Source organism: Stegostoma tigrinum, chromosome 28, assembly GCF_030684315.1.
Source record: "Stegostoma tigrinum isolate sSteTig4 chromosome 28, sSteTig4.hap1, whole genome shotgun sequence".
In the NCBI taxonomy this organism is placed as follows: domain Eukaryota; kingdom Metazoa; phylum Chordata; class Chondrichthyes; order Orectolobiformes; family Stegostomatidae; genus Stegostoma; species Stegostoma tigrinum.
The window spans coordinates 19,536,057-19,640,497 of record NC_081381.1 but is presented as its reverse complement, the minus strand read 5'-3'; the positions used below and the strand labels follow the sequence as shown (position 1 = coordinate 19,640,497).

The window sequence follows — 104,441 nt, the reverse complement described above, 5'->3', positions numbered from 1 at the left end:
TTGTCATGGGTGGTTTCACCAAATCAAATGCCATGCACAACTGACAATTTACCATGGACAATGCAGGAGAACGTTTGAATTGTCAAGTGCCTCGCATTCTGGTACGCTAACAAAAATTAACTCCTACTTTTCTGATTTGATTTGATTCTGATTTGATTCATTGTAGTAACATGCACTTAAGTACAGTGAAAAGTTTTGTTTTGCAAGTAGTGTGGGCAGGTCATAGCAAACAAGGAAGTACAGATCACAGTGTGCTAAGACGGGCCAAGGCATACAATGTTACGGTTGCACAGGAGGTGCACGAAGCAAGATCAACATTTGCAAGAGTAACATCATTGAAGTTAGAGAGGTCCATTCAACAGTCTAATAACAGTAGAGAAGAAGCTGTTTTTGAACCTGTTGGTGCATGTGGATAGTGCAGAGGTTACAAAGGGACATTGGTAGGTTGTAGAGCTGGGCTGAAAAGTGGCAGATGGAGTTTAACCCTGAAAAATATGAGGTGATCCATTTTGGAATTTGAAAGCAGTATACACAGGGTTAACAGCAAGATTACTGGCAGTATGGAGGAGCAGAGGGATCTCAGGGTTCATGTCCACAGTTCCCTGAAAGCTGTCACCCAGGTGGATAAAATTGTTAAGAAGGTGTATGGTATGTTAGCTTTCATTAATAGAGGGATGAGTTCTAGAGCCGTGAAGTTATGCTCCAGCTATACAAAACCCTGGTTAGGCCACATCTGACCTGTCCATCCTCCCTGGACTGACCAATCTCCTCTCTACCTCCCCACCTACACTCACCTTTACTGGCTCCACCCCCGCCTCTTTGACCTGTCTGTCTCCTGTCCACCTATCTTCTCCTTTATCCATCTTCTATCCTCCTCCCCCTCTTTCCCTATTTATTTCAGAAACCCCTTCCTCTCCCCCATTTCTGAAGAAGGGTCTCGGCCCGAAACGTCAGCCTTCCTGCTCCTCTGATGCCTGGCCTGCTGTGTTCATCCAGCTCTAGACCTTGTTATCTCAGCCTTCATTTTGAATGGTTTGCCATTCGTTAAGGGAGTGACTCAGTTTTGGTTAGTATCACCAGCAGTAGCTACTATGTTAATAACAGCTCCTCTATGGACTGTGAATCTTGGCTTTTCTATTGCCCTTTCAGTACCATGTAGATTTTCTTCCTACTCTTTCATGTCTGTACATTTACAATTTGTTTTTCATGTTTCTTCCTCAAGCATTGTTTATTCTACCCTGTTTTACTGCATTTTCTGCATATAACATCTCTACATATCAGAAGTTAACTGCTGCCTGATCTGTTTTTCTGTACTGATGATGATTTTGAGGCTGTGTTGGAGCTCATCTCTCAGCCACCAATTTACGAACTCTCATCTTGGAGCTCCGCAGTTGATCTTCCTTGTCTATAAGATCCATCAAGGCTGCTATTTCCAGTGCTATCTTTAGAACTAAGCTCCTTCTCATAGGTAGTGTCTTCTGCAATTTTTCATGTCTTAAACCACACACTGGTACATCTGTGATAGCATCAGTTGAATTTATTCCAAATTCACGGAATTCTACCAACTTCTGTAAAATTGCTACAGACTAGGAGATAGATTCATCATCAAGTCAGTTATTTCTTGGAATCCCTACTGTGTGGAGGCAGACCATTTGGCCCTTCAAGTCCACACTGACCCTTTGAAAAGCATCCCACTCAGACGCACCCCCTACCAATCCCTGTAACCTTGCATTTCCCAAGGCTACCCCACCTAGCCTGCAAATCCCTGGACACAATGAGACAATTTAGCTTAGCCAATCCACCTAACCTAAACATCTTTGGAATGTTGGGGGCAATTGGTACACCCAGAGGAGACAGACGCAGACACGGGGAGAATGTGCAAACTCCACACTGACAGTCACCCGAGGGTGGAATCGACCCTGGGTCCCTGGTGCAGTGAGGTAGCAGTGTTAGCCACTGTGTTTATGGAATCTAAAGCTTTTAGCAATCACCAATGGTTTTGGTGAAAAATGGTTCTGTAGAATTCCTACTACTTCTTCATAAGCCTTGGAAAGCTGGTTTCTCTAGCTGTACAAGACTCCTCAGAACATTAAAAGACCTGAGCACCCACCGTCACCATAATACTCAGGGAAGCCAGGTGACTGAACCTGCTTCAGTGTTGTCAGCTTGAACAAAATAATGGAATCTCACTGCGTAGAAGTTCCATCTCCCTGTATTTTCATCAAACGGTGCCTATAGTGCAAAGCTTCCCACTTTGTTTTATTAAACAGGAAGGGCCCTGTCAGAATGAGCAAAAATCCCTCTCATTTAGAATATTAGACCAAAACCTTGGATTTTTAATAGAAAATTTAAAGCAAAAATAAGCAGCTGGCCTATGCTCTGGAATACGCAGTCATGATTCAGTTAGAAATCCTATGCAAGCCTTAGCCCTAAACGAACAATGAAGCTAGACCTAAGACAACAACTTCAAACATCTTGGACTCCTCAGAGATACCAAGGCATTCAACTTCAATTAATATTAATTTGCAGAAATATTGGACATTGAACTTATTTAAAAGAGACAGTAAGGGTTACCGATGTTGGAGTCAGAGATAACACAGAGTGGAGCTGGAGGAACACAGCAGGCCAGGCAGCATCAGAGGAGCAGGAAAGCTGACCTTTTGGGTCAGGACCGTTCTTCAGAAATGGGGAGGGGGAAGGGAGCTCTGGAATAAATAGAGAGAGGAGAGGTAGAGTTGGGGAAGGTAGGTGGGATGGTGATAGGAGAGTGCAGGTAGGCAGTGGTGGGGATTGGTCAGAGAGGTAGAAGAGGGAAAGAGGGAGAGAGAAGACGGTGTCAGGCCAAAGAGGCGGGTTGGGAGGGAGGGTTGGTCATGGGATGTGGCTGGGGATGGGGAGATTTTGAAACTGGTAAAGTCCACTTTGACACCACTGGATTGAAGGCTCCCAAGGTGGAATATGTGGTTTTGCTCCTCCAGTTTGCAGGTGGTATTGTTGTGACACTGGAGGAGGCTCAGGGTGGACGTGTCACCCAGGGAGTGGGAGGAGGAGTTGAAATGGTTTGCAACTGGAAGGTGTTGTTGCTTGTTGTGAACAGAGTGCAGGTGCTTTACAAAGCAGTCTCCAAGCTTCTGCTTGGCCTCAACGATGTCGAGGAGGCCACATTGGGAGCAGCAGATGCGGTAGACCACATCGACAGATGTGCAGGTGAGCTCCTGTGCAATGTGGAACGTGTGTTTGGCGCCTTGAATGGAGGTGAGGGGAGAGGTGAAGGGGCAGGTGTAGCACTTCCTGCGGCTCGAGGGAAAGTGCTGGGGGTAGTGTGGCTAATGGGGAGTGTGGAGTGCACGAGGGAGTCACGGACAGACCGGTCCCTACAGAAGCAAATGGGGTGGGAGGGAAATACCTGTTTGGTTGTGGGGTTGGACTGCAGGTGGCAGAGATGGCGGAGAATGATACGTTGAATCTCGAGGTTCGTGGGTGATATGTGAGGACGAGGGATTCTGTCTTTGTTTTCATAACGGGTAGTGGACATGAGGGCAGAGGTGTGGGAAATGCACAAGATGTGGTGGAGAGTATTTTTGACTCACTCCCACAGCTACCTGGACTATACCTCCTCTCACCCACCTTCCTGCAAGAATGCAATCCCCTACTCCCAATTTCTCCATTTCTGCTGCATCTGCTCCCAAGATGGGGCATTCCACTCTCGAACATTCCAGACCACAACTTCCCCACTTCGGTGGTCAAAAATGCTCTCTAGGTAGCAGGGAAGAGAAGGTGGGCTGGTGACAGTGCAGGGCACCCCAAGGTCAGGAAGTCTGATTAAAATATCTGTGTTTGAAACTTCTGTTTAGTTTCTAATAATAATGTTTCAAGCAGTAATTTTTCTTTGTTAAGTTAATAACTGCTAGTGTAAGGTTCATTGGTGTGAATTTGCCATTTTACCACATGTATTTTGCTCATCTTTGTGTTACTTCCCTGTGTATTACGTTTGCCTTTATATTTCTTGTGATATACTCACCTTGTTGCATTTGAAAAACACAGAGATTCTTTGCCCTGAAACACTTGTCTTCTGCCTTCTTCGCTTCACTTTCCTAAATCAACTCCAGTGTCAGAACCAACGATCTGGAGGTGATTCGAACCACCTAAAAACCAACAGAATACTGATCGCAAATCAGAATCCCCCAGCCTGCAAAGCACAATGTTCCACAAAGGTGATAGTACTACCTCTCCTTGCTGTTTAAAACAAGGTATTCCTGAGGCTGCCTGTTTCTTTTTAAGGTCAACAGCCCAAACTCAAATCATTTCCCTCCATGTAGGGTACTCGTTACTCACTGCTTTCCTTCGGGGTGCAGCATGTGGTGAGCTTGCTCTGCACAGATCACCTTTCCTTGGGATAAATTATTTGTGTTCTTTCCTCACTGGTTGTACCTGCTTCAGTGCACTGATGCTGTCTTTTGATTTCTCTTCCGCTTTCTATTGGAGCACCTGTGAGATCAGCAGTGAGGACAACATTCTGTTTTCTTTTGAGGAATTATTCATTTGGCCCAGTAGATCTTGAGCCAGTTTATCCTCACTGACATTTTCTTCCTATGTTAAGTTCTAATAAGGACCAAGAGGCTAATTAAGGAATGTTCACTCTGTAGACAGTAAGGTTTGACAAAACCCTTCAAAACAGCCAATAATGTTAGCAACAAAAACAAAGCTTCTGGAAAAGCTCAGCAGATCTGGCAGCATCTGTGGAGGGGAAAACAGAGTTAACATTTCAGGTCTGGTGACCCTTCCTCAGAACTGATGGTGGCTGGGAAAACGTCAATAATTATGCACCACATAGCTTGTCATTACACAGTCACTAAGTCCCCATTAACAACTATTCACCTTCCCAACCTGGTAGTTAGCAACTCCCTTTTCTGTCCAACGGTCTTTCTCTCTCTTTGGGCTCTATTCTATCGATTATTGCCTAGCTCACCCACTCCCTACTTTCTGCATATAAACTGATGTTTTCCCAGCCACTATCAGTTCTGAGGAAGGGTCTCCAGACCCGAAACGTTAACTCTGTTTTCTCCTTCACAGATGCTGCCAGACCTGCTGAGCTTTTCTAACAACTTTCTTCTTGTTCCTGATTTGCAGCATCCGCAGTTCTTTTGGTTTTTTATTTGGTTGATACTTGCACAAAGTGTTTGGATTTTTCTTGGAAAAGACTAGCATGGGCTGAATGGGATAAATGGCCTTTATCAGCACTGTATGACTCTATTCCGAAAGAGCACAATGTGCATCACAAAGTCATTCGTCAGAAGCAGTAGAGGATTAAAAGATTTTGGGAGGGCGATTGAATATGGGAATTGGAAACAGAGATGCACAGTGGCCACACTTTCTCTTCCTGGGGCAGCACAGTGGTTCCTGGACTGCAGTTTTGAGGAAGGATCACTGGATCTGAAACATTTACTCTGTTTTCTCCTCCTCAGGTGCTGCCAGATCAGTTGAGCTTTTCCAGCAACTTTGTTTTTGTTGCTTTGTGTAAGTATGGTGGATTGTCATTTTAAAAGTCTGATTTTCTCTTCACAGATGCTGCCAGAGCTGCTTTTCCAGCTTCTGTTTATGTAATTCTTTTAGTTTTTGTTAGACTGCATGCCTGACTAACCTCTGGCTGGGAGAAAGGACGTCCTGGGTTAACCCAGTGTGTGGGGAAGTGAGACTGATATGAAGCAGCTAGAATGTGCATGGATGTTCCTGACCACCCAGAAATAGGAAGGGATGGTCCCTTAGGCCTGTTTTGGCTAAGTTGTATTTAAAATAATTTTCCCTTTCTGCTTTTTCCTTCCTATCAATTCACAGGGCCAGCTGCCAACTTGGTTGTGCTGCTCTGCTGACCTTTTCAACTGAATATCTTAAATAACTAATATTCACATCTTTACTGGTTATTTCCCCCTTTTGCTTTGAGCAGCCTCACCATCTGTTCCATTCAGTCTTTGTTCCCTTCTGTCAACCACTTAAAATACACAATTTTCCAGAACTCTTGTTCCTTTCTTCACAGACGCTGCAAGGCATATTAAATTTCCCCAACACTTTTTGTTATTTCAAGTTTCCAGCATTTGCAGTATTTTGCTTTTAGTTGACAGGATGAGTTTGTCTTTTCCTAACACAATGAACTTCAGCCTTCTGAACTATTGTAAATAAATGATCGTTCTCTGGAAATAATTGCTTCTGATGCTATAATACTCCCACATTAGTCTCAATTTTCAGAAAGCTTTTGGAAAAGTCCCACAAAGGAGGTTAGTAAACAGAATGAAAGCACAAGAGATTGCAACAAGGTCAGCCAGGTGGACCTCATAGAATATGAGTTCTATGATTGGAGCTGTTAATCTGGACTAATCAGGGAGCCCTGGCTGACAGATACAAACAGTAGTGTCAGAGGAACTGTTCACTCTGAGCGAGCTGGATCACTGTCAAGGACTCTCCATGTGTCCCTTGGTGATGGGACATCAGCTTCTGTGGTGTTATTTCAGGCATGGCATTGACAGTTCAAGCACCTGCCTTAGTTTTGAAGACAGGCCCAGCCCAAAATGGGCTTCTGTCTCTATAATTACTGATGACCTGTAGTGTACATACAGCATTTTCTGTTTTAGTTTCGCATTTCCCACATAAACAACATTTTGCTCTTTGAGATTCATTCTCAAGCTGTACATTGCATTGAGGATTGCTCCTCATTATCAGTTTATTAATTTCCACCTCTCTTGCTGCATTCGTGATTGCTAAACTATCTGTCTGTTGATCTGATACCTGGTGTTAGGTGAACAGAAATTTCCTCCAATTAGATATTGTGAAGGCTGAAACCATTGATGTTGGTGTCTGTAGAAAATCTCCTCCCTTCCCCTCATTCCATTTCCATTCCTATCTCTGGCATCAGTCTGAGGCTGATCAGACCATTCACAGCCTTGGTGTCAGAGTTGACCCTGAGATGAAATTCAGATCACATGAAGACAACCTGTTTCCATTTCTGTAACATTGCCTGATTTTGTCTCTCTCTCTCTCAGCCCCTCTGTAAACTCATTTATGTTAGCGAGTTTTGAGAAGATTTGTAGCTCAGGACGAGGTTCTGGATGTGAGTTTGCTCGAAGGTTAGCTGGAAGGTTAGTTTTCAGACGTTTCATCACCATTCTAGGTAACATCATCAGTGAGCCTCCGATGAAGTGCTGGTGTTATGTCCCGCTTTCTGTTTATCTGGTTAGGTTTTCTTGGGTTGGTGATGTCATTTCCTGCATTGGTGATGTCATTTCCTGTTCTTTTTCTCAGAAGATGGTAGATTGGCTCCAAATCAATGTGTTTGTTGATGGAGTTCTGGTTAGAATGCCATGTTTGTAGGAATTCTTGTGCGTGTCTCTGTTTGGCTTGTCCTAGGATGGATGTGTTGTCCCAATCAAAGTGGGTGTCCTTCCTCATCTGTGTGTAAGGATACGAGTGATAGTGGGTCATGTCGTTTTGTGGCTAGTTGATGTTCATGTATCCTGGTGGCTAGCTTTCTGCCAGTTTGACCAATGTAGTGTTTGTCACAGTTCTTGCAAGGTATTTTGTAGATGACGTTCGTTTTGCTTGTTGTCTGTATAGGGTCTTTTAAGTTCATTAGCTGCTGTTTTAGTGTGTTGGTGGGTTTGTGGGCTACCCTGATGCCAAGAGGTCTGAGTAGTCTGGCAGTCATTTTGGAAATGTCTTTGATGTAGGGGAGAGTGGTTATGGTTTCGGAGCCCGTTTTGTCTGTTTGTTTGTGTTGTCCCAATCAAAGTGGTGTTCTTCCTCATCTGTATGTAAGGATACGAGTGATAGTGGGTCATGTCGTTTTGTGGCTAGTTGATGTTCATGTATCCTGGTGGATAGCTTTCTGCCAGTTTGACCAATGTAGTGTTTGTCACAGTTCTTGCAAGGTATTTTGTAGATGATGTTTGTTTTGTTTGTGGTCTGTATAGGGTCTTTTAAGTTCATTAGCTGCTGTTTTAGTGTGTTGGTGGGTTTGTGGGCTACCCTGATGCCAAGAGGTCCGAGTAGTCTGGCAGTCATTTCGGAAATGTCTTTGATGTAGGGGAGAGTGGTTATGGTTTCTGAGCCCGTTTTGTCTGTTTGTTTGGGTTTATTGCTGAGGAGTCGGCGGACTGTGTTCAACAAACACGTTGATTTGGAGCCAATCTACCATCCCCTGAGAAAAAGAACAGGAAATGACATCACCAATGCAGGAAATGACATCACCAACCCAAGAAAACCTAACCAGATAAACAGAAAGCGGGGCATAACACCAGCGCTTCGTCGGAGGCTCACTGATGATGTTATCTAGAATGGTGACGAAACGTCTGAAAATGAACCTTCCAGCTCAGCGAGCAATCTCACATCCAGAACTCATTTATGTCTTTGTTACCTCTGGACCTGACCCTCCCAATTTACTCCTGATTGGTCTGCTATTTTATCCCCTCCATAAATATGAGGTCTTCCAAGACTCTGCAGCCCAAATGCTAACTCACAGCAATTTGCAATCCCCTATCCTCCCTGTGTAACTGACCAACACTGGCTCCCAGTGGAATTAATCAGAGATAATGGGAACTGCAGATGCTGGAGAATCCAAGATAACAAAGTGTGTAGCTGGATGAACACAGCAGGCCAAGCAGCATCTCTGATGAAGGGTCTAGGCCCGAAACATCAGCTTTTGTGCTCCTGAGATGCTGCTTGGCCTGCTGTGTTCATCCAGCTGCACACTTCGTTATCCCAGTGGAACAATATCTGGCTTTAAAATCTTCGTCCTAGTTTTCAAAACTCTCTACAAACACTGTTCTCCCTATCTCTGAAATCTCCTCTAGCTCTACAACCCTCTGAGATATCAATGCTCTTCTAATTCAGGCCTCTTCAACATCCTGGGTTTTAATCATTTCAGTGTTGGTGGCCGTATTCTCAGCTCCCTACCCCCCAGGCTCTGCCTCCTTCCTCTGAGGCTTTCCTTAAAATCTATTTCTCTGACTTTTTAAAGTTTGTACATGGGATGAGGCATTTATTGCCTATCCCTAATTGCCCAGAGGGCAGTTAACAGTCAACCACATTGCTGTGGGCCTGGAGTCATACATATGTCAGACTAGGGAAAGATGGCAGTTTCCTTCCCTAAAGAACATTAATGAACCAGATGGGTTTATTGCGAGACAATCGATTCATGGTCATCAATTTCGAAAATCCTGATAGTTATTTAATTCAAGTTCCACCATCTGCCATGGTGGGAGTCTAACCCAGATCCCCAGAATGTTGTGTGGGTCTCTGGATTAACAGTCCAGTGATAGTACCACTAGACCATCGCCTCCCCATTTACAGTTACTTCCTAAAAAATAATTTAACACATTTGGAAATGTTATAACACACATCTGGGCAAGATGGGACTGTGTACCTAAGTCTTCCAGCCCTGTTGTAGGAACACTACCACCAGACCAGAAGACATTGTTTGTTAATTCTAAGTATTTTTGATCAATCATTTTGGGCCAGTTATGTCACACTCTTTGGCAGTGTTGAGGTAAGAAGAAAATGCCAGAACAGGATGACACCAATTAATTAGTTATAAAAAACCTGATTAAAAACAGATTACTTTCTTTCCTATTCTCTCCAGGGAGATGAGCCTTGCTGGCTGAACCAGCATTTATTGCCTCTCCCTAATTGCCCCTAAGAAGGGGGTGTTGAGCTGCCTTCTTGAATCGCTGCAGTCCATATGCTGTAGGGAGACATATAGTGCCTTTAGGGAGAGAATTCCAGGATTTTGACCCAGTGACAGTGGCGGAATGGAAATATATTTCCAAGTTGTTCCAAATTGTTCCAAGGAGCATTTTATCTGGAAACATTATGTGGTAGTCAATAATTGATAATGATCTAGACAACATATCCAATGTATAGGATATGCAGCTGTGGAATTATTGAGAATATTGTGATCAAGACTTCAGTGATAACAAAATGGCAGCAGAGTTGGATGCTCCGCTTGGAGCTCCTCTGCTCACCATTCCCTTTATCCAATTCCCCCTTTTTGTTGTCTCCTATTTGTGGTTTTCTATTTCTCCACCATCAACACCCACACCTCCCAAAAAAAAACACCCTGGAGATTGGAATTGTGAAGTGAGCGGGTGAGTCCTGCAGTGGACCGGAGCGGGCATGAGAACCAGCACAGGCAGTGGGGCCTAGTGCTCTGGGGCCTGTGAGCATTGAGGCCTGGAGCAGCTCGTGGGCTGCGAGACTGGAGCAGTGTGGAGAACAAGCTCCACAGCAGCAAATGGGAAGGAGCTGTTTGAGCAACACGCAGGCAGCAAATTGTGGACAGAGACTGGTGTGAGGGGACAATCCTTACCTTAGAATTTACCTTCAAACATTGTAATGTTAACTCCTTATTACTTTCCTATTTTGAACATATTTTCAACTCTGTAATTAAGTGTATACTTTTATGCCTCCGCAGTATCCAAGAATTGTACCTATGCACTTGTACTTTAGATGTCACATCAGAAGGTAGACATTGTAAAAGATTTTCAATGTACTCCTACAATAGAGTACATGTGACAACAGAACAATATTGTACAAAAGGATATTGTATAAGCAAAACTGAGATCTAGAGGAATGACCTGAAGTCTTGAATAAGCAAGGGGAAGAGTTAGCTGACTCTGACAATTTTGTTGGCAGATACTAAAAGCCAAACAGATCATCTTTAAAGACATAGTTCTTGAAGCCTATGCTATGTAGGCTATTTTGAGAGGCATAAGTCATCAAGAAGATCATTAGAAACTTAGGAATTGGAATAGATCACTTAGCCACTAAAGCTTGTTTGACTACTCAATGTGATCATGGCTTATTTTGACCTACTCCATACACAATAAATATAAAACCAAATGAACCATTTGGCATAGACCTTGATATCTTAAGGCACAGCCAGCCATGTCACCCCTGCAGTCACCCTTACTAACGTCTAGGGATGTCAAATTTGGGATAACAAAGTGTGGAGCCGGATGAACACAGCAGGCCACACAGCATCTCAGGAACACAAAAGCTGACATTTCGGGCCTAGACCCTTCATCAGAGTCTCTGATGAAGGGTCTAGGCCCAAAAAGTCAGCTTTTGCACTCCTGAGATGCTGCTTGGCCTGCTGTGTTCATCCAACTCCACACTTTATTATCTTGGATTCTCCAGCATCTGCAGTTCCCATTATCATTGATCAAATTTGGGATAGCGATTCCATAGGCACGATAAATAACAACTTGATATAATCATACTGCTTCATACATTTTCAAACAATGTCCCAAGAATATCCTTTCTCCCCAGTAGATCAGACCCAACAGAGCTGGCTGCACAATGATACACAGTCAGATCTGGGTGACATTGTCATTCCTCACATTCACTCAGACCCCACCAAAGGCAAGGCATCTTCCCACTATTTGCCATCTGTCATCTCTATGCCCCTGCATTAAACACTACTTGAAAGAAGCACTGATGGGTAACAAGGGCACAGAATGTACCTGGGTAGGGCACTTAGTACCAGTCATGAAGTGTGACTAGATAGCAGCAATAATGACAGAGCTGGCTGAGTCATTGATGTAAACACCTGATACGTGGCAGGGAGTGTGAGAGAATCATTATGAAGGCTATTTGACATCCTTACTTCAGTGATTGTAATGAGGTCAGCCTGGTGGACCACATGGAATATGACTTCCCTGACTGGGGCTGTTAATCTGGTCAAATCACAGATTCTTGGCCAACAGAGTGTCGGGCATCCTATTCACTCTGAGAGCTGGCCGTGAGGGAGATAGATCAGTGCGAAGGACTTACCATATGTAAATAAACGGTGACTTGATGTTGCGATACCAGTCTCTGTGGAGTTATTTTGCTTACTAATCCACCTGTTGCAGATGTATCCATCAGAGTTGGTAGGAGTGGTCATTACACCATCCTTATGGAAACAAAATGTTGCATTTAAACTGAAAATACTCTTTTGTCACAGTCCAACCATTAACTCCGTGCTAAATGGGACAGATTTGGATCAGATTCAATAGAGTAAATCTGGGCATCCATGAGGTGTTGTGGGTCATTAGTAGCAGCAGAGGTCCTTTCTAACACAATTTCTAACCTTATGGCCAGGCATGTTCGTCAATTCACCCTGACCACTGTGCTCTAATCTTGGTACATTGAGGAGTGTTGGAAAGAATGTCTCCTCCAGCACCAGTCATACTTAAAAAATAGGTGTCAAACTAGGAAAGCTAGTTTGATTGGAGAAATGCTAAGCTGTGGAAGCACATGCTTCAGTTGTGAATTGCGATGGACAATTAAACAACTTAACTAGAGGAGGAGGCTGCATGAACATGATTATTCTCAACAGTGGCCAAACCCAGGATGAAATATAGCTGTATAACTGCTGTATAACTCTACAACCCAATGACACAATGAAAGAAAAGGCTGAAACATTTGCAACTGTAACAAATCAGAAATGTTGAGTAAATGTTTGAATTGGGCCTCCTCCTTAGTTTCCCAACATCATCGATGCCAGCCTTCAGTCAACTTGATTCACTTCACATGGTATCAAGAAATGGCTGCGTGCCAGGCACCAGAAAAGTGCCTGACAATTTGGTACAGTGGAACAGTGGTTTGTGCCTCACAGCACCAGAGACCTGGGTTTGATTTTTTAAAAAATTAAAGAACTGAGGACGCTGTAAATCAGAGGACAAAAACGGAAGTTGTTGGAAAACCTCAGCAGGTCTGGCAACATTTGTTAAGAAAAAATCAGAATTAACCTTCCTCAGAACTGATGGTGGCTGGGAAAACGTCAGTTTACATGTAGAAAACACGGAGGGGGTTGAGGTAGGGAATAAGCGAAGCTTTGGGTGATTGTCTGCGCCCATCAGGTGCCCCAGGTGCAATCCAAATGTGCAGATTAGCATGGATTGGCCATGCTGAATTGCCCACTGTGTCCAGGATTGTGCAGGCTAGATGGATTGGTCATGGGAAACACAGGGTTACAGAAAAAGGGTTGAGGAGTGGGTTCTAGGTGGATTGCTCTTTTGAGGGATTGTTCAGACTCAGTGGGCTGAATGGCTTCTACCTGCCAGGTAGTGTTTCTATGCACGTACCTGCTGTATTGCTGAAGACATGTGCCCATCCAGTTAAGCAGTTCCAAAACAGTTATAACCTTGACATATTCCTGACCAAATGGGAAGCTTTCTAAATTGTGTGCCCAGAAATAACAGGACAATTCAGTTCAGCCACTTACCAGCCTGTTGGTCTACATTCAATCATTAGGAGTAATGAATAGGGTTGATGGCGATGCTGTCAAACAACACTTACTCATAAATAACCTGTGAGCAAATGCTCAATTTGGGTTCCTCCAGGACTATGTGACTCCTCTCCTGAGATGATGAGGTCTGTGCTTCCACTGAAGTCCAATTACTACACCAACCTTCCATTGTGAAGAGTTTAATTCTAACCAGGAAAGCTTTCTTTCTGATTTCTGTTGACTTTGAATTTTACTGGGACCCATTGACCCCACATTCAATCAAATGCTAGTAAGGTATCATAAGCAGTCATTCTGTTCTTACTTGTGTGGAATCCAGCTCCTTCAGAAATATTTGGATAAAGGTTCTGATGAGGTCTGGAGCTGGCTGCTTCTTGTGTACTCCAAACTGAGGATCAATGAGCAGGTAATCAATAACTACATTCTCTTATAGTTACTAGGTCAAAATCTTGAAACTCTCAACATTCTGAATAGTAAAAGCGTTAGCAAATGGACTACAGTGGTTCAAAGAGAACAATTGGGACAAAGTTAATAAATGTTGGCTTTGCCAGTGATACCTGTTTTCCATGCTTGAGTAGACAAAAACAAAAACAAAAGCACTTTTCTACAAATATGGGCAAATGCTGGAGCAGACGTACTGATACAAATCTGGTGCATCCCAGCATGTAGAATTTTCTGGCTGAAAAATCTTGAGAATACGTCCCTACTTGCAAATCAAGATAGCAGGAGGTAGAAAGGTATACAGAAACAGGATGCCATTCAATGCTTTTCAGCCTCTTGAGTTCAATGATTAATCCATCCTTGAAAGTATTGAGGAAGCTGTGAAGCCAGTTTACTTGAATCCTAGTATTATCATCTCTTGTCTCACTCTCAACTGCAAACAAACCTTCAATAAATCACTTATCTTGCATCTAACAACATAGTTAAGAGATGTAGTCATTTCTTTAATGCAGGGAAAGATGAATTGCACATACAAGAAAGTGTTGTGATTCAAGTTTTCAACTGGATAGTTGAAGCTCTAACAATCAAAAGGTTAGTTTGAAAATCCATCAAAGATAAAGTTACAATGAAGTACTAACCAGGAAACCCTTGAACATACCATCACATTGATCAAATATTGCACTCCTTCTGATAAAACCGAACAGATCGCACCTGATAATGATCTGTGTGCCTTTTTGACTTAACATCTATGGGAAGTATAGCAGTAACATTTCAGTAAGAGATTCTTGAATATTAACTATTTCTCAGAAGCAACTTTATCACATCAGCACTTCTCAGTTGCTTTACAGGTGGAATTTAGAATCATGTTTTCATTATTTTTCCATGTACAGACATTGTTTGGTCTGGGAAAATGTGTCATAGGACATAAAACAAAAGATACTATTTGCCCTCTACCCAAATTGTGAATTGATAAAATAGTTGTCATTTCTCACATGCCTTTTGGCTCTCGGGGGAAGTTGATGGAGACACGTGAAATCTGGAAGTGGGGGAATGTTACATCAAAATACAACTTGTTGAAAAATATCTTTTATTTCTGTTTCCCTTGTTTGGGGAATGATGTTAAAACTAGCGCATTAACACTGATGTTCATGAATCGTAGAATCTTATAGCACAGAAGGAAGCCAGTTACCATTACCTCTCTCATTATGCCTCTGGTGGTTCTCTGAAAGCACTTTTCCTTTTAGTTCCACTTGTCTGTTTTACCCCACCCACAGTCTAAGTCTTGCAAATTCTTCCTCTTCAAATGTTTATCTGATCTCATTTTGAAAGTTGAATCTGCAACTATTGCTCTTGCAAGCAGTAAATCTCCACTCAAAAAACTTGATACAATCTAGAACAAAGAAACTTGCTTGACTGGAACCTGTCCAACACTTTAACCGTTCACCATTGCACATAATGCTGTGAACTATCTTCAACATGCACCGAAAGAACGGACCGAGACTCCTTTGATAGCACCTTCCAGATCTATCCTCTCTGCCACCCAGAAGGGCAGCAGATGCATACAGCCCCTGTAAGTTACCCTTCAAGTCATGTACTGCCCTGACTTGGAAATACATCACTTTTCCCTCATTGTGGCTGGCATCATAAACCTGGAACTCCCTCCCTAACCACACTGTGGATGTTCCTACACTATATGAATGAACTTCAAGAATATAGTGTACCACCGCCATCTCATGGGAAAATGGAAGTAAATGAATGTAAAATAAAACTGCCTGGTTATGCTGCGTCATTGTGTAAAATAATTGTTAATCCACCAATAGTTATTCAACTACTAATCTAGTTTGCTTGAATACATTATTGTTGTATGAAGTTTGTGTTAAACAACAGATAAAACGACACATTGAAATTTACAAAAAATGATTGAAATTTGTAAGTCTTCTGTATGTTGAAAATATTCCTGTTTGGGATGAAATATTTATGAATGTTGTTATTAGAGGAGGAAGAGCAAATTTGAGGCAGAAACTGATTTATTAATCTATTCTTTGTTGTCTACATACATTCAAATAATTTTACCCACAGGTTTATTTAATAAGCCATTTTCTTGTGGTGGATATTCTCAAAATTGGAGTAGGCAGGAGTATAAATTTAAGGTTGCCATGTAATGTGGGTGGCTGAGGATAGAGACAACAGAATGGAGTGGGTGGGAGAACTAAAATTATAAAAATGATAACATTCTCCAGGCTTAATATCAAGAAGAGCCATTACAAATTATAATCTCTGTCCCCATTCTGTGTTGTGTTTGTTTGGATTTGGGTGACAGCTCTTGATGATAATTCTGTTTTCCTGGCCATCCATTGCTAGGCTGCACATTTTGTTAACTTGTCCCATTCCCACCAGCTTCAGACATCTGCAAGCTCCTGATACCGTGGAGTTCCTGAAGACTCACTTCTAATCTTTGGCCTTAACAAGACTTTAAACTATCCAAGCAAGGTATCAGTGACTAGTGAGTAGACAGCTGGTCACCTCTTGAATTGACCTCTCAGAAATGGCTCAGCAAAGGAATGGTATCATCGAGCTGACAGGCCAGCTTTCAGCACCCATCTGCTTCGATTCTTAACAGTGAAAATGGCTGTGGAAGGCTTTCAGGACCCTGAAGCAACCTTGCAATGATGTCACAAAGCTGCACATCACTAATTACAATTACCACCGTGTGGGCAGAGTTAGAACACACTGGAGAAAATGATACTTAGTTGAAACTCTGGAGGTCTCGAGAATGAGAGAGAGTCAAGAGAACACATCAACATGATTACACAAATAAGGTTGTTTAATCCTCCCCTAACAGGACTATAAAGTCAGAGCCTGGTATAGATCCTGCTATGACTGCCATGTAAAGCAGTTATTAGTATTAATATATAATAAATGGTGTTACTTTGAAGTCCTGGACTTCCCCTTGTCCTCAATCAATCTGTAGCATGGCATCAAACTGCACATTAAAGGAAGAGTCCTGCCGATGAACTTTGTTTTGATGTGCACATACACTACCAGGCCTGCTGAGCATTTCCATGCATATTCAGTATCTTTTGCTTATCCATCACTTAGCCATGCCTATTTCATGCTGCTTGGCATGAAAGTAGTCTTTTTTTTCCTTTATTCATTCGTGGGATAAGGGCATCGCTGGCTAGGCAGCATTTATTGCCAAGCCCTAATTGACCAGAGGACAGTTAAGAGTCAGCCACATTGCTATAGGCCTGGAGACCAGGTAAGGATTTCCCTCCCCACCCTTATCTGCTTTCCAGAGAGACCACTCTCTTTGTGGCTCCCTTGTCTGCCCCACACTCCCTCCAGCCCCCACCACACCCAGCACTTTCCCCTGCAACCACAGGAAGTGCTACACCTGCCCCTACACCTCCTCCCTCACCCCCATCCCAGGCCCCAAGAAGGCTTTCCATATCAAGTAGATATTCACCTGCACATCTGCCAATGTGGTATACTGTATCCACTGTACCTGTTGTGGCCTCCTCTACATTGGGGAAACCAAGCGGAGGCTTGAAGACCGCTTTGCAGAACACCTATGCTTGATTCACACGAATCAACTGCACCTCCCAGTCGCGAACCATTTCAACTCCCCCTTCCATTCCTCAGACAACATGTCCATCCTGGGCCTCCTGCAGTGCCACAACGATGCCACCCGAAGGTTCCAGGAGTAGCAACTCATATTCTGCTTGGGAACCCTGCAATGGTATCAATGTGGATTTCACAAGTTTCAAAATCTTCCCTCCCCGACTCTATCCCAAAACCAGACCAGCTCGTCTCGCTACACTAACCTGTCCTTCGTCCCACGTAACCCTTCCTCCCACCTTGAGCCCCACCCTCATCTCCTACCTACTAACCTCATCCTGCCTCCTTGACCTGTCCGTCTTCCCTGGACTGACCTATCCCCTCCCTACCTCCCCATCTACACTCACCTTTACTGGCTCCATACCCACCTCTTTGACCTGTCTGTCTCCTCTCCACCTACCTTCTCCTCTATTCATCTTCTATCCGTCTCCCCCTCTCCACCTATTTATTTCAGAACGCCCTTTCCCTCCCCCATTTCTGAAGAAGGGCCGAGGTCCGAAACGTCAGCTTTCCTGCTCCTCTGATGCTTGGCCTGCTGTGTTCATCCAACTCTACACCTTGTTATCAAGGATGGTAGTTTCCTTCCCTAAGGGACATTAGCGAACCAGATGGGCTATTCTAACAATCGACAATGAATTCATGGTCATCATTGAATCCTTTTTCGGGATTCTGGTCCCCTGGTCCCCAGAACGTTATCTGGGTCTCTGGATTAACAATTCAGCAATAATACCACTAGGCCATTGCCTCTCCATTGTCTGTGTTGTAGCTTCATCAAGGAGAGAGAACTCTTTTGACAACTCAGCAATCTCCTTTATTAATGATAATGGGAACTGCAGATGCTGGAGAATCCAAGATAACAAAGTGTGGAGCTGGATGAACACAGCAGGCCAAGCAACATCTCAGGAGCACAAAAGATGATGTTTCGGGCCTAGACCCTTCATCAGAGAGGGGGATGGGGAGAGGGTTCTGGAATAAATAGGGAGAGAGGGGGAGGTGGACCGAAGATGGAGAGAAAAGAAGAATGGTGGAGAGGATAGTATAGGTGAGGAGGTAGGGAGGGGATAGGTCAGTCCAGGGAAGACGGACAGGTCAAGGAGGCGGGATGAGGTGGTAGGTAGGAAATGGAGGTGCAGCTTGAGGTGGGAGGAAGGGATGGGTGAGAGGAAGAACAGGTTAGGGAATCGGAGACAGGCTGGGCTGGTTTTGGGATGCAGTGGGGGAAAGGGACAAGCTGGGCTGGTTTTGTGATGCAGTGGAGGGAGGGGAAGAACTGGGCTGGTTTTGAGATGCATTGGGGGTTAGGGGAGATTTTGAAGCTTGTGAAGTCCACATTGATACCATTGGGCTGCAGGGTTCCCATGACCTTCCATGTCATGCAGATGTTCACCTGCACATCTGCCAATGTGGTATATTGTATCCATTCTACCCGGTGTGGCTTCCTCTACATTGGGGAAACCAAGCAGAGGCTTGGGGACCGCTTTGCAGAACACCTCCGCTCGGTTCACAATGAACAACTGCACCTCCCAGTCGCGAACCATTTTAACTCCCCCTCCCATTCCTCAGACGACATGTCCATCATGGGCCTCCTGCAGTGCCACAATGATGCCACCCGAAGGTTGCAGGAACAGCAACTCATATTCCACTTGGGAACCCTGCAGCCCAATGGTATCAAAGTGGACTTCTCCAGCTTCAAAATCTCCCCTTCCCCCACCGCATCACAAAACCAGTCCAGCTCGTCCCATCCCCCCACTGCATCATACAACCAGCCTAGCCTGTCTCTGCCTCCCTAACTTGTTCTTCCCCTCACCCATCCCTTCCTCCCACCTCAAGCCACACCTCCATTTCCTACCCACCACCTCATCCCACCTCCTTGCCCTGTCCGTCTTCCCTGGACTGACCTATCCCCTCCCTACCTCCTCACCTATATTCTCCTCTCCACCTATCTTCCTTTTTCTCCATCTTTGGTCCGCCTCCCCCTCTCTCCCTATTTATTCCAGTTCCCTCTCCCCATCCCCCTCTCTGATGAAGGGTCTAGGCCCGAAACGTCAGCTTTTGTGCTCCTAAGATGCTGCTTGGCCTGCTGTGTTCGTTCAGCCCCACACTTTGTTATCTTGGAATCTCCTCTATTAATGCTGTTTTCCCTTTACGTTGGCACTTGTTGCAAATTTTCCTGATGAATCCAAGATGAAGAGCATCAATAAAATATGTTAGTTTAAAACAATAATCAAATAGACATGTCCTGAGAAATGCTCAAGCACTCTGGTCCACCCCATGTAACAACATGCTACTGATTAATGGTCTACTGGACAGAGGACACAATTTGAAGTTTGACATGCAGAGCTTAAGCATCATTTCACAGAAGATTTCACAGGAAGATTATATATTTAATGAACTGATACTTAAGTTGTGTACTTCATGCTGCTGGTGGTTTGATGGACATATGGAATAGGTACTGATGGCAGAGTAATTTAAACCAGGAACAGAATTCATGGAACGCATAGATATAAGACCATAAGAGAAAGGAACAGGATTAGTTCATTCAGCCCTTTGGCTCAGCTTTGCCATTCAATAGGATTGTGGCTCACAACCACTTTCCTGTCCTTTCTCCATCGTCCTGATTCCCCTAATAATAATTTGGAGAGTTGTTGGGCTGGAGGAAGTCACAGAGATGAGAGTGGCAAGATCCATAGAAGGAATTTGAAAACTAGTTGCAAATTTTAGAATCCCAAGTAGTGAGCACAAAGGCTAGCCTCCCCCTCTAGGGTAACCTTAAGGGAGTTATTATTTTTCAGCTGAGATTGTGATATGGGGTGTTGCCTAAAATTTCAGATGGATGTAAAAGATCTCTGCATGCTAGTCAGAAGAAGAACAAGGTAGGTTTATTCAATATTTATCCCACAAGCAGCATCACATTATCTGTTGGCAAATATCCTACATTATAACAATGACCACACTTAGGTAAAACAAAAAACATCAAATGCTAGAGATCTGAAACAACCATAAACAGAAATTTGTGGAGAAACTCAGCACATCTGGAAGCATGTATGGAGAGAAAAAAATCATGAAAAAACATGAATGGAATTTGGATTGAATGATAACTGTGAAACCATTGCTGATTACCAGGAAGAACCCATCTGGTACATTAATATCGTTTAGGGTAGGAAACTGCCATTCTTACCGAGCTTGGCCTGCATGTGACTTCAGACCCACAGCAATATTGTTGACTCTTATCTGCCTCTGGGCAATTAGGCATGAAAAACCCTTGTGCTGGCCCAACCAGTGATGTCCACATCTGTGAGTGAATAAAACCAAAATGTCTCATTTGTAAGTTTTACTGGTTTCAACTTCTGGTAAAGATATGAACGAAAAGGAATTGAAAAACAGCTGCACCAAAATGGATTTTAGAGTGAACAGCTGGTTCTCAATGCAGATCAACACCAAAAGAGTTGTTAAATTCTCACACTGTCTCACGTTACCATCAATGTTCCATCTTCTCAATCTCTTACCTCGCCTGAGGCACAGTGACCCTTGGGTTAAAATCACCATCAGCCATCTCTCTCCCTAACCGTCAGCCATCTCTCTCCCTAACCATCAGCCATCTCTCTCCCTAACCATCAGCCATGTCTCTCTGTAATGAGACAGCAGCCATAGGATGAATTTGGCCTGATAGGACGATGGCAACTTTACCTATTTAACACTATAAACATGTGTTTTTGTGATAAGACTACCACACATGAATTTTCACCACAACTTCCAATTCATTTATATTTATGACCCTTGGTTTTAGTTTTCCCATACCAGTGGAAACATCTTCTCTGAGCTGCATCTGACTTTTTTTGCCTAAGCGGAAGGCTCAAGTTGAGAATTTTCAGTATCCAGTTTGTTCAGCAAGTTTAGTGAGATGTACAGTTGATAAGGCATTTAACAAGCAATTATCTCTCTGGTTGAGTAACTCACCAGCTGAGAAGGACACCGGCCAATCTATTGAGCCTATGCTAGTTCTTTGCAGAACAAGTCTTACAGAGCTTTATCAGGGTACACCCACGCCTGGCCTTCTCTACAAATAAAAAAATCAGTCAGTTAAAGATTCATTCTTACATACAAATTCAACAGCAAACGTAAACAAAAACTGCAAGTGTTAAAACGTCCTTCTGGTCTATTAGCATCTGGGAAGTGAGTGACGGGTATTGATGTCAAGTTTCCAGTATTTGTATTTTTTAAAAATACAACTAGAAAATTGCGGTTATTGAAAAAACATGATCTAGCACCATCACTGGTGTTTATGCTAAATAAGCACACATGCTTCCTTACATTACAGTTTCAGAGTTCATAGAACATCTCGGAACAGGTATTTTCCACAAGCGTTTGGCAGTAAATGTTGCTTTCATCTTCTTGTCAAGAATGCCCATTCAGTGCTTCATGGAGACTGCTTACCTTCAGCAATTTCCATAGACTCTGGCTGAATCTTACTGCAAGCTTTCATTTCCTATAGGTAATCACAGCCGTTCAATCAGATTTTAAGAAGCCTGAAAGCCACCTATTTTCCAGCCTCACCACCTCCATGATCTTGAAAGCAAATCAATGTGAATTTCCCTCTTTGCACCAATAATTATCAAATCTTTCCAAAGGGAGGTTGAAATACCTCAGTGAGGAGAGACTAAGTAGGATTTTTTCATTTGCAGGCATACAGAGTGACAGAAGTAAGCACATCTTATCTTAATCAAACCCAACTGCACCACACTCTCATTTCATTGAGAACAAAGGAAAATCAGCCACACTATGCCTTTTGAAAGGGTTTGTTTGACACATGCCAGTTCAGCCGTTGGTTTTGGGCCATGAGATGAGCGAATCTTTCTAGTTTGAGGCAAGCAAAGTGGTTAAGAAAATGCTGCGGGCTTAAAAACAAATGATGGGTGTTCAAAATAAGCAACACAACAGGTCAGGCAGCATCAGAGGAACAGGATGTTGTGATGAAGGGTGTAAATCCAAAAAGTCAACATTCCTGCTCCTCTGATGCTGCCTGATCTGGTGTGTTCCTCCAGCCCCACACTGTATTGACTCTGAATCCAGTGTCTGCAGTTCGTGCTTTCTCCAAATAAGCAGGGGGTTTGGACAGTAGTATTATTGTTGGAATACAGAGCCTATTGATGATCACAAAACTGTTGTCAATTATCTGGGAAATCTCATCTCATTCAGTAATGCCCTTTAGGAAAGGAATCTGCTGCGCTACATGAGACTCCAGACCCACAGCAACATGCTTGAGTCCGAGCTCCAATTAGAATTGGCAATAAATGCTGGCGTGACCAGTGATGCCCACATTACATGACCGAATAATTAAAAAGTGAATATTTGAATGTAATGTTTAATTGTGATTCTGCTTCAATCTGAAGTGCCTTCATCAGATCCAGCCCAGACACACAGTGTCGAATATTGGTCACCTTTGTCCTAGATGACACTGACCAACTAAAAAAACTGGCAACAATCATAAAATTCCCAGTGCATAACCACTACACATTGTGCAAGAGGGATTCCACTTCATTTGAAGCTGCACCAAACATATTGCAAGGTAGGAATATTTAGAGAAATAACAAACAGAACTAAAATTACTGTTAGAGGTAATAGGAACTGCAGGTGCTGGAGAATCCGAGATCACCAGGTCAAGAACATCAAGAACAAGAAATGAAACAAGAAATTTCCGATGAAGGTTCTAAGCCCGAAACGTCAGCTTTCCTGCTCTTTGATTCTGCTTGGCCTGCTGTGTTCATCCAGCTCCACACCGTGTTATCATTAAAATTACTATCACTGGAAATACTCAGGAACATTGCAACCACGTTCAAAATGGCATCTACCTCAGAATGGAATTACATGACTACGAAGAGCTTTCCATGCTCTGACTCATCACCTTGTAAATCTAGCAATGTTGAATCACACTGTAGCATCAACAATCACTAGAAGCAGAATCAGATCGTAAAAGTTTGCCAGGAATATCAGACGAAGATTGGAATTTTGCAATCACCTGCCCAAACAATACAGAAGAAGTGATGTAATGAATTATTTCATATTGGCTTGAATATAAATTATTCATTCCATCTGCTGTATGCCAGAGGCAGGGGACTCCAAGTTTATCTCCTAATCAAATTCTAGGGCATTTCCTAAAATCACCAAATGAAATTACAACATGTTATTGGGTTGAAGAGCATGGCCTTTGCACATGGGGAAGTTTCATGAGTCACTGTGTCCATCTGTAAACTTTCTGTGGTTAACTGTTCCCTATACTGTACTGTTGACTGTTTTGAGAACAAATGCCACAAAGGAATAAAAAATAGCCACAAAGAGTATACTTTGCCAAGTTGAAAGAGTAATCAACTTCTAGAAATAACTGAAGCAGTACACATTGATCCTCAACAGTGGAACAATTGGCTACATTATCACATTATGGACTCTGTAAAGTGAAACAGTTGGCAAGGTGAGAGCCAATTTTCCCTCTTACACTATTCACTATTTCACTGCAGATAACACACAGAGAAAAATAGCCTTCTTTCAACTGTGCACTGTGTGTGTGTGTGTGTGTGTGTGTGTGTGTGAAGATAGTATTGATAGCTAAAGTCACTGCAGCTATGTGGGCAGCAATCTGCTTTGAAGGTTTATTGCTCCCTGGCGAAATGTTCTGTCTACAATTTTCGCAGGGTGCTAAGAAATAAATGCTAACGTGATCTCCATTCTGCAAGGGCACATGACTCAGTTTCACAGCATTCAACATGAATTAGCTAACAAACCAATTTCGCTGTACAGCCACTTTCATTATGACAGGTAGCAAAATATGGTTGAATCCATTATTTGTGCAGCACTACTTCAGAAACATCCTAAACCCACCAACAATGTTTTACATTTTAAACCCACAGAAAAAATGCCTTTGTGTTTGCAACTGCAGAGAATATCTAAGATATGTCAACATTTCAATTCTTTCTTTTCTCTCTGCAAAAACTGTATCGAACTGTTTTAGTGCCTTTGTGTGTGCTAATAGGTGATTTTTTTTGTGAAAGTACTATATGGTTAAATTTTTTAAAATCTGGAACACATAGAAGGTCGTAGAGCCCAAAAGATTAAAGATTTTAGATTATTTGTCTGCAGTGACTGATTGTCTTTGGAGACTTCTACAAAACAACAATTTGCTTTTGTCGAGCATGTTTAGCTGTATATGTGCAGACAAAGACACTTCAAACAGAATCTGTTGTTAAGTAACGCATTAGGACAGACAACCAAAATCTATGTCTCAGAGATAAGGGACCATTTGAAAGTATGAGAAAGTGCTAAAGAGGTTTGGTAATAAATTTCACAGCATAGGGTGAGTAGGCAGCCAGACACGACCATCAATGGAGAGCAGCAAAAGAGACTGGAGAAGTTGATGAGTAGCTCAAAACTCATGGAAGGATGTTGGTTTGGAGGAGGCTACAAAGATAGGGAGGGACAAGGCAAATGATTCATTTGAAATGAAGTGCTCAGCTAGTGAGGCAGCATCAGTGCGGACAGAAATGGAGTCTTCTGGAATCTTCCTAGCCAGTGCATGACAAGAAAGTTGGGAAAACAGCATGAGAATGGCAGGAGGGAGATTGCCGATGTCAAGAGCAAGAAGTCACATTTTTCAATAAAGTGTTGAAAAGCAAGGCTGAATTCTCATTAGAGCGAGGCCTATGTGTATGGTTAGCATGTGCTAATGTCCTCAGTATCATGACATCTCAGTCGATGACGTGCACTTTCCCATTATCCCATTCATTGGATATTTCCTGAAAGGAAAGGCAGAGTGGGTACTGGGTGACTGCAGATCCTTGCCAGGTTCCCCTCATCTTGGACACCAGTCAGCAACAACTCAAGGCACACTCCATGGATGGCAGTCACATGCACTCCCACATCACAAGAGTTCCAGGTCCTCACTAACAAAGCACAGTGCCAAAATTTCCTCTTCCCAATATGCCTGGGACAATGGACAGGAACCTTGCAGGGCAGCTGTGGACTGTCAGTGCTTGATTGGGTGCATGGCTGGCTCTGTAATGATGAAGCTGGCACCAGGAATCCCAGGATGTCCCAGCAGTAGTGAATAGCACTGCCTGCGATGTGAGCACATTGCTATAGGGGCAATGTGCGTAGCTAATGAGAGGTGACTTTGGGAAGATAACAAAAGAAGAATATAGAACCCATGGAGAGAAACCCTCCAAAATTGACACTTAGCCATTATTCAGTAAAATTCAACCATCTACCTGTTTTCATTCATTTATGGAATGAATGAAACCATCATTCATGGCATTCTGGCTGGGCCGGTAATTATTGCCCGTCCTACAGGGAAGTTAAGAATCAACCGCATTGCTGTGGGTCGCATGTAGGCCAGATCAGGTAAGGATGGTCGCTTCCTTGCCCAAGACACATTAATGGCCCAGATGGGTCTTCCCCCCCTGACAATTGCTTCATTGTCATCATGAGACTCTTAATGCCAGATTTTTATTGAATTGAAATTCCACCAGCTGCCATGGTGAGAATTGAACTCTCTTCTCAGGGTATTCCCTGGAACAACAGCCCAGTGATAATAACACCAGGCCATCCCCACCCTACATGGTCAGTGACCTTTTGCCAGAGCTCAAGATTTGAAACAAAAATTAAGAATTTTGAGGCCAACATGTTGGCAGACAGGGAGCTAGTTTACTTCGTGAGCATAGGCATGATGGATCAATGGGACTTAGTGGAAGTCAGGACATAGGAAGTAGAATTTTTGATGAACTCAGTTTTGTAGTGAGTATAATGTGAGAGACTGGCCAGGAGTGCACTGAAATTGCCAAGTCTCCAATTAAGAAAGACCTTGAGCAGCAGCAGAGAAAGACAAAGGGTGATATTGTAGGAGTGGAGGCTGCAGACTGCTGCTGTGATAATATCTTTTGAATTGTTTAGAACAATATCAATTATTCAACAAACAACCTTCCACTGGCAGAATGGTGGCTCAATGGTTAGCACTGCTGGTTCACAGCACCTGGGCTCAATTCCACCCTCGGGCAACTGTCTGTGTGGAGTTTGCACATTCTCCCGTGTCTGTGCGGGTTTGCTCCGCTTTCCTCCCACAGTCCAAAGTTGTGCAGGCTAGAAGGATTGGCCATGCTAAATTGCCTGTAGGGTTCAGGGATGTGTCGATTAGGTGGGTTATAGGGGGATGAGTCTAAGGGTCAGTGTGGACTTGTTAGGCCAAAGGGTAGACAGTGAGGGATTCTATAAAACTTTGAGGCATGGCGAATAAAGTGGCTTACAAGAAAGCTTCTTGCTTTACCACAACTGAATTTATTTCCTCTGTAGGCAATAGCTTGTCACTGCCATTACTTTAACACCCCCAATCCAGTTTTTGTTGATGCTGAGAAGATAAAGTTACAATCCAGACTCATTTACTCAATTTTTAAAAAGTCACTCTTGGGACGTGTTCTTTGCTGGGTCACCAGCATTTTATTGCCCCATCCTCAGGTGCTCTTTAAAAGGCAATGATGAGCTTCCTTTTTGGGCCACTGCAATCCACATGCTGTAGGTTGATTCACAATGACTTTCTCAAGTGAATTTCAGTTACACTGAAGGAAAGGCAAAATATTTCCAAGTCAGGAAGGTGAGTGGCTTGGAGGGGAACTTGCAGGGTTGGTCTTCCCATGTTACTGCTGCCCTTGTCCTTCTCCATGGAAGTGGTCATGGGTTTGGAAGGATATTTGGTGAATTTCTGCAGTGCATCTTGTGGATAGTACACACTGTTGCTCCTGAGCACCAGTCGTGGAGGGAGCGGATGCTGCTGGATGTGGTCCTGGTTTGTCCTGGATGGTATCAAGCCTCTTGAATGTTTTTGGAGTAGTATCCATTCAGGCAAACAGGAGAATTCCATCACAATCCGAACCTAGGCCTTGTGTATGGTGAACAGACCCTGGAGAATCAGGAAGTGAGCTATTTGTCACAATAGTCCTCGCCTTCGACCTGCTCTTGCAGCCACTATATTTTTATGGTGAATGCAATTGAGTTTCTGATTAATGGTAAACCTCAGAATACCCATTGATTCTTACAGTCCTTGGTGTCATACTTGGTCCAATGTGGCCTTGATCTGAAGCGTTGTCACTCTCACCTCACCTCTAAAATTCAGCTCTTTTGTTCATGTTTGAACCAAGGCTGTATTGAGGTCAGGAACTGATTGGTTCTGACAAAACCCAAAACGGGTGTCAGTGGGATAGTAGGAACTGCAGATGCTGGAGAATCTGACATAACAAGGTGAAGAGCTGGATGGACACAGCAGGCCAAGCAGCATTGGAGGAGCAGGAAAGCTGACGTTTCGGGCCTAGACCCTTCTTCAGAAATTCATTTCTCATGGGTAGTACTGATCAAGTTATTGCTGACCAGGTGCCGTTTGTTAGCACTGTTGATGACACCTTCCATCAGTTTACTGATGATCAAGAAGAGTAGACTGATGGGGCAGTAATTGGCCGGGTTAGATTTGTCCTGTGTTTTGTGTACAGGACATTCCTGGGCAATTTTCCACATTGTCAGGCAGATGCTCGTATTGTAATTGTACTGGGATAGCTTGGCTAAGTGAATGGCAAGTTTTGGAACTCAAATCTTCAGTACTATTGCTGAAGTGTTATCAGGGCCCATGGATTTTACAGTAATCAGTGCCCCCAGCCATTCTTCGATATCATGTAGAGTGAATTGAATTGACTGAAGACTGGTATCTGTGATGCTACGTACTCCTGGAGAAGGTCAAGATGAATTATCCCCTCAGCACTTCTGTTGAAGTTTGTTGATTATCTTTTGCATTAATGTGCGAGGCACTTCCATCATTCAGCTTGGGGATATTTATGGACCCTCTTCCTTCAGTGAGTCCTTTACTTGTCCACAATTCATGACTGAATGTGACAGGACTGCAGAGCTTAGATCTGATCTGTTATTTGTGGGAATGCTTAGCTCTGTGTATCAATTGCAGCTAATGATGCTGGTGCGCAGGTAGTCCTGATTGGTAGCTTCACCAGGTCGACACCTCATCTCCAGGTATGCCTGGTGCTGCTCCTGGCATGCCCTTCCGCACTCTCCATTGAACCAGGGTTGATCCCCTGGCTTGATGGTAATGGTTGAGTGGAGGATATGTTGGACCATAAGGTTACAGATTGTGTTGGAGTACAATTCTGCTACTGCTGTTGATGGCCCACAGCACCTCATGGGTGCCCTGTCTTGAGTTACTATTGCCACAAAACGATGGAGGGTGCTGTCAATTTAAAGGTGGGACTTCATCTCTACAAGGACTGGGCAGTGGTCACTATTACTGATACTTTCACAGATGGAAGTATCTGCGGCTGGCAGATTTGTAGGTATTAAGTAAGGTATGATTATCCCTCTTGTCGGTTCCATCACCACCTACCACAGACCCAGTCTGGCAATTATATCCTTTAGGATCTAACCAACTCGATCAGTAGTACTGCAACTGAATCACTGGGTGATAAAAATTAAAATCTCCCAGTCAGAGTACATTTTACGGCCTTGCCACACCTCAGTGCTTCCTCCAAGTGATGTTCAACGTGGAGGAGTACTGATTCATCAGCTAAGGGAGGATTGTATGGGTTAATCCGCAAGAGGTTTCCATGCCCATGTATCACCTGAAGCCATAAGACTTCATGGAGTCTGGAATCAAAGTTGAGCAGTCCTAGGGAAATTTCCTCCTGACTGTATTCAACTTTGCTGCTATCTCTGCTGTTTCTGTCCTCCCAGTGGGACAGGATATATCCAGGGATGGCGATTTGTTTTGAAACCCACAGCAGATCCTCAATCACTCTGATAAAATGGCTAGACCATTGCCTCCTGCCAAATCTCGTGGAAAGTACAATGAGTTTACCTCTTCCCACCCTGTGGGAAAGAGTCTGTCATATGTTATGAAATGGTCTAGCAGCGGGGGAAAAAAAATTGATAATAATATGTCCAACATAAAGTTAGTGCAAATCTTGATCAGAGATAATGGCAACTGCAGATGCTGGAGAATCCAAGATAACAAAGTGTGGAGCTGGATGAACACAGCAGGCCAAGCAGCATCTCAGGAGCACAAAAGCTGACATTTCAGGTTTCTGATGAAGGGTCTAGGCCCGAAACGTCAGCTTTTGTGCTCCTGAGATGCTGCTTGGTCTGCTGTGTTCATCCAGCTCTACACTTTGTTATCATTAACTACCTGTCCTGCCCTCGTGGTGTCCCTCGTGGCTGATTCCAGGTCTGTCAGCCATCTCAGGCACAACAGTCCACTGCTGGGATATACAGGAATTTGTCAGCGTGATGTCAACTACTGCCATCTTTAAAAGCATGTTGTGTCATGTGAAAATCACTGCCAGTCTGGACCTGCCCTGCCTGGTTCCTAACAATTATCTAGATAAGGTACCAAAGGGTAAATCCTGTTTTGTGGGCTAGGACCCAGAGGGTCCTGCGAGAATGGCTGGTGAAAAAGGCTTGGTTTCCTCTTCCCCCAGCGCCAGCAATGGAGACCTCAACATTGGACCATGCCACCCTGGGGCCCTGTGAGTTAGTCTGGAGGGATGCCCTGAATTGTAGGAAAAAAGTCAAAATCATTTCCCGTTTCACTGGCGTAAGTGCTATCATCTTCTCTCTAAAACTTCACACTGACTCCATCATTGTTACTGGGTCCAGTTCATAATCTACCATTCTCACTATTTGCCTACAGCTTCTTCCCTGACTCACAGTTACCCACTCCAACTCCAATATCACACACCCTGCATGCTCCCTGCGCTGCCTGCTCACTCATTCAGAATATTGCCCTTCCCCCAACATCACTAATCCTACGTGCTCCCTGCGCTGCCTGCTCACTCATTCAGAATATTGCCCTTCGCCCAACATCACTAATCCTACATGCTCCCTGCGCTGCCTGCTCACTCATTCAGAATATTGCCCTTCTCCCAACATCACTAATCCTACATGCTCCCTGCGCTGCCTGCTCACTCATTCAGAACATTGCCCTTCCCCCAACATCACTAGTCCTGCATGCTCCTTGCACTGCCTGCTTGCTCATTCAGAACATCCCCCTTCCCCGAACATCACTAATCCTACATGCTCCTTGTGCTGCCTGCTCACTCATTCGGAACATTCCCCTTCCCCCAACATCACGAACCCTGCATGCTCCTTGTGCTGCCTGCTCGCTCATTCAGAACATCCCCTTCCCCCCACCACAACACCTGCACCAACAGTAATAATAGTGCCATCCACTTTAATTAGATTAGATTAGATTCCCTACAGTGTGGAAACAGGCCGTTCGGCCCAACAAGTCCACACCGCCCCTTGAAGCATCCCACCCAGACCCATCCCCCTATAACCCACACACCCCCGAACACTACAGGCAATTTTTACTGCCAATCCACCTAGCCTGCACATCTTTAGACTGTGGGAGGAAACCGGAGCACCCGGAGGAAACCCATGCAGACACGGGGAGAATGTGCAAACTCCACACAGACAGTTGCCTGAGGCGGGAATCAAACCCAGGTCCCTGGTGCTGTGAGGCTGCAGTGCTAACCACTGAGCCACCATGCCGCCCCAATCTCCCACAATACCTGTCTCTCTCTCCCTCTCTCATTACAGGAGTTCAAAAGGCCCTGATTAGGGTGAAGGAGTCAGGATGGATGGTGGACTGCACTCTTGCTGAGAGGATCTTGCCTCTGATTGCCCCGGCCAAGCTCCTGCACTGGTTTCAGAAGCTGTCCTTAGCTTAGAGGGCTCACACCCCCGATCAAGAGCTAGCTCAAATAGAATTGACTGTGGCCTGTTGACAACTATGACCAGCTTCCTGTGTTGTCTCTGAGCCACACAGCAATGTGACGGAAGGTATTATGACCCAGGTATCTCCGGCTAAGGGAGCAAAGCACTCAAAGGCATTGCATGGCAATGTCAGAGATGTTGTGAGCATCCAGGTGGACTCAGAGTGATTGAGTTCTATGACAATGGGTGAAGAGCCTGGAGGTGCAACCTGGTCTTGTCCATAAGTTAGGAGTGTGCCCCTGAGTGCAGAGAGTCCTTACTGCAGTGTTACAATGATTGTTACCAGTGCAGCATTGAAGAGTGGAGGCATCCTGTAAGTGCCATAAGGCTGGCATGTGTCAGATGCCAATGTCTGTGATCATTGGGTGGGTGTAGCCAGTGTCCATAGTGTGTGCTCTGAGATGTTGATGCTCAATGCCCAACACGGAGGTCCTTCAGAGCTAACCAGGTACCTGCTCTGATTGGTGATAATGGGAATTGCAGATGCTGGAGAATCCAAGATAATAAAGTGTGAAGCTGGATGAACACAGCAGGCCAAGCAGCATCTCAGGAGCACAAAAGCTGACATTTCAGGTTTCTGATGAAGGGTCTAGGCCCGAAACGTCAGCTTTTGTGCTCCTGAGATGCTGCTTGGCCTGCTGTGTTCATCCAGTTTCACACTTTATTAACTTGCTCTGATTTCCTGGTCAGGAATTCTCAATGTCAACTTTGCTTGTTGCGTTTGGGATGATTGGAAACTGACTATTAATGATGCGAGTTGGGCCATTAACAAATTGATTAGCAATCAATAATCCCCCACATTGGCCACGCACCACTGCCTGGTGAGAACTGACAATGCTGCTTGGCAAAACCCTAAAGATGGTGTGCAATTTTCACAGAGATAGGCTGGCCTCTTGTGCATTTATGCCACATATATCAGCATAGCCCAGGTTGCACAGACTCCTTTAAGATTCCTCACATTGTTTTGAACTCTTGCTTTGTCAGTTAAGGGTAAAATAAAGAATTTGCAACAAACATATGAAAACAAAACAAAAGTGAAGTCCTTTGTTTCCAACTTAATAATGGAGGAGAAAGCAGATAAAGTGCTCCCTCTACAGCTTTCACAGCTCACAACACATTTATGCCACGGCCTTTGAAATTGGCAACATTCAAGCTGGGGTCTGAAGGACCACATGTGGATTTCAATCTTCACCCAAAACCCAGTGATCTGAGGTTTAAAGAGCTGAAGTAAAACCATTGCATCGTCGGTGAATGAATCCCATATGTGAACATCCAAAACATTTTGTATTCGCAATTTTAGATTTTTCTTTTCTCTACTCATTTGTGGGATGTGAGTGTTGCTGGCTGGCTAGCATTCCTTGCCCATCCCTAGTTGCTTTTGAGAAGATGGTGGTGAGCTGCCTTCTTGAACTGCTGCAGTCCACCTGCTGTGGGTTGATCCACAATTGCATTAGGGAGGGAATTCAGGATTTTGACCCAGCAACAGTGAAGGAACGGCATATATTTCCAAGTTAGGATGGTGAGTGGCCTGAAGGGGAACTTGAAGGTGGTGGTGTTCCCATATATCTGTTGTCCTTGTCCATCTAGATGGAAGTTACTGTGTGTTTGGAATGTGCTGTTGAGGATCTTCAGTGAATTTCTGCCATGAATCTTGTAGATAGTACACACTTATGCCACTGAGCATCAGTGGTAGATGGAGTGGATGCTTGTGGATGTAATACCAATCAAGCGTGTTGCTTTGTCCTTGATGATGTCAAGTTTCTTGAGTGTTGTTGGGGCTGCACTCATCCAGGCAAGTGGGGAGTATTCTATCACACTCCTGACTTGTGCTTCATAGATGGCAGACAGGCTTTAAGGAGTCAGGAGGTGAATTACTCGCCACAGTATTCCCAGCTTCTGGTCTGCTCTTATAGCCACTCTGTTAATGTAATGAGTCCAGTTGAGTTTCTGGTCAATGATAACCTCCAGAATGTTGATAGTAGAGGTTCAGTGATGGTAACACCATTGAATGTCAAGGGACGGTGGTTAGGTTGTCTCTTATTGGTGATGTTCATAGCCTGGCATTTGTGTGGCACGAATATTATTTGCCACTTGTCAGCCTAAGCTTGGATATTGTTCAGATCTTTTTGCATTTGAACACAGACTTCTTCAGTATCTGACAAGTCACAATTGATACCGAACGTTGTGCAATCATCGGTGAACATCCCCATTTCCGACCTTATGATGGTGGGAAGGTCATTGATGAAGCAGCTGAAGATGGTTGGACCAAGGACACTACCCTGAGGAACTCCTGCAGAGATGTCCTGGAGCTGAGATGATTGATCTCCAACAATCACGACCATCTTCCTATTTGTCAGGTAAGAGTCTAATCACTGCAGTATTTGCCCCCTGATACCCATTGATTCTAGTTTTGCTAGGGCTTCTTGATGCCACGCTCAAATGCAGCCTTGATATCAAGGGCTGTCACTCTCACCTCACCTCTGGAATTCATCTCTTTTGTCTGTAATGAGGTCAGGAGCCGAGTGGCCCTAGCAGAACCTAAACTGGGTGTCAGTGAGCAGGTTATTTCTGAGCAGATGTTTCTTGATAGCACTGTTGATGACATCTTCCATCACTTTACAGATGGTTGAGAGTAGACTAATGGTGCAGTAATTGGCAATTGGCCACATTGGATTTGTCTTGCTTTTTGAGTACAGGACATACTTGGGAAACTTGCCACATTGTCGGGTAGATACCTGTGTTATAATTGTACTAGAACAGCCTGGCCATGGAAGCGACAAGTTCTGGAACACAAGTCTTCAGTACTATTGCTGGAATGTTGCCGGGGCCAGTAGCCTTTGCAGTATCCAGTGTCTCCAACCATTTCTTGATATCACATGGAGTGAGTTGAATTGGTTGTCAACTTGTATCTGTAATTCTGGGGACCACTGGAGGATGCCGAGATGGATCATCCACTTGGTACTTCCAGGTGATGATTGCTGCCAATGCTTCAGCCTTCTCTTTTGCACTGATGTGCTGGGCTCGTCCATCACTGAGCGTGGGATATTTGTGGAACCTCCTCCTCCAGTGAGTTGTTTAATTGTCCACCACCATTCACAACTGGATGTGGCAGGACTGCAGAGCTTAGATCTGATCCGTTGGTTGTGGGATCACTTAGTTCTGTCTATCACTTGCTGCTTTCCCTGTTTGGTGTGCAAGTAATCCTGTTTGGTGGCTTCACGAGGTTGACACCTCATCTTCAGGTATGCCTGGTGCTGCTCCTGGCATGCCCTCCTGCACTCTCCATTGAACCAGGGTTGATCCCCTGGCTTGATGGTAATGGTTGAGTGGGGGATATGCTGGGCTATGAGGTTACAGATTGTGCAGGAGTACAATTCTGCTGCTGTTGATGGTCCACAGCACCTCATGGACACCCAGTCTTGAGTTGCTAGACCTGTGCAAAGTCTGTCCCATTTGGCACAGTAATAGTGCCACACAACTCAACGGAGGTTGTTCTCAATGTGAAGGTGGGACTTTGACTCCACAAGGACTGTGCGATAGTCACTCTTACCAATACTGTCAAGGACAGATGCAACTGCAGCTGGCAGGTTGGTAAGGATTAGGTCAAGTATGTTTTTCCCTCTTGCTGTCTCCCTCACCACCTGCTACAGACCCAGTCTATCAGCTATGTCTTTTAGGAGCTGACCAGCTTGATCAGTAGCACTGCTACCGAGCAGCTCTTGGTGACGGACATTGAGAGCCCCCACACAGAGTACATTTTGTGCCCTTGCTATCCTCAGTGTTTTCTTCAAGTGTTGCTCAATTTGGAGGAGTACCAGTTCATCAGCTGAGGGAGAACAGTATGTGGTAATCAGCAGAAGGTTTCCTTGCCCATGTTTAACCTCAAGCCATGAGATTCCATAGGCTCCATAGGTCAATGTTGAGGACTCCTAGAGCAGCAACCTCCTGACGGTATACCACTGTGCTGTTCCCTCCGCTGGGTCTGTCCTGCCAATGGGACAGGACATATCCATGGATGGTGATGGTGTTATCAGGGCATTGTCTGGAAGGTTTGATTCTGAAAGTATGACTATGTCAGGCAATTTTAGTATTGGGAGAGCTGTCTCACACACCAGTTAAGCAACTGCAGATATGGAATAAAATAAAACAGGATGGGAACAAAAAAGAATTTGCACTTATGTAACACCTCTCATGAACTTAGCACTTCCCAAAGTGCCTTATAACCAAGAATTTAATGTTAAAGTGCAGCCATTTTTCTAATGCGTCAGTTTGTGGGATCTTGCTATGTGCAAACTGGCTTGTTGTATGAGCAGTTCACCAGCATCTTCTCACTGACAGTCAGGGATGGGCAATGAATAATGGGCCACCAGCAAAGTCAATATCAGGGTAACATGTTCCAGATTCAACAAACAAAATAAAGACCAGACGATGTGTTTTTTGACGGACTGGGATACAAATTATATAAATATATAGACACTAATGGGGACAATTTAATCTTTAAAACCAATGTTTCCCCCTCAGCCCTCCCATAGTGGGGAAATGCACACCCAACGTGATGATTTGTTGTTCTACATTGGTTTCATAAGTACATGTGAGCAAAGATTGAGATAATTTTGAGCAACGTGGAAGGAGATGCAAGGAATATGGTGTCAACAATATAGAGAGAAAAAAGACAAGTGTAACCACAAACAGACATTAAACATTTAGATCTGGATCACCTGTTGGACAACAAACTTTTTATAGACCATATTAAGGAGTACAAACGACTTAAGAGAACTACGCACGCAGATTAACTGATGTTATTTCAAACCAGTTTCAAATTCATAAATTTACACTAATAATTGCGATCGTCTCAGTTTCTAAGAATGACTTGAGGTCTATAATATATATTTTAAAATTATATATTTATATGTTAGTTTCACACTAACAAAAAATGATGGATTTTAACTTTACCAAGTACTGTTTGTTTTTTTAAGATTTTGAATGCTCATAGAATGCCTAACATGTGGAAAGAGGCCATTCAGTCTATCAAGTCTGCACTGGCCCTCCAGAAAGTATCCCACCCACATCCAACCCTCACCCCCTTAACCCCATATTTACCATGGTTAATCTACCTAGCCTGCACATCTCTCAGTTCCATGAGGAAATTTACCATGGCCAATCCACTTTACCAGCACATCTTCAGGCTGTGGAAGGAAGCTGGAATACCCAGCTGAAATCCACACAAACACAGGGAGAGGGTGCAAACTCCATTTAAATAAATTACCCAAGGCCGGAATCAAACCCAGGTCCCTGGTGCTGTGAGGCAGCAGTACTAACCACCAAGCCACCGTGCCACCCCGTGTTTTAAATTCTATCTCAATATCATTAAATTCCATCATTTCAGAAGTGTTACCTGTTTCCTCTTGTGAAATTTCTGAAGTTCAGATCAAAAATCAATTTGGCTAAGAATTCAATTGCTATGCTACCTGTAATAAGGAAAGATGAAAATAATAAAATAATTTAGATATCAAAAGGAAAAAAAAGGTAAAAATGTATATTTATTTAGCAATTTTCTTACCATCAGAATACTCTAGAGAGCCCTATCATCAATGAAGGGGATTTATGAGTTGTGATGATACAGAGTGAGGACTCAGTATTGCCAGGATATTGGAAAGAACCCCATGGTCCTTCTTTAAAATTTGCTTGTTATATTCCAGATGGTCAGTTGGCAAAGGAGACAATTTTTAGTCAGTTTTACGTTTATTTACATAGTTAAACATTACAAGCGTACATCTCCTAATTAAAATAGAGCAGTTTTAATCAGTCCCATTATAAGTACCCAAGTGAAACTCTAATTGTTATTCATCATCTACATGTAATTGAACACAAATAATGTACACATAATACACCTGAGATTAAGCAGGACTTTGACTTAATGTCTCACTCCCACAGATTCTCCTCAGACTGTACACTACTCCCTTAATACTGCACAGAAGTGACAGCCAAAGTCATGACTGAGCATTTGGACTCAAACACACAACCTTCCGACTCGGAAGTAAGTGTACGATCACTCAACCAAGATTGAGAGCAGAAAAAAAATCTTTAAATCAGAAATCAAAAGGAAGGCACCTGCTAAAAAAGGAAAGATATTTTCCAGAATTCAGTTATTGTATAAATTTAGCAAGTGCCATCACAAAGGTACTCCAGAATTTTATCAATACAGATCTGGGTTGTCTCTATAACAGAAAATACTATTCAACATAGAGAAACCATAAAAAATAGTTTACATGAGAAATCGGGGTGGAAAATTCAAAGTGCCAAGTGTGAAAACGTAACTGAGCTTAGAAATAGAGCAAGTTGCCAGTTTGAGCTCACGATCTATATTTCTATATGTCTTCTTTTCTCAACTTCTCGTGCTGTTGAAAGCATGTATCCGTTTCTGGCATACGTTTTCCCAGGTATGATTGGCATACTCAGCCAACTATCCATTTCCCTGGTGTCAGCAAAGGACAGTATATTGAATGCTCAACCCTCACAAAGCATGAGATTGAAATTCCACCCACTGGCGTTCAACGCAAAGGAGCTTGAAGTAATATCTTGGCTGGCCTTTTCTCACCACAATCCTAGCAGCACAGGCTTTAAGACTGGACTCAAAGGTAAGTAACTTGACCAAGAGATCTTAAAGCACAGAAATTGGCCATTCATCTCGTCATGCTTGTGCTGTTTCTCTTTCAGAGCAAACTAATTGGTCCCACTCACCCATTCTTTGCTCACAAATTTTCTTGTTCAATTGCGTTTTGAAAGTTATCATTGAATCTGCTGTCAAACAGTGCATTCCAAAGTGCAACTTAAAATAGCAAATCTCTTCATTCCACAGCTCCCCAACCCCCGAACCCATCCTGACCCAACACCACCCATCTCCCACCCCCCGCCATTTCTTTGCAAATTTTCTTAAAATCTGTGTCCTTTGGTAATGAGTCCTTTTGCCAGAGGAAACAGCTTCTTCCCATAACGTTTATCAGATTCTTTCCTGAAAATGAAAGCTTTAAAATTATTTCCAATTCTAAATCATATCTATAAATGATAATACATAAATAATTCTGTTTTAAGATAAAAATGATTTCATGGTTGTTACTAAGGAAGGCTTGTAACATGGATTTTCTTGTGGAGTATGGACATTTCAGCAATATTTCACTCTACAGAGAGTGAGCACATTCTCTTCGAGTGCATTTGTTTCTATTGAAACCAAAGCAACACCCACAAGGCAGTGAGCTCCACAGATGAAAGCTCCTATTGATATGGAACAGCATTCGTCTTAAACCTGACAAAAGGTAAAGTTTCTTGTTTTGAAAGTTGCAATGAAACACTAAAGCTCTCTATCACACATATCCCCTTAAGAAATAGAAGGCACATTGAATCGCCATCAAGAAATAGGTTATTACGATGACATTTTGAAAGTTATTTTAAAAGATGTAATCTGTAACTGCTGATGAGATGGGGAGTCATGTACTCAAACTGGTGAATGGATATCACATCATTGATTTGACAGATCTTCACCACACTGCTGACATTAGTATCTCTTCCAAATGTAAAAATACAATGCCAATATAAAAGAAAACTTGCAAAGGACATTAACGGGACCTGTAGAACTGTGCTTTATGGTTGTCAGAACAAGATGCTGGAACACACTATCTAAGTTCAGCCCGAGACTTCCTTTACCATGTGGACTGCAATTGTTCAAGAAGAAGCCTCACCTATGTTTTCTGAACAATTATGAGGAATGGATAATAAACATTAGCCATATTCCAGAACTGATTTAATCAAAACAGTTTTCCACTCCTTTCTCGCCTGATAGCAGCACCTCATCCTGGGCCATAACTCCTTGAGTGACAGTAGCCACAATGCATCTCAGTGGAAGTGATAGCTCTGTTTGTGAGGCTGGAATACAACTTTAGACACATGACCTCCGAGCTTGGCTTCTTCATCCAATATCTGCATGCTCCCAAATGCCAGTAGCAGTGTAATGGACAAAGCTCACTGCTTCTGAGAATATGTGAAGGCCCCCTATCTCAGTCTCAGGTGAGATCAACTAACACAGTCAAAGTAAGGAGTGCACCTTAAGCTGTGCTGGTCTCACTGGGAGGAACTCTGTTTTCCAGACTTGAGTTTCTGGTGCCCATTGTGGTCAAACCCATTGTAGTTATATCATGCCATTGAAAAAGAGCAGCAAGAAATTATTTCTGGGTATGATTTTCCCACATTGCACTTAAGAATTTCTATTGCAATGTTGTCAAGTGTAACACAGAGGGAAGGAACATGGGTTGAAGATGACGCAAGCTGCTCCATCTTGCAGTCAGTTTCAGAGAGATATCAGCAGAAATCCACAAACAGGCTGCCTGTCTATCTTCATTTGGCTAGTGCAGAGTCATGGGGCAAGGAGGCCAATAATGAATATTTTAGAGAAACATGATTCTGCCACTCACTAACTCGGGCAGTTTCAAAGATATTGGAAGTAGTCAAACAGTGTGTCAGTACCGTCTTCAGGATCACTGTTCCAAAGCTTTCACATCTTTCAAGTGTAAACTGGGGGTGGCCATGTTGATTCACGAGACTGTGCAAGAGCAACCTCAGTAACGACAGCTGCTTCTCTTCTTGGGTAGTCTAGGTGGGAGCTGCCCATTCGAAGGCAGAGTGTTGGTGCTATAGTCCGGCTAACAATGAAACACAAAAGCATGTTAACTTATTATTGCAATGTCTTGGCTCATACCACCTAAACAAAGACTGTGAAACCTCTATAGGTTCACAAAGATTTATCGTTAAAGGATATTTGATAGGACAAATCAACAAAGTTTAACAATATTGATAAACGAAAGTCAGTGGTTTATTTCCAGCAGGAATGTTTGATCATTGAAAAGAAAAGTCAGGCCGGATTGAATTTTTCCTCTGCTACGTACTACACCCAGGTAATTCAATAGGCATGATGCCAATAAATGCACTTCTCATTATTTTAGCCTGGAAATTAACCTGTGCAACAAGCATTGGAGTGAGTGTTTGTATCAAGTCAATTTAACCTCTGAATCAAATGGTTTTGATTAAACAACATTAGCACAGACTGGTTAAAACCCTGAATGATATCCCACACAGTTAAAAATTTCAGAGGTAATGGGAACTGCAGATGCTGGAGAATCCAAGATAACAAAGTGTGAAGCTGGATGAACACAGCAGGCCAAGCAGCATCTTAGGAGCACAAAAGATGACGTTTCGGGCCTAGACACTTCATCAGAGAGGGGGATGGGGAGAGGGTTCTGGAATAAATAGGGACAGAGGGGGAGGTGGACCGAAGATGGAGAGAAAAGAAGATAGGTGGAGAGGAGAGTATAGGTGAGGAGGTAGGGAGGGGATAGGTCAGTCCAGGGAAGACGGACAGGTTAAGGAGGTGGGATGAGGTGGTGGGTAGGAAATGGAGGTGCGGCTTGAGGTGGGAGGAAGGGATGGGTGAGGGGAAGAACAAGCTAGGGAGGCAGAGACAGGCTGGGCTGGTTTGGGGATGCAGTGGGGGGAAGGGATGAGCTGGGCTGGTTGTGTGATGCAGTGGGGGGAGGGGACAAACTGGGCTGGTTGTGGGATGCGGTGGGGGAAGGAGAGATTTTGAAGCTGGTGAAGTCCACATTGATACCATTGGGCTGCAGGGTTCCCAAGCGGAATATGAGTTGCTGTTCCTGCAACCTTCGGGTGGCATCATTGTGGCACTGCAGGAGGCCCATGATAGAAATGTCATCTAAAGAATGGGAGGGGGAGTTAAAATGGTTCGCGACTGGGAGGTGCAGTTGTTTGTTGCGAACCGAGCGGAGGTGTTCTGTAAAGCGGTCCCCAAGCCTCCGCTTGGTTTCCCCAATGTAGAGGAAGCCACACCGGGTACAATGGATACAGTATACCACATTGGCAGATGTGCAGGTGAACCTCTGCTTAATATGGAAAGTCATCTTGGGGCCTGGGATGGGAGTGAGGGAGGAGGTGTGGGAGCAAGTGTAGCACTTCTTGCGGTTGCAGGGGAAGGTGCCGGGTGTGGTGGGGTTGGAGGGCAGTGTGGAGCGAACAAGGGAGTCACAGAGAGAGTGGTCTGTCCGGAAAGCAGACAAGGGTGGGGATGGAAAAATGTCTTGGGTGGTGGGGTCGGATTGTAGATGGCAGAAGTGTCGGTGGATGATGCGTTGTATCCGGATGTTAGTGGGGTGGTGTGTGAGAACGAGGGGGATCCTCTTTGGGCGGTTGTGGCGGGGGCGGGGTGTGAGGGATGTGTTGCGGGAAATGCAATCAAGGGCATTCTCGACCACTGTGGGGGGAAAGTTGCGGTCCTTGAAGAACTTGCACATCTGGGATGTGCGGGAGTGGAATGCCTCATTGTGGGAGCAGATGCGGTGGAGGCAGAGGAATTGGGAATAGGGGATGGAATTTTTGCAGGAGGGTGGGTAGGAGGAGATGTATTCTAGGTAGCTGTGGGAGTCGGTGGGCTTGAAATGGACAACAGTTACAAGCTGGTTGCCTGAGATGGAGACTGAGAGGTCCAGGAAGGTGAGGGATGTGCTGGAGATGGCCCAGGTGAACTTGAGGTTGGGGTGGAAGGTGTTGGTGAAGAGGATGAACTGTTCGAGCTCCTTTGGGGAGCAAGAGGCGGCTCCAATACAGTCATCAATGTAATGGAGGAAGAGGTGGGGTTTAGGGCCTGTGTAGGTGCGGAAGAGGGACTGTTCCACATAACCTACAAAGAGGCAGGCATAGCTTGGGCCCATGGCCACCCCCTTTGTCTGTAGGAAGTGGGAGGAATCGAAAGAGAAGTTGTTGAGGGTGAGGACGAGTTCAGCTAGGTGGATCAGGGTGTCGGTGGAGGGGGACTGGTCGGGCCTGCGGGACAGGAAGAAGCAGAGGGCCCTGAGGCCATCTGCATACGGAACACAGGTGTATAGGGACTGGACGTCCATGGTGAAAATGAGGTGTTGGGGGCCAGGGAATTGGAAGTTCTGGAGGAGGTGGAGGGCGTGGGTGGTGTCACAGACGTTAAAATTTTCAGTTTCCTTTGAAGCTGATCTTCTTGACAATACCTTCTGGAGGTGGAAAAACCACTTTTTGTATTCAGCTGGCTTTGCACAAGAGACTTTCACAGGCTCCATCATGTTACCTGCAGATAAAAAATTGTATTTGTGGTGAAACAACAAGTATTTCAAAAAGTATAACATTCCAAGAGGCTTCATATGAATATATTTTATTTAACATCATTTTTGTGCAAAGCCACACAAAGGGAAAGCAGGATAAGAGGTAAAAAAGCTTGGCTAAAGAGTTTAGAGAAGCATTTAAAACAAAATCACATAAAGCAGATGGCCATCCCAGATTGGACCAACATTTATTGAACATCTCTAATTGCCCAGAAGGCTTTTAAGAGTCAACCATATTGCTGTGGATCCAGGGCCATATGTTGGTCAAACCTGTTAAGGATGGCAGATTTTCTTCCCATAAGAACATAAATGAACCTGGTGGGCTTTTACAATCAAAAGTGGCGATGTGGTACCATTAAACTGGTTTTATTTTATAAAATCAAATTCAAGCATCATCATTGTGGGTTTTGAACTCATGTTCCCCAGAACATTATCATAGGATCCCTATAGAGTGGAAACAGACTAATTGCCCCTCCGAAGAGCATCCAACCCAGACCCATTCCCCTACTTCCGCTTCATGTCTAACCCACCTAACCTAAACATCCCTAGGGCACTACAGTACGGCCAAACCACCTACCCTGCACGTCTTTGGACTATGGGAGGAAAACGGAGCACCCGGAGGAAACCCACGCAGACTCAGGGAGAATGCGCAAACTCCACACAGACAGTCGCCCAAGGCTGGAATGGAACTCGGATCCCTAGCACTTTGAGGCAGCACCACTGAACCAACGTACCACCCATGATTATGATTATGCTGGGGGTTTCGGATTTCTAGCCCACTGACACGACCACTATGGTACCATTACTTCATTATAAAGGAGAACACGAGAGAAGTTAAGTAGGGAAGGAATTGAAGACCTTACCAAGGCTAAACTGTCAATAATGCAGTGATAAAAACAAGGGAACAAAAACAAGAGGCTAGAATTGAAGGAAAGCAGAGTCGGATACTGGAGAAAATATCTTTGAATTTCTTTATAAAGCTGTGTTCTACTTTAGCTTTTAATTAAAAATAAGTTCCAGTCCAAATGTAACCTAACAACCTGCCCAGCCTTGCTATTCTTATCGAGGAGAACAAGTCGAATGAGCTCCAGAATGCTGAGAGTATCATTCAGCTGACCTGCCTGGAAGTGAGCTCAGATCTTTCCAGGAGATAGTTCTGAAAAACTACTGGTTTATCTGGTGGTTTACTCAAGGATAGAGTTCAAGTGGGTAAGTAAGCTAAGAATTATTGTGCAAGTATGCAAAATATACAAAACAAGGTCAAACAGAGTGTAACTTGGTCTACGATAATGTGGACTTTGAAACAGCATGTTTGGATGAGGTTCGCTACATCACTCCTGAAAGACACTTAATCTATAGAGAGAAGGCTCTATTTAGAACATAGAAAAGTACAGCACAGTACAGGCCCTTCGGCCCACGATGTTGTGCCGTGATCATTTCAGTTGATCTATTTCAATAGATTTCTCTACAATCTCAAGGTGAGAAATTTCCATGAGACACAATCACATCAGGAAGTAATAATAACAATAATAGGCAGTGTATGAAAATGTAATGCATGGGAGTCAAAATTAAGGGGAATCAATGACCTTGTGGAATTATTGCTGGACTGGTAATCTAGAGGCTGAGGTAATATCCTGGGGAACTTGTTTGAATCCAACCGTGGAAGATGGTAGATTCAGCAAAAATTTGGAATTAAGAGTTTAATGATGATCATGAGTCCATTGTTGATTATTAGGAAAAACCTATCTCATTCACTCATGTCCTTTAGGGAAGGAAATCTGCTATCCATACTTGGTCTGGCATATATGTGACTCCAGACCCACAGCAATGTGGTTGACTCTTAACTGCCCTCTGGGATATTAGGGATGGGCAATGCATGCTGGCTCAGTCATTGAAGCCCTCATTCTGTGAATGAATAAAAGAAGAAACAACCTTGGTGATGACATGAATTTTGATATACAGCAAAACGTAACAGTAAACTGCAACACACCAATTACTTCCTAGATACAGTTTTTGAGGCTACTCTCAGCCATTTAACGCTGGACAAGTCCAGACAGACATCCAAAGGTACAATTTGTACGATAAAATCCAGGGGACAGAGCACTGAGTCTTCTGGAGTCAATTGTGGTGCTCTAAATGTTGCTGAAAATGAAATGATGTCATTTCAGAGAGAGATCACGCATAAGACAAACCCTGGGCTGTAAGGGTCAGAAAACCATGAGTTGGAGCACAGGTTGACTAAATTCTCAAAACAAAAGGTCATGGAGATTTATAAAGTAGATTCCATTAGAAAGAAAGGTCATCTTAGTGGGGTGAAAAATGTCCGTGAAATACAATCACATCAGCAAATAATGTAACAACAACAAATAGTGTGTGAAAATCTAATATGTGGGAACCAAATTCATGAAATGAAATGACTGACCTGTAATTTCAAACTCAAGATGCCCGACACGAGCTGATCTTTCCAAAGCTCTGATGCTTTGAGTTGCAAGTCTACCCTGTGTGGGTAAGGATTAAAGATCAGTTTTTCTTCATTCTAGCACCCAGACTTCTTTTTAATCATGGTCATCAGGTTTTAAATACACTAATTAACCTGACTTCAATGCTCTGAAACAATGGAATCTGGCCATGTCATCCTTGTGCTTGAAGGAGTGGACAACACATAGTGTTCAATAAAACAAAGATGTATTTTTTAAAAAATCCCTCCAAAATGTCTTGAATACAGTCATGACCTGGAGATGACCATTTGTCATTAATTCTATATTTTAACATGTTAATAGATTTACTATGGGCACTTGACTCTCCCTTTCACACAATTTTCTATCCTCTAAGTCACTATCTCTCCTTGAGGAGCCAACTCCTGATAGACTATCACCAATCATGCTACTGAAAAAGGACCCTCAGGATTTTGATCCGTTCAAAAACAAAGGAATGACGATATATCTGCACCAGTCATGAAAGGATAGAATGTTTCAGGTCGTGGATGTGATGCCAACTGAGTGCATTGTTTTTGTCTTGGATGGTGATGAGCTATTCGGATGTTGGTGGAAATGCACTCATCCAGGACAGGAGGAATATTGCATGACTCTCCTGATATATACCTTGATGGCTATGGACAGGCTGTGGGGCATCAGGAGGTGAGTTACTCATAATAGGATTCACAACCCATGACCTGCTCTTGTAGCCATATTATAGCCACTTCAGATAAGTGAAGATCAGTAGACTAGTTGACTGTGAAGATTCAAGCTTAGTTTTTGTCACGATAAAGAGCAGCCAATATAAATTGGGGCAAGTGCAGGTTAGATGGATTGGCTGTGCTAAATTGCCCACAGTGTCCAGAGATGTGCAGTCAGGTGGATTAGCATAGGAAATGGTTTTACAGGATTAGAGTGGGTCTGGGTGGGATGTTCTTCAGAGGGTCTGTACAGACTCAATTGGTTGAATAGTCTATTTCCACACTGGAGGCTATCTGTGGTGGTCTCCCGATTTCTAGCCACAATGTTTGGGTTCAAGTCCCATATGTCATGGAAGTGTTTCACTACATGTCCGGACAGATTGATTAGAACATTTTTTATAAGAACCACTTTTCAAATGGGGAGGGGCTAAGGAAGGGAAAGGAAGTCAGATTTACACTGTAACGGGTAATGTGAGTAAATGCATTTGGAATATAGATTGGGTGCCACTTCTTTCTTTGCCAGATGCAAAATTTCCTGATTAGCAGAGTATGGCAAATGTTTCAGGGCAGACAATTCTGGAAATGCGTCAGTATGGAAAGGTCCTTGATGTGAACTAGCTACAATACCAGACTTCACAGGATAATTGGCTTACGGGGAAATAAAGAAAGATAGAGACAAAAAAAAGCTGCAGATACTGAAATCCAAGTAGACAAACAGGAAGCTGGAAGAACACAGCAAAGCCAGGCAGCATCTGGAGGAAAGCGGCAGTCAACGTTTCAGGACTTCTTCAGGACTGGGTTTGAGGGTAGGGGGAGCTGCAGGTTAGGAGAGGGATAGCAAAATGGTGGTAATAGGTGGACACTAGTAGTAGGTGTGACCTGGTTGTACTGGTAGTAGGTATGACCTCCTCCCTTCCGTTCCACCTTCTGATCAGTGAAATCAAATGTAGACTAACTGACCATTTTGCTGAGCATCTTTGCCTGGCCCATTTCGGCCAACCTAACCTCCCAGTCACTGCCCATTTCAATTCCCCACTCCACTCCCCCTCCAAAATGTCTGCCCTTGGCATCTTCTAGTGTCACAGCGACTTGGAATGCAAATTTTGAAGAACAATAACTTATCTTAGGCCTGGGCACCCTACATCCCAGGCAGAAGGTAGGGAGGACTCAATGTTGAGTTCTTCAATTCCAAATAACCTTTCCACCCATCCCCTGGCTCCCTTTCCAGCTCCACCTCCTCCCTTCCATTCCCACCTTCTGACCCTCCCTTCCAGCCAACAACTCACGTCATCCTTCCCATTGACCAACCAGGTTGTACTTATTGCCGGTGTCAATGTATCACTGCCATTCTGGTACCACGCCTTAACCCACCTACCCTTTAATCTGCAACACCCCCTGCCCCACATCCAGTCCTCAAAAAGGGTAATACCTGAAACATTGACAGCTCATTTCCTCCAGAAGCTGCCTGGCATGTTGTGTACTTTGAGCAAAGAAAGATGTTGCAATTTAAGCAGCGCTTTTCATTTGTGTCGAAGGGAGGAAAATGTAGATAAAGTCTTTGCTGGTAGATTTGTGAGGCTAGAAAGGTTTGACCAATAGATGTAGGATTTGATGTCCAGCTCTTTGTTGAACTGGATATCAAGCTATCACATGGCCTAGTTCAGCCTGACCTGTGACCAGTGAGGGATTTTTGACATGTGCTCACCCTGTGGATTGTCTCACACTTTGATGTGAAAGCTCTTTGAAAGTGATATTGGAGTGACCACAGATGGGAACGAAGGTAGGGGATTTGAGAATGCTATCTGCATGCTGAGCAAGAGTTGAACAGAGCCACAGAATTGATTTGAAGGAGGAACCTGAACTATTTCCTCTCTGTCATGCACCTTTAACTCTGCTTGAATTTAAATTAGGAGCTGACAGAAATGAAACACTTACTTCATACTGAACAGTGGTTTTCTGTTCGTCGGTGGAGAGGATAATAAGATCGTCTGGAAATAAAACCATAATCCTTTCTTCAAATACCTGTATAATTTTAAAAACAAGAGAAGATAGAGGTTGATATTAATGAGAAATTGCGCTAAGATTTTTAGTGTGATCAGTAACATTATTGGTGTACTGCAAAGAACCTGATGCAGGGAGTTGTCAACCAAATGCCAGATTGTTGTTCACAATGTTGCATTAACATTCGCAGGGAGCTGTTTTAATGCTATTGCCTAAGCTGAAGAGCACAGGCTGACACGTCTTATTAATAATAGGCACCATCTGTCAGATCTCTGTGTCCTTCCTACCCCTGCTATAGGATAGGTAACACATTCAAATCACACAACCGATAAAGTCCCAACTAGAATGGAACAGAGCTGAAAATGGATAGGTGCAAATCAAATCAATTATAGTCTGAGTTCATCACTTCCTTTGAATGAATGCAGAATCACTAGAAGCATTGATGTTGGTCAATAAAGGTCCAAAGAGAAGGCCCACTAGAAAACTTTGAAAAAGACATTTTATATAACATTACTCACAGCTCTCTGTTGGTCAGAAAGAGTTAATGCCAAATCCATCCACCTGATTATATCACACAGTCTTTGGGCAGAAAAGAAGCAGTCTCAACCTTCTAATGGAAACAAGCATGCCATTTCTGGCTCCTGATAGCTTTTATAATTATCCCTGTCTAAGCAATTTAATTGAAGCCTTTGGCCATCATACAATAGGTTATAACTTGTTGAGAAGACAGATGCCTCATTCTTGCTCACACTCCACAGTGGTTTTTCCCTTACCACTGCTAATTAGATAGGACCTGAGCGTAGAAAGGAGAATTGAGACACCACATCTTAGAAGGCAGTGGGCCAGGTGCTGGGCATGAGATTAGAGCGGATAGGTGGTTAATGGCCAGCATAAATAGAATAGATCAAAGGGCTTCATTCCATGGTATAAAGCTTTGTGATGCTGTGGCTGAATTTATACGCAGTTAGATTTCTCAAACAGCGCTGTGATAACAACCAAATCATCTGCTAACTGAACTTGCTAAAAGAATAAAAATTGGCTAGAACACCAGTGATAACCTCCCTACTCTTTTTCGAATTGATGCTCTGGAATCTTCATTTACCTAGGAGGACAAATAAGGCTGTTTTTCATATTTCATCTGAATAATAGTACCTCTAGCAGTAATCAGTACTGCTCCTGGAGCATTAGCCTTGATTTCTGCGTTCAAGTCCCAGAGAGTGTCTTGAATCCACAACCTTCTGACAGTGACAGACGTTGAATTGTTCATCAGTGCTGATTGCATTGAATGGTGTATGTTCCTATTGAAGACTGAAGTTACTGTCATATGACTCCCAATGGGTGAGAACAGAATGAAATTGGCCAGCTTGGACCAGGTTGCCTTTACAGTTGGGTGTGATATAGAAGTCCAAAAAACAATGGGTGAGAAATATTTTAAAAAGATGAAGTAATAAACATTGCATGGAAGATAAAAGAACACAGCTTTAGAATTGTCCTGTAAAAACCTAATTCATAGGTACCTCAATCTAAACGCAGTGGAAATATTTTTATTTTGAACATTGTGAATTTACGAAGAACAAATGTAGCTACAGTTTATTTTGTGTCTGACCTTTTATGTCAGGTTCTGTGCTGTCACCAGTACTTCCCGTGTGTGGTGAGCAAAGTCATAATTTCACTTCCAGCAAATCAGAAGCAAGGTTAACACAGTATCAATATTTGGTTCAATCATACAGCTTTTACGATCTAACATTAAGACAAGGCATGGCCCCTTTTGTTTCACACCAAACCTCAAGGCTAGTAGTTATCATGGCACTTTTTAATGCCACTTTGTGTGGTTGAATCTGTACTTGAAAATACAACGAATTTTAGGATGGATGCCACTTCAAGTTCCAGCAACCAGTATCAAACACTTACAGAGTGGCTGAATACAAAGAAAAGCTATTTCCACATAATCCCAGCCTTATCTTTCAGCAATTGTCCTGGATCAGTTTTTTTTCATGTCAGTCATCTTGTGATTTTCTGATTGTTTTTGTGATGGCAGGATCTCTCTGCTCCTCCTATTCCAGTCTTTCCCACATCAAGACTGAGAAACATTCTGCCATTGGCAACTATACTTTCAATATGCTTTGGTCCTAAGATCTGGGATTCCCACCATAAACCAACCATGGCTAACCAAGGAAGTGAAGGCGAGTATACATTGCAAGGTAAGGTGTAGAGGGAAGCAAAAATCAGTACTTGAATCATAGAATCAGTGAATCCCCATAGTGTGGAAGTAGGCCATTTGGACCATCAAGTCCACACTGACCCTTGAACAGCATCCTACCCAGCCCCATAGCCCCACCTTACCCCTGTAACCCTGCACTTCCCATAATCCACGTAATCCATATATCCCTGGGCACTTTGGCCAATTTAGTACGGCCAATCCACCTAACCTGCACATCCTTGAACCAGGATAAATTTTGAATCCAGCAAAGGAAGACTAAAAATATAAGAAAAAGAGAAAATGAACTACAAGGGCAAATAAGTGAGAGATATTAAAACTGACAATAAGAACTCTAAATACATAAAGAGAAGAGACAGATAGAAATGTACATAGGATCCTTAGAAAATGAATCTGGGCAGAAAGTTACGGAGATCAAGGACTTTGATATTTTGCATCAGCCTTTATGGTAGAAGATACTTCTAAAATCTCGTTACTACTAAAGAATATGAAGGAGGAATTGAGTACCATCACCATTACCAGAGAAGCACAAGTAGTCAAACTAATCAGATTAAATACAGATACAGGTAGTTCTCCTAAAAAGCGATAGTTGTGCTCTTGTGTAACCTCACGCTATAGAAAATCGCACTAAAGAAAGTAGCATTACAGGGAAATTGCTAAACCTGTACATCAGAAAGTTTTCGTTATCCAAACAGCATCCAGTATTCATCAATAGCATTACAGCCAATTAGCGTTAATGAAACATGTGTTATAGCGGAACTACCTGCAGGTTTCCTAACCCTGATAGCTTGCATCCTAGGATCCTGAAAAAAATAGCTACAGAGGTATTGGATGCGTTAGTTGTAATTTTCCAAAAATCATAGTATTTTCGAACAGGCCTGGAAGATTGGAAAACTGCCAATGTGACAGTACTTTTCAAAGAGAAAAGGGGGGGAGCAAAAAGAGGTTCATTGTAGGCTAATTAGCCTTAAAACTATTATTGAAAAATGTTGGAATCTTTTATTACGGAAGTAATAGCAGCACATTTGGGAAATCATAATCTAATCAAGCAAAGTCAGTACAGCTTCATGAAAGGGAAATTGTGTCTGACTAATTTATTAGAGTTTTTCGAGGAAGTCTCAACTAGAGTAGTTAGGGGAGAACTAATAGATGTAGATTTGGGCTTCCAGAAGGCACCTGACAAGGGTACCTCACAAAATGTTGTCATAAGATGACTTTGGAGTATATTGGTATTGATGAAGAATTGGCTTATCGGTCGAATCAGTGAGTGGGGACAGGGGAAGTCATGCTGCCACGAGGTGCTGGTGAGACCACATCTGGAGCACTGTGAGCAGTTTACTTCCCTTATTTTGGGAAAGCTATCCTTTCATTGGAACCAGTTCGGAGAAGGTTCTCCAGGATGATCCTTGGTATGAAGGGATTATCTTAAGAATAAAGTTTAAACTGGTTCGGACTTTAATCATTGGAATTTAAAAGAATGAAAAGTTAAGATTCTTAAATGGCTTGAAAGTGTAAATGCTGAGATGTTTCCCTTCATGGGAGAGTCGAGGACCAAAGGGCATAGTCTCAGAGCAAAGTTTTAAGACTGAGATGAGGAGAAATGTCTTCAGTCAGAGTGTTGTGAGTCTTTGGAATCCCTTGCCATAGAGAGATGTCGGGGTCTTGCAGAGTCCTTGTGTATATTTAAGCTTGAGGTAAATTCTTGATCAGTAGGGAAATCAAGGATTACAGGGAAAGGGCAGGAAAGTAACATGATTCGGCAGACCAGTCATTATTCTATGGAGTAGCAGAGCGAGTTTGAGGCATTGAATGACCCACTCCTGTTCCTTTATCTTATGATCTTCCTCCAAAGGATACAGCCACTTCTTTGGAATTTTTTTAACTGAACCTAAATATTCAAAGTTTTTGATTCAAATAGAGAAGAGAAAAGAATTTGGATTTTAAAAAATGTTTTGTAATGTTTCAGACAGTCCCATGATGATTCATGGTCAAAGTTATATTCGAAGAGCATGAACTGTGATATTAACAAAAGAAACAGTCAAACACAGCAAGGTTGTATGGGCAACAAATGGGCTAAATGCAGAGATAATCCGTTTTTGGTGCTGTTCCATCAAATTCCTACAGAGAGGAATGAGGCCATTTGGCCCATTGAGCTCACTCTGGCCCTCTGGAGTATCCCACCCAGACTCACCCCTACTACCTTATCCCTGTAACCCTGCATTTCCCATGGTTAATCCACCTAACCCACACATTTTCAGACTGTGGGAGGAAACCAGCACAGCCAGAGGAAACCCATACAGACACAGGAAGAATGTGCAGACTTCACACTGACCAAGGGTGGAATTAAACCTGGTACTGTGAGGCAGCAGTGCTAACCACTGAGCCACAATTAAAGAACATACAGGTTAGAACCAGTGTCTGTGTATTATGCAGTGCAATATTTCACATCCATGTAAACTCTTCATTTTTGAGAAGAAGCCCCTCCCTCACTGAGCATTTAATGGTTGGGGTATAGGGTTTCCAAACCTACCACTTGATAAAATGGCAAAGTACTCAAACCACCTCTTCCGTACAGCAGTCAATTAATACTGTGAGGAATGGCTTGACAACCAGTCAGCGCCTAGAGTAAACTGTTGTGATCATTGAGAATTTGATGTTCTTGCATTTATCCTGATGAAGCTTCAACATATTGTCTCTCTTTACAGTAATATTCAATTTCTGTACAACCAAGAAACCATTATGAGCCACTTTACCTGGGCTGGGGGGACCTTCCATCTTCATATTGATTCTACCACTGAGGTAAGAATCATCCCAAATTGTTCAGATCCAAAGAAGAGTCATATCAAAATGTTACCTCTGTTTCTCTCTTCACAGATGCCGCCAGACTTTCTGAGTTTCCTGCAGCACTTTCTGTTTTAATCCCGTTTGTTCATTAGTTTATTTAAGTGAATCTTCTTTACATGTTGGTAGTTTTAATGAGCCTGTTTGGAGATGTTATGACACATCTCTGTAGCAGGTGGGACTTGACCCAGGGGTATATTCGAGTTCCCTGCTTTATGTGTATGATTGTCTAAGTTGATATCCTTCTTTCCTCTGTCCAAACGATGCTCGTTTTAAACCGTATGCATGAATCAAAAAACTGATATGATCCGATTGGTAGGTAATTTTACAACATCCCTGATTGTAACTCTCCATTAAAATCCACACATAATAAAGATTGGCTGCATTTAAATAAGTGGTTGTTTCACTGCCCCATGGGTGGCCTGGTAAAACTGCACCTAATGTATCGTATTGACTCTCAACATCGTTGCAAGATCTATTGTAACAGGTCAGTGCAGCACCGAAATAATGCTAAAAATGCTGCGTCATTAGACATGAAATTTAGCAAAACCCCCATCACTCTCTCTCTCTCACTCACTCACATGCACGCACTTACACACACGCGCGCGCGTGCGCGCGCACACACACACACTCCAGATTAATCTACAAATCCCTGAAATGTTCAAGTGTCCTCCTGTAACTAATACCTTCCACAACAGATGAATAATCCAGTCCACTCAGCTGCAGAATGTAAGATTCAAACATTCACAAATTCGCTGTTGTGCTTCCCTGCATAACACGCATGTAACATTTCAAAGATCATTAGTGAGAAATGAAGTTTGCAATGTCTTGAGGTCCTTTGGACTTCCTGTTTGCTGAGATCTCATTACATATAGTCAAGGTGTATTTGTCAATTTAAACAGGAGTAAGTGACTGACCTGACTCTGTGCGAAGTTTATTTTTACCATGGACAAGTAAATGATATCTCCCAGATGTTGGATAGGGGTTCCTTCCCAGCCTTTAATGGGTTGCTGTAGCAGATATTTCTCCAGCTCTGGCCGCTTCCAGCTCTCATCACAAGGGATCTTATAATCAGGACCAACAGACAGACGTGATTAAACAGAATAAAATGAAGACTTGTAAGATGCTGAAGATCTGAAACAAAAACAGAAATTGCTGGAAAAACTCAGCAAATCTGGCAGCATCTGTGGAGAGAAAGTAGAATTAAAGTTTTGAGTCCAGGAACTCTTTAAACAAGGTTCAGTCATATTTCCCTGGTTTAATAAGAATTCATCGACTTGGATAAACTTGGATAAAAAGGGAAAGCTGAGTCTTAATAGAAAATTAAGGAAATAGGTTACATTTTAAGCAGCCAGAGGATTAGAGTTCTATTGAATGCTCCTTTTTAGGTCACTATGAAGGTAATGACTGAGTGAGCATACTTTCCCCCTAGAGATACTACCATGTGATATGCACAAATCTACAACAGTCCCATTAATCTTTTCCACATCTGTATTACTTAACTCCTCAGAAAGGTTGGTGATAAATAGACGGATGCAATTCACCCTTTAGCGGTAAGAATCAGATCTGTAATGGCGGCCTCCCAAGCAGACTGACTCTGATGTCAGTGATGTATGGCCAATGGCCTGTCCGTAGCTCCTTATGTACTTGCTTTCTTATCCTTTCTCAATCCTTTCAATCGCATTCTAAACTAAAACTTTCGATTTTTGTATTAATATTTATTCTAAAGTGTAATTTCTTCCCCAACTGTTTTTACTGCAGTTTTGAATATCCGTTACATCCCTTTCAAATTTCTTCCTCAACTCAGTTCCTGAAGGTGCTAATTCTTGCTGGGGTACCTTTCAGTGATCTCTAACTGCCAATTCTACCTTGCCTGTAGGATGGATTTTATGAGTCAGTGTTGATACTGAATGCTAGTTGTCTAATCCAGCATGAGAACAGCAAAGAAGAGCTTAACCTTGAAATTACCGGACATTGAGATACATGCCAGTTTCCAGTTAAAGCCACAGGATAGTCATCCAAGAACAGGAACCGTAGTTGATTTCCAGATTATTACAATCGCTGAGGCCAATGGCAGAATCCCTAGTACTACCATGGGGGAACACAGGTTCACTTAATGCTTTCTCCATCCCTGTTCTATTTGGAAGAAGAATCATATTGGACTCAGAACATTAATCCTGTTTCTCTCTACACAGATGCTGCTAGAACTGCTGAATTTCTGCAGTTTTTTTTTTGTTCTTGACTTAATGCAGACTTGTGATTGATCCCGAATCATGCTTAAACAAACACATTCAATTTCTCATTAAGCATTAAATCTATAAGTTTGCCAACCTCCTCAACATTGACAGTTGATGCAGTGAACTTGTAAAAAATAAATGCACATTGCCTACCAGTACAGACAGCTTTTGCTGTTTGTGTGGACGATAGATGGAGGCCTTCTTCACTCTTCTTGGCAAATGGGCCATCCATATTCTAAACTCCTCTGGGTCTGAACAAGTGATTATCCTGGAATCGAACATTGATCCTAATGAGAAGGAAAAGTGAAAGATTAGGACAATTGAAAGTCATTTCATAATGGTGGTGTATATCTGCATACAAAAGAAGAGATTCACCTGCCCCTAGAGCATAAAATGTAAATGTCAATATCTCAGCCTCTATTTAGTGTCTCATACACTCAAAGTTCATTTTCTCATCATTTTAACCTACATGTGGTTAAGGCTCCAAAATTGTCGAAGGTACAAAATCATCATTGGTCTAATGAAGATCATAATTTTCACAATGTCTTTATCTATGGATTTTTTCTTTCTTGCTTTATATCATCACCCATTTCCCCGGCATAGCTTGCTAATTCCTCCCCATGTTGGCAGCTTCGTGAATTTAGATTTGTTCCAGCTTTTACTTCAAGTTGAAGAAGGTCACCTAACCTCATCAGCCTTTGGATTTGGCCTTATACTCAGTTTCCCCTCTAACATAGCAACATTGCAATGCTGTAGAAGCTTTCTCAAGGGAATTGTATTAAATGTGCCTTTGAGGAGGTTATGGCCCTGAGGAACTCAGTGCAAAGCTCAATATTGATGTTCCAGTGCAGTACGGAAGGACTGCCTCACAGTCAGAAATGCTGTCTTTTAGATGAGTTATTAGACTGAGATCCTGTCCAACCTCTCAGTTGAACATAAAGATCCAATGCAACTCCTTTGAAGATATGTGAGGAAGGCCTCACGAGTGTTCCTATGGAAATTTATCCTTCAATCCAAGATAGAGGTAACCTGGTCATCGTCAAAGGTTGTGAGAGATTGTTCAAATTTCCAATTGTGTTTTGTTCATTACAACTTTGCCTGTACTCCAAAAATATTTCATTAGTTGTAAAATGTTTTGGAATGTCCTGTTGTTATAAAAGATGCAACATGAATACAGCACTTTCACATTGATTTTGAAAGCCTTGCCCAGTGACCCAATTGGTTTGAGGATGTGAAACACCATTCAGCTTATAATATCATTGCAGTCCTACTGGACCATAGAGCTGCTCTCTCATTTGGGAAAGACAACTGGTGTTGTTTTAACCTGGCAGCCACCATGCCTCAGGTGAGGGGAGACATTGAGAAAGGAGAACCTTCAAAGTAACCGCAGCCAGTATTGTAGGAATTGAACTAATGCAGTTGGCATCACACTACATCACATAACAGCCATTTGAGCTAACTGACCTTTTACAGTTGGTCAATGATTAAATCTCGCTTGCATGCCAAGTCCAAGAGATAAATTTCACCTGTTAATGGGGATGAATACATGGTCACCGGAAGTGAATTATGAAAATGATGCCAATACTTTGTGGACCAGAGCAAACTCACAAGTGGAGACATCATATCTGTTATTGCTGTTCTCTGAAGGGAAACCACAACTAGTTTGCGGCCGTCATCTGACATGTCACAATCAAAAGGCCACCTTGGTGCCAGGTGACATTTGAAAATTCGAGTCAAAAGGTTGCGGCTTGTAGTCTCACTCCACAGACTTGAACCCACGCCTAAGTTTGGCTCTTCACTGTCAAGAAGGTGCTGCGTAGTTGGAGGTTCTGCCTTTCAAATGGGTTCAGGAGTGCAAAAGATTAACTGACACTATTTGTGGAAAAATAGGGTGCCCTGGACAACATTTATTATTCCCTCACTTTAAGTCACACAAAAAAAAGTGTTCATTTGCCCCACTGTTTTGGGGCCTTATTGTGCCACATAATAATTGTTATATTTACCCAAAATAACAGAAGTCAACATGTTTCAAAAATAACAAATTGATCTCAAAGCTCTTTGGGATAAACCGTGGGAGTGCTACAGCTATAGAGATTCATTTTCTTTCAAATATGGCCTCAAAGTGCCTGGGACAGATTCTGCAGCAATGTATAGAATAAGCTCCGGAAATGTAACAGAAATTAAGCCTTTCTGAGTGAAGTGGATTACTCATTTGCTGGGCACTGCAAACTTAAAGTTATAATTACCTGCAGTTGGCTGATTTCTCAACATGCAGTGAATATAAATGCTAGATTAATATTCTGCACATCGTTGTTGTGCTTGTTTTACATGTTTAATCGGATAAAGCATGTCTTAATAAGTTACTGGTGGCCATTAATGCCATCCAGTCCAGCAAAATCTTAGACACCTGGACAACTTTCAATGTACAAAGATCCCAATGAAATTGCAGATTAATCTTCTCTGCAAACTTCCTTGGTCGTTGCAAACCTTTGATTATCTGACCCATTTAAGTGTAGCTGTAAGAAACACAGACACACATTTACATAGCACCTTTCTCAACCTCAGAAGGCTGTTAAGCATTTTACAACTACTGAAGTGTTTTTGCAGTGTAGTTAGTTGTAATGTTGGAAATACAGCCTGTTTGCTGGCAGGAAACTCCCACAAACAGCAATGTCTAATGAGCTTTAGTTGTTTGAGGAGATAAATCTTCACCTTGGAAATCAACCATTTAATGCAGAATTCCATTCAAGAAGATCGATGTTATTTGCTCTTACCAGTAATTTCAAAAGTATTTTCCATTAGCGTTTTGACTGAAATTCCAGACAATGGTAACAATCCCTGGAAAATGAAGAGAGTTTTAATGAAATGTCAGTATTTCCTCAGTTAGATCCAAGGCTTGGTAGTGGTGTGGCTTTAAGACTCACTGGTTTTCTTCAAAGGTTTTGGATTTTTTAACCACTTTAGCCAACCACTTCACACAAAACCTTTCTCTCAGTCTAGCAAGCCATCAGATCATATCACAACAATATCAGAATCGTGTCTCTTATACATTTGTTACTCACACTTGCATTCAGTACATACAACTTCCTTACACATGCGCATCCTTTACAGAAACACAAAACAAATGTTCAGGGGTTACTTAGATCATATTCCTTTACATATGTATCCTTACACAAAAGTTCTTATTCGCAGTATTCGATTTCACTGGAGAGGTTTTTTTTCCCTTGGTTTCACTCTCAAGTCTTTTACTGTGGAGGGCTGCAGCAGCTGGGTCATTGTGTACATTCAAGGTTGAAGTAGACAAAGTTTTATCACTACGGGAATTAAGAATTATTTGGAAAAGGCAGGAAAGTGGAGTTGAGCGTTATCAGATCAGACATGGCCTCATTGAATGGCAGACCAGACTTGATGGGCTGAATGGCCTACTTATTGCTTTGTCTCATCTTTGGGGAAGCTATCTTTGAGACAATGACCTTATGGTTGCCTAGTTCAGCAAAATTTGGAGATTAGGAAATCGCCTGGATTTCACTCTCATGGGATTGGCAGGACAATGCAGATCTATCGCCTTCATCTCTGCTGTTCAAAACCCACTCCAGTACAAATTAAACCTGACACTCCAACACAATACTGAGGGCACTGTCAATGGAGCACCCTATTGGATGCAAAACTAAATCAAGGCTCTGTTTTCCCTAATAACAAAGTGTGGAGCTGGATGAACGCAGCAGGCCAAGCAGCATCTCAGGAGCACAAAAGCTGACGTTTCGGGCCTAGACCCTTCATCAGAGAGGGGGATGGGGAGAGGGTTCTGGAATAAATAGGGAGAGAGGGGGAGGCGGACCGAAGATGGAGAGAAAAGAAGATAGGTAGAGAGGAGAGTATAGGTGAGGAGGTAGGGAGGGGATAGGTCAGTCCAGGGAAGACGGACAGGTCAAGGAGGTGGGATGAGGTGGTGGGTAGGAAATGGAGGTGCGGCTTGAGGTGGGAGGAAGGGATGGGTGAGAGGAAGAACAGGTTAGGGAAACGGAGACAGGCTGGGCTGGTTTTGGGATGCAGTGGGGGAAGGGGTTGAGCTGGGCTAGTTTTGTGTTGCAGTGTGGGGAGGGGAGATTTTGAAGCTTGTGAAGTCCACATTGACACAGGGTTCAGGCTGCAGGGTTCCCAAACGGAATATGAGTTGCTGTTCCTGCAACTTTCGGGTGGCATCATTGTGGCACTGCAGGAGGCTCATGATGGACATGTCGTCTGAGGAATGGGAGGGGGAGTTAAAATGGTTCGCGACTGGGAGGTACAGTTGTTTGTTGCGAACCGAGCGGAAGTGTTCTGCAAAGCGGTCCCCAAGCCTCCGCTTGGTTTCCCCAATGTAGAGGAAGCCACACCGGGCACAATGGATACAATATACCACATTGGCAGATGTGCAGGTGTACATTTGCTTGATATGGAAAATCATCTTGGAGCCTGGGATAGGGGTGAGGGAGGAGGTGTGGGGGCAAGTGTAGCACTTCCTGCGGTAGCAGAGGAAGGAGCGGGTGTGGTGGGGTTGGAGTGGAGTGTGGAGCAGACAAGGGAGTCGCGGAGACAGTGGTCTCTTCGAAAGGCAGACAAGGGTGGGGATGGAAAAATGGCTTGGGTGGTGGGGTCGGATTGTAGATGGCGGAAGTGTTGGAGGATGATGCGTTGTATCCGGAGGTTGGTGGGGTGGTATGCGAGAACAAGGGGGATCCTCTGGGGGCGGTTGTGGCGGGGGCGGGGTGTGAGGGATGTGTTGCAGGAAATGCGGGAGACGCGATCAAGGGCATTCTCGACCACTGCGGGGGGAAAGTTGCGGTCCTTGAAGAACGTGGACATCTGGGATGTGCGGGAGTGGAATGCTTCATCCTGGGAGCAGATGCGGCGGAGGCGGAGGAATTGGGAATAGGGGATGGAATTTTTGCAGGAGGGTGGATGGGAGGTGGTGTATTCTAGGCAGCTGTGAGAGTCAGTGGGCTTGAAATGGACATCAGTTTCCAGCTGGTTACCTGAGATGGAGACTGAGGTGTCCAGGAAGGTGAGGGATGTGCTGGAGATGGCCCAGGTGAACTGAAGGTTGGGGTGGGAGGTGTTGGTAAAGTGGATGAACTGTTCGAGCTCCTCTGGGGAGCAACAGCCGGCGCCGATGCAGTCATCAATGTAACGGAGGAAGAGTTGGGGTTTGGGGCCCGTGTAGGTGCGGAGAAGGGACTGTTCCACGTAACCTACAAAGAGGCAGGCATAGCTTGGGCCCATGCGGGTACCCATGGCCACCCCCTTTGTCTGTAGGAAGTGGGAGGAATTGAAAGAGAAGTTGTTGAGGGTAAGGCGAGTTCGGCTAGGCAGATGAGTGTGTTGGTGGAGGGGGACTGGTCGGGCCTGCGGGACAGGAAGAAGCGGAGGGCCTTGAGGCCATCTGTTTGAGGAATACAGGTGTATAGGGACTGGACGTCCATGGTGAAAAACGCTGTAAGCTGGTTGTAAAAGACACAATAACTCTGTGTTGAAGGGAAGCAAACACTTATCCTTAAATCAACATCACACAAACAGGTTATCTGCATTTATCACATTGTCATTTGTGAGAACACCTTTGCATGCAAAATTGGTCTTCTAGATTTCACCAGAGATTCTGCTGCAAAAGTAATCAGCTGTAAAGTGTTTAGGGATGTCCTGTGGTTGTGAAAGACACTATGTGATTGAAAACCTTTCTTTCCATAATCTCAGGTTTGTCAGGAATTCCATCTGTGGTCTTGGAAACACTGATCTGAGCTTCAGATTGCACCTCACAAATGTAAGCAGTGAAGGAAGAGATAACAAAGTGTGGAGCTGGGTGAACACAGCAGGCCAAACAGCATCTTAGGAGCACAAAAGCTGATGTTTCGGGCCTAGACACTTCATCAGATGAAGGGTCTAGGCCCGAAACTTCAGCCTTTGTGCTCCTAAGATGCTGCTTGCCCAGCTGTATTCATCCAGCTCCACACTTTGTTATCTCAGATTCTCCAGCATCTGCAGTTCCCATTATCTCTAAGTAGTGAAGGAAGTCAATTTTCATTTATTCCCAATCCTCACACCATCCCTCCCAGCAGCACTGACTCAGCTGGCTGTTTACGTCAATGCAATGGAGAAAGACTCTGGAGGCTTTGGTCGCACAGTTGCGTTTTATTGGGTTAGTTTAAATGTCAGCAATAATAAGTAACTAATGGATCCACAGAGCAACTCTCCCATTAGAGAGGGAGACAACTGGTGCCAGTTTAGCCAGGGGACCACCACGCTTGAGGTGAGGTTGCGAAGGAGATTTTTTCATGGTAAACTTGGCTGGTGCTGGAATTGAACCCGGTGATGCTGGCAGTCCAGCATAATGAACTAATCGACCCCCAAAGTATGCACAAAACTACAATTGGGTTGCTTTCACATCATAGAGAGAGAGGAATGACCAGTGGTGAGTTTAACCCGAGGGCCAACACACTGCAGGGCAAGGCGAGATGTTGAGAAGGTGCAACATAACAAAAGCATTTTGACAGTCAATTTCTTTTTCCAACCATTGAAATCACAGGAAGGTACAAGCCTGCTCAAATGATGGAGTAGACAACACATATTCTGTAATCTGATTTAAAATGAAGACAAAACAGATATTTTCACCTGATAAATGAACTTGTTTTTCTCATCATCTACAGCCAGAAGTAACAAATGCAATGGAAACAGAACGAGGTGTCTTTTACTCTCTTCCTGTGGAAATTACCAAAAAAAAGGGTGCATAGTTAAAATATTCATTCTTAATACTTATTTGACATTGCATTAGTCATTAAAAACTTATTACCAGATATAATTTTTTGGGGCGAGACTAATAGTTGATGAACATGCCGTTGTAAATAATTAGGAGGTTCCCTTTGCGAAGTGCAGATACGGGTTTACGCCATTCACCCTTAACGATTAATGCATCCAACTAATCTCCAGGCATTGAAATTTCTACATCAAATTTTTGATACAGGGAGTGGAACTGAGAAACTGTAATTCCCAGGAAGATTTTGCCTTATTTTTGTGTGCCTGTTTCAGTGGACTCTCGATTGGAGTAACTAAAAGTTGCTGGATTAGGAATTCAGAGATCTGTTCTAATGCTGTGGAGTCAAAAGGCCAGTTTAGCAGCTGAGATTATCTCAACTCAATTGATTAATAAATCTGAAATAAATCTTGCCTGTCAGAATGGTCATAAAACCACCTGGATCATTGTAACAATGGATTTGATGCATTCATTCGCTGCAGGGAAGATATCTATCAGCCTTAACCAGTCTGAAATATATGTGACTGCAGACCAGCAACAATATGGGATGACTCCTTACTGCCCTCTGAAATGACCAAAAAAGCCACTACATTGTACCAAACCACAACATGAGAAAGCATCCTGGGAGTACTTGTGTCATATAGCTGACAGGGTTGAGGCAAACAGCCCTATACCACTTTCCCAAGAGCAGTTGTGGTTGGGCAATAACTAGGGCATTTGAAGCGACACTCACAACCAAAGAATAAAGCAACAGTCTCTTCAATCAGGCCTCTGTCAATATTCACTTCTGTTTTCTTTAAAACATTTTACTTTTAACACCTACACACACACCCTACCCCTCCAAATAATGAGGGGCATGGATAGAATTAATGGGAGATGTCTTTTCCCTAGGATGGGGGAATTCAAGGCTAGGGGGCACATTTTTGAGATGAGAGGAGAGAGATTTAAGAAAGACATGAGAGGTAAACATTTTATACAGAGGGCGGTTCTCGAGTGGCATGAATATCCTGAGAAAGTGATGGATACAATTATAATGTTTAAAAGACATTTGGATAGGTACATGAGTAGGAAAGGTTTGGAGGGATATGGGCCAGGAGCAGGCAGGTGGGACTAGCTGAGTTTGTGATTATGTTCGGCAAGGACTTGTTGGACTGAAGGTTCTGTTTCCGTGTTGTGTGATTCTATGCCTCCATGATTCCCAATCTATCCAGTCATAATCCTGAACTCCATGATTTAGGATTATCCAAATCTCATAATACTTCCTCTTACCTGAAAGATGTTACTGAGGTTGGGGGTATGTGGACTTGTAGGGTAGAGGCAAATGAGTAGGAAGGAACAAGTGAGATGGCAAGGGATGGTGGGCCAATCGACAGGCATCCAAAAAACCAATCTGTAGCATCACAACCTAATGATTCCCATAATATCACAGTCAGTAACTCAAATTTTGTTCAGCATTCACACTCAAAGCCCCATTGTCCTAAACCAACATTAACAACCCAAACTCCACCCCAATCACTCCTGCCTGCTGTTAATATTGGCATTTTCTTCGTCATCCTCCTACACCTGGCTGTTATTCAGCCATCGACTGCAGACAGGTTTCTAGTCACAGACAGCGAAGATCTTAAATGCCTTAAAGCAGCAACAGTAAACAGCTTGATAAGATTTAATACTGCAGACTGTGGGCAGTTACAAAATTACACCTCATGTGCTGGAAGATCAACTCTTTTTCATGTTTGTCAGCAATGGCTTGTGGGTAGGATACTCTGAGTCACAGCGTTAATGAGCTTGAGATCCCCTCAAAAAAACTTGAGAAAAATATCTAGGTTGCCACTTCTGTGCAGTTCTGAGGGAGTGCAATACGGTTAGAAATGCTATTGTTCAACTGATATGTCAAATTGGATTCCCGTCTGAGCTCTCACATGAATGTAAAAGACCATTGATGCTATTTCAAAGAAGAGCAAGTGTACTATCTTGCTATTTGTTGGGATTGGCAATGTGCAACTTGTTGCATTTTCTGCAAGAGAAGAGGGATTCTCATTTTTTCACATGTCGCTAAAGTCCACCTGACCATAGGGCTGCTCTCTCATATTAGACAAAGATGCTAGTTAGACGGGGTGGGGGTCAACACACCTCAGGTGAGGGGAGAGTTTGAGAAGGAGAGTTCTTCAAAGTAATCTCAGCTGGAGTAGGAATTGAAACAATGCTTTTGGCAACACTCCACATTGCAAATCAGCCATCCGGCCTCAAGCATTTAATTCCCTGCAGAGGGCTTTGGGCTAGTCTTGAGGGCATGGAAACCATGGGCCAGGAGCAGGCAGGTGGGACTAGCTGAGTTTGGGATTATGTTCGGCAAGGACTTGTTGGACCCCAACTGTGGGTCACTTCACCGCTAGGAGAGCATCGTATGCCTGTGCACAAACTTAGAGTAGGAAATCACAAGGGTTCACTTGCTTGTCAAACATTAACCATTGTCCTGGTAACTAGTGCTGCCTATCTTTTAGAGGAGGATCAATTCACACTCTTGGTAATTCTTCTTCCAGATCAAAACCGATGAACTATATTCACAAATTATCAGCTCATTTTATTAATGTATCTAATGCCATGCTTAGCTTTTTTTTATAACAGGAAGTGGCAACAATGAGAATAAACACATTTATAGACCATATGCAAGCAAATGGGACAGATTAATTTAGAATGGTCGGGGAATGGATGAGTTGGACCAAAAGGTCTCTTTCCATGCTGTACATCTCTTTGACTTTACATTTGAGTTTTTTAATGCCATTTTACTTGCAGTCACTGACCAATAAATAGCTTGCTGCATTCTATTAAAGTTCAACATATGCCCTGCATTTTGGAGTTCAATCACATTTGTTCATGGGACGTGGGTGTCACTGGCAAGACCAGTATTTATTGCTGTTTGCTGTGGGTCTGCTGTCACATGTAGACAAGACCAGGTAAGGATTATTTCTTAAGGATTATTTCTTCCTCAACTGAGGATTCCCCAGCACCATTGTTGACAGGGCCCTCAACCAGGTCTGATCCATCACCTGCACTTGCGCCCTCACCCCTTCACTTCCCTCCTGCAAAAGCGATAGGGTTCTCCTTCTCCATGTCTACCATCCCACCAACATCCACATCCAAAAGATCATCATTTCCGCCACGTCCAGCGAGATGCCACCACCAGACATATATTCTCCTCCCCTCCCTCGTCCGCCTTCTGCAGGGACTGTTCCCTCTGAGACACTCTGATCCTTCACCCCCAGCACCCCTCACAGCCCCATGGCATCTTGCTCTGCAACTGGTAAAGGTGTAACGCCTGCCCATTTACCTCCTCCCTTCCGAGTAACCAACAGCCCAAACATACCCTGCGGGTGGAGCAACATTTCACCTGCACGTTCCACGATCCAGTCTACTACATTTGCTGCTCACAGTGTGGTCTCCTCTACATTGGGGAAAAGAAGTGTAGATTGGGCGACTGCTTTGCAGAACATCTATATTCTGCTTGCAAAAAAGACCTTGAGCTTCCAGTTGCCTGCCACATTAACACACCACCCTGTTCTCTGGTCAACATCTCTGTCTCTGGCTTGTTGCAATGTTCCAGTGAAGATCAGTGCAAGCTGGAAGAACAACACTTCATTTTCTGCTTGGGGACTCTGCAGCCCTCCTTGCTCAATATCAGGTTCAATAATTTTTGGGCCTAAACCCTCCCATGTTCTAGCCCCATACACCACACACCAGACCTTGTGGCCACATTGCCTGCCATTACACGCTATCTATTGTTAGTCACTAACAGTCCGCACTAACATCTATTTATCCTCCCAGCCTGATTGTTATCAATTCCTTTGTCTATCCAACTGCTCTTCTCTCTTTTTGGCCTCTACCTCCACCTGTTGTTTACTCCGTATACCCTCCCGTCCCTATCTTCTGCATATAAACTGATGTTCTCTCAGCTACTGTCAGTTCTGAGGAAGGGTCACCAGACCCAAAATGTTAACTCTAATTTTTCCTTCACAGATGCTGCCAGCCCTGCTGAGCTTTTCCAGCAACTTCTGTTTTTGTCCCTGATTTCCAGCATCTACAGGTCTTTCAGTTGTTATTAAGGATTATATGCATCGATTATTTGTATTGAATTTAAATTTTAACCATTTGCCGTGGGGATTTCAGTCCTATTCTTTCGAGTTTATTATTCCATTAACATTACCACTAAACAACCGTCTTCCCCCATGATGGAAAAATAGAGAAAAAGTTTACTTTAAGAGAAAAGGCGCGTAGGGAAAATCATATATTCAGATTTCTCTTTCTGCTCCTGGTTATTGCAACTGCTTTGTAGCTGGATCATGGTGGCACCTAATCTCCTGCAATGGAAATACATGTTTCACTATATAAATGCAGTCCAAGCAGAGACAAGCACGGGAATTCCTAGAGGCCTCGTTCTCCACTAAGAAGGCCATCAACAAACACATAGATCTAGACCCTATGTATACACTCCAGTGGGAAGGAAAAACCGAAGTGTGGTAATACAGCTCAACAGACGCCAGATTTTAAATAATGGGCTGAAAAACACAACAGCACTTCATCGGAGGCTGCACTCATGATGTTACCCAGCAGGGTAATGAAATGTCTGCGGAACAACAAACCAGCTCAGCGAGCCAGCCAACCTCAACATCCACACCCCACAGCTACAAATCTACTCTAAATGTTGTTACATACCTCTGGGTAGGCTAGTCCATGCCTCTTGGCTTAGAGACAGGGTTACTACTAATGTACCACACCAACCCACTAAATGTCAACGGTGGTGGGATTTGAACCCATGCCATCCTCACACCTTATTATATTGCCTTATACCACTCAGTTACGCTAATCATGGTATACGCTCAGGCTGGCTGGGAAGAAGACAGGGTTCAGATTAAAGGGCATTAGACGTGGTACTTCAAATGGATTTTAATCTGATATGGCTGCAGTGAAAATGAGTTACCTTATTGTATTGTTCATGAAGGACCACAGAGGAGGACCACACGATTTCACCAAGCGAACCAATGTCTTCTCCTTCCCAGCCTATTACAGGCTCCGTGCGGATTATCTCCTCCAATTCCCTGCGTGACTTGCCCCAAAGCAATTCTGTCTGCAAACATTTAAATACATAATGTGGTCAATGTATAAATATTGCACATTCTTAATCCCTCCAATTTAGAATGATGACCGGTACATTCAAAATGGCTTCACGGCCCAGCTCCTCTGCCCCACATACAACCTTCTTGACTGCTATAATCAGAGAACCCCTACAGCACGGATGCAGGCCATTCAGTCCAACATGTTCACACTGGCCCTCTGAAGATCATTTGACCCAGACTCACCCCTATCCTATCCCTGCATTTCCCATAGCCATCCACTCAGATTATACACCGCTGGACATTATGGAGAAATTTGCATGGCCACACTATCAAACCCACATGCCTTTGAAATATGGAAGGAAACCAGAGCAAACCCACACAGACATTGGGAGAACTGGCAGACACCCCAGTGACAGTCATCCAAGGTTGGAATCGAACCCAGGTTCCTGACCCTATGAGGCAGCCATGCTAACCACTGAGTCACTGAGCCACTCTAGTTAGCCCATCCCTTTCCCCAACTCACTGTTTCTCTGGCTCTGGCCATTTTTGCGCCACCATGTCAGCTGGGACAGCCACTGGCCGCCTAGAAAGTCCTCCCTAAACCATTATACTTTCCAATTACATTACCTTCTTTATGGCCAACCCCAACATCCAGCTCATTTTAGTATTTTCATCTTTGGCTTGGGTTCCATATAAGATATTATTTTAAATTAGCCTTTGCAGAGATATTTTGTCACACTTCCAGAGCTGATGGGATTCGAACCTGGGCTTTCTGTCTCATAGCCAGGCACGCTACTACTGCACCACAAGAGCCAAACAAAATGATCACAGCAGGACTCAAGCTTGCAATTTCCTTAGAACACCACAATGCCAGTCTCCTTACCCATGCCAGTGCCGGGCTCTTTATCCATTTAACCATGCGACCACTGGTCAATGTAAATCTCACTGGCTGCCACATTACTGAGATTTGAACACATTTCCCGTCAGTCTGGGCCTCTGGATTGCTGGTCTGGTAACATACCAGTCTGCGCCACCTCTCTGAAAAGACTTGGGCTCAGTACCCAATTAATACTGAACTCAATTACTTTAAAGCACTTTGGGAAGTATTACTACATCAAAATTGCAGCAAAAATAGAAATTGCAGTTGTGCATTTACCCTGATGAAAGGTGCTTCAGAGAGTGGAATTGAACATAGCAGTAAAGATATTATGCTTCATTTATACGGGACATTGCAGAGACCACAGCATGAATACCATGTACAGTTGTAGTCTCCTGATTAAAGGACAGAGAGAGTTATAGAGTCAGAGTTTACAGCACAGAAACAGACCCTCCAATCCAACTCATCCACGCTGACCAGATATCTCAAACTGATCTAGTCCCATTTCCCAGCATTTGGCCCATATCCCTCTAAATCCTTCCTATTCATATACCCTTCCAGGTGCCTTTTAAATGGTGTAATTGTATCAGCCTCCGTCACTTCCTCTGGCAGCTCATTCCATACACGCACTGCCTTCTGTGTGAAAAAGTTGTCCCCCAGGTCATTTTAAATCTTTTCCCACTCACCTTAAACCTATGCCATCTAATTTTCTCCTCCCCGACTCTGGGAAAAAGAAACACCTTAGCTGTTAAGCCTAACCATGCCCCCCAAGCTTTTAAAAACCTCTATAAGAAAGATCTCCTCAACGTCTGTGCTCCAGGGAGTAAAGCATCAGCCTATTCAGCCTCTCCTTGCAGCTCATACAGTCCAATTCCAGTAACATCCTTGCAAATCTGTGAACACAGTATTCTAAAAGTGACCTCGCCAAGATCCTGTACAGCTGCAACATGCCATCCAAGCTCCTATACTCAATGCACTGACCAATAAAGGCAGGTATACCAAACACCTTCTTCGCCTTGACTATGCACCCACATCCCTAGGTCTCTTTGTTCAGCAACAGCCCCCAGGTTACACCACCAGTTTCGGTGTCATCTACAAACTTACTAACCGTACCTCCTATATTCACATCCTAATCATTTATATAATTGAGAAAATGCAGTGGACCTAGCACTGATCCTTGTGGTACACTGGTCATCTCAGGTTTCCATTCTGAAAAGTAACCTTCTACCACCACCACCACTCTCTGTCTCCTACCTTTTGAAGATATGTTGTTATATCCATTTGGCTAGCTCCCCTGGATTCCATGTGTTCTAAGCTTACAAATAATTCAGAACCTTTTTGAATACCTTTCTGAAGTCCGTACAGACAATATCTACCACTTTACCTTCAATTAACCAACCCTGCACAGCCTATTAATGTGTCAGAGACAATCCTCAGTTCCTTCTCCAGCTAATTGGTCAGGTCACTGAGCTTTTTGGGCAAAAACTTGTGTATTTTCATCCCTATTATCAACAAATCATTCAAAGATGCATTTAATCATGATTTATCTTGCCACATTTACAAATAAAATGAAATACTAAACACAAACTCTTCATGCCTTTATTTTGTTGTTAGTGTTCTTCGCCTTCAGGCAAGCCCTATTTAATTCAAAGATTAAATTATTTACAAGGATAATTCTGCAAAAACTAAACCGTTCACTAGACTGACATGGGAATGACTCAGTTGTTTCTGAGGAATGACTGGGATGGGCTGGGCTTGTTTGCTCTGAAGTCTGAAGAGTCTGAACTGATTTTGTTGAAATTTATAAGCTTCTGAGGAATCTTGACCAGGTGGGCATGCACAAGATGTTTATTTATGTGGGTGGATCTAGTACTAGATCACACTGCTTTAAAATTAGGTGTTGTCCTTTTAGGTCAGAAATGAGGGGAATTTTTACTATCAGACAGTTATGCAACTTTGGAATTTTGCCTCAGAAGGCGCTGGTGTGGAGATGCTGGTGTTGGACTGTGGTGGACAAAGTCAGAAGTCACATGACAGCAGGTTATAGTTCAAAAGTTTATTTGCAATTGCACAAGTTTTCAGAACGCAGAACTCTTCATTAGGTGCAGTGAGAGGGAAGAGTGCACAGACAGAGTTTATAGGCAGAGAGATCAAAAGATCATACAACTTGGTGTGGCTGGAGTGTCAGATAATAAGTCTCTGCAGGTGACTGAGAGTGTTAGTCAGCAAGTAACGTGGTTATAAAGTCAATGTCAGTGCTATGCTGTCATGACAATCAAGCAGAGCGATCTCAGGCCAGACAGTGAAATTTAGGTGTGAGGCCATGTTCCAAATCTCTCTCAGAGTTTTAACTGAGAATCAGGCTGGTTTTATTACAAAAGCAAGAATGTATAAGATGTCACACTGACTGACTGTGACTTTCCACTTTTTTGTCAAAAATAGAATGTATATGCAAATAAACTAACATCTTGGATGAAATGATTCACCTCATAAATTTATGTATGTGTGTGTGTATGTGTGTTGTGTCTGTGTGTGTCAGTGTGAGAGTTTGTGTGTGTGTGTGTGTGTGTGTGTTGTGTGTGTGAGTGTGAGAGAGTTTGTGTGAGTGCATGTGTGTGTGTGAGAGGATCTGTGTGATTGTGCTTGTGTGTGTGTGTGTTTGCATGAGGAAGTATGTGTGTACGTTTGAATGTGTGCGAAAGAGTGTGTGAGAGAGTGTGGGTATGAAAGAGTGTGTGAGCGTGTGTGTGAGAGAGTGTCTGTGAGAGAGTGTGTGTGTGAGTGTATGCGTGTGAGAGACAGTGTAATAAGTAATTCAAAATTGTACCAACTAATTAAGGTAGAGAGATCATAACAATTGATCAAGGTGATGCTGTCAAGACAGGACAGTAAGGAAGATTTTACATGTACAGAACAGTGTGGCAGGATCACCTGTAGTGCAACATGACCCTAACATCACAGTTGAGGCTGTCTTCATAGATATGGAACTTGGCTGTCAGTCTCTGCTCAGTGACTCTGCATTGTTGTGTAGCCCGAAGTCCTCCTTAGAGGACATTTACCGAAGATCTGAGGCCAAATATCCTTGATCACTGAGGTGTTCCCTTACTGGAAGGGAACATACCTGTTTGGCGATTGTTGCGCAGTGTTCATTCATCCGTTGTCTTAGCTTCTGCATGGTCTCCCCAATGTACCATGCCGAGGGGCATCCTTCCCTGCAGTGTATGAGATTGACAACGTTGGCCGAGTCACATGAGTATCTGCTGTGTACGTGGTGGGCGGTGTTCCTACGTGTGACAGTAGTATCCAAGTTGATGATCGGGTAAGCATCCTCCAAGGCGGACTCCGAGATGCACTGAGCTGAGACTGATAGCCAAGTTCCATACCCATGAAGACATGATATGTGACCTTGGGTTCATGTTGCATTACTGGTGACCCCACCACACTGTTCTGTATCTATAAAATCTTCCTTTGTGTCCTGTTTTGACAGCATCACCTTCGTAAATTATTATGATCTCTGTACCTTAATTAGATTGTGCAGTTTTGAATTACTTATTACACTCTCTCTCTCTCTCTCTCACACACACACACACACACACACGCTCACACACACACACACACACACACACACACACACACACACACACACACACACACAATCTTCACGCAAACACGCTTTCACACTCAAGCACAGATACACATTCTCTATCATACAAACACACTCATACACACACTCACATGGACCCTCTCTCACACAAGCACACTCATACACACCCTCTCTCTCACGCACACACACTCACACACAAACTCTCTTACACACATTCCCTCTCATGCATATATACTCTCTCACACCCACACACGCTCTGTCTCACACACAAAAACACAAACTCTCTCTCTCTCTTTCTCCCCCTCCCTCATGTGTGCGCGCACGCACACACACATACACACACACACACACACAGACACACACACACACACGCACACACACACACACACATACACACACACACACACACACACACACACACACACACACACACACACACAGACAAACACACACACATATAAATCTATGGGGTGAACAATATCATCCAAAATGTTTGTTTACTTGCAGATACATTCTATTTTGTTCAAAAAACACACAAATTATAGTCACAGTCAGTCAGTGTGGCATCTTTTAAATTCCTGCTTTTAGAACAAAACCAGCCTGATTCCAGGTTAAAACTCTGAGAGAGATTCTGAACAAAACCTCACACCCCACAATTCAGTGTCTGACCTGAGATATTACCTTTTGTGTATTCCTATCGCTCTGCCTGATGGTCATGGCAGCACAACACTGATATTGACTTCATAAATATTTTTAAGGCAGTGGTAGCTATATTCTTGCTTGTCAAGACAGTCAAGTTCAAAACACAAACAGATCAACCATGATCTTATTGAATGGCTGAGCAGGTTTGAGGAGCTGAATGGCTGACATATACTTCTGCTCTTACTTTTTCTGTTTGAAAACTCTGTGAGAAGTCTGATCCCTAGACCCATAAGAAACTGTTTCAGACAATGCTTTCAACAGGATTTCCAGTTGTGACCAATGTCAGACAAAAACTGTAGTGTTGCTGCAAAATGAGGATACTTCACAGCATCAAAGCTGTAGTTAGCTCAGGCTGAATCCAGCCAAGGCCCAGGATGCCATGATGTCAAACAGCCTATAGGTGGCAGTCTCATTCCATCAGGAAGCAGTGACAAGTAGGCCCGAAACGTTAGCCTTCCCGCTCCTATGATGCTGCCTGGCCTGCTGTGTTCATCCAGCTCTACACCTTGTCATCTCAGATTCTCCAACAACTACAGTTCCTACTATCTCTGAAACGTCTCATGTATACTGTGCCTTTGATGTTGTAATATGTCCCAGGGTTAATCAAAGGATACTTATCAGACAAAATATAACACTGAGCTATGTAAAGAAGTATTGGCATGGGTGACAAAAAGCTGGGTCAGAGGTAGATTTTGAGAGTGCCTCAAAGGTAGAAATAGGAATTGAGCATGTGGTAAGGAATTTTAGAACTTCGTGGTCCTGACAGATGAAGGCATGGCCACCAACAGTAGGAGTGATGAAAACTGGATCTGCTTGTATTTGGAGGAGCTCAGGCATCTTTCTATTATTCATCCAGTGGAATATGGACACTTCTAGCTGGGCCACGATTATCCATCTCTGACTGCTTTTGGGAAGGCAATGAGAGGTGCCTTCGTGAACTGCTGCAGCCCATGTGATGTGCTCCAGCGGTTAGGACGGCAGTTCCAGGAATTTGACACCCCCACCCCCACCCACTCTCCCCACCACCATTGGTAAAAGATTGGTGATAGGGTCCCAAGTCAGGATGGACGGTTTGGAGTGGGCGTTTCCCAAGTATCTGCTACCCTTGCCCTTCTGGTTGGTCAAGATTATGGATTTGTAGGGTGATGTCAAGGGAGGCTTGGTGAGTTGCTCCAGTAAACCTTGTAGATCGCATCCACTATTGCCACTATAATCGGGATGGAGGGATTGAATGTTTAACGTGGTGGTGGTGTTTTTGCATACCTTGTTAGCATTCATTGTTACTAAATTGGCCTCCACAGTTCGATAAGGGACAGGATGACGGATGTGGAAAGGGAGAAACCTGTTGCACAGATGCAGGGAAGTTAATGGTCGAGGAACAGAGATGAAGCTAAGTAGAAACAGTGTTACTCTACTGTCAATGTCTTCATTTTTTTTTTACCCTAAATCAACTGTTCAGTGATGTTAATACACACCTCTGGAACAGATGGGATTTGAATCTATGTCTCAGAGATAGGGGTTGCATTATTGTGCCACAATAGATCTTCTTCAGCAATCAACTTCGAGAACTCCTCACTAATTGAGTGCAAAATTGACAAAATAAAATTGCAATAAAAATATTGGCCCTGAAATAACTCCACGCAGCCTGGTATTCTGTCACCCTTTATTTACACATGCATAGTACATGGAATCTGACAAGCTTGTTTAGAGCCAGTTTATAGCATGAGGAGAATCCCTGAGACTCCTGTTTATATCTGCCATCCAGGACTCCCTGATTGACCCAGGGTGAAAACCCCAATCAGGGAGCTCATCTTCAATGAGATCCACCTGCCAATCTTGTTTCAATCACTACAGGCCTCATCCTCAGTGCCAGATCGAACCAATTGTCACTAATCAGTGGCAAGAACTACAGCTATAATAGGATTAGTGAGGAGTGCTCTCCCCTCTGACTTGGGAGGTTTGATGTTTCAAACTCCACTGTGAAGACACGAATACAATGCCCTGGCCAATGCTCCAATGTTGCGCTGCATGAGATGGCATATTTCAGAGGGGATATTAAATGCCTGTCTGTCTTCTCAGATGGATGCAAAATATCCCATGGCATTACTTTAAAGATTAGCAGGGGAGTCCATTCAGAGAGCCCAGTCAATCTTTATCCCGTAGCCAACATTATTGAGAAGAAGCTAGATGATTTGGGCATTATCGTTGGTGGGATTTTTCTGTTTTCAAGTTGCTTGACATGTTTTATACTATAACAGAGATTGCACTTGAAAAAGTGTACACAATTGGCTGCAGAATGCCACAGGAGGTGCTGAGATTGCAAAAAGCCTGATAAACATGTTCAATGTTAGGTGGGTCTTCTAGCTGCAGGGTTGTAGGCAGCCAATAGGATACTTGGCAGAATCCTTGAAGTCAGACTGATTTCCCCACAGCCATCTTTAGGCAATTCCCAGCTTGGGGTCATTAAAATGACTCGACTAGTTAAACATGAACTGAACTGAGCCCATGAAGCAGGTGTTTCCTTTTTATTAATTTCTGTAGAAGTAGCTTAGTGGTATCATTGGTAGACTATTAATCCGAAAAACCAAGTAATGATCTGGGGGCCTGGGTTCAAATAACACCATAGCAGAAGTTTGAATTCAATAAAAATCTGGAATTAAGAGTCTGAGATGACCACAAAACCATTGTCGATTGTTGGAAAAACCCATCTGGTTCACTAATGTCCTTTAGGGAAGGAAACTGCCATCCTTACCTGGTCTGGCCTACATGTGACTTCAGAGCCACAGCAATGTGGTTGACTCTTAATAAGCAGCACAGTGGCTCAGTGGTTAGCACTGCTGTCACATAGCAATAGGGACCTTGGCTCGATTCCACCCTTGGTTGATTGTGTGGAGTTTGCACATTCTCCCTGTGTCTGTGTGGATTTCCTCCCACATTCCAAGGATATGGAGGTTGAGTATGTTGACCATGATAAATTGCCTGTAGTATCTGGGGATGTGCAGCCTATGTGGGTCAGCCATGGGCAATGTAGAGTTACAGGGATTGGGTAAGGGGATGGATCTGGGTGGGATGCTCTTCGGAAGGGTTGATGTGGACTTACTGGCTGGTCTGGACTGCTTCCACGCAATAGGGATTTATACAGTAACCCTCTGGGCAATTAGGGATGAGCAATAAATGTTGATCTACCTTGTAACACCCGCATCTAGTGAATGAATAACAACAGGGTCACAGAAGTAGAAGCACAGCAAACATTTCATACTAATTTGCAAAGCACCTACAATTAGTCACAACATGGGTTTCCCCTTTAGGAATATTTTTGCAAGCTTCCCCTCCCCTTCATGTTAAAGAAAACAAAAACATATCTTTTGTGGGAATCACTGGCCTGATCAACATTATTGCTTCGAGAAGGCAGTGGTGAGCAATTGTCTTGTACTGTTGCAGCCTGTAGTGGGCGGGGACACATAGATTTTCCATCCATGATGGTTTCATACAACTGATTGGCATTTCAGTGCAGTTGGTACGGAATCAAGCGTCAGATTTTCCCCAATGAGGGAGCAACATGAGTGCATTCGAAAAGTTTTAATGCTAACATGGTGGCTGCATGATCAGACTATGATTTTATCCCAGATTTATTATGTAACTGCAATGTGGAGGTCAGGGCCAACGCCTTACGAGCAGCAACAATATCTAGCATACCTGGGCGAGTCTTAGCCCGTCGTGGGGAGACGTGAGCCCAGCGCTGGGGACAGTGACCCCTCTTGGGGGAGCCCAGCTTGGAGCATCTTCAGGCCCATGGCTCAAGGAAGGACTATAATGATTGACACTTTATTTCTTTATTTTTCTACTTTTATGCTAAGAAGACTGTCGTACTGAATGTTTTAACTTATTTCTTTATTTCTCTATTTCTGTAACTAAGATTTTGTACCGAGCTATCTTGTGCCAAAGATGGCATCATGTGTGGTGACGTTGTGCTTCTCAGTGTTAACTCGTCCCCCATATTTGCCTGCACATTACAAGACAAACTAAATATAAAAAATCTTACATCTAAATGTTTAAGTTAATTCAAATTCCCATAGATGCTGTAGCAAAATTTGAACTCTTGTCCACTAAGCATTAGTCCACACCTTTCAATTATTGGTCCAATAACATGATCCCATTGCTACAGTCCCTCCCTTTGTAATTGTGAGGGACTCATCGTGTTCAATTTTCCAAGAAGTGACAATCCGTTACTCCCTTTTACACAACAAAAGATTGCCGACAAAGGATTCTAATCAGGCCTCCTTCAAGAGTGTAGAGCTGTAGTTCCATTTTGACCGGTTCCTCAGAGAAAAGAACATTTGAGGAAGAGTAACTCACTCCTTTTTCGACAGCATTCAGTTGCTGTATTCTGTCATTTAAAGGCTCAGTGTTCACAGAGTGTCACAAAAACTCAAATTGCTGGAAAAACTCTGCAGATCCAGCAACTTTTGTTTCTGATTCGGATTTTGGCCGTTTTTTTGTTTTATTTCACAGACAGCCACTCGAACAACACTCTCGAAACAGGAAGTACATCAAGTAAATGTGAGGTTATGGTGTCAGGAGTGCTAAGTGGGTAGGGGTTAAGGTATAATGTAGGTAAAGTGCCAAGTGGTTGGGCGTAGTGTGTTAGGTATGGTTAGGGTGTCAGGACTGGGTTGCCAAATGGATAGGGTGCATGGATGTCATGGGTAAAGTAACAGATGAATAAGATGCTAGGTAGATAGGATGCCAAGGGTCAGCTGGCAAGAAGTCAAATAAGTAATTGAGTGTTTAGGGTAGGCCATGACAAGCAGGAGATATTGTGCTCAGTGGGAGGTTGGGACAAAAGAGTCAGCTTGCTGAGGTTAGGAGTGCGTAGTCAAATTTGGTGGTGGAGAGTGAGTTGTGTCTTGAGAGAAGAGGAAAGGTTAGGTCCTGTGGAGGTGGAGGTCAGATGGTAATGGAAGGTGATAGGGTCAGGAGCTGGTGTCAGCCTGGGTGGTGGTGGTGGTGGGAGTTGGGTTGGAGGGGGCTATTGGTGTTGAGGTTATCTCTGGAGTGGATGGAAAATGGGGAAGATGTTAATGCCAGAATAGGGAGAGTATCAGTTCCAGTGGAGACGTTGGGATGGGGGTAGGTGGGTGTTGGATCGAGGCTTGTGAGGGGTCTGAGGGTGGTGTAGCTGAGGGATTAAAGAGGGAATTGGATGAATAGTCATGCAGGAATTAGGCTGTGTATTTAATAGTTTAACTTTATCTGAATGATTATTTACTGATTTCCAATGGAATCCTCCAAAGTCTCTGGTTTAAATGGATATTTACAGATTGTTACGGACAAAGGGGAATTAATTGCTCAGTGGAATGTTTAACTTTCCACGCAATTCCTTCAGAGCTTAGTATGATGGGAATTTTGCAAGGTCTCCATGCACAACTCCCATCTGTGCTTCAGAAATAGTTTAATGGTCATTGAGCAATCTGGGCTATAATATTCACCAGTGGGTGAGGCAGAGTGTGCAGCAAACTGCAGGAAATATCTGTGACTGACCACCAGGGAGCGCAGCTGAGCAACAGAGACAATTCTCAGCCTCCCCACACCGGAAGCCACAGCAAATGGTGTCAAGAAGTTGTCTGCGAGAAGGCCTAAAGATGGAAACTTTCTCTGCATGTTTTTTAAGGTGATGTTGTTTGTGGAAAAATGCTGCTGCACATGAAGTGGTGTCTGATGTAATAATGTGGTTAAACTGAATTGCCAGACACCCGCTGCTGGTGCAGAGGTGTATGAGGCAGTTGGGTCCTTCAATGCCATAAGGGAGATTCACTGCCATCATTGTCCTTTTGGGTTGGGGTCTACAGATGCTGCTTCATCTAATGTGGCCAGGGAAACCCCACCTGCTTCCACACTGTAGGGAGTCTATGGATCAATGAGGCTATTTGTCTTGGAGCAGGATGTCATTCATTGCATCTAGCCATGTTATACTGGATGATAGACATTGTTACCAAGATTACGAGGAGACCTCAATGGTCAGTCTGTCTCCTTCAACATCCAGAGACATCTGCCTTTCCCCACTCAAGTCCTTGTGATATTGTCCAGCTGGGTAGAATGCAATGTGGTCTTCAACATGAACCCTTTCAGAACCACTTACTTTTACAACATGTTAAGAAGGCAAACAGCAAAATCAGCTTAAATACACGCAGTTGTCAAGAACTCTTGTGGAGAAGTGGTGTGTCCCTACCTCTGTGCCAGGAGGCCTGGCTTCAAGTTCCACCTGCTCCAGAGGTATGATAATATTTTTATATAGGTCAGTATAGAAAAGCTGTCTTCAGTCCACCGTGTTATAAAGTAACAGCCCTGCAGTGGAGCCATAATGGGGTGTCTCATCAGCTGATGTTAAACTCTTTGACACTTGTTCTTAAACTAGAACAGCAACAACATGCATTGGTACAGCATCTTTAACATGGATAGAAGTCCAAAGGTGCTTCACGCAAGCAACTATAAAACAAAGTTTGACACTGTGACAAATGTAAGGAAGTAACTAGGGCACATGGCCAAAAGTACTGTCAGTGACACAGGTTTTAAGAAGTGTTAAAAGAGGACACACATGTGGAGAGGTTTCAGGAGGGCATTCTAGAATGTTGGGTCCCCTGGTGGCAGAGTTTGAATCAGAGATATATGGGAGGCCCAAGTTTGACAATTACAGAAATTATGGGTAGTAGCCGGTTGATGGATGCTATATATATATATTGAAGAAATGGATTTTGGAATTCTGCTTATTTGCCCTCCTCTGTTTTTTCAATTAAAGCAAAATATTGTGGATGCTTAAAACAAACATGGAGAATGCTGGAGAAACGCAGCAGGCCTCGCAACATCTGCGGAGCGAGAAACAGAGTTACCATTTCAAATTTAATATGAGAAGGAGACAGCTCTGCAGAAGGGTCATCCTGGGCTCAAAACATAAAACCTGGAAAGTGAAATAGGTTTAATGTTTTGAGCCCAGGATGACCCTTCTGCAGAGCTGCCTTCTTCTCAAACTAGATTTGAAATGGTAACTCTGTTTCTCACTCCGCAGCTGTTGCCAGTCCTGCTGAGTTGCTCCCACATTTTCTGTGCACATTTCCAATCTTTCAATCTTCCTCTCCTGAAGCCAATGACATCCTCTGGGCACTAATTTTTGTCTGGTGAGAAGGCTCTTAAACAAGATCATCACTCACAAACAAGACCTGACCCAACACCCACAGCTGTACAAAATCCAAAAGAATAGGAACAAAGAACAGGAACATTGGTCAAGTCTGTTCCCTCCTTACTGACGCGGCATCCAGTCTATGACTGCTGTTCTGGCAAAGTTCAATTGATTCATCACAGAGCTACGAAGAATCATAGAGTGACACTGGTATAAAGGAAGGCATTTGGCTCATCATATCTATGCCATATCTTTGTAGAACATGTCATCAAATCCAACTTCCCTGTCTTTTTCCTCATAGCCTTGCAAATTTGTTCTCATCTCAATTATCTAACTCTCTTTTGAAAGCCACTATTGATTTAAACATTCTAACTACTCACTGCAAAAAAAAATCCTCATGTCACCTCTGGTTATTTCGCCAAAATCTCTGTCCTCCAGTTCTCTAACTTTCTGCCTGTTGTGATATAAGGTGTGTAATTTGTAGATATTTAAAAATAACTTATTTTGTGTTTTTGCATTTTGAACTAGTGGCATAGTGTCTGAAGGTGTTTAAAGGTTAACTTCTAAATATTGGTGCAGCCATGATAATTTATTTAAAACACAGTTTAAGAGAAAGAGTTCATGGAAACTAATGGGAAATGTGTTTACATTGGGAGAGTTTATGAGTGAACAAAATGAAGATTAAAGTACATTCGGCTTTCAGGTATAAAATTTTGGGACTTAGTGGAGGGAGCATAGTGGATATTCTCATAAAGTGGTTAGCTCAGTTGGCTGGAAAGCAGGTTTGTGGTGTAAAGTGATACCAACAGCATGGGCTCAATTCCTGTGTGTAGCTAAGGTCACCATGAAGATTCTGACCTCAATCCTGCCCCATACCTGAAGCAAATGACCTTTTGGTTAAATCACCACCACCAGTTTTATCTCTCTCGAATGACAGAGCAGTCTTCCAGGTCTACTTTTAGTGGCTATTAAGTACTATGTAAAAAACATACTTTTTATCAAAATTGAATCTGAAGTGTTAATGTGGTCATCCATTGCTACTTGATATCATTAACTTAGTAAAGAATGGTGACAATGAATGTTATATACTTAAGGCATCTCAGAGGGCTCCGATTAACACAACCACAATGTATTCTATGCTGGCAGAGGGGCAGATTTTGCCATGTACCACATAATAACTTTGTTGATTTAGAACCCTATATCTCTCCTAATAGAGGCCAGGCTCCAATATACCTTCTTAATCAAAATAGGCCTGTCATCTTCAATAACCTATGTAACTAAACCCCAGGTTCCTCTGCTCCTACTGCCCCTTCAGAACACACCCATTTTCTATCTTGACTTTCCTCAGTCTTTCCACCAAAATCTATGTCTTCAGGCTTCTCCGCACTAAATTTCTCCCATCATCCCATTCAAATAGCTGCCTCTGTCTTTTTCAGGTCTGTCACTGTCCTCTTTCCATTCAAAGGTTTTCTAAGTTCTGAGTCATTTGCTTTTTATGAAAACCTGAAAGAGGTGATGTCATTGATATAGACTTTAACAAAACAATCCTTGGTCAATTGATACCTTGATATTGAAAAATAAATATGCATCACGACTTTCGATTTCCTGTCACTCAGCCAATTTTGTATTCATCCTACTGGTTTTCCTTCAACTCAATGGCCTTCAATTTTATCAGCATGCTTTTATGTGGCACTTTATCACTGGAATTAATGTTCATTAGACAGAGCACACAGTGACAGAATATAATACAATGTGACAAAATGACAGTCTGCATTCTTGATTATTTTCTTAAGAATGTCATATACTTTTTACCTGCCTTATGGGAAATGTTTCAATGTAAGTCTCTCCCAGTTTGATTCTTGATGTTACTTTGATAAACAGTATAAAGGGGAGTTACTTCCTTGGCCTTTCAAAAACTAAGATTTCAAAATTAGTCCGGGCCTGGAATTTGCCAAATTTCTCCATTTCACCTTTAGAGAATCCTTCCCATAGAGAAAGGCTATCAGAATTTGCAATCTAATAAAAAGTTTTTAAACCACAACACTAAGGCCAAGCTGTCAGCTTAGAGAGGGAATTCAACTCAGGCACTTCAAAGGAACTTCAAAATGAGATCTTAGGATTATTCACAACAAATGTTTCAGAAGTAAATAAGAAAGTGAGGCAGAACCTTTTTAAGATCACCTTACCTTCGATAATTCTTCTAACTGGCTCTCCAATAAAGGGTCACTTGCAGAAAATTGATTCTGAAAGACAAATAGATTGGAGGAATAATCCAATTAAATGGTTTTGAACGAATAGTCATTCTCGGTTCACCATTCTGAAAGCACAGAAATCTAATATTTACTTCTACAGAGTGATTTTGTCAAATTTCTCATTGCAGGTTACAGCAGCCTATCCTGAAAAATTGTTTAAATTGATGTGATGGGGCACATTGTGCCTGGCATTCTCCAATTGTTGAACTCTGTATTGGCAATGTGGAATCAAACCTGTGACCTACTAAGGTAAGAGTACAATCAACTGAGGCAAGCTGATAGTAATGGGAGTGGCTTGTAAAATGTATATATTAAGTAACGTCTTCCGAAGGCAAGGCAGCCCGAGAAATCACGCGACTTACATCATATAGTCATCTTGGAGTCTGAAGTGGAATTTCCTGGGGTTTTTTTCCTTGCACGGATGACACTGGATCAGGTCAATGCCCCCAGGGAGGAACAGGATGGCTACCTCAGCAATGGGAGTGTCCAACAGCTCACCCGCATCATGACGATGCAAGGACATCCCCCAGTGAATGTGGGTGAATGGATGTTGGGTCTACTGGGAATTCTACAAACTCTCAAAATGGGTTTTAAAATTACCAGCATTAGTAGCATCAAATTTACCACGCAATGCTTTTCCATATTGGCTTACCTGGCTAACATCAAAGTGAACCTCCTGTATCTGCAGGACTGTAGGATACCACACTTCAGCAGCTACAGGAAATTGTCAAGCTTGTGGATCCACGGGCGTTCAATTTGGTTGGGAGGTAACAATTGCCAATTTTCACACCTGGGTATTTTGTTGTGTCAAGGCAACTTCACCATCTCTGATGTGAGGGAGGTGTTGGGGCAGGCAACCCTTGTAGCGGACGTTATGTACAGGAACGCTCTCAGGAGACTAATTAACATCTACATCCCAATGGTAAAGACTCAGAGGCTTGCTCGCACTGCTGCTGGTGATGCCCAGGCCGGTCAATCTGGCCGGAGTCTCTAACTACATCATCGATATAGATAGATGGTCCAGAGCGGCTGACAGCAAAGCAGACGCCATGTCGAGATTCCCGATGGAAACAGTTAAAGTTGCCAAGCTGCATGATGTCTTAAGCACCCCTTCAGACGGAGTGCAGTGTAGATCCGACTGGTCTCAGTGAGACAGGTCTATCCACTCAAGGGCAGACTTCCTGTTTGCGATCAGAATGTCCTCAGCCAGATCCACCAAAGTCAAGCCGGTGTTCTTCTCTGACCACTGCAGCCTGCTGGCTGACTGCCACCTACGTGACGACCAGTAGGCCAGCGAGGGAACGTGGAAGCTGAACATGAAATGGCCGGCCCTAGAAAACATTGCGGTGCTGAAAAGGGATTTCACAGGTTGGAGAACCATGGAACCTCTCTTTGAGTCTCCATCAGATCTGTGGGAAACAGCCAAGGGGCACATCAAGGGCTTCTTTATCCTCAAACATGTACAGAAGGTGAGAGACAGATGGGGAAAACTGTCCAAACTCCAAAAACAAAAATGCATAACCTACTCCTGCTGCAGACGATGGGGGTCAATGTCACAGAGGATTGCCAGGAGGTGTCTTCGAGGCCTCTCAGATAATCTTCCTATCCGGGGTCTGCACTGTGGTGCGGAAGGAAACAGAGGTCTCGTGTTTTTTCTCCTAGAAGGTGCACAAGGTTCCCGAAGAGCACTCTCTGCTCAGCATCCCAAAGAACTAGACAGCTTGGTGGCGTCATCTCTGAATAAAATACTGAGGATGAGCAAATCCTTTTATGCCAGACTGTACAACACAAAGACCACAGACAGTGTGACCTCCCAGTCTTTCCAGTCCTCCATCAGAGAGGTCCTGGATGACAGCATGCAGGAAAGACTGGATCAGCTGTTATCTCTGGATGGATTGCAAGGCCCTCAAGTCCCTAGAAAAGAATAAAGCTCCTGGAAGTGATCGCTTACAGGCCAAGCCGTATTCGGCTCTGTGGGACTTGGGTTGGCCAGGACCTGCTGGAGATGTATGACAATATGTTTTTGGCAGGTACCATGTGTGAATCCATGAGGAAAGGTATCATCACCCTCATCTACAAGCAGAAGTGGGAGAAGGAGTGAGTTAGAAATTGGTGACCAATTTCACTGTAAAAGTGGATTACAAAATCCTGTCCACGGTAATTTCCAACTGGGTCAGGTTTGGTCTGGGATTGGTGATTCACCCTCACTAAACCTGCACCATACTGGGCAGGACGGTCTCTGAGCCTTCAATTCATCACGAATACCATCGCCTACATGGGAAACGAGGAGGGTGTACATCTAACTCCTCAGCCCTGGCAAGAAGAAGGTGTTTGACAGAATATCGCACAACTACATGTGGGACATGGCCTCCAAAATGGGCTTTGTGAAGGCAATCCACAATTAGAGTGGACTGCTCTACACTAACATCATTAATACTGTCTCAATCAATGGGTAGGAATCAAAATGCTTCCCGATTTGATCTGGCGCCAGTCTGGGCTGCCCAATCTCTCTTGTCTTGTTTGTGTGTTGTATAGAACCCTTTGCTGAATCTATCAGGAAGGATGCAAGCCTGAGAAGGGTGACTGTTTCAGGTAGCAGAGGCAAGCAGGTCAAAGCCTCCTCAAATGTGAGTAATGTCACTGCTTTCTGCTCAGATTCTCTGTCAGTGCGCAGATTCATGAGCATCTGTGACCTGTTCAAACTTGTCTTGGGAGCCAAGTAATTGAAGCAAGAGTGAGGCTATTAAACAGGCCCAAATGATCCTTCATTCACTTCATTGTCAGGACAGATTATCAGAAAGTGCTGGGAAAATGGTTCAGAGAGGCCAGGGCATGTGCAAAAACTTGATAGGAGTGTGTTGCCAAGATGAGGCAGAAATTGGGTAGATGCGAACACTACTCCTCTCCATTGCAAGTAAAAACCTGGTCATCAGTTGTGAGGTGGTGTCTCTGTTGTTGTATGTGGCACAGTTCTGGTCCATTCCCTGAACTTGGGCCATTGTAGTCACCCAAGCTGTCTTCTAAATTCATCTGGATGCCTAAGATGAACCATGTCTGCAGGGACTCTATATACAAAGGTCTGAATAAGCAGGGGGAAGAACATACCCAATGCTGCCCTCATCCTGATGGCCACCTTTCTGTGCAGCTACATCAATCTGTGCCTTGGTACGCAAACACCAAATGTCACTATGTGCTGAGGCTCTACCTGTCCCTGCAGTTGCAAAGGATGGGACTGGTCTTGGTGCCACGGTAATCTCCACGTATTTGGCCCTTTCTGTACCACCTGTCCTTCATGGAGTAATTTGCAAAGAGAAACACCTTTGTCCACAAGTCCAACAGGAAATGATCAACGTGTAGAGTCCTCAAGATCTTCCATAAAAACGAGAGAGTAGATCCTCTTGGGTTATTCCCTGAGCACACTGTCATTCATTTGGCAGAATGCCTCATCATCAGAACTTTCCAACAAGCACCAAAACATCGCTTGGCTGGTAGTGAGAAGGGCACTACCTGTGAGATCTTTCTTGTATGCCCAAAGGCTCTGCATCACCACTTGCTGCCCATGAAGCGGCTGCAGGGGGAAGGTAGAGACTGTCACACATCTCTTGCTGGGCTGTGCCTTTGCAAGGGAAGTCTGGCGAAAGGTGCAGTAGTTTTCACTGAGGTTTATCTCGAGCCGCTCTGTGCTCTGCGGCTTGCTCCCGAGGACACACCCAAGACGAACAGCACCTGGGGGACCATCAATGCAGTGAAAGATGCTCTTTGGACTACCAAAAATATTTTATTCTTCCAGAGCAAGGAGTTGACTTCGACCAAGTGTTGCAGAGTGGCACATACCAAGGTCCAGGACTACATGTTGAGGGATGTACTAAAACTTGGGACAACTGCTGCCAAACCACAGTGGAGAATGACCACTGTCTGAGGCCTTTCTGCTGAAGCTAGAGTGGATTTATTCAGATATCAGACCCTCCCAGCACCTCAACTGCATGTAAATATGGTCCTGAAGAGGTAAGAAATGCCTTGGATTTGTTTGTTCTACGTATGTTAAAAACTGTGTACAGAATCAAACTGCTCCAGTGACTATGTAAATAAAGATATTTTTATGAATAAAGCATAGTTTTGTATAAAACAATTTTCACACTGTAAGATGCCACAACACGTGGGATGGGTGCACAGTTAAATCTTGTTTACATTTCTAGTGTTGCTGAGGGGAGAAATGACACCCAGGAGAATCCAAGATAACGAAGTGTGGGGCTGGATGAACACAGCAGGCCAAGCAGCATCTCAGGAGCACAAAAGCTGACGTTTCAGGCCTAGACCCTTCCTCAGAAGATGAAGGGTCTAGGCCCGAAACGTCAGCTTTTGTGCACCTGAGATGCTGCTTGGCCTGCTGGTGTTCATCCAGCCCCACACTTTGTTATCTTGGCTTCTCCAGCATTTGTAGTTCCCATTATCTCTCTCACACCCAGGAGAAGCCCTGTTTTTCTTCGAATAATGTTTTAGGATCTTTTGCATCCAACAAAACCACACTAGTAGACCCCAGCTTAATACTTGGTTCAAAAGATGGCTCCTCTGACAATATGGTGTGCTCTCATTGAGGTGTCAGTGAAGCTAAATGCAGAAGTCCCTTTACTGAAAACCCACAACTTCCTTTCTGAAAAGAGGGGGTGTGGCTAATACAACAAAGTTGGCAGTGATGGCCAGGGCACAAAATTGTGAAAATTGAAGAAACATATAGAGCTAAATTAAGGGCCAACATTAAAAATTGTATTGTGCCAGATTTGTATTTCAATGAAAATTCATACGGTGGACCACAGGGTTAGGGTTAGGGTTAGGCTTCGGCTTAGGGTTAGGGTTAGCTTTAGGGTTATGTTGGCAACACTATGGAAAGAGAGTAAAGATTTATACATGTGGCAGAATCTGTGCCTTGATTTGGACAAGACTTCGGGTAAGTGCGCGCTGCTCTTTCTAGTATAGAAAGAGATAGTAGATGACATCTCATTCGTGGTACTTACATAAACAAAAGTCAAAAAGTAATGAACACTTACATCCCCAGAATTTATCAATTTATCCAGCTCCTGTTGCGTGGCAATTTCTCCACTCACTGGAGGCGCAGAGTATCTCCTAGGAAGGAGAGGAACAGAGGCCATATTAATAACTTTTGAGAGCTCTTCTTGAGGTTTCTCAAGGGCATCTTGTTTTCGGGAGCTACTCTGTGATTCTCATGGATTCCATCAGTGAGGAACACAGCCATATAGGATCATTACTTTCTGTGTTTGTGATCACAGTTTGAGATTTTGTGATTTTTTTTTGTGATCACAGTTTGACTTTTTATGCTCTTTATGTGGTACTGTGTGGCTGTGTTCCTTAGTGATGGAATCTGTGAGAATCATAAAGTAGCTCCCGAAAACAAGATGGCCCTTGAGAAACCTCGAGATTGATTTTCTAGAATCTGTTTCAACTTAATTGTGATAAATAACTCGATAAATTGAGCCCTACTATTCCATAAGCCATCACAAATGTGTAATTACCCAACTAGATCATCAAGTTGATCAATATGCCCAATCAACTGCTATTCAAGACAAAATTAAATCACACCAGATTTCATTACTAACAGGGAAATAGCCCTATTTTTTGAGAACAAACCTAATTTTTAACAAATGGTACAGTGGAGGTTGAGAAAGTTGGGAATATCAAGTTTCTACGAATAATGATAACCTACAACCTGTGCTGGATTTCCCACGTAGGGTGCAACAGTCAAAAAGGTACAATGTGAAGTGGCTAAGGAAATTTAGCATACTCACAAGGAGCCTCAGCAATTTTCACAGATTCACCACTGAAAGCATACTCTCTGGGTGTATAACAGCCTGGTAGGGCAACTGCTCTGCCCAGGACAGTAAGAAACTACAGAAGATGGTGTGCACACAGCCCTGACCATCACAGAAACCAACCATTCATTCATGGGCTGCAATTACATGGCTCACTACAGCAGAGAAGTTGCCAACATCATCAAAGACGCCTCTCACTCCAGCAATGCTCTCCTACAACCACTTCTGTCAAGCATAAGATACAGAAGCTTGAACACATGCATCAGCAGATTCAAGAACAGCTTCTTCCCTGTTGTTATTAGACTGATGAATGGACTCTGTAATTTCAAATAATGCTGATCTAGCTAATAAAAAATGAAAGAACTGCAGATGCTGCAAATCAGGAACAAAAACAAAGTTGCTGGAAATGCTCAGCAGGTCTGACAGCATCTGTTAAGGAGAAAACAGAGTTAACATTTCGGGCCCGGTGACACTTCCTCAGAACTGTTGTTAGCTGGGAAAATGTCACTTCATATGCAGAAAATAGGGAGGAGTGTGGGGTTGGGAGTAAACGACAGGATAGAGCCCAAAGAGAGACAGAGACAGATGGACAGACAGAGGAGTTGCTAATGATCAGGCTGGGATGGTGAATAGTTGTTACTGTGGACTGTTAGTGGCTAATAACGGTGGGCGGGGGGGGGGTGTTGGTTGGTGTGTAATGGCAGGCTATGTGGTAACAAGGCCTGGTGTGTGGGGTGGGGGGCTGGGACATGGATCTTGATCTTACTAATGTTGATATTGCCTAACACATGCCCTGTGCAATGTAACCTATATGCTTCTTTAGTGTTTTTTCCCCTATGATCTGTATGTCCTTGCTTGCTGTGATCTGCCTGCATTGTTCATAAACATGTGACAATAAATCAATCAAATCAAAAGAAAAAGACCACTAACTTACTGCTATGCAACTTAGCTGTATCCCTTTAAAACTCCAAGTACATACACATTCATTCATGAATAAGACAGGCAAAAGGCAGAAAGTGAAGAGTTATTTATCTGGATTCTTTTGGTTTTAGCCATGATGATACGGGGTTGTCTGCAGACCAGTGGCCATCCTTTGATTGGACAGCTGATCGGATGGACCCAGGACTTGGATTATAATTCTTTGTGTTAAGCCCCTGGGTGTTTTTGTCTTTCCACTCACACAGAGAGAATGAAGAGAGAGATTTTTAGTTTACTGGGCCTGGGTATTTCTGGCGGCACTTCCCTCGCAGCAAACTGGACTAATCTGAGGGCTGTCATCAGGCAGTTTTACTTAACTCAAAGACTCCTGGTGTCTCTCTGTCTCAATATTATAACAACCTCACTGCTCCAAACCCACCGTAGTCGTACACAGCTAAAAATGTGCACATCTTGTTGCTTGAGTTATAATTCTCTCCTGTTATTTTGTAAAAGCAATGTCTAACCTCCACTCTAGTTAATTTTCCCAAAGGAAAAATGTACGATCCCATCCAAATCTCAGAAACAGAACTAGAAGAACCCATCATTATTCTCAATAGTTAATAATGTTCAATTAAACTTAAAGTTACAACAGACAAGCAAAGCTTATTTTTTCTGGACACAGTATTTAAGTGTGCACAAGACAATGGGAATAAGTTAGCAATAAATGTATTTTCAATAACTGACATAGTTCCTAAAAAGCATATTAATTTGCATTGATTTTACTGGGGTGGCACGGTGGGAAAGTGGTTCAGTGATGGACTGTTGCCTCACATTGCTAGGAACTCGGTTTCAATTGCACCCTTGGGTGGCCTTCTGTGTGGAGTTTGCACGTTCTCCCTGTATCTGTGTGGGTTTCCTCCAGGTACTCCAGTTTCCTCCTGCAGTTCAAGGGTGTGCAGATTAGGTGGGTTGGCCGTTTTAGATTGTCCATGGTGTGCAGGCTGGGTGGATAAACCATAGGAAATGCAGGGGTGGGTCTGGATGGGATGCTCTTTGGAAGGTTGGTGTGGACTCAATGGGCTGAATAGCCTGCTTCCACACTGTCATGTGAATGGATTCTTTGGAATAATTCCCTGAAGCTTCAGTTTTTTTATGGCTTCAAGTAAGCTCATTTATTCACAGGCTCCCAATAGCAGCCTTCCTCCCCTTCCCTTTCCATTCACTAGCTTCTTCACTTCACCTTTCCTACTACCCCACCATCACCCAACCCTTTTACAGGCAGGGAGGTCATTGAATACTTTTAAATCATATGTGGACTGTTTTTTCTTTTGGCAGGAAATCAAAGATTGCCAGGGGTAGATGGGAGTGTGGAATTCAAAATGCAAACCCATCTAATCAAACAGTGGGGTAGGCTTTAGGAGCTGAATGCTCTACTCACTGAAAGGCCTGGACAGAGTGGATGTTGGGAAGATGTTTCCATTGGTAAGCGAGACTAGAACCCAAGGACAGAGTGGATGTTGGGAAGATGTTTCCATTGGTAAGCGAGACTAGAACCCGAGGCCACTGCCTTAGAGTAAAGGGAAGACCTTTCAGAATGGAGGTAAGGAGAAACCTCTTCAGCCAGACAGTGGTGAATCTATGGAATTCACTGCCACAGAAGACTGCGGAGGCCAGGTCATTGAGTACATTTAAGACAGAGATAGATAGGTTCTTGATTCTCAAGGGGATCGAGGGTAATGGGGAGAAAGCGAGAGAATGGGGTTGGGGAACTTGTCGGCCGTGGTTGAGTGGTGAGGCAGACTCGATGGGCCAAATGGTCTAATTTCTGCTCGTACATCTTATGGTCTTATGCTCCTAATTCGCGTTCTAAAGATCAAGAAGTATTCTGACTCCCAATCAAAATTCAGCCACTTCTGCTGTTGAGTGATTAGATGTTCAGTGAGGAAACACATGAGAGTCAGATGTAATGCTCATCACCAGTCGAATGGCCAGCACAAGCTGGTCTCAAAACAAGGTAAGTGACCAGGTAAGACAGCAGAAATGCTCCACAGAATTCTAGATAGAGACAAGGCGGAGATGTAGAACTAAAGTTAGCAGGGGGCCTGGAGTTAGGCACTGAGTTTAAAATATGGCTGACCACTCACCACACAGGAATAATTCGATTCCTCAGTGGAGATGGTGTCAAGGCCATCACCATTTATTAACATAAGCAGACCCCCAGGGTAGCATTCTTACCTTAACCCTGCTGCAAAACCACTGCAGCAACAATTCTAATTGTGAATTTATTAAACTAATTCCATGCACTGTGCTTCCAGTTGGTTGTGAAAAGTTTCATATCTCAACTAATCCAATGACTACCACTTCCACAGAACAAGGGACACCCCCCACAAAGGGTCCCTTTAATGCATTTTCTGCAAGATACTTAAATACAGTCACGCAGCCTGTTATTTCCGCTACGCCTTGCACACTAATACTTAAGTAATAAAGGGAATCAATTAAAGGTATCAAGAAATAACAACAGGGGGAAAAAAAAGTATCTTTCATTTGTAAAATGCAATGTCAGATTCTCAGGAGGTTCGTTAAGTCCAAGAAAATCCATGAAAAAGTACATATATTTAGAAAACACCTTTAATATAGTAATGATCACAAAAATAGAATCCCTAGAGTGTGGAAGCAGGTCACTTGGTCCATCAAGTCCATGCTAATGCTCTGAAAGGTATTTCACCCCCGACCCTATCGCTGTAACACCACATTTCCCATGGCTAATCCACCTGGCATGCACTTTCTTGGACACTATGGGCAATTTAGCATTTCCAATCCACCTAACCTGCACATCTTTAGAGTGTGGAAGGAAACTGGAGCACCCGGAGGAAACACACACAGACATGAGGAGAATGTGCAAACTCCACACAGATAGAGGCTACAATCAAACCCAGGTCCCTCGCACTGTGAAGCAGCAGTGCTAACCACTGAGCCATCCTTACATAACACCTTTAATATAGCAAAGTATTTCAAGGTGCAACATTACAAAGATTGTTAAACAAAATTTGACTCCAAAAAGGGGCAAGTGAACTAAACCTTGAACAAAGGGTTGGCTTTGAAAAAAGAGGGAAAGGTAGAGAGAGGATTCCTGATGTTAGGATCTAATTAAGAGCACCCATTGTGAGGCATTGTGAAGCTGGAAAAAGAACAGGCTGCCAGAATTGAAGGTGCACCTTGATCTGACTGTCATGGGCTCAGAGACAGTTACAAAGATATGGAGGGATTTGAATACACAGATGTGAAATTAAACTTGAAATGTGGATCCACCGTGAGTGATTGAGCATAAACTGATTCAGGAGAAGTCTGCTGGTGATCTGTGCTCAGCAACCACTACATGAGCTGAGGTCCCTGTCCGCTATCTATTGCTAAAGGCAGCTGGCCCCACAGGCCAGGAAGTGGTCACTGATGTTACTTAGGCAATCAGCCTGCAGGTGGCAAGATCTCACGGATAAGAATAAGGTCACAGTTCTGTTATGTTGGTTTTGCTTGCAAATGTAACTGATACGTTTTACTTGTTGCGCGGCAGAAGGATAGAAAAAGCAGAAAAATGTATAATTGACAGCCAAATACAGAGATACATTGTGGACATCTTGGCAGAAAAGGGGGAACAGTCTAATAATGCAGTGAGAGCCTTCATGCAGCTGGATACAGTAGTAACAGTTAAAAGGATGTTTTACATGGTTGCAGATTATTATGTTGTTCTGAATACTTCCTTAAAATGAGTTTACGTACTTGTTAGTTTTGCCAGTTGCTCAGGACCACCCCCTCCCTCCCTCTATGTGTTTATTATCACATAAAAATGTTTTCCACTTGTGCCAGTTGCAAAGAGGTTTCATCACCCGAAATCTTAAGTGCCTTCCTTTTCATCTGTGCTGACACATGTTCTCTTCTTCGCTGAGAAAACTGCTTTCCAAACACAAGCTTAGCATGGTCTACCCATTAGTTTGTGGGGACTTGGTCTTCCCTTCTGCTCCTTCACACTAGTAAAATAAACTGAAGACCACCCTCTCCATCCCTAATCACCACCTCCCTGCCTGTTATAAAATCTCCAGTTGGAGTTCCTGAAGCACGCAATGTTTTATTGGCCCCCTGGATTATTTCCATAAGAAATAGAAACAGGAGTAGTCCATTTGGTCCCTTCAGCCTGCTCCATCATTGAGTAGGATCATAGCTGACCCAATATTCCTCATGGCCTCTTTCCTGCCTTATCCACTTGATTTCCCTATTGATCAAGAATTTATCGAGTCTCAACCTTAAAGTTCTGGGTTTTCTTCTGGGGAGTGAGGCAAGATCTTATTAGTGTTGCCAGATGTCAAGGTGACATCTGATTCTGCTCAGGCAGGTGAATTGGGGCGGGTGAGGGGTTCAGAATGGGGGGTGGGGGGGAGCGCAGTTGGGGGAGTGGATTGTAGCAGAAAGAAGGAAGAATTAGAGCCAGACCATTCAGGAGATTTGTTAGGGAGCACTTCCAAACACAGAGGATGGAAGAGGTGTGGACCTCTCTTCCATAAATGGCAGTTGATGCTAGATCAGTTGTTAGTTTTAAATCTCAGATTGAAAACTTTTTGTTAAGCCAAATATTAAGGGATATGGGCCAATGACAGGTGTGTGGAGGTAGGCCACAGATCAGCCATTGAATGGCAGAAGGGGATTGAAGACTGAATGGCCAACTCTTTCTCCTATGTCCCAATACTCCCAACTCTTGCTGAGCACAATCATTCAAGTGCAGAAGATTTGAAGACCTCTTTTCTCTTGTCAGCCACAATTGGCCCAACCATTTCCATCCAATCCTCCTCATAGCTGGTGGATGAGTACAAGTGAGGTACAACTGGAGACAGGTCATCTACTTGCAGGTGAGAGAGATAGGCAGGGGAGAGGTGCTTAGCAGGAGTCCGAGAGCAAATCTGGGATTACCAATATAACGATGTTCCCATTGTATTGGAAATGCCATCCTGTGCTTCTCACGGGGTACTTTGGCTGAATTTCTGGGTAACCATTGATGTTTCCTTCAATTAACAATTCTTCCTATGGGATTGAGTAAGCAATAGACACCAGTGTCAAATCTCATTCCATTCCCACTTCATCAATCATGCATTTTTGAGACATAATCATTGTCAGCAGTGCCAGCAGCTGAGTTTCAGCTCTTCTAATTGATTCAGAAGTTCCTCGAGCTGCATATGCTTGGGCAGGTCTGATGGGTCTGGATCATCTTGTTGCCCAGCAGCCTTCTAAATGAAACAGCAACAACACACCACTTCTCTTGCAGATTGCCTCATGGGGGAAAGACTAGACAGGGTAAGCCTGTAGCCTCTGGAGTGTAGAAGAGTACAGGTGACTTAACTGAAAAGTCCTGAGGGGACTTAACCAAATGGATGTGGAAAGGAAGTTTCCACTGTGGGAGAGCCTAGAATGAGGGATCATAGTTTAAAAATAAAGGGATGCCTGTTTAAGACAGAAAAAAAGTCTCTCAAAGGTTTGTGAGTCTCTGTCATTGTCTCCCTGAAAAGGCAGTGGATGCAGAATCTTTAATGTTTTTAAAGCAGAGGTAAATCACATGTTGATGACCAAAGTGTATGAAAGATCATCAGGGATATGCAGGAATGTAGTGTTGAGGTTAAAACCAGGTTGACCATAATCTTATTGAATAGCAGAGCAGGGTCAAAGGGTTGTGTGGCCTACTTTTATTTCATGTTTATAATAGTGTTCCGGAATAGTAGCCCTGGCTATTGATTTTTCAATCCTTTGACAGGTCTGGGTGATTGAAAGCATTGAATCACCTTTAATTGCTATGAATTGCTCATCCAAATAAGACTTGTTTTGCAACAAATGGTCAGGAGGGAGCATGGTCAATGTAGGTGAGGGGAAAAAGCCTGAGTGCAGCTGGTTCAAAGAGGGAATTAAGTGCACAGGGGGACTGGAGTGCTTTAAGTAAAGTTTACTTCAAGAAGTAAACTCTTCAGAGTGACGGAGCAGGAGAGGGTAAATGACAGGGATCAAGAGACCTGCCTGCAGTGAGGGCACCAATGGAGCGTCATCAAGAATCACAGTGAGATATGAGTGCAGGGAAAGCAGCAAAGTAGAATTGGTGAATATTTCTCACTGAGATAGTGGGGAACTGCTGATGCTGGAGTCTGAGATAACACAGTGTAGAGCTGGATTAACACAGCAGGTCAGGCAGCATCAGAAAAGCTGATGTTTCGGGTCTGGACCCTTCTTCAGAAATGGAAGGGGATTCTGAAATAAATAGAGAGAGGGCAAGGTGGATGGAAGATGGATAAAGGAGCAGATAGATGGAAAGGAGACGGATAGATCAAGGAGGTGGGGATGGAGCCAGTAAAGGTGAGTGTACGTGGCGAGTTAGGGTGGGGATAACTCAGTCGGGGGAGATGCTATTGGGAAAGAAATTCCAGGATTTTGACCTCAACAATGAAGGAACGGTGATATGTTTCCAAGTCAGGACGGTAAGTGGCTTGAAGGGGAACTTGCAGCTGGTGTCCCCATGTACATGCTGTCCCTGCCCACTCAGATGGGATCCACCTTCCATCATCGCGTCCCCCTTTCTCTATTTACTTCAGATTCCCGTTCCCCTCCCCCCACCTCTGATGAAGGGTCCAGGCCTGAAAAGTCAGCTTTCGTGCTCCTCTGCTGTGTGGGCTGCTGTGTTCATCCAGCTCTACACTGTGTTATCTCTTGGTGAATATTTCTATTATTTAGATGTAGTGTTCAGTTTCAGTTTTTCTAGTCTTTTTGTTCCCTTTTTTCTTAAAAACAGCTTGTTAAGTATAACATTGATGCTGCTGGTATTTAAAAATTGAGAATAAAGTGTAAAGAGCAGGAAGTCTACAGCAATTAATGAATAAATTAAATCCAATATGATGGTGATGGCAGTGCCGGTAATACATTGCTGCAGCAGCATGGAGATTCTTCTGAATGCCAGGGACAAGAAATTGGAACTTTTACTGCAGATGTGGCAGGTACGAGGACCCAGAGGATTGCACTTGAGGAACCTCAGCCCTTACAATTGTCCAACAGTTCCAAGGCTCTTGCAAGCTGAGTGGAAAAGAGCGGGGACTGCAAGGAAGATGAGTGAACTGATCACAGCACCATGATAAGGGGAATTATTGAAGTGCAGGGATTCGGTCATGGCAGGAAAAAGTATAATTTGGTGGATAGATATTGCTCTCAGGGAGTGACAGTGCCAATGGCTGCATTGAATGCAGGTTGGCAGGGCTGGGGACATCTCCTTGTGGCTGAAGAAGAACTTAAGGAGAGAGGGGGGGGGTGGAATCCTGTTTTCATTGTCATCATTGGTACCAGAGACATTGAAGGGACTAGAAAGGGAGGTTCTATCAAAAGAATTTGAACAATTAGGAGCTAATGCATAAAGCAAAAAGTCTAAGATAATAACTTCACCATTGCTGCCCAATACTGGGCAAACTGATATAAAGTAAATAAGGAGTCAAGGGTGTTGCTCACAGATTGTTTCAGAAGGATGAAGTTTCCGTTCTTGGGACACTGGCACCAGTACTGGGATAGAAGAGAGCTGCTCTGGTGAGGCAGGCTTCAACTGAACAGTGCTGGGACCAGTGTCCTGGCAAATTTAATAACTAGGGCTTGGAGAGTATTTGAAATTAACTACAGGGGGGTTGAGTTTGAGAAAGGCTTTCAAAGCAAAATGATATGGCAGTACTGCAGCCAACTCTTTGGATAGCAACTCCTAGAGTGGGATAGGATTGGACAGCGTATATAAATGTGAAAAATAAGCAGCACAAGGTCAAAGTGGAAAATGTATTAAAGCAAAATTATTGGCTCTTCACTTGAATACACATAGAATTTGGATCAAAATAAAATAAATTAACAGCATAAATAGTGGCTAGTAGGTAATGGCCTAGTGATATTATTGCTAAACTGTTAATCCAGAGACCCAGATAATGTTCTGGGGACCTGGGTTTGAATCCTGCTATAGCAGATGGTGCAATTTGAATTCAATAAATAACTGGAATTAACTGTCTAATGATGACCATGAATCCATCGTCAATTGTCAGGGGAAAAACCCATCTGGTTCACTGATGTCTTTCAGGGAAGGAAACTGTCATCCTTACCTGGCCTGGCCTCCACATGACTCCAGACCCACAGCCATGTGGTTGATTCTTAACTGCCCTCTGGGCAATTCAGAATGGGCAATAAATGCTGCCAGGCCAGTGACACCCTCGTTCCGTGAATGAATAAAGGAAAGAAAAATGGTACAGTCAAAGCTGGGTAGTAAATATTCAGGACGTACGACTCTTTGAATGGACAGGCAAGAAGGGCAGAGTAGCTTAGTTAGTATTGTATAGAACAAGTACAATAGTACGTAATTATGTTGGATTAAAAGGTGCAGGATCCAAATGGGTCGAGGTAAAAAATATCAAGGGAAAAAGATACTGGGGTATCTATAGGCCCTTTAATAGTTGCTGTACGGTTGGTCAGAGAAGATATCAGGAGATAATGAAGGAATGTAGAATAGGCAGGACATTATTATCATGGATAACTTCCATCTTCATGAGGAATAGGCATATTAGAAAATACTGGAATTCCCTGTTGGTAAATGATGGCCAGAGCCCAATACATCTGGGAGTCTGTGTATTGAAAAATTGCTTGTAACTTTTTAATTGTTGTTCGCTTATTTGAAGAAAGAACTCAATGTACAACCAATCATTGGCGCCCATAAAGACAAAAAACATAGCACCCATGAAAGGGCCTGCATAGCCAATATGTAACCGAGTCATTCCCACAAATGTTGGGGAGCTGCTGGTGTCAATTTTTCTCTATGTTGGCACTCTGGACGTTGCCCCACCAAAGTGGCTATGCCTGCATCTAATCCTGGCCACAAAACATAACTTCTCACCAACATCTTCATTTATGGTGCCTTGGATGCCTCTGGTAGAATTCAGCCAGTATCTGGTAGTGCCCTTTATTTGGGACGATCACTCTTTCTCCCCCGAAATAAAATGTCCTCTATGGTGATCTGATCTCATCGAATCCAGAAGACTTTCAATTCTGATTGTGAAGGCCCTTTTGTTTCCTCCATCGCCACCAGTTGTTTTAGTTTGGCCAGGATGGGATCTTTGCATGTCCACAGTCTGATATTGTCAGTGGTGACCAGAAGAGGGTGCAGAATGGACCCTTCTAGTGGCAGGATGACCGGTGGTATATCTGCCACGCAAAGCACCTACATTTTCCACTTGGCCTCCCAGATAGTGTTCCAAGTTGTAACTTTATGCACTCAGAACAAGAGCCCACCGCTGAATTCAACCTGAAACTGAGTGGTAGGGCCCTGTCCTCTGTAGGCAACACTAGCAGGGGTATGCGGCCCATTACCGTTTAAAATGTATATCCATAAAATTATTGTTGGAATGCTGACACACCAAAAATGAGAGCCAAACCTCCCTCCTCTTTTTGGGCATATGTTCACTTGGCATCTTCCAAAGTCCAGGAAACACATGCTGTTAGATGTTCCTGTCCACTGGGCCACCTGAGAGCCAACAATACCCTGAATATTTTTGGGGAGGCATCAGTACCACAGTTTGCTTGGGATTGTAGGTGTACCAACACCTTAGACAATGACCTCACTTCCCTAAAGGCTATATCTTGGCTACGAGACCATTCCCAAGGCTGACCCTTTTTCAATAGCAGGTGTAAGGGTATCAGGATGGGGACCAGGTTACATATGAATTTCCCATTTTAATTCACCAGCCCAAGGAAAGGCTGAGGCACTGGTACAGACGTGGTAGCCAGGGCACCTTTTATTGCCCACACTGTATCTTCCAGTGGGTGTGACAGTCTTGTTGACTCTGTAGCCCAAGTAGGTCACTTGGGCTGTCTGAAACAGATATTTTTCCCTCCTGCCTTAGAGGAACATTTAAGTACTATATCCAAGCTCTCTCAATGCTGGTTATTAGCACTTCATCCTGATAAACAGTGACCTTGGGTAGACTTTGTAAAATGTTCGTCATTTTCCACTGGAAAATATGCCCCGTATATTGGCAGTCTCATATATTGGTACAAACTCTTTTATGGGTATTTATTGTGGCATACTTCTGGGAATCCTCATCCAACCATAATCGCAGATATGCATGGCTCAGGTCCAGCTTCATGAAGGACAGCTCCCCTGTCAGCTTTGTGGAAAAAAAAATCCGCTATGCGAGGGATCAGGTGTTTATCCAGGTACAAAAAGTGGTTTATTGTTGGTTTAAAATCCCCAAAAAGGCAAACCGATCCGTCTGACTTCATAATTGGTACAATCATTGCTGTTCATTCTGCAAACTGGGCCAGTTTGATGATTCCTTCACTTTCCAGCCTCCTGATTTCTGCCTCTACTTTTGTGCATAAGGCAAATGGCACAGAATGCCCCCTGCAGAATCGTGGAATTGCTTCCTGGTCAACGTGCAAAGTGACCTTGGCCACTTTGATCGTCCCTAGACCTTCCTGAAAATCTTCCAGGTATTTAATTAGGACTTCACTCAGGTAGAAAATTTCTAATTGAAAAATGTTGAGCTGATCGATTTGAATCTTTCTCAACCAATTTCACCCCATCAAGCTTGGCCCTGAGCATTTTACTACAATCATTGGGAACTATAACTAGTGGTTTCTCAAACGAAATTGAAACTGAAGTTGTACCTTTAATCTGTATAGGCTCCCTAGCATAGGTTCTCAGCCTGGTCGAGGTCTTATGCAAACTTAAGGGTTGGAGGCCAAAGCAAATTTTGGTAAAGACTGGTTCTGCAATCAATACAGGAACATTGGTATCAATGTCCATTAGAGCCAGGTGACCATCTAACCAGATGTTTGATTGGTTCTGATTTGAATGTTGCTGAGCAATTTAACAGTTCCAAACCAGCTGTAGGTGGGCTTTCCAGGGTGTGCACTCTTCTGGATACTGGCCTATGAGTTCTTTTACTCAATTGAAGCCTATTGGCATGTTTTTGCTGTCTTGAGTCTGCATACTGGCAGCAGCTACAATGGCCCACCAGCCCAGATCACCAAGAAAAATTTAACCATTTGGCAAAACCTTGTCCTTGTTTTGGGGTTTTGCTGTGCGCTAACCCAGAGTCCCTGTGTTCAGGTTATGTCCTGAGTGAGGCTATGTAATTGCCTTCACTCATGTGGTGTCCCCTGAGCTCTGTCAGCCTGGCAAGTGTCTCCACCTTCATCAGAACTTGTGTAACTCATAAGGTCCAATTGGCTCATTTTCTAACAATGCTCATGGTAGTGCCTGTAGGCGCTTTTGCATGGTTACATCATTAATCTGAATTACCAAATGGTCTCTCACTGGGGCGGCACGGTGGCTCAGTGGTTAGCACTGCAGCCTCACAGTGCCAGAGACCCGGGTTTGATTCCAGCCTCAGGTGACTCTGTGTGTGGAGTTTGCACATGCTCCCTGTGTCTGTGTGGGTTGCCTCTGGGTGCTCTGGTTTCCTCCCACAATCCAAAGATGTGCAGGCTAGGTGGATTGGCGATGCTAAATTACCCGTAGTGTTCAGGGGTGTGTGGGTTGTAGGGGAATGGGTCTGGGTGGGATGCTTCAAGGGGCAGCGTGGACTCGTTAGGCCAAAGGGCCTGTTTCCACACTGTAGGTAATCTAATCAACGTCTCACTTAGGGTTAAAACAAAGTCACATGCTTCTCCTAGTTTACTTTACCCCGGCAAAAATCCCAATACCAATTCCCCTGGTTCCTAAATTGCCATATGAAGCTGTTAGCATCTCAAAATCAGAAGAGGCTTTGGGGTCGTAATATGCCTTAGCTAAATCTGTTGGCTCTTGAAAGGTTTTAGTATGTGGTGCCTTGGTGAAACTAAGGCTCCTAATAACAGAAAAAGCTGTGGGTCCACATGCTGTCAGGGGAATTACTCATTGTTTTTCGTTTGCCACAATGTCATTTGACCTGAAAAAATAACCCATTCTTTCTATATATTGGGTCCAGTCTTCAATGGCAGGACTGAGTGGGTCAAGCTTCCCAAATATTGGCATGATGCCAAAAGTGTTTTACTCCAACTCAAAGCTAACTGTTCAGAGTGAATCTCTTCGGGAGCATGTTTTTCTCTCGTCACCACTGAAATAACTCCATGAAGACCAGTATCCCATCTTGAAGTCACCCTGTATTTATACATTAATAGTATATGACTCTGAAGCAGCTAGTTCAGAGCCAGCTCCTAAAGTGAACAGAACCCATGACACTCCCGTTTATATCTGTCAGCCAGGCATCCCTGATTGGACCAAGTTAACAGCCCAAATCAGGGAACTTATGATGAAGGGTCTAGGCCCGAAACGTCAGCTTTTGTGCTCCTGAGATGCTGCTTGGCCTGCTGTGTTCATCCAGCCTCACATTTTATTATCCTGGAATTCTCCATCTGCAGCTCCCATTATCTCTGAACTTATTCTACAAGATCCACTTTGCTGATTTCATTCCAATCGCTACAAACACCAAAATAGAGCCACTATTCATAGCATACATAAACTAGTTCCAGCTAGGGATGGACAGTTCTGGAGGCCCATCCCTGGGTCTGCTGTATAAAGAGCTCAGGTGATGAGTTCCATCTGGGCAGGTCATTGCCTGGTACCAGGGGAACTCATACTCAACAAGAAGATTAAAGAGTGATTCCCATGGATCTTGCTGGGATTATCATTTTTAGGAATTTGTTCTCTCAGAGATTTTTGAATCTTTAGTATCCTTTACTATGGAGTACAGTGGAGGATGTTTCATCAGTATCTTTGAGGCAGTTGCTGATTTTTAATCAATGAGGGATTCAATCGTCATAAGAAAATGCAGAAAAGTGGATGTAGGGCTACCAGATCAGCTATGATCTCACTGATTGGCAAAACACACTGAGCCAAATGGCCTACTGCTCCTACATCTTATGGTTTTGTGATTGAGATCAGTTGGCTTGACATTCACCAGAGGATCATATACAGCACTTTCTGGCTCTGCATTTTGCTGTTCTAAACTAGATAGTACATTCACACCACAGGGGAAATGCTGCAATGCTTTTTGTAACAGACCAAAACACTAGAGGTTATATTCGCTGAGTTATGCAATGGCTTGTTTGGAATTTATTTTCACATTTTTGTTACGAACATTTAGAATGTGAATTTTTTGTTTGAATAGCCGGGCACTCAAAATGACTATTCATTCCCGAATAGGCCACGCATCACTTCAAAGGTCACAGTCACAGAATGATACAATCACAATGGCTGGTAGTTGATTATCAAAAGAATCCCTGTACGTACCTTGTGCTTGGTATTTGTACCAAGTCCTCATGTTCTTGCTCATTGGCCGTTATGCAGCATCGAGGGGTAACAATGGTGCAGCCCATATTGTAAACCACACCTGCTTAAGCCCACTCGCTAAGCAGTCATGTTAACTCTCAGACATCATAAATTTTCCACATAAACATCTTGCTTTGCGTGGTGCGTCACTAACGGCGATCAGGAAGTATACACTATGAAGTACTGAAAACAAAAATATTTTTTAAACAATAAAGTTTCTTTCCCTTGATTGGAAAGGTGGCAATCAGTCCAAAACCCCAAGTGTTAGGCACTATTATCTAGCCAAAACATGGGGGGGATGCGGTGAATTTATCAAACTGCACTACTTCCTGTGCGCGTAAATCTTGAGTTCTCCTTGCGTCTTCAATTTCCTGTACAAATCCATGAAGCAATAACCTTTATTATTTTCACAAGCTTCATGTGGGTACTCAGCTCAGTATTAAGTTAACCAAAGGTCTTTTGTAACCCTACATTTTTAACGTCATGTCAAATGCAGGCAAAAGAAAAGAAAGGCTTTCATTTACATAGCACCTTTCCAGCTCTTAAACTGTCATAAAGCAATGCATTGCCTGTTCAGTACTTTTGAAGTGTGGTGTCTGGTTTAATAAATAAACCCTCAACATCTCAATTAGGCAAAGCACAATCCCACAAAATTGCAATAACGTCAAGACCAAATCATTTGTTTTAAAGTTCAGATAGTATCCTGGGCATCAAAGAACATAACACCCCTTGAAATAGCACCTAGGGATTTTATTTGCATCAATTTGATTGGGTATGTAGGTCTTTGGTTCAAATCCTCATCCAAAAGGCAGCAATTCTAAAAGTGCACTCTCTGGCCGCACTGGAGTCTCAACCTGTATTGTGTGCTTGATTCATTGGAGTGAGCCTTGATCCCAAGACCTTCTGACTTATAGGTGTATTTAGTGAATATCTGCAGATTTCCTCTGCAAGGTGTAAACTAAGGAATTACCTGTAACAGTCATCATTTCAACAAGAGCTTTGAGGTGAGCCGAGGAGGTGGTGTGAAAGATCTCATGATGCTACTCCAAAGAAGACCATGGGTGTTTCCCATGGAAACGTAGCCGAGTTTTTTTTCTTCAATCTGCACTAAAAGAAATGAGGTTATCTGCTCATCACCCCAATATTATTTGTGGGAGTTTGCAGTTTGCAAACTGGTTGTCAATTGGGCGACACTTCAAAAATATTTATTTGGTTTTAGACACTTTGGAATGTTTTAAGATTGTGCAAGGTGCCTTTCTTCCTTCATTTTGTCTTTAAATAGAAGGGGGCAATAATGTTTTTGAAATTAGCTGTCAAGGAACATGTTAGCTGAGATTGTTACTCTTGGCAAAAAATTAGAGAAGCCCACGACTTGCCTTCGATTGAGACTTTGTCTGATGGATTGTCTGAAATCTCCAGTTTACCAAACAAGCTGTCTAATCAAAGTTCCTCAACTGCTGTGACTAGTCCAAAAATGATTAAGCTACGTGAATGTTTCACTCCGATAATGGAGGAGATTTGAAATTGTGTTCAAATTACTCAGTTCTTTTACAATTTCAAAATGTCTTGGTAGAGGAAATGTCAACACACACTGGAACGCTGGTGAACTATAACTTTGTGTTCTCTTAATATTTTCTAAACCATTGTCTATATTCCCCCGAGCTGAAAACTTCCCTTTAGGGAAGGAAATCTGTCATCTTCACCTGGTGTGCCCTACATGTGACTTCATCTGTTATTTCCTTCCGAGTGGTTTAGCAAGTAAATCTGTTCAAGATCAATTAGAACTAGTAACACTCACTGGACTTGCCAGCAATCCCCATATTCCCCCACAAAACAAACAAATAATATGGTGACTAGAGATAATAGGAACTGCAGATGCTGGAGAATCCAAGATAACAAGGTGTAGAGCTGGATGAACACAGCAGGCCTAGCAGCATCCTAGGAGCAGGAATGGCGACTATCAAGTTATTGTTTGTGGGAGGCGTATTTCCTACATTACACCAATATCCGTCAAAGGTACTCCATTAGCTTTTGAATTTCTTCAGTTGTGAAAGGCGCTTAAAAAATGCCAATGTTTCTTCATCAGATGTGATGCACAAAAATGATGAAAACATAAGCATTTAATCAAGCACCTCACTTCTACAAGAACTGGCCATTAGAAGAAAACAAGTTTAAAAATGACACAATAAGAAGCGGCAAATGATTGCAGAGTGAATATATTGTAGATTAGGGAAAGGAAGTGATATAATTATATCAAGAATTTTAAGAACACTGCCGATTCTGAGAAACTACTATACCCCAGTTGCTTTAATGAACCTGTGATTCATTTATAGAGCCATAGAGATGTAAAGCACAGAAACAGAGTTTTAAGTCCAACTCGTCCATGCCGACAAGATATCCTAAATTAATCTAGTCCCATTTGCCAGTATTTGATCCATATCCCTGTAAACCCTTCCTATTCGCAAAACCATCCAGCTGCCTCATAAATGTTGTAATTGTACTCCCCCCACCACTTCCTGTGGCAGTTTATTTCATACACACACCACCCTCTATATGAAAAAGTTGCCGCTTACGTCCCTTTTAAATCTTTCCCCTCACCTTAAGCCTTTCCCCTCTAGTTTTAGACTCCCCCGCCCCAGGGAAAAGAACTTGGCTATTTATCCTATCCTTACCCCTCATGATATTATAACCTTCTATAATGTTACCCCTCAGCCTCTGACATCCCAGGGAAAATTGGCCTAGCCTATTCAGCCTCTCAAACCCTCCAACCCTGGCAACATCCTTGTAAATCTTTTCTGAACCCTTTCAAGTTTAACAACATTCATGCTATAGCAGGGAGACCAGAATTGAATGCAGTATTTCAAAAGTGGCCTAATCAATTTCCTGTACCAATGCAAGATGACCTCTGAACTGTTATACTTAATGCACTGACCAATAAAGGCAAGGGTAAAAATTACCTTTTTCACCACCCTCTACTTGTGATTCCACTTTCAAGGAACTATGAACCTACAGTCCAAAGTTTCTTTGTTTGGCAACACTCCCCA

At 43.3% G+C, this 104,441-nt stretch overlaps 1 protein-coding gene across 1 annotated transcript; it reads right to left on the bottom strand.

Annotated features, from left to right (window-relative positions):
• Window positions 1-36,785: 36,785 nt before the first annotated feature.
• LOC125466685 (probable pleckstrin homology domain-containing family N member 1) lies at window positions 36,786-101,687 on the bottom strand. The gene is made up of 12 exons (XM_048561547.2): window positions 101,359-101,687; window positions 86,352-86,427; window positions 81,241-81,297; window positions 66,562-66,708; window positions 61,448-61,534; window positions 57,577-57,640; window positions 54,956-55,089; window positions 53,483-53,629; window positions 47,441-47,527; window positions 44,753-44,828; window positions 42,220-42,296; window positions 36,786-39,831 (listed from the first exon to the last, which is right to left on the bottom strand). The coding sequence occupies exons 1-12, from the start codon at window positions 101,442-101,444 to the stop codon at window positions 39,748-39,750; spliced, it is 1,122 nt and encodes a 373-aa protein (XP_048417504.1). The 5' UTR covers window positions 101,445-101,687; the 3' UTR covers window positions 36,786-39,747.
• Window positions 101,688-104,441: the final 2,754 nt, after the last annotated feature.

Excerpts from the sequence above, each read along its gene's own strand:
- LOC125466685 (XM_048561547.2), bottom strand. The coding sequence starts at position 101,444 with ATGGGCTGCACCATTGTTACCCCTCGATGCTGCATAACGGCCAATGAG. Across the intron at positions 86,428-101,358 it reads GTACAAATACCAAGCACAAG|GAGATACTCTGCGCCTCCAG; the intron begins GTACGTACAGGG and ends TCTCCTTCCTAG. Across the intron at positions 44,829-47,440 it reads AAACCACTGTTCAGTATGAA|GGTAGACTTGCAACTCAAAG; the intron begins GTAAGTGTTTCA and ends TTACCCACACAG.